General features: G+C 39.0%; 1 protein-coding gene and 1 non-coding gene across 2 annotated transcripts; one reads left to right on the top strand and one right to left on the bottom strand.

The window, feature by feature from the left end:
- Nucleotides 1-3,320: 3,320 nt before the first annotated feature.
- On the bottom strand, nucleotides 3,321-3,403 carry trnal-cag. The gene has a single exon. It is a non-coding gene; the product is annotated as a tRNA-Leu (tRNA).
- Nucleotides 3,404-3,662: 259 nt separating this feature from the next.
- Nucleotides 3,663-109,943, top strand: dusp23b (dual specificity phosphatase 23b). Its single transcript, XM_039748198.1, has 3 exons — nucleotides 3,663-3,748; nucleotides 54,686-54,967; nucleotides 109,173-109,943. Exons 2-3 carry the CDS (start codon nucleotides 54,695-54,697, stop codon nucleotides 109,356-109,358), a joined length of 459 nt encoding a protein of 152 aa, XP_039604132.1. The 5' UTR covers nucleotides 3,663-3,748; nucleotides 54,686-54,694; the 3' UTR covers nucleotides 109,359-109,943.
- The last annotated feature ends 34,236 nt before the right edge of the window (nucleotides 109,944-144,179 follow it).

Raw genomic sequence — 144,179 nt, forward strand, 5'->3', positions numbered from 1 at the left:
TGAAAGCTTATTAGGGTACAGAGAAAAAAAAGGCACACAGTGGGGAAAAAGCACGAAATATCTACTTCAATCTTGAAATTTCCACTTTAATCATGTAGTTTATTTTGTCATTAAAGTACAACATCATAAACTTCATCTTAAAATCGTTTAATTAACCAGTTTCTCAAATCACATCGTAATTAAAGTAAAGCACATTAAATGCTTTGTTTTGTATGTGATCTTCTATGTGCTTTATGTGTGTGAATCACTACTTCCTTCTTAAACCGGCTCTCTTCCTCCGACAGGACACAGAAGCCTCTTCGCCAATGTCAATATGTTATCTTATGCACGGTGAATGGCCACGTCCGTTGCGGATACTGCATAGCTGCCTCGTGCTCATGACACATTCGTTTAACTTTTGTCGAAATTTGTTGCTGCGTTTTTAGCTGTGTCGTTATTTTCTCTTTCTGTTTTATATTCAGTATATATTGGCGTGGCCGCCCCTGCAGTCCTTGCTTTTCTTTCTCCAAGTAACCGATCGCCACACAATCAGCTCTGTAATAGACGTTAAGCCATCTGTAAGCTTAGAGCGCCGATTCTTCAAAACGTTTAAAGAACATTGAAATATCTTCGTAGTACATGTTTAATTATTCTATCCTTCATGCCAGTCCCAGTGAAGAATATAGATTATTTAAATGAAGTTAAAGTTTTATGTTTATAATATAATAAACATATTTTGCTGCATTTCATCTTAAAAATGATATTGTCATCATATGTAAATACGCGCTTTATAAAGTAGCACAGGTTGTGTAATATAACTGTAGTGCAAGTTTACAGTGAGGTAATTGTACTTATAAGTACAAACAGTTCTACAAGGAGCACTTGATTGAGTGCATTTATAGTTCTTGGGATAAAACTGTTTCTGAACCGCAAGGTCCGTACAGGAAAGGCTTTGAAACATTTTGCTGTGGCTGAGGTAGCATGTGCTTGAAGCTGTATACCGATAATTCTCTTTCTGATCAACTGCTGCTGTGATTCACACTGAGATACAGTGATAAAAATACTCTGAGTGGTGCAGTGAGAGTAATACAGAAAAAGATGATCCGCTGTGGCAACTCCTAATGGGAGTAAGCTGGAAGAAGAAGAAGGTGCAGTGAGAGTAACAACGCTAAAGCAGTTATGGTATTTGGAATACTATGGCTGTTCCCTGGGCCATTATATTGTTACAAGTTAATTACAATCAGATGCATTACACTAATAAACAATATGCGGTTAGTTTCAGTGTATTTATAAAGCCGCATCAGGAAAATAAGGAGTAACCACACAGGAACAGTAGCATTGCTTTGACGCTGGGTGCCGCTAGTCTGCAAAACCGAGTGAAGAACTTGCGTACGACAAGGCATGAGGTATCGTGGAAACGTGCGTGGCTTTACGCCAAGTGTAGGTTTTATACATCGCGATTTGAACGTGGAAAAGTTCTTACGCAACATTTCTGTGCGTACACACCGTTTATACATGAGGTCCCAGTTGACTTTTAACCGCTGCACTGGAAGTTTATTTTAATGTCGCAAGTACGAGATCTGCAACTACAGTCGCCAAAAAGAGCGCACTATCAGCGTTAGTGTGAAATCTGCTTTTACATTCGTTGCTCATGTGAAGTGTATTGAATTATTTTATGCTAGGTGCTAGATCAACAAATACGGAAGATCTAAACCGCACAATGAAAAAAATATGGGATAACCCTCATCTCGTACGTATATCGTACGTAATACGTTCGTGATATTTTCACATACATACGGGATACGTACGAGATGAGGGTTATTACTTTTTTCATTGTGCGGTTCACAGCTTCCGTAAACAACACTGTTGCAGAGGTAAGGAATGTATTAAGCCCAAAGACTATTTCGGTATAGCCTACTGTACTGTGTATGTAGAGTCTGTAAAGTGCAGTGCTGACATTGTTTTCTCTCCGTGGTTACACTTCTGCAAAGGGCAAGTAGTTTTCATTTCTAAGCGTGTGCTGTTTTACTTTTCTTTCAACTGTCCCTCTTAATGCTGTCTTATTTTCTTCGTCACACTTTGGCGAGACCTTATTCTTGGTGTTAAGCAATATTAAAACGGACAAAAGAAACCGATTGACAGATTAAGTTAGTGCTGCTTCTTTTGGCTTGATGTGCGGAAAGTACATACTGTAGCGTCTTCCAGACGTAATGACGATCCGAGACGGTCACTTGGTTAGTTCCCTCTTTATTAGTCACAAACAAAAAAAATGGTTGCTGTTAGCCGCAACCACGCCGAACAGACAGCAATCCAATAATAAAACTCTCTTAGTTAGTTTGACAAGAACGTCCTCCTCTCCTCCCTCACCCCACACCCCTCCTCCTTTTTCACAGCGCTCCTAGCCTCGTCTCCACCCCCCATCCCTCCGGAACCTCCTTTACCTTCCACTCTATTACAGTCCATCAGAAATAACAGGAACAACAGAATAAATAACTGAGAGGGATGTAAATCACAGAACACAAACTGCAGAACAGAACTCTACAATAAAGAACAGAACGCTACAATACTTTCAATTTCAGACTTACTGTTAAAACATCACACTGTTCCACTCCATCTGAACTAGTGTGGTGCTGAGGTATCTACCACCCGTTGCATGGCTGCACTTGGGTCCTAACCTGGGATCCTGAGTTAGTTTGTCGTGTAGTGGGTTCGGCAATGCACTATATCAGTGCTTGCTCCTAACCATATCTCACACACCCCCCACCATTAAAACTCGGCAACATAAAAGCCATTTATTGATATCAAATCAAATGAAATGTGTTTCATATTTTTTTCAGTTCAATTCAAAATTACTATTAAAAATAGGGTAATTTTAGTGAAATATTTTGTCCAATTACCCGTGCTCATGTACGTCACTGATTTTTCCTTTACTGTGTTTAATATCTAGCACCACACTTGTTTGGGCTGTATATTTTTAAATAAACGTTTTTTTTTTTTAATTTCAGATTAATTAGTATGTAAAGAATTAACGTGGACGACACGCCAGCAGAGTCAGCTTAGGCATTTTCAGAATTTTTGACGTGCCAAGTCCAAAAGGTTAGCAATCACTGACATAGTAACTGCTCCCGGCTCTGTTCAAATTCATCAGCGATATCCAATTGGTTAACACTACTACATTTCAAGACAGTGCATCAATGGTTGATGAATGCACCAGTAGTATAACCACATGTATTATTCAGTTATCCAGTACAAACATATGTTCATTGGAATTAAAAATCAATTACGAAGGTGATCATTATGTTTAATATAAATTAAAGGCAAAGGTTAAAAAAAGCAGTACTTGTCAGAAGTGGGATTCGAACCCACGCCTCCAGGGGAGACTGCGACCTGAACGCAGCGCCTTAGACCGCTCGGCCATCCTGACATTAAGCAAACTTTTCACGTATATTATTTTTGTATGTTTTTAAAATTTTTAGTTCTCTTAATTTTTGTAAAGTTTTTATTACTATATTTTTTTATTTTGCATTTTTCTTTTCTATGAAATGATTTACTGACAAAAATCAAGGATGGATAAAATATTCGTATTTTGCTTTCCGAACGACTGATTGGCTTACCGAATGCGGAAGTGTAATGGAGGCGGTATGTGGATTGGTAGACGTCACGGACATGCGGAGCCTCTTCTTCTTGCTGCCTGCCCGTTAAGAGTCCTGTCGTCTATCTCGTCTCGTCTAAACCGAGTAGCTGGGAGTTTCATTACACGCAGTGAAAGGTTGGCAATCAGCTTTTGTATCTTCTTCATTTTGGTTTGTTTTTCTTCAAGAAATGCCCACAATAGTCATTTTGGCAAAGAGAAGTGGATTTATTGTTTAATATTAAAGGAAGGCCTGTAAAAGTGTGTTTTTGTTTTGGTATATTGGTAGTTGAATTTGTAAAGACATCTGTTTAATGTGAGTTGAAAAACTAAAAACGGGGGAAAACCCTATGCCAATTAATGATACTGTATTCATGCAGACTGGTGTTTTTAATTTACTTATCTGAAAAAGTAATATACTGTATAAGACAGGTTACAGTCGGCACACGCCGAGTTAAAAATAGTTTTTCTCGGACACAGATGGATAGTTCTATGCTGAGCGCTTACATACTTCACTTTTAGTATGCATATGTCCGGAATACTTCGGAATGTTAAACTAAAATGAATGTAGACGTTTAACGATTAGAAATAATGTGCAGTTTAACCACACTTGTTTGTAGACATTTTTGGTGAAATCGCTTTACACCGATTAATTGCTAACCAAGTACTCTTGCAGTATTGCGACGTGTGAAGTTTATTTAGAAATGTGTGCTTTTCAAGGTATCCTTGCGTAGTGTGAGAGGTATTTTCGGCAAAAAAAGAAAATTAGAATGCAATCTCTCTTTTGCCATTTATTTTTCAACGTCAATACGCAAGAATGCAGCAAGAATTAAAAATAAAATTAAATAAAATCATTTGCATTTTCAGTCTGAACAACATTGAAACTACAAAAATGATGAGTAAAACGCAAATAAACACTGTGCCCCCTGTTACTCATTGAATTTTCATTTTCCACTCTGCATTTTCAAGTTCTTATCATACAAACATAATTTTAATTATTGTCAATGCGCATTTGCGCCACAGCCACAATTTTTTGTAGCTGTATCCTCTTCAATCGATAGAATTGTCCAAGTTAATTCACATGATTTTGCTTTTTTTATTTTGCTTCAGAAATGTTAACAGAAAGATTTTTTTCTCCAACATACCTATCTTTGAAAGGTATAAACTTTAAAGTGTTTTTATACATCGTTGAGATGCTGTCTGGATCTTCAAGACTAATCAGTATTGCCTCTGGGCAGGTTCCTTTTAGCAGAGTTTCTGATTTGAAAGTAATGGAAACGTTATGTTGATAGTAACTTAAATTTAAAGTGTAATCGTTCATAAGATGCTAAGACATTATCTATGTTTTAATCTTGGATGTTTTCCATACATTAAATACTATGTAGGTTTGAGAATGTAGAAAACAGTGATTATCATGTATTGGTGCAACAGATAAAAGGTTCTTTGTCCTATAGTGCTTCCCGCATTGGTTCCATATTCCGAGTGATTGATGGACAATTGTATTTACTGCATATTGACAATAATTTGGATTTGCTTGGGCACAAATTAGTGCATATAAAACAGCACAGTGAGATTTTATTTCTATTGCAAACCTGGTTTGTGTATGTTCATCAATTGGTGTCGATTTTTCAGGTCCTGATAACTTGTATATTAGCCACCCAGTAATAAAATTGAAAGTCATGTAGTGTCCATGCCCCCTTCTGCTTTAGGGCAATGTAGAGTCACCCTTTGGATGCATGGATGTTTTGAATTCCAAATAATTGAGGTTATAATTTAATCTAATTTCTTAAAGAATAATTTGTCAATGTACAGTATACAAGGATGCTATTAAATAGAAATGGAAGCTTGGGAAGGATGTTAATCTTGACTGCATTGATTCTCCCTGCTAATGTGAGATGTAGGACAGACTGTCTGTTTACATCTAATTTTCTTCCATTCAGATAGCAAAATTTTGTGGAAAAAAATCTTTATATTTACTTTTGATGTTTACCCCCAGGTATTTGAACTGATCTGCTAAAATAAATGGCAAGGTGTCCAGTCTAATATCGTGTACTGGAGAATTCACTGGAAAAAGCACACTGTTATTCAAATTAATTTTGTGAGTCCAGGTATTTTTTGAAATTCTGCTAGTACATTTAGGGCTAGTGGAACGGACATTTTGTGGGTCTGATATATACAGTACCATCAGCATATAGTGATATTGTGTATTCAGATCCTTCTCTGGTAATCCCCTTTATCTGTAATGCATTTCAGAAGTCCAATGGTGATTGCAAAGAGCAATGGTGATAGTTGTCTTTGTCCTTGTCAAGTACCGCATTCTAATTTGAAATGTTGTTAATGTAAATGGGTTTTTTTTGACTTGTATAGAGTAGTTTGGCCTAATGCAAATTTGTGCAATGTGGTAAATAGGTAGTCCCATGCAACTACGTCAAATGCTTTTTCTTTGTGCAAAGATAATAAGATCTGTGATACATGGCTAAGTATGTTACATTAAACAAACATCAAAGATCAGAAACTAAGTGCTTGCATTTAATAAATCCAATTTGGTCTTTATTACAAAGGGAAGCACGTTCTAATTCCTTCTTGCTAGAACTTTGGATAGTATCTTAACATCATTATTCAGAAGATAAATTGATCTGTATGATGCACATTGTAATAAGTCGTTATTTGAAAGACAGTTATTAACGCTTGGTGAAAAGTTTGAGGTAGAATTTTGTTGTGTCTAGCTTCTGTAAATGTTGCTCATAGTAGTTGAGCTAACTTATTTGAATTTTTTAAATAAAATTCCACAGGGTATCCATCGGGGCCTGCTGCTTTCCCACTTTCGAGTGCGTTTTTAGTGTCTAGTAATTCTGAGGGTGTCAGAGGTGTTTATCCATTTCCTCTACACTAAGAGTTTCAAGCTGTGTTATTTGGAATATGTCAAAAACTCTTGAGATTGTGTCTTATCATCTTTAAACTGCATAGAATAAAAGGAATTTTGTACTCTAAATGTGTGAGTTACATTTCTGTGGTCAATGATTTTATCTAAATCTGTGTTGGTAATTTCTGCTATTATGTTATGAACTTCCTGCTTGTGGATTTGTTGAGCTAAGATCTTAGTCATAGTATTGATGTTGTGATTTAAAGAAGAGCTGTTCTGTTTCTTTTGTTGTCAAGAGGTTAAATTCTGTTTGCAAAACCTGTCTTTGCCTATAAAGTGCCTCATTTGGAAACCAGACATATTCTTGATCTATTCTTGTAATTTCATTGATTACCTCTGAAACCTACTTGGTTTCCAATTTATTAATTTATAAAGGTTTCAGAGTTTCACATAGTATTCCTGTAGAGAGACCTCTGAGGATGCATTTGTCTCTAAAAATAATCAATTTGCTTGGAGATGATATCTGTTCATTTCTCATCAGCTAATGACAGTAGGTTAAGATTCCAGCTACAAGATGAGTGTGTAGAACATAGTGATTTAAGCTCCATGATCAGAGGGACATGGTTGGAGATAACAGTAGCATTGTACTGTACTTGCAAGATTTGATAGTGGGCAATACACTGTTGTTAATAAAGAAATGACCATTTCTTGAATAATTGTAATGTACTGATGAGAAGGCATATGCTCTTTTGTTTGCATTTGAAAATCTCCATGGGTCTGATAAGTTTTGGTTTATTACAAACTGTGTGATGATTTTAGCAGTGTTAGGTGTTCTCACTATAGTTGAAAACCTATTTATGTTTAGATTTAAAACACAGTTAAAGCCTCTGGCCATTATAATTTTATGAGTATTCATGTAAGGAATAGATGCAAAAAATTTTGGATTAAATCTATCTCGTCCGCATTAGGTGCATAAATATTTATCAAAATTACGTAAGATTGAAATAAATTACACCATGACATATTGCCCTTCAGGGTCAGATACTATATCTAATACTACAAATGAGATTGTTTTGTGTATTCAGATTTCTTTGTATTACTGGATTGAAAGATTTGGCCAATCCAATCTCATTGAAACTGAAACTTGTCCTTATTTATTAAATGAGTCTTCTCTAAAAATATCTTGGCATTTAGACCTGTTAGGTGAGAAAATACTTTATTTTTCTCTTTAGATCGTGATTGAGAACTTTGATATTCCATCTCACAAAGCTGCTTCTGAACATTTGGGGACATTTTGTAAACATAAGTAAAAGTATTATGTTGTTTTATAAAATAACTTTAACCTTGATTTCAAATTTTTGAAAAGTATTAAGGCTATACAGAGCCTGTGGTCATATTGGCACTTATTGTTGTCAGGGTAGAAAGGATAAATAAAAAATAACTTGCTCTCCACCTTGAAGCCCCCATAGTCCTCCCTTATTTTGCATCCCACAGTGAGGCTAGACCACACTTGGCAAAGTCCCAGTCCTCTGACATGCCAAGAGACACAGCACATCCAAGACAAAACAAACCCCCAGCAGTGGTGTAGAAAAAATGAACATTAAGTTATCTTATGATAGTACAGACCAGATGCAATAAACCTGGCATAGAGTGATGTAAAGTAGTCCCCTTGGAAACTGAGATAATGTATGATAGTACTGACAGTTAGGTTTGAGGCATTTAATACACGTATGCAGTAAACTGCTGTGATCTTGGTTTCCAATTTAAAGTTCTCTCCAGTTATTTTAGATAGTAGTCCATCTATGAATTTCACTGGGTTTGGACTTTCGCAGTTTTCAGAGAAACCTTTGATTCTGATGTTGTTCCTTCTATGTCTATATCACAGAGCACTTTGCATTTGGTTTCCACAGCAGTTGCTTTTTTGTCAGCAGCAGATGTCAATTGGTCATCATTTTCTATACAAGTCATAAGCGTTTGCTTAACTTCTTCAAGCTGAGCACCCGGTTCTCTGATTTTATTCTCAAACTTACTCATACTTTCCTGTATATTTGTTCAATTTTTGCTAGAATGACTTTAAAACCTGCAGCAAAGTTATTACTTAAAGTACCTCCTGTTCTTTTACATCCTAAAGCAGCTGGTCTTGTCCAATGTGAGAGGTGGAAGTCTAGGACATATACATCCACTAGCAGCAGTGTTTTTTACTTTTTTTACTATCATTCTGTGGTATCCAGTATTTAGTCAACCCGAGAAGATTTAATTACAAGTGTATATATAAGTATACACTACTTAAACATATATATAAGTATATATATGTTTAAAGCATGAGCAGCAGACCAAGGGTACAGAAAGATAAGAAAAAGGCAGCTACAGCTTTTTTCAAAGCTGCCAGATATGGCCTGCTAGATAATGACTTGGAAGAAATAAGCAAATTAAAGTTTCTGCCAGGACCTCACACTGTAGTATCGGTTCCAGTCGAGACTGAAAGTGGGAGCAAAACTGCAAGTGATGCAGTCAATGATAATTTATTGATCCTGAGCTGATTATCGGAGCTGAGCATGGCCTCTATCCCTGCTATCATCTACTACCAATTCCCCCAATACCAATATCCCCTGTGAATCAGCAGTATCAACTCCAGCTTGACTCGCAACTCTGCTTCCATGCAGAGAAGATAGAAATGATCTGTCTGAGCTAAAGGTAATGATTACTGTGCTAAGAGGGAAAAACAAATAATATTAAGAATGTCATAAATGATATAAAGAGTAAGATAAAGAAGGATGTACACCAAAGAAATGGCAACAGAATAGACAAGCTGCTTCAAGATATGATCTTTTCACCTCTGTACTGCAATCTTCACATGTAAACCGTATTACAAAATCCAACGACCACACATTATTGTTGTTCTGAAGTAATCAATGTTTATTTGCAATATTTAACGTGACAAAAATTAGCCTTTATTATGTCATAATTTACATTTATTTACACTAAAGTAGAAACAGGGAGCTTTGTATTTTTGTAAACGTCTACATGTGGAAATATGTGTGTCTGACCGGCCCGGAAGTGAGAGGTGGAGTCAGGGTAAGGGCTCCACCCCTGAGGAAACAAAAAAATCGCGTAGCCACTAATAGCACAAACTGGGCCAGCACATCAGCAAAACAAAACCTCAGACAAACGACAAAGTCATTAGACGCTAACATCGGCAAAACTGTATCCCTTTTACTTTTCCTCCCACCGCTAATTCGCAAGCGATGCGAGAACGTTGGCAAAATTAATCCTCCTAGGAGAGAGATGCCCAGAATAGTTCCTTTCAATTACTTGACATCTCTACATTTCATTTTTTTTTTTTCCCCTAATAGTTTCAATAGTTTCTAGGAAAAAGCACGGGCTTACACAGCTAGTATAATGTAATAGATTTAACCCTCTACAGTTTTCACCACCTCCTCCGCTTTTAATAATAATGTCCCATTGCCCAGTACTTGAATGTCGACTCGATCAGACTCTTTATTGTTATAACTTTTTAAAATAAGGTGATACAGTAGTAATTTTTAAACTTATTTCTTTACTTTTCAAAATAAGGTGATAAGGTAGTGATTATTGTATTCACTATAAAGATCTTCCATAATCCATAATTGTTGTTTAAAACATACTTCTTTTTCCATGATTTATAAGTTTTTTTTTTTAATACACATCATTAAGAAATATATGAGTAACAAATATGAACTGTATTCTCTGTCATTTAATTTCATATTTATAAACAAACATTTTATTTCATATTTATAAACAAAAAGAATAAAATTTAGACAAACCAGAATAAATTTTCTGACCATTCCAGAAAGTATTAAACATATCATTCCAAAAATTTAAATCCAAAATATTTCAAAATATTTTTGAATTTCATTATTTCTATATTGGTGATTCATATTTTAATTTGTAAGTGTATGTGATCAGATAATTATTTCTGTGAAATTTCCTTCATCCTGACTGGAACTTTACTTTAAACACATTCCACACCCTTCATTCTTCTCTCACTCTCTTAAAACAATCAAGTTACCAAAACAGCAGATGATTCAATCAAGAAATGACTTTAATGATGTAAATAAAGGTACCATAAAATCAATTTGGAATTTTCTTTTTTTAGTACAAACATAAATTAACCGTTAATTACATCTATTACTACAAAATAAGGGGATGGGATGGTGCCAGTGTGTGTGTGGCATGTCGTCTACCGCTCTCTATTTTGCTTATGTTTTTGTTGTTGTGTGTGTCATGCAAAATGTCAACTCACTACTGGTGTATGATCGCCAAACACTTCTGGGACTTTTTTTGTCTGCTGTAAAACTTGTACAGTTCAACAATGGAGGACGAGATTTTCCTCATCCCCAGCTCCTACTGTATCTGGAATACCGGAATTCCTCTACCTTTTTCCAGGTTCACCTTGCGGGAGGAAGCGTCACAGACACCAAGGTAAATTTGGTGGGCGGATGATGAAGGTAAAGGCCTGTTTGGGTTGATCTCCCAAAGTTTTTCTGGCTCAACATAGATCAGTTCTTCACCTTTTTGCGTCATGGCCCTCCTGGGACGTTGTGGAGTCCTGGCTGGTACCTGTTTTTGGCTTGGATCAGGCGATTCTGCCTCCGCGTCCCTGCCCACTTCACCTGTGCTGGCGAGACACAAATCTCCAGAATTTGTGGCCTTTGCCGCATGCTCCACTCGCTATTGCGGCTTCAGACCCGGCTTTCATCAGGATGGGTCTAGTGAATGCTAGATTTGTAATGAACAAAACTTTTATCTTAAAGGATTTCTTCGCTTCTCATGGATTGGATTACCTCTGTGAAACTGAAACATGGTTGTCTCCCGTGAGTCCAAAGTCTTATCTTAATTGTTGCCGTGTGGCTGCTCGTATTTTAATTCCCTGCGGTTCTCAGGGTTTAACGACTGTCTTCAATTCTAACTTCGATTGTAAATAGCGGTTTCTAGCTGTTTCTTTCTCCACCTTTGAACTGAGTCTTTTTGAGTTGGGTCGTTCTCCTGTGCTGCTTTGTGCAGTGGTTTATCATCCACCAAAGTATAATAAGGATTTTAAAAGTGACTTTTCTGATTTCTTGGTTGAATTTATGCCAAAATATGTCCAAGTTTTAATTGTTGGGGAATTTAATGTTCATGTTTGTTTTACTGAGAAGCCTTTGTTGAAGGATGTTTTAGATTTAATGGACTCTTTTAGTCTAATTCAGTCTGTAAATGGTCCCACTCAGGAACGTGGGCATACATTGGATCTTGTGGATTTTCTCACGGCGTATCTGTTCTTAATCTGGAAATTAGTGATGCAGTGTTTTTGGACCATATGTCTGTGGTTTTTTTTATTGTGTTCTTGTCTGTCAATTTGCTAAACCGTACACACCTTTTTTGCGCTGTTGTGCTCTTAAATCTTCCACTGCTGCTCAGTTTTCTGCTTTTTTTAATTATGAAGTGACCGCACAAACCTCGGTGTCTTCCAATACTGAGGAGCAAACACTTCAGTTTAATTCTGCTTGCCAAACTGCTGTGGGCTGTAGCACCATTAAAACACAGGCAACTAAAACCCTGCTCAGAGCCATGGTTAAATGCTAATACCCGTGCCTATAGACTGGAGTGCTGGAGAGCTGAACGGAGGTGGAAAAAGGACAGGTTGCAGGTTTCTTTTGAGAGAGTGTTTGGTTGTGTTATCAGAAAGTTTTGAAAGCTGCTAGATCCAAATTGTTTTATGAAGTTACTGGCTCTAACTCTCACAACCCCTGTGTACTTTTTAACACTTTGAGTTCTGTTCTTACTGTTCATGAACCTGTCTATCTTTATTTTTTTTTAAGAAGTTTGTAAGCACTAGGGCCCTAATTTCACGACCTTCTCATGATCCATCCATTTTAATACCTTGTTTTGGCTATGTTTGACCACTTTGAGCCTGTCACTCTCCCCTTTTTAAAGCAGCTGGTTTCCAGGATGAAGCCATCTGGCTCCCTCCTTGATGTTGTCCCTCTTCGACTTCTTAAGGAGGTCTTTTCTACCTTTTGTACCTTCTGTTCTTACAATTATTAATAGTAGTTTCTATTATTTCATCTCTCTTGACTGTCTGTTTTTACTCCTAACCCTTTCCATAATGCTTTGCTAGGACGTGATAATTCAGTAACAAAATCTTCCTCCAGAGTACACTGCATTAACACTGTAATAACTAACCTCAATGCATGTAAAAAAACTAGGCAGTGTGGCATAAATACGAATAGCTTAATTACAATTACACCTCATGATGAACAATGTATTAAAACTATAAAAACAGATTATACATTAAATAAAAAATATGCACAGAGCAGCGCTAATAAAAATAACTTAATTTCTATCTTGAATACCCATAATTCACATACAATTCAGTTCAGTTTTGCTCTTCTGAAACATTAAATATGGCTTTATTAAATGTTAGAGCATTAACCAACAAGACGTTTTCCATCAACGATCTTATTAGTGATAGGAAAATTGATTTTATTGCACTAAGTGAAATGTGGCTTAGCTCTGATGGTGCGGCTGTTTTAATCAAATCAGCACCTCAAAGCCTTACAGCTTTACTCAAGTGGATCGCCAAGGTAAGAAAGACGGCGGTTTAGCAAACATTTACTCTAGCCCGGGGGTGGTGAACTCCAGCCCTGGAGTGTCGCAGTGGCTGCAGGTTTCCATTCTTACCATCTTCTTAATTGGTGACCAGTTTTTGCTGCTGATTACTTCTTTTAATTAACTTGACTCAGGCCCCATAGTTGTTTCTTTTTCTTTAATTAGCAGCCAAACAATAATGAGACACAAAACAAGCCACCACATGACCAGCTTCCCTGTGTCCATTACACAATATCTGAAATTAAAGAGAGGTGATGGTCTTGTTAAGGTTGATCTCTCAGGTCACCAAAACATTTTGATGGCGCTGTTAGAAAGAGAAGAAAAGCAACAGTTTTCGAAATGTGTGCTGTGGCAGAATGAGAGCAGCAACAAGCCATGTAATTAAATAATGGGTTTAATTAACAGCAAAAATTGGCTTTTCATTGAGAAAGTGATTGGAGTGAAATTGGTTGGAGTTTGAAGCCCCAGTTTAGCTGGTCATCTGTTGGCTCGTTTCACATCTCATTTCTGCTTGGCTGTCATTTAATGAAGAAAGGAATCAATTCAGAGGGTTGAACTCTTCTAACAGGACTATTAAAGTAATGGTTAAAAAGTTAATTAGCAGTAAAAACTGGTCACTGATTAGGAAAAGGGTTAGAAAGAAAACCTGTAGCCACTGCGGCACTCCAGGCCTGGAGTTCGGCACCCCGCTCTAGCCAGTTAAAGTGTAAAGATGGTGGCTTTGGCAAATTCAAGTCCTTTGAGTATCTTGCTGTTGTTATTCGTGGAGTTTCTCAGTTTCTAGTATTATCCGTGTATAGACCTCCTAATTACAATTAATGTTTGAGGAATTCTCAGACTTGGTGTCAATTGTAATTACGAACTATGACACGTTCCTAATAGTCGGTGACTAACTTTCATATTGATAATCAGTGTGACCCGAAAGTAAAAAAAATTCATAAACCTCCTGGACACTCTTGATTTGAGCCAGCACATTAGTCAGCCTATACACAAAGCAGGTCATACGTTAGACTTCGTAATTACTAAAGGACTAAAAGTTGATATGAAGCAGATCATTGATATTGGTCTATCAGACCATTTTCTCTTACTATTTAATATAGAAATAATGATAGAAAATATTCACGAGAAGTATATTGTTAAAAAACGCTTCTTTGATTCATCAGCAGCTTCAAAATTTACAAACATTCTAAGCAACCAGTCTATTTGTAGTGCTTACTACAATAGTGAGAATAATGTAAATAGACAGGTGGAAAATTTTAATACGAAGGTGAGAGCTGCTGCTGACATAGTCACACCTGAAAGATAGTTAAAAAATCTTCCAGCAATGTTATACCATGGAAGAGTGTCTGATCTAAACTGATTATCTATTATGAGATATTGAAGGTTAAAATAACAGAATACAACAACATAGTCCGTTTTGAGAGGCAGTGTTATTTCTTTAAAGTTATAAATAACAATGCTAGTAATCTCAGAGCCCTGTTCTCTACAATTGATCATCTGCTAAATCCAGGTCACTCAATGGAATGCCTCCAAAATAATTCCAGTGAAACTTGTGAGGCTTTTGCTATATTTTTTAATAAAAAAATTAATGATATCAGAAATAATATAGTACATCTCCCCAATATTGATCCTCTTAAACCCCGGTACTCCAGTATAAACACATTAAATTCTTTCACCAGGAAAGACTTACCAGATTTATATGAAATAATTTCTCAACTGAGACCCTCCATCTGTATTCTTGACCCAGTACCAACAAGTTTTTTCAAAGAAGTATTGTACGCACTAATTGATAGCATTCTTGACATAGTACAGTCATCATTAGATACAGGGGTCTTCCCAGAATGTCTTAATACTGCTGTAGTTAAGCCTCTGCTGAAGAAAAATAATCTTGACTCCTCTGCTTTGGAAAATTTTAAACCTATTTCTAACCTGCCTTTCTTAAGTAAAATTCTAGAGAAGACAGTCATTATGCAGCCTAATGATCACCTCAATAAACATGCTATTCTTGTTAAGTTTCAGTAGAGTTTCAGAACAAATCACAGTATAGAAACTGCACTCGTTAAAGTAGTAAATGACTTGTGTATAAATGCAGACAGAGGCCGTTTATCTGTTCTCATCCTCTTAGATCTGAGTGTCGCATTTGATACCATTGATCACAATATTCTTAGAAATCGCCTCTCTGGCAGTGTCTTAAATTGGTTTGAATCCTACCAGGCAGGCAGAAAATTCTTTGTTACTTGTGGTAATTATACTTCAAAGACACATGATATTCTATATGGTGTTCCACAAGGCTCTATCCTGGGTCCGCTGCTCTTTTCGATTTACATGCTACTGTCAGGTCAGATTATCTCAAGGCATAATGTGAGCTACCACAGCAATGCTGGTGACGCACAACTGTATTTCTCAATAGCACCTGACAACTCCAACACTCTTGATTCACTGATACAATGTCTCGCTTGTGTTACCGAATGGAAGTTGTGAGAGACGGCCAGCAGCTTATCCCGGCCAACACATCCAGGCCGCTAGATGGAGCCCTCCTTGCAGCATGGAGGTGCCCCGGATTCCCGCAGGGCATCATGAGAGATGGAGTTCGACTACTGTTGGGTGCCATCGGGTGATGACGCTGCAGGTAGACACAGGGATTTTTATTTTCCCTACAGCCCGGAAGTACTCCCAAGTCATGGGGACGGAAGAACAGAAGTACTTCCAAGCTGAAGAAAAATATAAGTCTTCATCTGACCCGGAAGTGCTATGAAATCACATGGACAGAAGGAAAGGAACACTTCCAGGTCAAGGACTATTTAAAGGACTGGTGCAAACCCAGCAAGCTGAGCCGGAGTTGGGTGGTAGTGGGATGAAGCTGCTGGGAGTGGAGGATTGATTTATTGTATTATTATTATTGATTTATTGTTTATGGAGGTGTTAGTGGTGTCTACTGTGGCACAATATCGAAAAGAAGAAATTAAAATCATTTTGGATACTTTTTACTTGGTGTCTGGACATTTGTCTGTGGGGTTTAGAGGCATGACAGCGCCCTCTAGTGTCACAAAGTAGAATCTTAACTCGGAAAAGAAAATCCGAGCACATCACCCTAGTTTTGATGTCACTACATTGGTTACCTGTGCCATTTAGAACTGACTTTAAAATATTGCTTATGGTTTACAAAGATTTAAATGTCGCTCTATCTTATATTTCGGAATGTCTTACACCTTACACTCCAAATCGTAACCTTAGATCTTCAAATGAGTGTACTTAGAATTCCAAGAGCTAAACTTGAAAGAAGTGGTGAGGTGGTCTTCTGCTGTTATGCACCTAAAATCTGGAACACCTTGCCAATAGGAATTCGCTAGCCTAATACAGTGGAGCACTTTAAAACACGGCTAAAAACTCATTACTTTAACATGGCTTTTTCATAGCTTCATCTTAGTTAAATCCTGATGCTCTATATATTCATTTAATTATCATTATACTTCATGGTGGCTCCAAAATCCGTACTAAGCCCTACTTTCTCTTCTGTTCTTTTTCTGGTTTTCTGGTCCACATGACCATCATCATCAAATGTGAACCCTGAATACAATGAGGACTGATTGAGGTCATTTATGTTAGGTAGAATGCCTGGAAGGGGCTGGGTGGTCTTGTGGCCTGGAACCCCTGCAGATTTTATTTTTTTTTTCTCCAGCTGTCTGGAGTTTTTTTTTGTTTTTTCTTTCCTCCCTGGCCAATGGACCTTACTTTTATTCTATGTTCATTAGTGTTCCCTAATTTTAATTATTTATTTTGTCTTATTTCTCTTTCTTCATCATGTAAATCACTTTGAGCTACATTGTTTGTATGAAAATGTGCTATAGAAATACATGTTGTTGTAGTTTAACCTTCAGCGTGGTGCCTAAAAATTTAAAACATGCTGTTGTGCAACCTCTGCTGAAAAAACAGGTCTAGACCACTCTGTTATGTCTAACTTTAGGCCTATTTCCAAGCTACCTTTTTTGTCCAAACTCTTGGATAAAGTCATCTACACTCAACTAAAGTCCTTCCTGGATAAACACACAATTCTGGAAGTGTTCCAGTCTGAGTTTAAAACTCAACACAGCATTGAGTCCTCTCAGTTAAGGGGTTTTAATGATAATCAAATTTTAACAGTGGACTCAGAGGTTCAGCTCTCCAATGGTTTAGGTCCTGTCTCTCAGATAGAAGTTTTTGTGTCAGCATTGATGATTTTACTTCCACCTGTGTTTCCCTTCCCTGGGGGTACCACAGGGCTCCATCCTGGGACCTCTTCTGTTCTCCTTGTACTTGCTGCCTCTTAGCGCTATTTTCCGGAAACACTGCATTTCATTTCATCTTTATGCAGACGACAGTCAGGTTTATTTCCCTCTGAAGCCCCCTGGTCCATGTTCTGTCCAGCCTCTACTTGATTGCCTTATTGACATAAGGAGTTCGATGGCATTAAATTTTCTAAATTTTAATGAGAACAAGACAGAAGTCGTGCTGTTTAGATGGGACAGTGGGGGACCCCCTGCATCGACCTCTCCACTGTGGCTCAATTTGAGAAATCCATAATCACAAATTTAGGTGTGAAAATGGATTCCACTTTAAAACTTGATAGCCATATGAATGCAGTGGTAAAATCTTGCTTTTTCCAGTTGAGGTAGCTGTCAAAAATAAAGCCTGTTTTGTCTAAATGCAACCTATGCATGCTTTTATAACCTCTGGTCTAGATTACTGCAATGCGCTTCTTTTTGGAATTAGCCAGGTCTCCATTGCTCGCCTACAGCTGGTGCAAAATGCCACTGCATGAGCATGTTACCCTGATTTTGGCTTCCCTTCACTGGCTTCCATTTCGTTTTCTAATTCATTTTAAGATCCTTGTATTTCTTTTTAAATCATTTAATGGTTGTGCCCCATTTTATTTGTTGAAACTGCTGCACCCTTATGTACCGTCTCACTCTCTCAGATCAGTGGACCAGATGCTTTTATGTGTTCCTAAGATACGATGCAAACTCCAAGGTGATTGGGCTGTTTCTGTTGCAACTCCAAAACTCTGGAATGATTTGCCGTTGCACATTAGGCAGGCTCCTTCACTTGCTGTCTTTAAATCTTATTTAAAAACGCACTTTTACTCAGTGGCCTTTAACCCAGTATGATATGTTGACTGTGTACTTTTTATTATGAATCTCTTCAGCTTTTATGTGTTTGTTTCTTTTACCCATTTTGGTTATTGTTTGTCTGATATGTTGGGTTTTTATTGTACAGCACTTAGTCAGCCTTGATGTTGATTTTAAAGTGCTTTATAGATAGATTAATAAATAAATAGAATATCTGTTAAAAATTTTTTTAGCTGCGATTCCTGGGGCATTGCATATAAATGGTGTGTACGCCTGTTTCCATGCTCATGTCGAGAAATATAAAAACTAAATTTGGCGTAATGCTTCGCACCTTTTCACAGAAGCGTCAGACAATGCACACATGTTTCTGCTCATTTTCATAAACAGTCGGCACCCAGCATCAAAGCAGTGTTACTGTTTGTGTGTTTTCCCTTTTACTGTTTGTGTGTTTTCCCTTTCATTTTTAAATTATCTTCCATGACAAGGGCTTTATCAAATACAGTAAATCCTCGTTTATCGCGGTTAATCCGTTTCAGACTCTACCACGATAAATGAATTTCCGCGAAGTACGATTCTTTATTTATAAATCGAATATTTTCACAGTTAGAGCATAGAAAACCTGTTTCCGACCTTCTAAATATTTATTCCTTTTGACATGAAATAACACCCTTTAGTCAAAAGTTTAAACTGTGCTCCATGACGAGCCAGAGATGACAGTTCCATCACACAATTAAAAGAATGCAGACATATATCTTCCTCTTCAATGGAATGCTCCTCAGGAGCAGATAATGTCAGAGAGAGAGAGACAGAGAGAGAAAAGCAAACAATCAAACATCAATAGGTGCTGTTCGGACTTTCAAGTGTGCGAAGCACTGTGCGGGAAACCCATAGTATATCATTGAGGAGTTTTATTTAATATGTGATACATGCTCTGATTGGGTAGCTTCTCAGCCATCTGCCAATAGCATCCTTTCAATGAAATCAGCTGAGCAAACCAACTGAGGAAACATGTACCATAAATTAAAAGACCCATTGTCTGCAGAAATCCGCAAACCAGCGAAAAATCCGTGATATATATTTAGATATGCTTACATTTAAAATCCGCGATGGAGTGAAGCCGCGAAAGTCGAAGTGCGATATAGCGAGGGATCACTATACACCGAAATTAATTTCATACCGTTTACAAATTTAAGGCCCTTGATTGTAATCAACCTGTAACAATATAATGGTGCATGGAATGGCCAAAATATTCCAACTACCATGACTGCTTTAGCTTTGTTAGAAGACATCGCAAATGGAAGAATTGCAAGAGAGTGCGTATTTAGAGATCATACTGATTTCTTTTCCCATGATGATGACTGACTTCTAATAGTAATAATAATACATTTATATAGTGCCTTTCCCATGCTCAATGCATTTCACAGAGCCTCATAAAGAAACAATAGATATATGGAACATTGGATACAAATGTTTCCTGAATAGAACACTAAAACAGATAGATACAAGATATACAAAAGCATTAAACAGAATAAAAGATACTAAATCACAGTAAAATACTAAATTCAATACTAAAAGAGAAGCAAAGCAAATAAATAATATTGAGCATCTCGTCAGAGAGGAATACCGAAAGATTAGGCAGAATGTCTGGTTAAGTTAAAAGCCTTCCTGAACAGTTGAGTTTTAAGTTGTTTTTTAAAAGAATGAATTGAGTCAGCTGATCTAATTAATTTAGTGAGGTCTAAGTCGATTTAGATTTCGAAAAGCTATCTTCTTGGAACTATTTGGTGAACTGTCTACCTCCGGGTTTTTAGCCACAGGAGCTTTTCAGTGTGAACTGGCTGACCGATCGGATATTTGTTACTCATCACTGAGTTGTAACCAGCTGTATGGGATGGTATTATCCTCTTGTCATCCAGATATATATTTCCTTACACAGTCATTGAACAGGCAAGTATCATCGCGCAATTCGCAGCAATATCCAGTTTTCCAGTTGTAATCAGAGTGGTTGACTGCAAGCACATTGCTATGAAGGTGGCTTCAAAGAATTAATTTGCTTAAGTAAATAGAAAATATTACCACTCTGTTAATTTGCAAACTGTCTTTAATGTGAAAATGTGTCTCATTAATGTTGTGCTGAGATGGCCTGACTCAACTCATCATTCATTTTGAGTAATAGTGTTGGCACCAAACTTGAAAATGGTGTTGTGTGTGACGGCTGGCTTCTCAGTAAGATAAGACATTTATTATTACCCATTTGGTCAAAATGTAAGTTAGCTGTGTGATGTAACCATATAATACTCTCACTAAGGTGAGAGTAGGCACCTGCTGAAGACAAGGGTTTCTCACCCTGCTTGCCAACCCACTGACTGAACAAGAGCAACATTATAATTACTGCCACTCTCAGGCTTGGGCAGTGGTAAAATGGTGGGTATAAGTGTCTCGCCAATAATTGCAGCAGCATATTGCTCAAATGGTGTGAGGCCCAGAATTCCGCTACCTCTTCTCGGTACACTGATGGTTGCTGCGAAACACCCTTTCATGTTGACTTTAATATCTGAACACCTCTTTTTTTATTTCAGGAACTGTGTGACCTTCTGAACTTGAACTTTTGAGTGCCTCCGACATCTTGTGCCGCTACATCAATTTCCTTTTGTTGCTTATAACGTTGCTTAAGCCTCCAAACAGTATGTTCTTCCTTTTCTCCACTTCTCTGTGAAGGACCTCCATTTCGCATTTGTTGAAATTTGTCGTACATGTACATTAAAATTCATGTTGATTGGGATTTATATACACAGGTTCATGAATCTGAGTTTTATTGTTTGCTTTTGTACAATTATAGTTTTGTTCGTATGCCATGTTTTAGTGTGAATTCTACACAAGGCACTATACATTAGGCCCCTTCTGTGTCCCACCATTATTCTTTTAAAACTTTTTGTAGGATTGTGTATCACTCTTTCCTCCTCCCTTTGTCCTCTTCTTAACTTTCAAATTATACCAGCTGAAAATGTCTAGCCTTGTTTAATTTTTTTTTCTGTGGAAATAACCTTTACTTATGTTTTTTTCCTGTTGCAGGTATATGCTGACACACGCCTTCATTATTTCCGTAATGATGATTGTAGAAGTAGTATCATCATGTGTATTAATTTTTTTCTTGTATGTCCAACCAACATGGCTGTTACCCCCTCTCCTGTGCCATGATTAACAAGAGTACATTTAAATGCGCAATTTATTGTCTTTTGCAATTTTCTAAGATAGAAAATACAAAATTACCATAAGATGAGCTTGATGTGTTATTTTTATTGCAGTCTACAGTGTTTAAAGTTGCTTGATTAGATTCTAACCAGTAAACCCCCGGTTATCTAAAGAATCGCAAATCCAAGAATGGCAATCACTTTCTGCTCCCTTCAATCTTTGGAGGGATGAAAAATAATGGAGGGTGGGAGCATCCTGGGAAAGTTTTCATTTAATTAAATAAATATATTTGTACTAAAATTTAACCAATTTATTAAAACTAAAATTGAAATTCAACTGTTATATCATTTAAATCCAAAATTTCTTTGAGTTGCTGCACTTGTAAGTAAAAAAATATATCGGAGTGGAAAGGTTTAAATGAAGTAAATTGGAAATAAAAATTAATAAAATGGTAAATTCAAAATAGTTTAATCAAAAATTTCCTTATAAACAACATTTTTGGTAAAGATGGTTTCCTGTCCTTGAATTAGTTGAGTTAGCTCTCCGTGGTATGGAGTAGTTAAAACCTTCACTTTAACATCAAACGAACGGCGGATTCTTAAAGGCAACATAAAGTTGCCCATGTCCAAATACAGGCTCAGATAGGTAAATCCCTACTTTGTCCATGGTTTGTCTTTGGGATTTGTTGATCGTCATGGCAAATGCAGCCTTAATAGGAAATTGGCGTCATTTAAGTTTAAAAGGTAATTCCAGGTCAGAACTTCTAAGGTCAATTCTGGGAATCAAAACAGCATTGCCAGTACGGGATCCTGTAAGCACTTGTGCCTCAATAACATTTTCTCTCATGCTATTCACGACCAACCGTGTACCGTTGCGGATCCCGGCTTGGAGATCTACATAACTAAACGAAGGTTGTATATGTGGTGGTGTTTGCGTATGCGTTCGGGCGGCGGTTGTATTGTGGCTTGAAGTTTAGTTTACAGGTTGTGTTGTGTTGTTTGGGTGCCACCTATTGACTCTGGGACGCTGATTTGGTGTGCGCATGCAGTTTTGGCACCACCCACTGGGCTTGACTCTGGGCCGCTGAGGCGCTATTGCGCATGCTGTTTTTGGCGCCACCTAGTTCGCCGATGGTGACGGCGGTGTATTCGCGTGCTGAAGTAACCATTCTGGCAGATCCCGGCTTGGAGATCTACATTACTAAATGAAGGTTGTATATGCGGTGGTGTGCGCGTTCGGGCGGCGGTTGTATTGTGCATGGCTTGCTTCTGGCCTCTGCCATCCGTGTATATATACAAACATTAGTAAACGAAGGTTGTATATGCGGTGGTGTTCGCGTTCTGCGGCGGTTGTATTGTGACCTGAAGTTTAGTTTACAGGTTGGGTTGTGCTGTTTTGGCGCCACCTACTGACTCTGGGAAGCTGCTGGGTTTGACTCTTGGGTGCTGAGGCGCTGTGCGCATGCCCTTTTGGTGCTTCTGGCCTATGGCATCCGCATATATACAACCTTCGTTTAGTAATATAGATTCCTCCTTATCACTGTTTGAAATTTTCACATTTGCTCAGTGTTTGTGCGGATTTTTCTATTACAACCCAAAGATCTGTCAGTTTGGTTAGCTGATAACTCTAAATTGACCAAGCATAAGGGAGTGTGCGTTATGGTGGATAGATGTCCAGGGTTTGTTCTTATATTGCACCATAATTCTGCTAAGGTAGACTTTTGCTTCCCACAATCCTACACTTGATAAGCAGGTTACAAAATGGATGAATGGACAATTCAAATTATTACATTTAGTTAATCTATGACAACTATAATTGTAAACTACAAATATAAGGATAAGACTGTATTTTTTAACAAATTGGTCATCAAAGTATATATTTCATGTAAAGATATGCAATTATTCCAACTAGTAGCAACAGTTTAAAGATAAGATCTTTTGCCATTGTGGGTTCTTAAAGGTTTAAGTTAATTTAAAATGTGCAAGTCTTCACTCCAAGTTATCCAGTTGTTGTGTTTTTTTTTTGTTGAATCTCAAAGCATGAAATTAACTCAACATACATAGTAATTTAAAATTAAAGTTAGTATGAAATGTTTACCAACAATGATTCAAGTAAAAATTATCTTCATTGTCATGTCATAAGCAATTTTTGAACATTAAATGACCGTGGAAGATTATACATAGTGAAAGGAGTATTGTATATGCAATCTGTGAAAATGGTGAGGTTTGCTAATGACACCACTCTTGTCAGTGTCATCATAATACAGGAATGAGGAAATTGAGTTGGTGGAATAATAGAAAGTAAACCAGAGTACGCGGAGGAGAACCCACACAGACATGGTGAAACGAGGGACTTATTAACATGGCATTTTATATAAATTTGCTTTGATATTTACATAAGTACAGGTTTGAGGACTTAACAACTGTAATCATGACCAAGTTTGATGCTATATATTGGATAACATCAATGATTAGCTTCTTGGTGTAGCTGGGAATTGTAGATGTTTTCTTAGTCCTCAAAATGTTTTTGCAGCTTGGATGCAAACATGAATTGGGAATTTGAATGTATGACTACTATGGAATAATGGAAATGCAGCATTAGTGTCAGTAAAGCATAGGTAATGAAATTATTAAGATTATTCTTTTATTGGCTTGTTCAGAAAGGATGGCCATCCAATTGAATTCTGAAAATGCTTGCTTGTGCTGGCTGATATAGTATTTGTGATGTAAGCATTCTGTTCTATGTTCACTGTTTTTTTTCCCTAAGACATTAGATAACATTTCAAGTCTAAACCTGAAGGAATTTAAACAATGAAGCAATGGCTTTCAGAAACTAACAGACATTATAAAGATTGGATTAGTAAACCACTCGGGCACATAACTTATGTATGAACATATATTTCAAAACTGTTGTTGTCTACATTTATGTCCAACTGCATTCCACTTAGCAAGTCAATTTAGGTCAGATACACAATTTCACAGTATGGTTTTAGGAAAACTTGTTGATCCTCTTATTATACCCAGTGTATACTGTAGATGCAAACAATTTTAAGTTTTGTACCAAGTATACAGAACTTTTTTTCATTGAAGTGATTTTTTTCTGCTTTGTGTGTGTGTTTGTGTGTGTGTGTGTGTGGTCCATGCTAAAATCTGAAGAAAATCAGAATTTGGGGTTATTTGCTATACAGAGTTTTGCTAAATAATGCTTTAGTTAGCAAGGTCCTGTTGAACACATTTAAAATTTTCTTACAACCAATACATGTCAGTGACTGAGGTTTAACATAAAAATTTACAGAACATAGCAAAATGGACATTTTGCACTGGTCAAGAAAACAAAATCATTTACTGAATGCCTTTTTTATATAAATACTCATAAATGGATCATCATAAATGGATAATTTTTGTTTGAAAACTAAGTACTTTTGTGATCTCATTCTGACTAAGTATATTTATCTATACTAGTAAAAGGCAAAGCCCTCACTGACTGACTGACTGACTGACTCATTCACTCACTCACTCACTCACTCATCACTAATTATCCAACTTCCCATGTAGGTAGAAGGCTGCAATTTGGCAGGCTCATTCCTAACAGCTTACTTACAAAAGTTGGGCAGGTTTCATTTCAAAATTCTACGCGTAATGGTCATAACTGGAAGCTATTTTTCTACATATACTGTTTCGTGTGACATCATCACACCTCCCACGAAATCACGTGAACTGACTGTCAACGCAGTATGTAGAAAACCAGGAAGAGCTCCAAAAAGCACTGAAGAAAACATGCATTATATAATTGAGAAGGCAGCGAAACAATAAGAAGCGAGCGAGTGACATATACAACCATATTCATGAGTGCTGCTACATCGGAAACAAAGTATGGTGTAAACCTAAACTTTAAATTAAGTTCATAGACAGGCTGCAGCTGGCGTTTGTCATGCCCACGGGTAATGCGGGATACAAGTTTAATGAGAGGACGCAGGATATAAACGAGAGTTTTGATCACTTTGTAACTAAGTTAAAATTGCAGGTGAGGGGCTGTGCTTATGCAAATTCCGAGAGACTGTGTTTATGGGGGATTGACAGTTAAGGTGGGTGGGGGAGTCACGTCATCATCTCCCCTCCCATTCACCTCATTTTGCTCTGAGCTGCGCTCCGCAGCTAACGCAGTGTTACGACTTTGTGATGCTGCCACCAAATACTCACAGAAAAATTCACAAGCTAATACACACGCTGTGTCTACAGTTTCTCCACACTGAATCCTCCAGGCACTACTTACAAAAGGTTACATTGACAGTCGTGTTATTTTTAAAATGTTTCCTTTTCTTAGCACAAGCACAACTGAGAAGCTTCGATGCATGTGCTCCATAACGCGTTAAAAAATCAGGCATTTAATCACAAGGAAACGGAAACTTCTGTCAATGCATGATTTCCTGGTACACCCTGATTACATTGATCAGCGCTTCCCGATTCATTTGGCAGAGGGTGCTGCTGGGAGACCGAGGACTCATTTGTGCCCTATGACCCAGACGCTCGTCATAGGAAGAGCGACGGGCTTCCGGGGTGAAGAAAAGAACTTTTACCTGACCCAGAAGTGATTGAGGATCACATGGACTGGGGATTGAGAACACTTCCGGGTCAGGGAATATAAAAGGACTGTGGGAGCTCTCAGACGGCGAGCTGAGCTGGGTGGAAGGGTGGCAACGCGTCTGGGAGCTGGAGGATTGTATTTGTGATTATAGTGATTAGTATATGAGTATTGTGGTGGAGAGTGTGCTTTGTACACTGTGGAGATTAAATAAAGTGAACAATTGGACTTTTACCTGGTGTCTGGAGTCGTGGATAGGGGTTCAAGGGAGCGAGAGCACCCCCTATCTACCACAATACCGACGCTGACTTTAAATATTAAAGTCAATACTTGTTTCTGAATATATAAAGTCAAAACTTGAATATATAAAGTCAGCGCTGGAATATATAAAGTCAAAACTTGAATATATAGCCTAAAGTCATTCCCAAATATATACAGTGAAAACCTGAGTATATAAAGACGGCGTTGGAATATTTCCGAATATATAAAGTAAGCGCTGCAATATATAAAGTCAGCGTCGGAATATACAAAGTCAGCGCTGGAATATCCATCCATTTCCCAACACGTTGAATCTGACCACAGGGTCACGGGGGTCTGCTGGAGACAATCCCAGCCAACACTGGGCGCAAGGCAGGAACCAATCCCGGGCAGGGCACATGCATCATTTTCAAAACATTAACCTAACAGTGTTTTTTTTAATTTATTTTTCTGAATACGTTTTTGTTAACTTAGTTCAGTTCAGAGTCGTTTCAATCAATAGATTTTGACTTTCACTTTATATATTCAGGAGTGAGTTTATATACTCCGATGTTGACTTTATATAATCAGGAATGACTTTATAAATTCCGACGCTGACTTTATATATTCAGGTTTTAACTTTGTATATACTGACTGTGACTTTATATATTCAAGTTTTGACTTTATATATTCTGACGCCAACTTTATATATTCACAAAATCAATTTATTTGCCTGTTTGGTACCCCATAGTATATATGTGTGTGTGTGTATATATATGTACACATGTATATATGTGTGTGTGTGTGTGTGTGTATATATACATATACATACATCCTCTTCCGCTTATCCGAGGTCGGATCGCGGGGGCAGCAGCTTAAGCAGAGAGGCCCAGACTTCCCTCTCCCCGGCCACTTCTTCCAGCTCTTCCGGGATAATCCCAAGGCGTTCCCAGGCCAGCCGGGAGACATAGTCCCTCCAGCGTGTCCTGTGTCTTCCCCGGGGCTTCCTCCCGGGTTGGACGTGCCCGGAACACCTCACCAGGGAGACGTGCAGGAGGCATCCTGATCAGATGCCCGAGCCACCTCATCTGACTCCTCTCGATGCGGAGGAGCAGCGGCTCTACTCTGAGCCTCTCCCGGATGACTGAGCTTCTCACCCTATCTTTAAGGGAAAGCCCAGACACCCTGCGGAGGAAACTCATTTCAGCCGCTTGTATTCGCGATCTCGTTCTTTCAGTCACTACCCATAGCTCATGACCATAGGTGAGGGTAGGAGCATAGATCGACTGGTAAATTGAGAGCTTTGCCTTACGGCTCAGCTCCTTTTTCACCACAACAGACCAATGCAGAGCCCGCATCACTGCGGATGCCGCACCGATCCGCCTGTCGATCTCACGCTCCATTCTTCCCTCACTCGTGAACAAGACCCCGAGATACTTGAACTCCTCCACTTGGGGCAGGATCTCTCCCCCAACCCTGAGAGGGCACTCCACCCTTTTCCGGCTGAGGACCATGCTCTCGGATTTGGAGGTGCTGATTCTCATCCCAGCCGCTTCACACTCAGCTGCGAACCGATCCAGAGAGCTGAAGATCACAGCCTGATGAAGCAAACAGGACAACATCATCTGCAAAAAGCAGTGACCCAATCCTGAGTCCACCAAATCGGACCCCTTCAACACCCTGGCTGCGTCTAGAAATTCTATCCATAAAAGTTTTGAACAGAATCGGTGACAAAGGGCAGCCCTGGCGGAGTCCAACTCTCACTGGAAACGAGCTTGACTTACTGCTGGCAATGCGGACCAGGCTCTGACACCGGTTGTACAGAGACCGAACAGCTCTTATCAGGGGGTCCGTGTGACGATGTGGGTTCTGGCTCCACACTCCCTTTGCTGTTGGAAGCACTTGAACCCAACACCGTCGATAATGTAACCGAGAGAGCTAGTCAATGGAGGCAAGTAATTCCAGCAAGGGGAAGGTAAAAAGTGCAACAGTGCTTTTATTAAAAACAGTCAAAAACAGTGTTCCATAAATAGTGCAGTTCTTCACAGTTCATTAAATAAATAACCCATAAAAAGAACACGTGGAGGTTAAAAATCAATAAATAGAAAAAAAACACATCCTTAAAAACGAGAGGTTAAAATCTTCTTTTAGGAAGCAGTCTTAAAAACCAACAACAAATCCGGTGCTCTTCTGTTAGCGTCTCACCTGCTTATCCCGTTTGGGCCAAGCAGCAGGCAAGACGCTCTCTGCAGCTGCCCTCCTACAACACACCCGAGACTGGAGACCTCCCGATCCCTGGCTTCGGTCTGGCACTCATCCCAGTCCCCGAGACTTGATTACCCCAATAGCCAGGACGCTCACATTGGGGACTCCACCACCAAGCCTCCCGACTTCCGCTGCCTATCCACGGCCTTCTGCGGCTCGTCGCTTTCCTCTAGGCACTCCCGCTACCTGCTCACTCAGCGGGAGCAACCTCAACTCAAACGTCTAGGTGTTGGCCTAACACCCAGCTTCCATACAGCTGCCCACGAGCGCTCGATCGCGCGCCACCACATGCACGCACGCAGCGTTCTGTCTCTCTCCGCCACCGCCTGCTTCCACACTCGCTCCCTGTAACCTCCGTCCTCTCTTTCCTTTCCTTTTTCTCTCCGATCGTTTTTTACACCCCTAAAACCGACTCGCGCTTCTTTTTAAAATGACGAGGGCCACAGCAGCTGCAGCATTAGCCACGGGACAATCATGAATGTGGGCAGTTCCTCACCTGTGCACTAGGTGAGAAACGCCCACACCCTACGGATCGCCCCGCGCCCACTATGGCCTAACGTCCCTCGCTAAGCCGCGAGCACATCGATTATTTATTAAAAATGGCCTGTGCTCAGTGAGCTGTGGACCCTTAACACCACAGTCCGGTACCCCATACTCCCGGAGCACCCCCCACAGGATTTCCCGAGGGACATAGTCGAACGCCTTTTCCAAGTCCACAAAATACATGTAGACTGGTCAGGCAAACTCCCATGCACCCTCCAGGACTCTGCTAAGGGTGAAGAGCTGGTCCACTGTTCCGCGACCAGGACGAAAACCACACTGTTCCTCCTGAATCTGAGGTTCGACTATCCAAAGGACCCTCCTCTCCAGAACCCCTGAATAGACTTTTCCAGGGAGGCTGAGGAGTGTGATCCCTCTATAGTTCGAACACACCCTCCGGTCCCCCTTTTTAAAGAGGGGACCACCACCCGTCTGCCAATCCAGAGGCACTGTCCCTGATGTCCATGCGATGTTGCAGAGGCGTGTCAACCAAGACAGTCCTACAACATCCAGAGCCTTAAGGAACTCGGGCGATCTCATCCACCCGGGGCCCTGCCACCAAGGAGTTTTTTGACCACCTCGGTGACTTCAGTTCCAGAGATGGGAGAGCCCACCTCAGAGTCCCCAGGCTCTGCTTCCTCGTGGAAGGCATGTTAGTGGGATTGAGGAGGTCTTGAAGTACTTCTCCCACCGACCCATAACGTCAGTCGAGGTCAGCAGCGCACCATCCCACCATATCACGGTGTTGACACTGCACTGCTTCCCCTCCTGAGGCGCGGACGGTGGACCAGAATCTCCTCGATGCCGTCCGAAAGTCGTTCTCCATGGCCTCTCCAAACTCCTCCCATGCCCGAGTTTTTGCCTCAGCAACAACGAAGCAGCGTTCGCTTGGCCTGCGGTACCTATCAGCTGCCTCCAGAGACCCACAGGACAAAAAGTCCTATAGGACTCCTTCTTCAGCTTGAGCGGCATCCCTCACGCCGGTGTCCACCAACGGGTTCGGGGATTGCCGCCACGACAGGCACCGACCACCTTGCGGCCACAGCTCCGTTCAGCCGCCTCAACAATAGAGGCACGGAACATGTCCCATTCGGACTCAATGTCCCCACCTCCCTCGGGGCGTGGTTGAAGTTCTGCGGAGGTGGGAGTTGAAGCTACTTCTGACAGGGGACTCTGCCAGCCGTTCCCAGCAGACCCTCACAACACGTTTGGGCCTACCAGGTCTGACCGGCATCTTCCCCACCATCGAGCCAACTCACCACCAGGTGGTGATCAGTTGACAGCTCCGCCCCTCTCTTCACCCGATTGTCCAAGACATATGGCCGCAAGTCCGGCGACCGACCACAAAGTCAATCATCGACCTGAGGCCTAGGGTGTCCTGGTGCCAAGTGCACATATGAACACCCTTATGCTTGAACATCGTGTTCGTTACGGACAATCCGTGACGAGCACAGAAGTCCAATAACAAAACACTGCTCGGGTTCAGATCGGGGGTTCATTCCTCCCAATCACGCCCTTCCAGGTCTCACTGTCATTGCCCACGTGAGCATTGAAGTCTCCCAGCAAAGCGAGGGAATCCCAGAAGGTATGCCCTCTAGCACCCCTCCAGAGACTCCAAAAGGGTGGATACTCCAAACTGCTGTTGGCATACGCACAAACAACAGTCAGGACCCTTCCCCACCCGAAGGCGGAGGGAGGCCACCCTCTCGTCCACGGGGTAAACCCCAATGCACAGGCTCAGTGGGGGCAATAAGTATGCCCACACCTGCTCGGCGCCTCTCACCAGGGCCAACTCCAGAGTGGTAGAGAGTTCAGCCTCTCTCAAGGAGATTGGTTCCAGAGTCCAAGCTGTGCGTCGAGGTGACTATATCTAGCCGGAACCTCTCGACCTCGCGCACTAGCTCAGGCTCCTTCCCCTTCAGAGAGGTGACATTCCACGTCCCAAGAGCCAGTTTCTGTAGCCGAGGATCAGACCGCCAAGGTCCCCGCCTTCAGCCACCACCCAACTCACACTGCACCCAACCCCTCCTTGAACCGTCACCTTATCGTGGTGGAGGGGTTTGCGTGTCCCAATGATCCTAGGGGCTATGTTGTCCTGGCCTTTATGCCCCTGGTAGGGCCACCCAAGGCAAACTGGTCCTAGGGGAGGGATGAGACAAAGAGCGGTTCAACAAACCTCTGATAAAGAATAAAAACCTTGGATGACGTTTTACCTTGCCCGGACGCGGGTCACCGGGGCCCCCCTCTGGAGCCAGGCCTGGAGGAGGGGCTCGATGGCGGCGCCTGGTGGCCGGGCCTGCACCCATGGGGCTCGGCCGGGCACAGCCCGAAGAGGTAACGTGGGTCCTCCTCCCCATGGGCTCACCACCTATGGGAGGGGCCAAGGAGGTTGGGTGCAGTGTGAGTTGGGTGGTGGCGAAGGCGGGACCTTGGCGGTCTGATCCTCGGCTACAGAAACTGGCTCTTGGGACGTGGAATATATATACAGTAATCCCTCCTCGATCGCGGGGGTTGCGTTCCAGAACCCCCCGCGATAGGTGAAAAATCGCAGTAGAAACCACATGTTTGTATGATTATTTTTATATATTTTAAGCCCTTAGAAACTCTCCCACACTGTTTATAAATATTCTCCGCACAGTTATACAGTAAACCCTTGTTTATCGCGGTTAATCCGCTCCAGACAGATAAATGAATTTCCACGAAGTAGGATTCTTTATTTATAAATCTAATATTTTCGCAGTTAGAGCATAGAAAACCTGTTTACGACCTTCTAAATATGTTTTTTAACATTATTAGAGCCCTCTAGACATGAAATAACACCCTTTAGTCAAAAGTTTTAACTGTGCTCCATGACAAGACAGAGATGACAGTTCTTTCTCACAATTAAAAGAATGCAAACATATCTTCCTCTTCAAAGTGCGCGTAAGGAGCGGAGAATGTCAGAGAGAGAGAGAGTAAAGTAAACAATGAAAAATCAATAGGGCTGTTGCGCTTTTAAGTATGTAAGCACCGTAATAAAGCAGCGGCAATGAAGGGATCAATGCGAAGGTAGCCTTTCAGCATTTTTTACAGGAGCGTCTGTATCTTCTAAGCAAACAGCCTCTGTGCAAAAAGCCCCTCTGCTCACATCTCCTCCGTCAAGCGCAGAGAACGTCAGAGAGAGAGAGAGAGATTAAAGCAAACAATCAAAAAATCAATAAGTGAGCTTTTGGACGCACCTCGATAAAGCGGCATTTCTTAGAGGAGCGTCCGTATTCACTAGGCAAACAGCATCTGTGCAAGCAGCACCTCTGCTCACACCCCCTCCGTCAGGCGCAGAGAACGTCAGAGAGGGTGAGATAGAGGCAGAGACAAGCAAACAATCGAGCACCGCGCAGGAGGAATATCTTATAGTATTTTAGTTTTAGTTAATATGTAATACGTGCTCTGATTGGGTAGCTTCTAAGCCATCCACCAATAGCGTCCCGTGTATGAAATCAACTGGGCAAACAAACTGAGGAAGCATGTACCATAAATTAAAAGACCCATTGTCCAGAAATCCGCGAATCAGCGAAAAATCCAAATATACATTTACATATGCTTACATATAAAATCCATGATAGAGCAAAACCTTGAAAGTCAAAGCGATACAGCAAGGGATCACTGTGTATATATATATATATATATATATATATATATATATAAAGAGAGAGAGAGAGAGATATGACAACAACACTCATATCAAAGACAAAACAATTACATTAACAATCATGTTACGTTATTTTTTAAATTTTCCTTTTCTTTTTCATAACTTCTTTAACACACTACTTCTCCGCTGCGAAGCGCGGGTATTCTGCTAGTTTCTACAGGGTCACGGGGGTCTACTGGAGCCAATCCCAGCCAACACAGGGCACAAGGCAGGAAACAACTCCCGGGCAGGATGCCAGCCCACCATAGTTTATAATAATATATTGACCTGTAAATAGTTTCACATAGAACTTGATTTTTAAAATTTTAGCAGTTTTATTCCCTCGGTCCAAAGAAGTCTGATTATGGCATATTGTTCAAAATGGTGTAATCCCTCAGCAGAGCATCCATGTTCAGTTGACCTTGGCTTCAACTAGGCTAATGGTGGAGTGCTGTGCTGTACATGTTTGAACTGCCATTGTGAACATGTTGTATTTCATCAGCTTCTATCTATTGCAGTTACACCATCATTTTCAAATTGCCTTTACTTCTTGATTTACCTTTGTATAGTAGGATGCCTCATGTATTGTGTGTATATGTGTGTTTGTATGTATTATATATGTGTTGCATGCTATGTGTACTTTTTTGTATGTGTGTGCATCTTTTGTAGAATTGACCTGACGGGACATGTTAGTAAGAATTTCATTGTTTTATTTTACTTTGTACACTATGGGTCTCATTCATGAAATGTGAGCAGAACAAATTTGTTCATAAAGCATTCGTAGTGGGAATATTCAGGTAAATTAGTGTTATGGGGCACATTGCTTCTACTCTGTTTGTTTTTAAGTGTGTTAATTTTTAGTACCATGTTTTATTAATGGTTTTGGTACAGTAAGTAAAATGAGTGGTAACTGATGGTAAGTTAACCTTCCATCTCTCTTTGAGCAATCATAATATTTGGTGATTTCATCTATAGCAACGTATGCTGTATGTGGAATTAACTGGATTGTATTTGCTCAAGTAGATCTAATTATGATGTAAATATGAAAATTGCTAGAGGCAGTTTGATAAAATGTAATCATCATATTAGGGTCATGCAGTAAAATGCATTTTTTTTTGTTTTGTAATATTAAAAGTAAAAGTATTGCAATGCAATTGTACAGTATATTTCAATGTATTCATTTCTTAATTTGACTAAATTATGGACAGATATGAATCAGTGTCATAATTGATCAGTCTAATAAGAAGAATACAGAGTCAATTAATCCCATTTAAGTCTGATTTTTTTTATTATGAAAATGGATTTCAAGTATCTTAACACTCACCATATTTTATGTCTGAGAATATCTGGGTGCATAACATACACATTGGTATATCATCTCACATTTGCACTTTGTGATTCAGTGTCTGTTAGTGTGACATGTCTAAATAAATCACTATTTGTGATTAATAAAAATTAGAGTCACATTCTGCAGAAGTTGTCTTAAGGAGATTTGTCACATGTTGAAAATGCTAGTTTTAATGAACTTGTGTAAATTTCTTCATGACAGCTTTCAATTCCAGAATGTCTTTCTGTCTTTCAAGTCACTCAGTAAGTGCAGATCCTCCTACATCCTCGTCCTATACATCAGTAAATCAAATTTCATAAATCCAGGAAACAACCATGTAGGGGTTGCCTTCTATCCCAGGAAGGTTCTGTTTTTCTTCACTACTTTTAGTCAGAGACAAAGAAAAAGAACAAACAATGCTTAATAAATATGGTATAAAAATCTAATAAAACATTTTTTATTTAATCTGCTTCTGATTAATTTTACATATCTTACAAATCAGTGAAATTGATTGCTTTGGTTTGATTCTCCAAAACCATTTAACTACTGGTTATTTTATTTATTGATTTATTAAAACATAACTTTATTTAATAGGATAATAGCCAGTAAATAAATAAACCCTGAAAGCACTTTGAACCTTAAAGGCTGTCAATAATGTAGAGGTTTCCAGTTCAAATGCATCTCACTAAAATACAGCAGAATGCATAATACTTGTGGTAGAGTGATGAGTGAGTTTGTAGCCACTAATATATTTTGCAGTAAATTGCACCTTGCTACAAAATTGAATTCAAAATTTAAATGTGAAGAGTTTGTCCCACAACATGTTGTCATGTTTCTGCAACACAATGTTGCATGTTCATGGTCTGAGATGCCTCTCAGCTAGCTGTGTGATTATTTTTGAAAATAAAATTTATATCAAGTAATTTTCCAGCATTCTCTGTAATATTAGTTTTGGCTACTGGACAAAAAGCATATCAGAACAATGTATGTATTTTTAAGCTATTATCTAGTATATATGTCCTATAAATATAACCTGTTTAAATGCTTTGATCATTCTGTTTTTGTATTGTACATTGAATTTTTATTTTAAAAAGTCACTTAAGAAGCCAAGATTTTTATCAGCTTTGTTCAAGAATAGGAATCATCTATGTAAGTTATGTAGATGGAAACCCACGCAGACATGTGGACAACATGCAAACTCCATGTAGGGAGGACCCGGGATGCAAACCCAGGTCTCCTCACTGCGAGACAGCAGCGCTACCCACTCTGCCACCGTGCTTCCCAGTATACAATTGTTAATTATAATTGTTCTATTATAAGAGTTGGCAAGGCACATTATTTAAATACCTTTGAGATTGCTAGAACCAGGATTGGTTGTTTTAACATCTCAGAAATGTCTGCCTCCCTTATTAAACAAAATTATCAGACATTTTTATTAAACTATGATAAATACCCTAACTGCTCATAACAGCTTCCTGCAACAGTGGTGCACAAAAGAACATCTCTTTATGCATAGCATGTTGAACCAAGAAATAGGCTACAGAAAAAGACTCCATGTTTGGTTTCACTCTTGTCACCTATAAAGAGAGAATTGAGGCTACAGTGGAAATGTTATCACCAAAAGTGGACAATTGGAATAAACTTGATTTCTGTCAAGATATTCAGATTGTAATATCCAAAGTTGGAATGAATAGCTTAGGTTCATGGATTTACAGTATCCTGCAGTATGCCAAAAGTACAATGTAATGTTGGTAGTGTAATGGTGCAGATAATATTTTCTTGGCGCATATTGGCCATCTTGTTATAAGTTTAGCATCATTTGAATTTCACAGTATACTTTCTCATTGTTTTCAACCTATTGCACCCTGTAATGGCTAAGGTTTATTCTTCTTCAAAAAGATATTTGTAGCAGGATAATATGTCATGTTAAAAATTACATATCATCTCAACTATTTCCAGCAATATGGCAGTGACATTAATCCAGTGGTCTGGTCAGTCCCAGAGGTGGAATAGAAGGTATTCAGCATGAATACGCAGTCGGCAGTTCTGCAAGAGCTGTGATGATGTCAACTCAGCATAGACCAAAATCTGCACGGATATTTCCAGCACCTTGTTGAATCCATTCCTCAAAATATTTAGGTTATTCTTTAGGCAAAGTGGAGTCTGTGCGACTGGGTGCTAGATAGTTTCAACTAATGAAGTGACACCTCAGTGTGTGCATATGTGAGTGCATGTATTGTTTTATCTTCTCAAAAGAGTAATTCTCATTCTCATTAAAGCAGCCAACACAGGGCGCAAGGCAGGAAAAAAACCCCGGGCAGGGTGCGCACACACAGGACAATTTAGAATTGCTAATGCAACTAACCTGCATGTCTTTGGACTGTGGGAGGAAACTGGAGTAACTGGGGAGAACATGCAAACTCCATGCAGGGAGAACCCGGGAAGCGAACCCGGGTCTCCTAACTGCAAGGCGGCAGCAGCGCTACCCACTGCGCCACAGTGCCACCCGTCAGGTATTCAATCTTCTTCAATTCAACAGTTATTATTTACTATGTTTAACTGTTTAAAAGTTCTTCTGTGTTTATATTATTTTAGGAATATTTTTTGGATTAACAATTTATAGTGTTGCATGGGTTTCAGATGTTCATTTTAGCAAGAATAACTCATTTATCCATTTTAAAACTCATCATTAACATATTTCTATGACTTTTTTTTTTCCCTTGGCTTTTATCATCACAGGGTTGTTAAGCAGAGTTCATACTCAATGCTCAAAGGTTTCTTGACTGTGTCTTTGTTAAACAAATCATTTATACAACTGAGTTTTGTTATTAAAAAAAAAAAAAAGCTTGGTAAGTTATATTCTTTATTGCCTAATCAAAAGAAATCCCAGATTGCACCTTTACAGTCAGCATTACCTCTTTCAGCTCTGGGAGTTATTTTCTATTTCTTAACTTTGCATTAACATCTGCTACTGTTTACAGTTTTTAGTAGCTGTAGAGTGGCATATGCTTTTCTTTTTTTAGTCAAATTTAAAGCCATTTCAGTTCATTCTTTTTACACAAACTACAATCAGCATATAAATCTGGAACCAGCAGGGCATTTAAGATACACTATAAATATTATTGGCCTTGTTCCCAAACTGCATTTGCAGAATTTAACTCTGTATACTTGGCATGGTTTTTAGAACCTATCTATTCATATATGTATATATATATATATATATATATATATATATATATATATATATATATATATATATTGTGAGATGCGAGTCCCTGTCTTGCACCCCAAAACACGAGGCAAAATCTCAGTACTTCAGCAAAAGCAGCTTTATAAACCTTGAAATAGGAACACCACGGCTATTTATTGTAGCAGGATCTACCATTCTCCTGTACACAGACACAGCAATCAGGCAGGATCATGGCCAGGTTAGTGGCCAAGTAATACTGTTCCCTGCATTTATAATGTTTCTTTCATCACCCATCGATGGCAGGCGCTTACAGCGTGACCATGATCTTTTCGGATTTGCTTTTGCAGTGTGTGGCTACAGTGCTGGGAGCCTGTGGTTGCCACTGGAACTGATAGGTTGTCTTCCAAAGATGTGGCGATCGCGCTTCAGGATGCTCCTTGACGTGTCGTCCCGCTGGGGTTAGTCCCAAAAGAGTTTGGAAACCTTACAATACTCAATGTACCCAACTTTTACATTGAAGTATTGTTTTATACTGTACTACATCTGACTTCTGGTTTCACTCCACGTTTTAAAGTTCAGAAATATTAAATACAACAAATTAGTGGTGCAAATATCATGAGAGATGTTTTGATTTTAGTTACAGCAATTTATTATTATTACTTGATTAAATTAAGTAAAGAACAATAGTCTGGTCATATTATCTTAATTGACTGTTTATTTCCCCTCCCCTTTCCTCATTTCGTACCGTTGGCAGCACATGCACCACGTTCTGCCGAGGATGGTCATTACAAATAGTAACCAAAGTCTCTTTTGTTTTGGCAATTTTTCACTAAAAATGACAAAATAATTGTTTGTTTGCTATATAAAACACAGATTGTGTGCCCCAACACAATTACTTCCATGCTTGGACACTACTTTGGAGATATTGTACAGGATAAAACAAGAGTAACTTAAGTAAACCATTCACACATGTTTAGCCATTTGACAACTATTCTTTTATGTAAAGCTGATATTGTGATAATGCAGGTTGGCTACATGCTCCTGATCTTGTTTAGGAGCCTATTGAACCCTCCACTGTTGATAGTCATAACTAAGTTCAGACAGGCAAATGAGGACACACACACGTGCATCAAGGGGTTGGTGAAACAGTGATCAGTGCTTCTATTTACAACCAGTAAAAATCAAATTGAAGTATCCAAATTAAAGTGCAGTGCTTCAGAAATCTTCAATAAATAAATAACAGCAACAACAATATTTACTTATATAGTACATTTTCAAACAAATGATGTGGCTCAAAGTGCTTTACAGGATGAAGAAAGAGGAAACAAAAGATAAAATATAAAAATTATTAAATTAGGCAATACTAATTTTTTTAATTCTTTAAAAACTTCTTTGCACGGCTTGAGGTGCAGAACAAAGAGCCTGCGAGGAAAGCAACACCTCCCTCCACTGACCAAGCACTCTGTCTCTCCATAACAGATGTGAGGAGGACTCTATCCAGAGTCAATCCATGCAAGGCTGCAGGACCTGACAACATACCTGGTCTTGTGCTCAAAGAATGTGCCAGTCAACTGGCTGGTATCCTCACAGACATCTTCAACACATCTCTGAGCCAGTCGTCAGTCCCAGCATGCTTCAAATCGACCACCATCATACCAATGCCGAAGAAGTCATCAGTGACATGCCTGAATGACTACCGACCAGTTGCACTCACGCCAATCATAATGAAGTGCTTCGAAAGGTTGGTCGTGTCACACATAAATAATCTCCCTGCCTCCCTTGACCGTCTTCAGTTTGCATACCGCTCAAACAGGTCAACTGAGGATGCCATATGCTCTGCCCTTCACCTCTCCCTGACACATCTGGATAAAAAAGACACATATGGCAGGATGCTATTCATAGACTTTAGCTCTGCCTTCAACACAATCATCCCTCAAAAGCTGGTTGTAAAACTGAGTAGGTTGGGCCTGAACACCACCCTCTGCAATTGGATCTTGGACTTCTTGACAGAGAGGCATGTAGAAAATAACTGAAAATCTCATACTGACCTTTTTTTTCCCCAGTGTCCTCTTGGATCTTTGAAAGGAAGGGATTGTAAAATGATTTTATATATTGTAGAGATGGAGTCTAATTCCTTGAGATTGAGCAATATTTTTTCCAGCATGGATGAGGGTGCAAGATGATGAAAATCCGGAAGGTTCTGTTTAACAAAGTTCCTGATTTGAAGATAGTGAAAGAAATGTGTAGCTTGAATGTTAAATTTGGAATGTAATTGTTCAAAGGATGCAAAGACGTTGTCTATATAAAGATCTTTAAGCAAGTTAATTCCAAATTTTTTCCAGATATTAAAAACTGCATATGTTTGTGAAGGTTGCAGGGGTGCCACAGATAGAAGCTTCTCCGTCTTAAAATACTTTCTACATTGGTTCCAGATTTTAAGTGAGTGGAGCACAATTGGGTTATTAGTGTACTGCCGATAACGTGTGTTTATTGGAGCACAGAGCAAGGAATACAAAGAAGTACTGCAGGATTTTACTTCTATTGCGGTCCAAGCCTGTGTATGTTCTTCTATTTGTGTCCAGGTTCTTATCGCCTGTATATTTGCTGCCCAGTAATAAAACTGGAAGTTAGGTAGAGCCATGCCGCCTTCTGCCTTTTGTCTTTGTAGGGTCGCTCTTTTGATGCGTGGATGTTTTGAATTCCAAATAAATGAGGCTATTGTTGAATCTAATTGCTTAAAGAATGATTTATTAATGTATATAGGGATGTTTTAAAATAAAAAAGGAGCTTAGGAAGAATATTCATCTTAACAGTGTTAATTCTTCCAGCTAGTGTGAGATGAAGGGTTGACCATCTATGCAAGTCTTGTTTAATTTTTTCCATGCAGATGAAAATTTTGTTGATATAGAGCTTTATGTTTACTTGTGATGTTTACCCTAGGTATTTAAACTGTTCTGCAATGATAAAAGGTAGGGTATCTAATCTAATATTATATGCTTGAGAATTCACTGGAAAGAGTACACTTTTATTCAGATTAATTCTGAGACCAGAGATCTTTTGAAATTCTGTGAGTGCTGCTAAGACTGCAGGCACAGAATTTTCTGGGTCCGATATATACAGTACCATATCATCTGCATATAATGAGATTTTCTGTTCCAGTCCTTCTCTGCTAATCCCCTTTATCTGATCAGTATTTCGACAATGTATTGCCAGTGGTTCAATGGCAATGCAAACAGCAGCGGTGACAAGGGCATCCTTGTCTAGTGCCACGTTCTAGTTTAAAGTAGTCTGAGCAAATGTTATTGATGCAAACTGAAGCTTCTGGGTTAGTATACAGTAATTTAATCCATGCACAAATGTTCGGGCCAAACCCAAACTTCTCCAATGTAGTAAAAAGTTATTTCCATTCAATCATGTTTTTTCTGCATCCAATGATAATAATATTTCTGGGGTGTTTGATTTAGTTGGTGAGTATATTACATTAAACAGGCGTCGAAGATTTGAAGATAAGTGTCGGCCCCTAATAAATCCAGTTTGGTCTTGTGATATTACAGAGGGAGCACTTTCTCCATCCTTCTAGCTATGATTTTAGAGAGTACTGTATTTTAACGTCGTTATTCAGAAGTGAAATTGGTCTGTATGATGCACATTGTAATAAGTCCTTATTTTGTTTTGGAAAGACAGTGATTAGTGCTTGGCGAAAGGTTTGTGGAAGAGATTGGTTATCTCTGGCTTCTGTAAATGTTGCTAATAGGAGGGAGCTAGCTGAGCGGAGAATTTCTTGTAAAACTCTGCAGGGTAGCCATCAGGGCCTGCTGCTTTTCCACCTTGGAGTGATTTTATAGCATCTAGTAATTCTGATAACGCCAGAGGTTTATCAAGTTCCTCCACACTAAAAGCGTCTATTTGTGGTATCTGTAATGTATCCAGAAATGCATTAGATTGTATATTGTCTTCTTTAAACTCAGTAGTATATAGGGATTTATAGTAGTCTCTGAAAGTGTGCATTATATTTTTGTGTTCGATGATTTTATCTCCGTTCGTGTTAGTGATTACCGAGATTGCGTTGCCCACTTCTAGCGTGTGAATTTGTTGAGCTAAAAGCTTATTAGCTTTCTCTCCATGTTCATAGTAATGATGTCTGGATTTGTAAATTAGTTGTTCAGTTTCTTTAGTTGTCAAGAGGTTTAATTCGGAATGTAGAGCCTGCCTCCTCCTATGTAGAGTCTCGCATGTTCTTCATCTATTTTAGTAATTTCGCTTTTTATCTCTGCTACTTTCTTCTTGATTTATTTCTGTGGGAAAGATATGAGATAATCTGTCCTCTTAAGAAGGCCTTAAGAGTTTCCCAGAGTATTCCTGCAGAGATCTCGGGGATGTATTTGTCTCTAGAAAGAATTTGATTTGTTTGGATATAAATTCCGTACAATTCTCATCAGCTAATAGAAGTGGGTTGAGGCGCCATCTGAGGGGTGAGTGTATGGGGCTTAGTAATTTCAGCTCCAAGATCATAGGTGCATGGTCCGAAATAACAATAGCATCGTATTTGCAAGATTTAATCTTAGGCAAGAAGTTATTGTCTATAAAGAAGTAATCAATCCTTGAGTAGCAATGATGTACTGGTGAGTAGAAAGAATATGTTCTTGAATTTGGGTTTAAAAACCTCCAGGGATCTGATAAGTTGTGATCAGTTATAAACTCTTTGCAGTGTTAGATGCCGTTCCCCCTGTGGAGGAAGTCCTATCTAAAAGTGAATTTAAAACGCAATTAAAGTCCCCAGCCATTATAACTTTATGAGTGTTCAGATTGGGAATGGATGCAAATAGGTGCATAAACATTTATCAAAATCATTTTACAGTTAGATAAGTCTCCCATGACCATTACATATCTCCCTTCAGGATCCAATACTACATCTGATGCTACAAATGGTACTGTTCTATGTATGAGAATTCCCACACCTCTAGTTTTCTTTGTAAAACTAGAATGGAACATTTGGCCAGTCCAGTCTTTTGCAGCGGAACTGATCCTTGCTTAGTAAGTGGGTTTCCTGTAAAAATACTATTTTAGCATTTAGACCTGTTAGGTGAGAAAGTACTTTCTTTCTCTTTAATTCGTGATTCAGGCCTTTAACATTCCAGCTTACGAAGTTAACTGTCCCATCATGGAGACACTGATTCTGAGTTTTTGATGTCATTTTATAGTCTTAACTGGAAGTGAGATAGTTTAGGTCTTAATTTCCTATTTCCCCAAGAGTTGTTGCCATGCAGCTTATTATTACGTTGATAGTTATAATTATAAAGATTGAGAGGATAGATTAGGTATAGATCAAGCCTGCTCTCTTTCTCTCTCCCCCCCTTAAATTTTGCCTCCCCAAGCGAGGCTAAAACCCACTTCACGCAGTCCCAGTCCTCTGACATACCCAAAGACAGAGAACGTCCAAAGCACAACAAGCCCCCATGCAGCGGCTGTAGTGTTAAAAGATAGAGATATCTGTTACCAATATAGTCTTTAAAAAGAATTTTGCACTTAAAATATATATATAGTCTTCAGCAATTTTAGTGCATAAGATGATACACCCAGATAGTAAACCCGGGTGATGGTGTTAAAGATGTGTCCAAAATAACAAGTCTTAATGCAGTAATAGCAATAACAATAAACCAAAGGTATGATATTGAACAGTCTTGTTTAGGGTAGAGATGAAGTAATTAGAAAAAAAAAAAGGAAAGAAAAAGTAATTAAGCACAATAAAACATAAACAGATAGCGCCCTAGTAATAATAAGAATATATGCTGATAAAAAAAATGTATTTTAAAACAAATAGATCAGACAGTAGATTTTTAATCCTAGCTTTATCATTTACCGCCATGACTCACTATTATGTATCAGAATAGTCCCGGGATCAGCTTTCTTAATTCCTTTTCTGCTTCTTCCTTGCTAGCGAAGACATAGAAATGACCTTGCCATTCCACTTTAAGTTTTGCCGGATACAAGAGGCTGTATTTGACACTGGCTTGCCGTAACCGCTGTTTGATGTTGTAGAAGGCTGCGTGTTTAGTAGGTGTTGCTGGAGAGAAGTCAGGAAGATCTGAATGTGGTTATTTTCATATGTAATATCTTCCTTGTTTCTGAGGAGTGCCATCACCTCTAGCTTAAATGATAATCGTTCAAAACGAACTATAAAAGACCTTGGTCTGGGTCTAACGGTGTTTGATCCGCATACGCGGTAAGCTGCTGCTATCTCAGATTCTGCTTTAAAGTCGTCCCAGATTATTTTAGAAAAAGTTCAGCAGCGAATTTCACCGGGTTTGAACTTTCTCGATTCTCAGGTAGACCTTCAATTCTGACGTTATACCTTCTACTTCCATCTTCCAAAGCAGCCAGTCTGTCTCAGAGTTTTTTGCATTCAGAGCTAACGTTTTCTGCTTTTTCTTCAGCACTGGTAGCTAAATTTTCGGCTAATTCAATCATAGTCGTGAATGTCTCATTGAGATCCCCCAATTGATCAGTAAGCATTTCAATTTTACTCAGCACCTGTCGCATTTCCACTTGCATTTCTTGTCGCAGCCTTTCATTTGCCATTCCTGTTTCAATTCCAGCAACTCTTGTTTCAGCCTCTCATGTGCCTTTGCCCTTGCTTTCTCATTTGCCTTCTCGGTTTTCGTTATATCTTGTATGATCTCAGCGAGCATCACCTCCAGTTTAGACATTTTAATTGTGCTTTCTTGTACCGTAGGTGAAGCATCAGGCTCTACTGTAGCCGGTGCCCCCGCTATTTCCGGCTCGCGTGGAGTAATTGAGATTGCGGACTGTAAGGCCCTTTCCAGTTTCAGGTATTCTCCGCTCAGCAAACTATCGAGATCTGCACTCCCGATTGTACATTCGCTCCCTTTTCACTCTCAGCCGGCGACGATGTAGCGGACCTTGGTTCCGAAGAGTCTGTACTTTCGCCCAGCTGTTCCAGGTCTCTCTCTGAAAGGCCGTATCTTGAGCTAGGGCTTGCTGATCTTGGCTTGGGTGCAGCTTTAGTTTTCTTTTCTTTCGGACCCCCTTTCTTGCTGGCCAAGTTTATATATGCTTACATATATACTGTAGCAGTCTGCTTGGGTGAATAAATGCAGGATATTTCAGGATAATAAGCAAATAATATGAAAAATAACACCGCTGCTAGCGGAGCTCCACTTTAGACGTCCATCTCTCACATCGGACGAGACCAAAAGTATACTGACCTTTTAAGTATTTTGACACTCTTGATATCCTTCTGCTGTGAAGCATGTCATTGTTTACACATGTCTTAAACAACCATTATCATACACTGATAATTTCTGTATTATCTATATCTATTATTTATTATTTATTTATTTATTATATTACATATCTTACACATCAATATTGCTGCTACTTCTTTCGCCTATCTTTGCACAATGTCTTGTCTTGTTTGTGTTTTAATTTTTAATTTTTTAAATTTTTAAATTTTAATTCTTTTTTTTAATTTGCACATCATGTTGTTACATTGTGGACCCTGAGCTTCGCAATTTCGTCTATCTGTATACTTGTATATGGTTGAGATGACAATAAAGTTCACTTTGACTAATTCACATAGAATAAAAGTAAGGTCAAATGGCCAGGGAGGACAGAAAAAAACAAAAAAAAAATTGTAGATGGCTGGAGAAAAAAAACAAAATCTGCAGGGGTTTCAGGCCACACGACTGCCCAGCCCCCTGTAGGCATTTTACCTAACACAAATGATCTAAATTAGTCCTCATGATTTTCAGGCTTTACATGGAAGAACTTGATGATGATGGTCATGTGGACCTCTGGCCTCTAATACATCAATGTAGGGACAGCACTGTGCTTTGATCGAGTGGTGGTGGCGCAGATCACCACCAGAGAAAACTGGAAAAAGAACAGCAGAGGAAAAAGTAGGGGTCAATACAGATTTCGGAGCCACCATGAATGATAATGATAATTAAATGCATATTCAGAATATCAGGATTAAACTAAAATGAAGCTATGAGAAATCCATGTTAAAATAATTAGTTTTTAGCATTTTTTTTAAGAAATGTTCCAATGTATTAGCCTGGCAAATTTCTATTGATAAGCTGTTCCAGATTTTAGGTGCATAACAGGAGAAGGCTGCCTCACCACATCTTTTAAGTTTAGCTCTTAGAATTATAAGCAGACACTCATTTGAAGATCTAAGGTTATGAGTGTAAGGTGAAAGGCATTCTGAAATATAGGATGGAGCAAGATTATTTACGGCTTTGTAAACCATAAGTGGTATTTTAAAGTCATTTCTAAGTGGCACAGGTAACCAATGTAGTAACATTTTATTTTCCTAGTTAAGATTCTAGCAGCTGCATTCTGCACTAGTTGCAATCGATTGATGTCTTTTTTGAGTAGTCGTGAGAGGAGTGAGTTACAGTAATCTAGCCAACTGAAAACAAAAGTGTGAAGTAATTTCTCAGCATCTTGCAAAGTTATAAGAGGTCTAACTTTTGCTATATTTCTTAAGTTGAAAAACACTGTCCTAATAATTTGATTAATATGTGATTTTAAATTTAGATCAGAGTCATTTATTACCCCTAAATTCTTTACCTCCATCTTGATTTTTAATCCTAATGGGTCAAGTTTATTTCTAATACCCTCATTGTATAAATATTTGCCAAACATTAAAATTTCTGTTTTCTCCTTATTTAGTTTGAGAAAATTACTACTCATCCATTCAGAAGCACAAATAAGACATTGTGTCAGTGAACCAAAAGAGTCAGGGTTATCAGGCGCTATTGATAAATATAGTTGTGTGTCATCATCATAACTGTGGTAGCTCATATTATGCCTTGAGATAATCTGACCTAATGGAAGCATGTAGATTGAAAATAATCCAATACAAACACAGTGAGGTTAAAACAAGCAGGAAACAGGGCAGTCTTCCTGGAGTAACTGTGGTTGCTCCTACCACCTGGCTGCTCAGCAGGAGCAACCCTCAGCCTCCCCATCCGTTCCCCTCTTTGTCCCATGCAGGCTTCTATTGTACTGACTTGATTGGATGCATTTGTGATGCACTGCTACCTCTGAGGCACCTGACTGACACTCTCATTCTCACTTGTGTGTGCAATTAGCCAGGCACCCCAACCCTTCCTGGAGCAGAGCACACTTGTTCACACTTGTACCCAATTCTGAGCCTGCATGCTACCGGGACGTGATTATTTATTTTAAAAATTGCCCTGTGCCACAGACCATTCATCACAGATTTACTAGAGAAATGGATTCTATTGACTAGGATCGAGAATGAAATTTGGAGTTGACAATATGTCTGACATTTTACCCAGAGGGGACTGGGCGGTCTCATGGTCTGGAATCCCTACAGATTTTATTTTTTTTCTCCAACCGTCTGGAGTTTTTTTTTTGTTTTTTCTGTCCACCCTGGCCATCAGACCTTACTTATTCTATGTTAATTAATGTTGACTTATTTTTATTTTTTACTGTGTCTTCTATTTTTCTATCCTCCATTTTGTAAAGCACTTTGAGCTACATTTTTTTTTGTATGAAAATGTGCTATAAAAATAAATGTTGTTGTTGTTCATTGGACAGGATAGATAAATAGTCTCCAAGCCTACCATTTCAGATTTATATTGAACAGGGATATACACAATGTCTGTAAATAAACATGTATATATTGATATATATATAGATTGCAAGTTAAGATGGATTTTATTAACATATATTTGAAGTGAGTCTTAGGAGTGGCAAGCTAATAAAGCAAAGTTTTCCACCCAAGATATTCTGGCAATATGGCAGTATTGTAAAAAAGCCTTAGCCTCAAGCATATGGACATGCTAACATTCCTCTATTGTAACACTGAGGTCTAAGTTAACACAGAAGCCTAATATTTTGGTTTTGTTTTAAGTGGGACTTCTGATTCTTTTATGTTTGTTGATAAAACAATTATTAAGCAAAAAATATTTTACATTTGGGTGTTTTTGATTTAAATATTCTTAACTAATTTGTATTGTTTGTTTTAATATTTGAAGTTGTCACTTTTTTTTTTGCCCTGACCGGTCAAATTCTATATAAATGTGTTTAAGTACAACAAACATTCATATGCATTTTTGGATTATTTGGTTGAGATTATTTGTTGGATTAAATTAATTATTAAAATAGTAAAAATAAATTTTTTACAAAATAATCATTAGTGGTCACCCTATCTGATGATACTCAGTTGTCATTCCTTTCAGTAGCTGTTTTATCCAGAACACTGTGGCTTTTAACATGAAGGATTATAAAAAAACTCGGCAGGATTTCATTACTGAGTTAAACTGGAATTGAGGTGATGAGGGTTTTTTTTTTCCATTCCAGAAAATGAATCCATAGTGTAAAATTCATCATTAATGTTTACCACAATACCACCTTTTTAGTTAGTGGAGCAGGTATGAATTGCTGTGTATCAGCCTCTGCAGGCAAACCCATTCATTGGAAGGTTATGCCAATTTTTGATCCCGTGCACTGCCCAAGCACTGAGGTAGCCATCATTCCAAGAATACCTTAGGCAGTCTGGTACAGGTTCAAAATTTAATTGTGCTTTTCAAAAATTGATTTAAGAGTATATTTCTTATTATTCAGCCTCAGGTACTTACTGAGAAGATGGTGGATCATACAGTGTTCTTGTAAATTGAAGTCTGAAGAGAGAGAACTATATTTTTCAGTTTTAAAAAGTGCATAATGCAAGATCATATTCATTGTCAACATTGTACATTTTATAAGGAAATTAGTGTCATCGCTGTTGAACTCTGATAACTAAGTATGTAAAAAACGAAAGATGATCACAGTGGTCTTACCTATTCAAGCAAGTTCAGAAATGGTGGATTGAGTCTGGGGTTGTTATGATGCTGAAATTCCCCAGTTTGATACAAAACTTTTTAAACAATCAATATTTGCTAACATTTTCAATACTACAGGTGGTCTGCTCTAGGTATGTGTAGAAATTAAGATCAGAATTTCCATTATCAATAACAATAATTTAAAAATTGTGTCTGACCTCTGTGAATAATTACACAATTTATGTTACTTTAATTTTAATTTAATGATTTAATGATTTAATTCACCTCCATTTGTGGTGCTGTAAGAAATTACAATATGGTTAAGTTAAAATACAAATTGAGGTGCAACTAAAACATGATGCTGAAACAATCCTTCATGTGATAAGTATCTAAATTTGGGGATACTCCTGGAAGTTTTGGTTACAACGCACAAGAGGAATGGTGACCTTATTCTAATCTCTGGGGTGATCACGCCTGTAATACCCAGCGTTACTTGTTTGTGGCTGTATTTTGGAACCTCCAAATCCTGCTACCTCCTCCTGCTATACTTTCTGCTGCTTTGCTATCGCCGCTCATCTGCTCCACCGCACCCGCCCGTCTCACCGGCTGCGCTGTGCTGCTTCTCCACTGCTATCAGATAAGTATTGCTCAGTATCATGCTAAAATACTCTTGTAACAAACTCCTTCTTATTAAACAGTTTGTCCAGAGCAAATGGTCTGACTGGAATATCCTAAAAGACACCGGTATTTTGCAGTGGCCAAAATATGTACATCGTGGGTCAGGTCGCCACCACCGCTGTGCTGTGAATGAAAAGATCACCGGCAGCATTTGCTCAGGAATACGCCGTTCTACTTATGGCCCTAGAAATAGAAGTGTCAGTGTGCCAAATTACAGTATGTGAAAATCAATTCCGATCACAGCTCTGCAAAAAGAAGTCTCATCAACTAATATTGCATTGTTTAATTTGACATCTCTTAATGGCAAATCATTGGTGCTGTCAGAATTCATCATTGATACCAAACCTGATATGCTGTGCTTAAAGGAGACCTGGCAAAAAACAAATGAATTTACGTCTCTAACGGAGGCGACACCACCTGGTTACACTTTCCTCACAGAGCCTCATAGCTCAAGACAAGGTGGAGGACTTGCAATTATTGTCAGAATGAAATTAAACATCAAAAGAATCCCAATTGATTGTCCATTGTCTTTCAAATGTCTGGCTCTTAAACTAATAACGAAATTAGGTCCCGTCTTACTCATTGTCCTTTATCGTCCTCCAAAATACAATGCATCCTTCTTATCTGATCTGACTGAACTTTTAACCCACTTAAGTTCCTTTTCCCAGAGAGTCATTCTTCTTGGTGATTTCAACATCCATATTGACAACCCCAAATCTTTGGACTGGGTTATCATTTTTATGCAGATGATACTCAGCTCTATTTCAGTGTTAAAAGTGGAACTTCATTAGAGCTTTCTAAGCTCACAACTTGCCTCAGTGAAATTAAATCCTGGATGGAGCAGAACTCTTTCAAATTAAATCGCAACAAAACTGAACTCCTGCAAATTGGGACTAAAGTGCATCTTAATAAAATGAGCTCCTTCCTAGTCTATCTTGGCGGTGATCTCATCAGACCTGCCTCTACTGCAAAGAATCTTGGTGTCATTTTTGATTCCTTCCTTTCTTCTTCCGCCCACATAAATCACATTAAGAAGCTTTCATACTTTCACCTCCGTAACATATCATGTGTTTGATCCTTCCTCTCCTTTTCTAACGCTGAGAAAATTGTCCATGCTTTTATCACATCCCGCATCGATTATTGTAATCCCCTACTGGAAGGTGCCTCTTCGAATCATATATCACAGATCCAGCTTATTCAGAACTCGGCTGCAAGAGTCCTTACACGGACCAGCAGCAGCAAGCACATAACACCCATCCTGCTTCGCCTTCACTGGCTTCCTGTGTCTTACAGAATATAAAATTCTACTGATAACTTACAAAGCCTTAAACAACCTTGCGCCAAACTACATCAGTGACCTTCTCCATCACTATGTGCCTGCCCACCCACTAAGATCCTCTGATTCTGGCAATCTTGTTGTACTCCACACTAATCTACACTCCATGGGTGACAGAGCTTTTAGCTGTATAGCGCCCAGACTCTGGAATAACCTACCTAAATTAATTAGATCAGCTGACTCGCATGAATTCATTTTAAAAAAACAACCCAAAAGGCTTTTAGCTCTACCTGACTTTATTACCCTTCTTTCAGTTTACCTCTATGTCAAGATGCTCTGTAACAGTAGATACAGTAGTAATAAAACCCTTGTGTGCGTCCAGATGTCCGTGTGTGTCTTCTGGTGAAGTGCGCATGCGCGGGGCCACACAGCACGTGTTCAGTCTCTTCCTGTGCATTCTCTGTGCAGATAGAGAGAGAGAGAGAGAGATACACACACACACACACACACACACAGGCGCACGCACAGGCGAGAGACAGACAGACACACATACACAGACACAGAGGTGCGCGCTTAAGAGACACACACGCGAGAGACACATACACACACACACACACACACACACACACACACACACACACAGACACAGGCCCGCGAGAGAGAGACACACACACACACACACTCACGTGCAATTGTTGCAATGTTACTTTTCTTGGTTGTTTATTAAATTACAGGTTTTTTAAAATGTTCATTTTTTCCCCCTGTGCTTAAAACTCATTAAAAAAAGAGTTTTTAGCGAGCGGGTCATAAGGCTATAAGCAAATTCTTGCAGTGTTAGTTTTCTCTGTTGTTCAAGGTTTTCTTAGTGTTATTCAGTGTTTTTACATTTAGTTTACTATTACGCTGTGCTTTCTATGGTATAGTTAACTATATTTGTGCTTAAAAACTTAAAATCATATATATTTACATACAGTTCATATGGTCTGGGATGGATTAATTGTATTTATATACAATCCTATGGGGGAAATTACTTCGGTTCACGACCAAATCGGGTTACAACCAGAGTTTTGGAACGAATTATGGTCGTGAGCCGAGGTTCCACTGTATTACTGTCATACAAAATTACAGGCATTTTACGGAAATACAAACCAGTATTACTGAGAGAGGAAATTAAAAGCACACAATACAGTGACACATATTACAACCACATACAAGGTCCCTTGCCATTTAATATAGACTGATTATACAAATGTTTATGCGCTACTGTTCTAGCGCCCGTTATTTTAACGGGCTTAATGTCTAGTATTTATATATCCATGGCAGTTTTTTTGTTATTCAGAAATTTGTGATCGGAAGTGCAATACTATACAGAATGCTTTATGCATTTTTACTGTATATCTATATCTACAGTATATATACATTATCTGTACGATACAGTATATCTATGTATTATATATATTTATATTTTATATATAGATATTAATATATCCCTGACAGTGTTTCATTTTTGAGAAATTTGTGATCGGAAGTGCACTTCTATAATATAATCCCAACCCCCACACCCCCTCCATTTTTGCTTTCTTTCAGTAGGGACACCATTACAAGTAATTAAGAATACAGTAATGTGATTATATAGGACACTACCCTTTAACATGTAGGAGAAATGTGGGTGCTCAGGCAGACAATACTATCATTTAATAAAAAGATAAGAGCTACACAAATGCTTAAAAAGACTTGCCACTTGACAGATGACATACAGTATAAACACTTCTTAAAGAATAAAATACCTGTTTGCTAAATATGCTGCATTTGAGAGAAATATATATTTTATTTTTATCATTGTTTAGTATGATATGTGTGGAAAGGGTCCTGTGAAAATCAGTGTAACTCAAAAACAATTCCTTAATTCAATGCCTCAAAATCCCAAGACGTAAAATTGCAATTTTTTAAAATTCTTCTCCAATAATTTGCCAGGAGATGGCAGCATTTACCCATAAATTGTGTTAGAGCCAATGTGATTGGTTAGGAGTGGAATTGATTTAAAATACTTTCCCATCCATCTGAAAGTTTTTAGCTGTTTTCCATACTGCACCTGGGTTAATTATATTCACTGTAATTTTCTGAAAATATATTGAAGAGATGGAGGGAGACCATTAGTTTAGTTCTTAGTGAAAGAAGGAATGAATACATTTAAAGTATTGGTTGTTATGCTCATGTTAACTAGTTTTATTTCTTTATTAAAGACTTTGGTACAGTCTGAATCCTCAAATTGACACTGTGCTAATTTAGGCTGTGGACATCTGTGTTTAGTTTATACTAATAATTTAGATATAACAACAGAAAATGCTTACAGTAAATTAGGACATTCTGCTGCTTAAAATTACTGATTGTTTTCTCCTATGCTATTGGACTAGCATAGTACAATGTAAAATCTACAAAGCCCTGATAGATAATGGCATTATTCTTCCATTTTAATATTAAAAGGCTGAATAGTAAAGATATAAAAAACCTAACAATTAATTTATAATTTTATATAGTGATTTATAACATTGCAAGCATGAAGTAGGGCTGATTTGTTTTCTCATTGGGTAAGTTGGATGATTGACTTCAAATCTGAATGACAGGTATTTTGCATTAATAAAAAAAGTAAAACAGTCATTCTGGTGTGTGCTCAGACCAAAATGTATGTATGTATGTATGTGTGTGTTTATTTATTCAAAGCACTTATGTAAAAAGCCAAATTTCCCCCTGGGGACAAGTGAAGTTCTTTTCATCTACCTACCCACTTAAATGCAGTGATTGATAGTAATAATGTATATAATGGGGGGAACTTGGGCTGAAATAAAAAAAAAAAACATTTCTATATGTAGGTTTCTCTGAACCCAAACATTCCAAAGAATCCAGCAATATACCATGTGTCACATTTTGTGAATTAGTAAACCTCCATTCTATGGTGCCCCAGCTAATACAGAATCTGGGCTAATAGTATAAGCTTATAATGTGTAGAATCTTAAAACCGCATTGACATTGGGGCACTTTGTTTGAAATCTTCTTGCTCTCTTTACTTACCATATTTTATGAAACTTTTTGAGATAAATATCTGCTGCACATGAAGGGGAAGCAGGCAGTAGGGTCTGGTGGTACTGTATTAGACTTCAGACTACAAGGTTGACAGTTCAGTCCTTATCTGTCATTCACTGTATAACACTGAACAAGTCTGTTGCCCAACCTCATGCTCAGTTGTATAAATATACATGCAAGCAAATGCAGTGAAGCTGTAAACTTATAAAAAAAAAAAAAAAACACATTGATATATTTTATGTAAGAAAGATTAATATAAATTAAAAGTGTTTTGTCTAGGACTTGTATGCTTGTCAGAGATGTAGAAGTTTTTTAATTCAGAAGCAGCTGTGCACCAACTGCCCTGATTTTGTTTTGGACATCAGCTTCATTAATCATTTACTGTATATGGCTGGTTTTTAAAATCATTTCATGCATGTACAAACAAAATGCTTTAGCAGACCTATCAATGTATATACAAAAGTGCCTAATCAATTTTGTAATTTGATACAGGTTTTTTACATTCTCTAATTCAAGTGCTAGAAATTGAATTCCAGAGAGAGAGAGAAATTTACCATTTGTGATATTAATTGGATCATATTTACAATATGATTACTCTGACATGAAGTGTAAATTGGTTTGTACATCTACTGTATCATCCATATTGCCTTATGACGTCTGATTGTAATTCTCTTTTTGGGTTTGTATTCTTTATTTACTTTTTCTTGGCGCACAATACACATGCACACATTCTGATTAGCGATGGTTGAAATTGTTGGGGGGTATTTATTAACATACAATTCTTTAAAAGTTTGTCTCTTTGTAGAGAAATGTTTGTTAATTTTAAATTTATTATATATATATAAGTGTGATATAATCTGAAAAGTGGGTACTATATTAAGTTTTATTAATTGTTTATGTAAAGTCTCTATGCAAGCCATGTATTCGCTACTTTTTCAAACCTTTATTTTTAGGATTTCCATTTTGCCTTTTGTAATGTTTTTTGTTTTCGTCATTACCACTCACTTGCCATTGGTTTGTCTATTGTTTGTTTTGTGTTGACTTTTTTTTTTAATCCCTGCTCCCTTACCCCAAACTTTATCAATTATTACTATCGGCTGTTGCAATTACCTGAGAGGCTCTATGTAAACCTCTTTGCATCTGCAAATGCATTCTTTGGCTTCCTTTTATTGGAAAGTTTGCTGTCTTTGAACCATATAGTATTTTGGACATTTTCGATTTTGATTTAGTGTTGGTATTTAGGATTTTGAAATTTGGACTTTTGAACTTTGACTCTTAATTTTAATTTTTGTTGCATGTTTTGTTAATTTTATCTCTCATTATTTTTTCCCTTCTTTTGGTTAAAATTTTGAATCTTTAATAAAAATAATAAAATAATTGAATTATTGTGTTAGGTAAGGTTTTTTGATGGTAATGCCTTTCCTATTTTTAGCTCATCATAACAGTCATACATCACATTTATTCCCTAAGGTAACTACTGTAGGAGATTAATTAACTCCCTATTATAATAGTCCTTTTTTAACTACCATAATTTGTCTTACAATTATATCTGCTTGCATTGTTTAGGTGCTCCTGGAGGTGTATTGATGTTCTGTTTTTTTTTTTCCCCCCCATTTCCCCATGCAGACTGTATAGATGATGAGTTCTGCAGCTCCACACAACTTTTCCTGGATTGAACCAAAAAAGTTAGCAGGAATGGCATTGCCTCGGCTGCCTGCCCACTATCAGTTTTTATTAGACAATGGAATTCGGCATTTGGTTACACTTTGTGAACGCAAGCCTCCGTACCATGACACATGTCCTGATTTGACATTACACCACATAAAAATTGATGATTTCTGCCCTCCAACATTAGACCAGATTAAAAGATTCCTGAATGTGGTTGAAGAATCCAATGCCAAAGGAGAGGTATGTATCAAAGATCAAAGTAAGTGAATTTAGAAATTCCAAAAATGTAAAAAAAGATGCTTCCCCTATTCAGATTTAAACTATTTAAATCATACACATTGATTTTCGTATGTATTTTTTTATTTTGTTGGCAGAGCTTGTGAGGAACACAGTTTTAAATTTTGTAGTAACTGTTAATGAATGTTAACAATTTAAATGTTTAGAAGCAGAGCTAAACCTAATCCCAGAATACAGCGAGTTGCAGTGATCAAGGCGAGAAAAGATAAAAGCATGAGTAGCTTTCTCAAGATCTCTAGAAGATAAAAAAAAGGCTTGATCTTACCTAAAAGACAAAGCTGGAAAAAGCAACTCTTGACTATGGAAATAATCTGTTTCTCAAAAGAACGGTTACTGTCAAAAATAACACCAAGATTGTGGACTTGAGTTTGCAAAAGACAGAGAAAGAGCCGAGAAGTCCAACAACAATTTGTGCTTTAGCTGATGGATCCACTATAAGCACCTCTGTTTTATTTTGATTCAGATCAAGAAAATTATTAGCCATCCAGGATCTTAGTTCAAAAAGACAGTTTTGCAGTTGATTCATTGCAGAGTTGCAGACAGGAATACAAATCTATGTATCATCAGTACAGCAGTGAAAAGAAATGTTAAATTTCTTAAAAATAGGGTGAAGGTATATAGAGAATAAAATAGGACCCAAAATAGATCCCCGAGGAACACAACATTTAAGAGGAGCAGTTGACGAAAAAGAGGAATTTAAAGTCGCTGAAAAGTGTCTACCCAGCCCCATTAAGCCCAACAAGATGTTGAAGTTGCAACAGCAATATCTCATGGTCAATAGTGTCAAAGGCAGCGGACAGGTCAAGGAGGACAAGGACTGTAGCGCCACCTGAGTCAGTAATAATAGAGATGTCATTGAATACTTTCAGGAGGCCCGTCTCAACACCATGATAATGCCTAAAGCCAGATTGGTAGATCTCAAATAAATTATTGGAGTTAAGGTGATCAACCAATTGATTATAAATAATTCTTTCTAATATTTTAGCCGGAAATGGCACTTGCAAAATCAGGCGAAAATTGGCTAAAACTCCAAGATCTAATTCTGCCTTTTTTAGACAGAGACACACCACAGCATGTTTAAAAAAATGAGGGCACAATCCCCTCACTAATAGAACCATTGATAATGGCTAGTAAAGGTCAAGGTCAAAAGGTCAAAACATCAAAGCCTTTCAGTAAGAGGCTTGGTGGTGCAATTTCAAGCAGTGTTCTCCCCAGAAATTTTTCCAGTCGGGTGAAATGAAAAAGTAGCCGGGCGGGGTGGGCAAAATTAAATGTGCACTATTTTTATTAGTTAATTATTATTAATTATTTTCCAATGCTCAATATGACTTTTTTTTAAGGTTTGACACTTGTGCCAGAATATTTTTTTTTAATTTAAGAAGTATCCAATTCAGGATCCTGCAACCCTAACAAAAATTTTAAATAACAATTGTTATGGCATAAACCAAGAGGTACAAGCATTATTAGCTGCCGGGAAGAAAAGTGAAAATAATAAAAAAAAGTATGGGAAACCTAAAGAAGAAAACTTTTAAAATATTCTTGAAAGCCAACTTGCATATGCAGAAGGTGTCTTCAGTTAAATATTTATTCTTCTTTTCTTCCTAGAGGCCCAGTTGTCTGCAGCTTTCCCATAATCAAAGTCCCCAGAATCTGGGCCCTTCAAGGATATCACTCAGCATACACTTTTGTAGTGACTGTACTGCAAAATCATGAGACAGCCATCTAGTGTCACTGGTCATTTTCAGCTTAATCTGGGGAATGTTCAGAATATTTTGAATTTCCTTTAAAGCAGCCATCCTAACTAAAGAATTTTGGAAGAAATAATACAGCTGCCTTAAGATTTCGTTCAGTTTTGTTAAATAAGGTACAGCAGCTGCTGCTTGGGCACTTGCAAGGGCCAATCTGCGGTTTACACAGTGGCAGTTGACCAAGAGTCCAGATGTTTTATCTTTAAGCAGTTTTGACATACCTTTCTGTTTCCCAATCATAACAGCAGCTCCATCTGAACCTAGTCCAACCAGATTAGCAGTTTTCAAGCCTAGAGTGTCCATAGTCTCACTCAGTGTGTTGCTTATAGTCTCCGCTTTGCCATTAATCATATTGCAGGTTGATACAAAACTAATTCTGATCTCTTTAGTGATCTGTCAAACATATTTCATTTAAGTAATTAATTGTTTTACAACTAAGATGTCTGTGGTTTCATCACACAGAATACTGAAAAAAATTTCTGTGTGTATATTTTTCAGTATGTTAGATTTTATTTGATGCTAAGACATCCAGCAGCTCTTGCATTATTCTTTTAGAGGTGTAATGTGCATTTTTACCAACATTGAGATGTTGTAAAAAGGAACAACCCATTTCTTTACGGTGTTCCAACAGCTTTTCAAACAATGTTGTATTGTAACTCATTTTTTGCCAGCCAATGCATGGATCTTAAAGCTCCCACAAAGGCTATTTCTCTAAGTTATTTAACACAGATAAAGATCTTTCAATTTGACTGATTCCAGTTTGCTCTAGTACACGCTTTCCTAAAAGGTCAGCAGAAGACTCGATGTGCATTTTACTTTTTTCCTGGTCCAGCAAGCTTTCTTTTTGAATTCTTGTGCAAGGTACATTTACCCAAGGTAACTCCCTCCTTGGGGGATGTGTGTTTGATTATTTCATGCACAATGAGCATCAAATACAATTTTCTTTGACCATTAGCCAATTAACATCTTTAAACCATTGTTTGTTTATTCCGGATAAGTGGTGCTTAGATTCATCAATTGGCAGAGTGTGTGCTGAAGAGGTTTCCCCTGATGGACCAGCGTCTGCAATGTCTTTGTCTGAAATTGCCACATCAGGAGTTAACGCCGCACCTTCATTAGTTTGTTGCATCTCTTTTCTGAAATAACTGAGCAGTGTTGTTTTCTGAACATTTTTTTAGCTCATGTTGGTAAAACGTTTGGAAAAAATTAAAAGTACCTATGAATAAGACTTTTGAGTGGGAAAGTGAGAGCCTGTTGGATATTCAATTTACACTTGCACCACGGCAGGTATTCATTCTTAACATTTCCATTTTAATCTCAATGCTTATGTTGAGAATAAAGTCGACATTTCCACTTTATTCTCGACATTTCTACTTTATTTTTGCCGTTTATCTCGAGATTAAAGTCGACATGTTGACCTCATTCTCATAGTTTGTCATTAAAGTAGAACATCATAAACTAAACTTCATCTTAAAATGAATATTTAATTTACTAGATTTTCTCAAACCCCGTCATAAGTTATGTAGCGCATTAAATGCTTTGTATTAAGTGTTCCCCGACCCATGTTAATTGCTATGTGCTTCTTAAACTGACTTTCTCTTGCACTAAGTGGAGGCGTAGGCAGGGATCATCACACAGAATACATTAATTTGATGATATTTCTGCTCCCTGAACATTTACAATGCTAAGATAAATACTTCATATAATTTTCATGATGAAATGCATTAAAACGTACTAATCATGTGGGGGCACGGTGGTGTGGAGGTTGCACTGCTGCCTTGCAGCAAAGGGGTCCCGGGTGTTCCCAGCCTTGAGTTTGCATGTTTTTCTGGTGGGTTTACTCAGCATGCTTCAGTTTCCTTTTAAAGTCATGTAGCATGTGGGGCTTTGTGATGCTAAATTGACCCTGCTAGTGTGTATGTATTGCTCATATTCACCCTGCAATAAGCTGGTGCCCCGTTCAGGATTTGCTCCTGCCTCGCACACGATGCTTGGTAGGATGGGTGCAACCCTGAATGGATAGCATAATTAAAAATGTATAACGAAGATTTTTTTTAAAGTTCTGAACACTCCGTGGTCTTAAGTTTATAACAAGTTTTAATTTCACAAAGATGTTTATTGTGTGGTGATTGGTTATGTGGAGAAAGAAAAAGGAAGGATAGGAACTGGGGTTTTGGTACGTCAGATAGAGACAGCACACATGCAATAAAGAAAGCTCGCTCAGAAGAACATCCATTGAATTCTGTGTTTGTGTCTCTGACCACCAGATCACGAACCCAACATATACAAAATATTTCAGTTAAACCTTTGCGATACCCATTCATACATCCAGTTTTTCGGAGCCTTGTCACACCTACCATAAAGGTCTCTACACTGAATGTACACCTGGGGACCCCATACTTTGAGGGAGCAGCACTACTGCCATACCATCATGCATGTTTAATACATGCTTTAATGCATTTCATCATGAAAATGATATAAATTATTTATCTTAGCATTGTAAATGTTCAGAGAGCAGGAATATGAAGTGAATGTATTCTGTGCGGGATCGTTGCCTGCGCTTTCTCAGTGTAAGAGGAAGTCAGTTTAGGAAGCGCATATTGATTAACAACTTGGTCGGGGAACACTTAACACACAGCATTTAATGTACTACATTAACTTATGACAAGGTTTGAGAAAATCTAGTAAATTAAAACATTGATTTTAAGATGAAGTTTAGTTTACGAAGTTCTACTTTAATGACAAAATAAACTATGAGAATAAAGTGGAAATGTCGACTTTATTCTCGTCATAAATGTCAAGATTAAAGTGGAAATGTTGAGAATAAAGTCAACATGTCGAATTTATTCTCGACATATAGTTTTTTTTTTTTTCTTCACTTTGTCCGTAATTTTTTTTTTCTTCACCGTGGCCCTAATACGCTTCCGTACAAAACCCTCAGCAATTCAGTGACAAAACTTTTGCTCAGGACAAAGTGTGTGCTGCAAGGGTTTCTGCACACTTTTTGCAATATGGACGCAGGTCCAAATATGAGCAAATATAAGAATGGCAGATAGGGTCACTTTAACAGGAACCACAGTGAGTGCTACAAGGATTTTTGCACACAGAACACACCTAATGCTTAAACAACTGTGTGTGTGTGTATGTATGTATATATATATATGTATATGTATATATATATGTATATATATATATATATGTATATATATATGTATATATGTGTATATATATATGTATATATATATATATATATATATATATATATATATATATATATATATATATATATATATATATATATATATATATATATGTATATATATATATATATATATATATATATATATATATATATATATATGTGTGTGTGTGTGTGTGTGTGTGTGTGTATATATGTGTATATATATATATATCTATATATATATATATATGTATGTGTATATACAATAATCCCTCCTCGATCGCGGGGGTTTCGTTCCAGACCCCCCCACGATAGGTGAAAATCCGCGAAGTAGAAACCATATGTTTGTGTAGTTATTTTTATATATTTTAAGCCCTTATAAACTCTCCCACACCTTTAACATTATTAGAGCCCTCTAGACATGAAATAACACCCTTTAGTCAAAAGTTTAAACTGTGCTCCATGACAAGACAGAGATGACAGTTCTTTCTCACAATTAAAAGAATGGAAATAGATCTTCTCTTCAGGAGCAGAGAATTTCGGAGAGAGAGAGAGCACTCGCAAAGAAAAGCAAACAATCAAAAAGTCAATACTTGTGCTTTTAAGTTTGCCGCGGCATTTTTTAGAAGAGCGTCAGTATCTTCTAAGCAAACAGCCTCTGTGCAAACAGCCCCTCCGCTCACATCTCCTCCGTCAGGCGCAGAGAAAGTCAGAGAGTGAGAGAGAGCGAGATTAAAGCAAACCATTAAAAAATCAATAAGTGTGCTTCTGTAAGCACCGCGATAAAGCTGCATTTCTTAGAGGTGCGTCCGTATCCACTAGGCAAACAGCTTCTGTGCAAACAGCACCTCTGCTCACAAGCCCTCCGTCAGGCACAGAGAATGTCAGAGAGGGTGAGATAGGGGCAGAGACAAGCAAACAATCAAGCTCCACGCGGGATGCATATCTTATAGCATTGAGGAGTTTTAGTTAATATGTAATACATGCTCTGTAGCTTCTAAGCCATCCACCAATAGCGTCCCTTGTATGAAATGTGTATGTGTGTGGGCAACAGGGCAAACAAACTGAGGAAGCGTGTAGCATAAATTAAAAGACCCATTGTCCGCAGAAATCAGCGAACTAGCGAAAAATCCGTGATATATATTTAGATGTGCTTACATTTAAAATCCGCGATAGAGTGAATCCGCGAAAGTTTAAGCGCGATATAGCGAGGGATTACTGTGTATATATATGTATATATATGTATATGTATATATATTTATGTGTGTATATGTATATTATGTATATATCTATACTAATAAAAGGCAAAGCCCTCACTCACTCACTCACTGACTCATCACTCACTGACTCATCACTAATTCTCCAACTTCCCGTGTTGGTGGAAGGCTGAAATTTGGCAGGTTCATTCCTTACAGCTTCCTTACAAAAGTTGGGCAGGTTTTATATCGAAATTCTACGCGTAATGGTCATAACTGGAAGCAGTTTTTCTCCATTTACTGTAATGGAGATGAGCTTCAACGCCGTGGGGGCGGAGTTTCGTGTGACATCATCACGCCTCCCACGTAATCACGCAGTACATAGAAAACCAGGAAGACCTCAAAAAAGCGCTGAAGAAAACATGCATTATATAATTGAGAAGGCAGCGAAACAATAAGAAGCGAGCGAGTGACATATACAACCATATTCATGAGTTCTGCAACTTCGGAAACAAAGCACGATGTAAACCTACACTTTAAATTAAGTTCATAGACAGGCTGCGCTGGTGTTTGTAATTTAGTGCCTGCCCATATAAGGCCGTCCGTCAGCGGCAATCCAATAGCAAACTCCCACTAAATATTCACGGGTGAAGGACTGTGCTTATGGAGAGGAAGATGAGATGGTCAGGGTGGTGTTTGGCACAAACTCAGCGAAACTGCGAGAGAAACTTTTAAGTGCCAGGTCTTAGTTAACATTACATACAGCCGTGGACATCACATGAGATGGCACCAGCACAGTTGGGAACCTTCGATGCATGAACACCAAGCGGCTCACGTGAACTGACACAGTGCACAGACAAAAAGCAACAGTTCCAAAGAGTGCTGAACAAAAACCGAATTACACAATTGAAAAGGCAGCAAAAAATATGAAGCGTCTGATACATACAAGCATATTCATAAGTGCAGCTACTGCGGAAACAAAGCACATGGTGGAAAAAGTCAATGTCCCGCTAAAGGAAGACAGTGTAAAAAAAACCTGTGCATGCAGTGTGTCACATCTCAGATAAAGAGGAAGATGAGCTGTTTATTGATGCAGTAAGAAACGAATCGATGAATGAAACCTCTTATCTTTACAACGATTGACAAACACGGAATGTAACTTGAACACAACAGATCGTACAAATACGACCCTGATTGAAAGAAAAAATGATAATCAAATCCTTGATGTCAGCAACACTCTAACACTCACAAAACAATTACTGTATATTGACAATCATGTTATGTTATTTTCAAAATGTTCCCTTTTCTTTTTCATAACTTCTTTAACACACTACTTCTCCGCTGCGAATATATATATATATATATATATATATATATATATATATATATATATATATATATACACCCCGATCTACCCCGATCTACATACTCTCAAATAGACAAGCCACACGCCGTGGCACAATTGTAGAGGCTTCGTCTCTAGCGCCGACATCTGAGGTTTGATTCCCGAGAATGGATGCACTGAGTATGTACGTGTGCTTCCCAATTCATTTTACCCTCGCATCTCCTTGGTTTGGGACGTATGAAAAAATATCGTTAGCGCAGAATCATGTTATGTTATTTTTAAAATGTTTCCTTTTCTTAGCACAAGCACAGCTGAGAAGCTTCGATGCATGTACTCCATAACGCGTTAAAAAATAACGCATTTAATCACACTTTCAATTCCAAGCAAAGGGGAACTGTTGTCAATGCATGATTTCCTGGTACATCGATTACACTGATGCGAACATTACAGCTACAAAAATGTTAGAGTCGGAATAAAGCGCGTTCCTACGACTGATTGGAGGAAAATTTAATTTCAAAAGACATGGTTTTGTGCACACTGAAAAGCAAGCAAAATTAGATGCATTACAGAAAGCGGACTTTGTGGCTCTTACTGGGGATCATTGGACTTCCGTGACCGTTAGTAATTCTAATTACATCTAATTATAAAATGTTCAATGATCACACTGTTTTAGCCTAATGTACAAAATAATTTTGGCTAAGGTTACTCAGAGTTTAAAGATTAAGTTGGTCAGATTACCTTTTATGTTTCTGACTTATTTTTTTAAGAAGAAAAACTGCACTTTATGTTGAAATTTTGGTTATTATTATTTAAAGACAATACCATTCTGAAAATGTACTTAAAGTACTTAAACTACCACTTTATTTTTAAGTCTGCCCAATTTTAGCCAGGGATGATATTTTTGTTTCTGTTTTGAATTCAAATGCAGTTTAAAAGCATTTTTTGTTTCAGAAATTAAAAGAGCTTGAGTTTACAATATTCATGTCCATGTCTATTATTTGATTCTGTCGCCCACTAAAACCCTTTTAAATTAAAAAAAAACATTTGTGATTTGGGGCAAATTTTCATGTGTGATTACATACGATTAATCAAGATTAATTATTACACAGCCTGTAATTAATTGGATTAATTTTTTTAATCGAGTCCCACCCCTAATATATATATGTACATATATATGCATATATATATATATATATATATATATATATATATGTATATATGTATATATATATATATATATATATATATATATATATATATATATATATATATATATATATATATATATATATATATATATGTATATATATATATATATATATATATATATATATATATATATATATATATATATATATATATATATATATATATATTTATATATGTATATATATATATATATATATATGTATATATAACTGTGTATATATGTGTATATACACATGTCTATATTTGTATGTGTATATATATATATATATATGTGTATATATATGTGTATATGTGTATATATATATATATATATATATATATATATATATATATATATATATATATATAAATATGCCAGCAACAACTCTGTTGTGGCTTCACAAATGCTTTGCTGCATACCTCGGTTGTAACGAGTGGTTATTTCAGTCAAAGTTGCTCTTCTATCAGCTTGAATCAGTCGGCCCATTCTCCTCTGACTTCTAGCATCAACAAGGCATTTTAAGCCCACAGGACTGCCGCATACTGGATGTTTTTCCCTTTTCACACCATTCTTTGTAAATCCTAGAAATGGTTGTGCGTGAAAATCTGAGCAGATTGTGAAATACTCAGACCGGCCCGTCTGGCACCAACAACCGTGCCACGCTCAAAATTGCTTAAATCACCTTTCTTTCCCATTCTGACATTCAGTTTGGAGTTCAGGAGATTGTCTTGACCAGGACCACACCCCTAAATGCATTGAAGCAACTGCCATGTGATTGGTTGATTAGATAATTGCATTAATGATAAATTGAACAGGTGTTCCTAATAATCCTTTAGGTGAGTGTGTGTGTATATATATATATATATATATATATATATATATATATATATATATATATATATATATATATAGATAGATATGACAACAACACTCATATCAATGACAAAACAATTACATTAACAATCATCTTACATTATTTTTAAAATGTTTCCTTTTCTTTTTCATAACTTCTTTAACACACTACTTCTCCGCTGCAAAGCGCGGGTATTCTGCTAGTATACTAATAAAAGGCAAAGCCCTCACTGACTGACTCACTCTTCACTAATTCTCCAACTTCCCATGAAGGAGAAGGCTGAAATTTGGCAGGCTCATTCCTTACAGGTTACTTACAAAAGTTAAGCAGGTTTCATTTAGAAATTCTACGTATAACGGTTATAACTGAATCCTACTTACGTTACATATATATCTGACCATAGCCTGCAGCTCGATCGCCCGTGTGAGGAGGAGTTGCATCCCCCATCACCACGCCTCCGACGTAGTTGGCTGCCTGCCTATATTGTGTCCTCCATCCCCACGCCTCCCACGTAATTGACTGCTTGCCCATATAAGGCCAACCGTCAGCGGCAATCCAAGCTGTGAGGAAACAGTAAAAAGGAGGCGTGTTAGACGTCGTGGTACATTTTCTGATGCAGCTAGACAGAAACAACTTCGTCACGCTGTCGCTAAATACTCGCTGAAAAATCCACAAGTTAATAGACACGCTGTCACAAAATACTCGCAGGCAAATCCACAACTTCATGGAGACGCTGCCGAAAAAGAAAGAATGCAAGAAACCAGGAAAGAAAGAAAGCAAGATAAAGAAACGGAAAGAATATCTTATTTATTAACTTAACAGCGCAAATATATTCACATGTACTTAACCTATATTACAAATATATACACATATAAATTAGACACCCAGACACAAACACAATCCCCACACGTTCCCCAGTCCTTTATCTGAACTTTCTTTTAAAAGTTTATAATCGCACGGCCTGGGAAGTCTGCATTGCATCCAGCGACCAATCCTGATGTGCGCCGTGGACACGTTTACTTATTTTAGATGTAAAGAAGCGATCTTACCGATTCGGCGACAGTTCCTTTATTATACTCGAAGGCAAATCCACAACTTCATAGAGACGCTGCCGAAAACGAAAGAATGCAAGAAAGCAGGAAATAAAGAAAGCAAGGTAAAGAAATGGAAAGAATATCTTATTTATAAACGGCGCAAATGTATTCACATGTACTTCACCTATATTACAGCTATATACACATATAAATTAGACACCCAGATACACACAATCCCCACACGTTCCCCAGTCCTTTATCTGAACTTTCTTTTAAAAGTTTATAATCACACGGCCTGGGAAGTCTGCAGTGAATCCAGTGACCAATCCTGATGTGTGCCACGGACATGTTTACTTAATTTACATGTAACGAAGCGGTCTCACCAGCTCTGCGACAATTCCTTTATTGAAGAATGAAGTCCGTCTCACCCAGGTGACTCGGCGTTAGCATCCAGCCATGGCTGACACCCACTGCACAACAGACAAGTAAAGCCGTCAGCTCTGAATATCTCTTTTAGGTTAGCAGGCACCCCTTCTACGTGCACCCAACCGTCCTTATTACGGAGTCTTCCTTGCTTTACCACTGGTTATGTTATTTTTAAAATGTTTCTTTTTCTTTTTCATAACTTCTTTAACACACTACTTTTCCGCTGCGAAGCGCAGTTATTTTGCTAGTGTGTATGTATGTATGTATGTACAGTGGTGTGAAAAACTATTTGCCCCCTTCCTGATTTCTTATTCTTTTGCATGTTTGTCACACAAAATGTTTCTGATCATCAAACACATTTAACCATTAGTCAAATATAACACAAGTAAACACAAAATGCAGTTTTAAATGATGGTTTTATTATTTAGGGAGAAAAAATCCAAACCTACATGGCCCTGTGTGAAAAAGTAATTGCCCCTTGTTAAAAATAACCTAACTGTGGTGTATCACACCTGAGTTCAATTTCCGTAGCCACCCCCAGGCCTGATTACTGCCACACCTGTTTCAATCAAGAAATCACTTAAATAGGAGCTGCCTGACACAGAGAAGTAGACCAAAAGCACCTCAAAAGCTAGACATCATGCCAAGATCCAAAGAAATTCAGGAACAAATGAGAACAGAAGTAATTGAGATCTATCAGTCTGGTAAAGGTTATAAAGCCATTTCTAAAGCTTTGGGACTCCAGCGAACCACAGTGAGAGCCATTATCCACAAATGGCAAAAACATGGAACAGTGGTGAACCTTCCCAGGAGTGGCGGCCGACCAAAATTACCCCAAGAGGCGCAGAGAGGCGACTCATCCGAGAGGTCACAAAAGACCCCAGGACAACGTCTAAAGAACTGCAGGCCTCACTTGCCTCAATTAAGGTCAGTGTTCACGACTCCACCATAAGAAAGAGACTGGACAAAAACGGCCTGCATGGCAGATTTCCAAGACGCAAACCACTGTTAAGCAAAAAGAACATTAGGGCTCGTCTCAATTTTGCTAAGAAACATCTCAATGATTGCCAAGACTTTTGGGAAAATACCTTGTGGACTGATGAGACAAAAGTTGAACTTTTTGGAAGGCAAATGTCCCGTTACATCTGGCGTAAAAGGAACACAGCATTTCAGAAAAAGAACATCATACCAACAGTAAAATATGGTGGTGGTAGTGAGATCCAATTGAGATGCTTTTAAATGATGGTTTTTATTATTTAGGGAGAAAAAAAATCCAAACCTACATGGCCCTGTGTGAAAAAGTAATTGCCCCTGAACCTAATAACTGGTTGGGCCACCCTTAGCAGCAATAACTGCAATCAAGCGTTTGCGATAACTTGCAATGAGTCTTTTACAGCGATCTGGAGGAATTTTGGCCCACTCATCTTTGCAGAATTGTTGTAATTCAGCTTTATTTGTGGGTTTTCTAGCATGAACCGCCCGTTTTAAGGTCATGCCATAGCATCTCAATTGGATTCAGGTCAGGACTTTGACTAGGCCACTCCAAAGTCTTCATTTTGTTTTTCTTCAGCCATTCAGAGGTGGATTTGCTGGTGTGTTTTGGGTCATTGTCCTGTTGCAGCACCCAAGATCGCTTCAGCTTGAGTTGACAAACAGATGGCCGGACATTCTCCTTCAGGATTTTTTGGTAGACAGTAGAATTCATGGTTCCATCTATCACAGCAAGCCTTCCTGGTCCTGAAGCAGCAAAACAACCCCAGACCATCACACTACCACCACCATATTTTACTGTTGGTATGATGTTCTTTTTCTGAAATGCTGTGTTCCTTTTACGCTAGATGTAGCGGACATTTGCCTTCCAAAAAGTTCAACTTTTGTCTCATCAGTCCACAAGGTATTTTCCCAAAAGTCTTGGCAATCATTGAGATGTTTCTTAGCAAAATTGAGACGAGCCTAATGTTCTTTTTGTTTAACAGTGGTTTGCGTCTTGGAAATCTGCCATGCAGGCCGTTTTTGTCCAGTCTCTTTCTTATGGTGGAGTCGTGAACACTGACCTTAATTGAGGCAAGTGAGGCCTGCAGTTCTTTAGACGTTGTCCTGGGGTCTTTTGTGACTTCTCGGATGAGTCATCTCTGCGTTCTTGGGGTAATTTTGGTCGGCCGGCCACTCCTGGAAGGTTCACCACTGTTCCATGTTTTTGCCATTTGTGGATAATGGCTCTCACTGTGGTTCGCTGGAGTCCCAAAGCTTTAGAAATGGCTTTATAACCTTTACCAGACTGATAGATCTCAATTACTTCTGTTCTCATTTGTTCCTGAATTTCTTTGGATCTTGGCATGATGTCTAGCTTTTGAGGTGCTTTTGGTCTACTTCTCTGTGTCAGGCAGCTCCTATTTAAGTGATTTCTTGATTGAAACAGGTGTGGCAGTAATCAGGCCTGGGGGTGGCTACGAAATTGAACTCAGGTGTGATACACCACAGTTAGGTTATTTTTAATAAGGGGCAATTACTTTTCACACAGGGCCATGTAGGTTTGGATTTTTGTCCCTAAATAATAAAACCATCATTTAAAAACTGCATTTTGTGTTTACTTGTGTTATATTTGACTAATGGTTAAATGTGTTTGATGATCAGAAACATTTTGTGTGACAAACATGCAAAAGAATAAGAAATCAGGAAGGGGGCAAATAGTTTTTCACCCCACTGTATGTGTGTGTGTGTAATATATATATATATATATATATATATATATATATATGTACATTTTTGTAAATTTATTAAAAATAAAAAAACTGAGAAATCACATGTACATAAGTATTCACAGCCTTTGCTCAATACTTTGTCGATGCACCTTTGGCAGCCTCAAGTCTTTTTAAATATTATGCCACAAGCTTGGCACACCTATTCTTGGTCAGTTTCGCCCATTCCTCTTTGCAGCACCTCTCAAGCTCCATCAGGTTGGATGGGAAACATTGGTGCACAGCCATTTTAAGATCTCTCCAGAGATGTTCAATCGGATTCAAGTCTGGGCTCTGGCTGGGCCACTCAAGGACATTCACATAGTTGTCCTGAAGCCACTCCTTTGATATCTTGGCTGTGTGCTTGTGCTGATCGCTCAGTTTAGATGGCCGGCCAGCTCTAGGATGGGTCCTGGTGGTTTCGAACTTCTTCCACTTAAGGGTGATGGAGACCACTGTGCTCATTGGGACCTTCAAAGCAGCAGAAATTTTTCTGTAACCTTCCCCAGATTTGTGCCTTGAGACAAGGATTATCAGGGGAAACAGGATGCACCTGAGCTCAATTTTGAGCTTCATGGCAAAGACTGTGAATACTTATCTACATGTGCTTTCTCATGTGTGTGTGTGTGTGTCTATATATGTGTGTGTGTGTCTATACATATATATAATATATATATATATATATATATATATATATATATATATATATATATATATACACACACAGTGGTACCTTGGTATATGTCCTTAATCCGTTCCAGATCCTTGGACTTATACCAAACAGGACTTATACCAAATGAATTTTTCCCATAAGAAATTATGGGAAAATTATTAATTCGTTTCCATGAAAAAAAAATCCTATTGTTATTGGCATATTATACATTGATGGGGTTGTATAAAATAATTTAAACACTGCTTAATACTAAAATACATAAATACAAAAGCAATTAGATGAAATAAATGAAAATGACTTGTCCGATAACAATGAGTTTAATTTTACTGCACAACAAAGGAGAGCGTTACAGCTCTTCCAAAGGAGCCTCTTCAGGCGATTGTGAAGCACTGCCGTTGTTCTTCTTCTGGCAGTCTTCAATCCAAATCCCTAAAGCAGATTCCATCCAGACTACTGCCTTATTATATCCACTTACAACTCGTTTTGCACCCTGGTTAAAAGGACACTGCGGCCGTAGATCTTATATTCCTTTCCTACTTTTTAAATACAAAGAATCGTAGCCTTCAACAAAACCAAAACGTTTACCTTTTCGGCAATCATTAACATCTTCCGTTTGCACTTGGGCACGGCCCCTGAAGCAGTAGCAAATCGTTTTGGAGCCATAATGAAGGGCTTGACTATGCACAAAGATAAACACAAAAGAGCACAAAAGTTAACTCTTTACACAGCGAAACATGTTGATGCTGAATGAGCGAGACGAGACTGGTTAACACTGCATTCAGTTCACAGGAACTTAACTGCGTGCTCTGATTGGTTAGCTTCTCAGTCATCCGCCAATAGCGTCCCTTGTATGAAATCAACTGGGCAAACCAACTGAGAAAGCATGTACAGGAAGTAAAAAGACACATTGTCCACAGAACCCGCGAAGCAGCGAAAAATCCGCGTTATATATTTAGGTATGCTTTCATATAAAATCCACGATAGAGTGAAGCTGTGATAGTCGAAGCGCGATATAGCGAGGGATTACTGTACAGGTTAAAACTTGGCCCTTTTTTTTTTGAAGGCGTGCGCTCGGTATACCACACGTGTTGTTCTATCACACGAGTTGTATTTCAAGCAAAATATTTCGCCTCTAAACAGGACGTATACTAAGTTGGACTTATTCCAAAGCAGACGTATACCAAGGTACCACTGTGTGTGTGTATATATATATATATATGTGTGGGTGGCGCAGTGGTAGCGCTGCTGCCCTCGCAATTAGGAGACCCGGTTCGCTTCCGGTCCTCCCCTGTGGAGTTTGCATGTTCTCCCGTTCGCGTGGTTTCCTCCGGCGCCCGTTTCCTCCCACAATCCAAAGACATGCAGGTTAGGTGGATTGGCGATTCTAAATTGGCCCTAGTGTGTGCTTGGTGTGTGGGTGTGTTTGTGTGTGTCCTGCGGTAGGTTGGCACCCTGCCCAGCATTGGTTCCTGCCTTGTGCCCTGTGTTGGCTGGGATTGGCTCCAGCAGACCCCCGTGACCCTATTTGGATTCAGCGGGTTAGACAATGGATGGATGTATGTATGTACGTACGTACCGGTTTCCAAAAAAGATGGGACACTAAACAAATTGTGAATAAAAACTGAATGCAATGATGTGGAGATGGCAAATGTCAATATTTTATTTGTAATACAACGTGGATGACAGATCAAACGTTTAATCCGAGTAAATGTATCATTTTAAAGGAAAAATATGTTGATTCAAAATTACACGGTGTCAACAAATCCCAAAAAAGTTGGGACAAGTAGCAATAAGAGGCTGGAAAAAGTAAATTTGAGCATAACGAAGAGCTGGAAGACCAATAAACACTAATTAGGTCAATTGGCAACATGATTGGGTATAAAAAGAGCTTCTCAGAGTGGCAGTGTCTCTCAGAAGCCAAGATGGGTAGAGGATCACCAATTCCCACAATGTTGCGCAGAAAGATAGTGGAGCAATATCAGAAAGGTGTTACCCAGTGAAAAATTGCAAAGACTTTGCATCTATCATCATCAACTGTGCATAACATCATCCAAGATTCAGAGAATCTGGAACAATCTCTGTGCGTAAGGGTCAAGGCCGTAAAACCATACTGGATGCCCGTGATCTCTGGGCCCTTAAACGACACTGCACCACAAACAGGAATGCTACTGTAAAGGAAATCACAGAATGGGCTCAGGAATACTTCCAGAAACCATTGTCAGTGAACACAATCCACCGTGCCATCCGCCGCTGCCAGCTGAAACTCTACAGTGCAAAGAAGAAGCCATTTCTAAGCAAGATCCACAAGCTCAGGCGTTGTCACTGGGCCAGGGATCATTTAAAATGGAGTGTGGCAAAATGGAAGACTGTTCTGTGGTCAGACGAGTCACGATTCAAGTTCTTTTTGGAAATCTGGGACGCCATGTCATCCGGACCAAAGAGGACAAGGACAACCCAAGTTGTTATCAACGCTCAGTTCAGAAGCCTGCATCTCTGATGGTATGGGGTTGCATGAGTGCGTGTGGCATGGGCAGCTTGCATGTCTGGAAAGGCACCATCAATGCAGAAAAATATATTCAGGTTCTAGAACAACATATGCTCCCATCCAGACGTCATCTCTTTCAGGGAAGACCCTGCATTTTTCAACAAGATAATGCCAGACCACATTCTGCATCAATCACAACATCATGGCTGCGTAGGGAGAAGGATCCGGTACTGAAATGGCCAGTCTGCAGTCCAGATCTTTCACCTATAGAGAACATTTGGCGATCATAAAGAGGAAGGTGCACAAAGAAGGCCCAAGACGCATTGAACAGTTAGAGGCCTGTATTAGACAAGAATGGGAGAGCATTCCTATTTCTAAACTTGAGAAACTGGTCTCCTCGGTCCCCAGACGCCTGTTGAGTGTTGTAAGAAGAAGGGGAGATGCCACACAGTGGTGAAAATGGCCTTGTCCCAACTTTTTGGGATTTGTTGACACCATGAAATTCTGAATCAACATATTTTTCTCTTAAAATGATACATTTTCTCAGTTTAAACTTTTGTTCCGTGATTTATGTTCTATTCTGAATAAAATATTAGAAGTTGGCACCTCCACATCATTGCATTCAGTTTTTATTCATGATTTGTATAGTGTCCCAACTTTTTTGGAATCCGGTTTGTATATATGTGTGTGTATGTATGTATGTATGTATGTATGTATATATATATATATATATATATATATATATATATATATATATATATATATATACACATACATGTGTACATATATACACACACACATATAATATGGGGTGCCAAACAGGCAAATACATTGATTTTATGAATATATAAAGTCAACGTCAGAATATATAAAGTCAGCGCTGGTCATCTTAGAGGGTCAAGGCTGCGGGGCTGTCTGGAGGCAGGGCCTGTTAAAGCCCATTGTGGCACTTCTTGTGTGATTTTGGGCTATACAAAAAATAAATTGTATTGTATTGTATATCCGTAAACCAAACACGGGTGGGGATATATATATATATATATATATATATATATATATATACTAGCAAAATACCAAGGCCGAGTGGTGAAATACTGTCTGAATATTTTTATTAATAAAAAAGTAAACATTTTTAGACTGAACGAAAATATGTCAAAAATTAATTGTTAAGGATCTCTCTGTATACCACGTTGTCAGTTCGGCCCTCTGGTTGTAATATGACTAAGCTGTGTGCTGAGCTCACTCTTGAGCATGCAACATACAGTTGGCCATGTGAAAAGCAATCCCGCCTCAAATAAATGCCAACCTTTTGTAGTGTTTGTCCCTGAGACTTATTAATTGTCATTGCAAAGCAGAGCCTTACTGGAAATTGAACGCGTTTGAATTAAAATGGGAGATTAGATGGTATAACGGGGATGCGAGAAATAAAAACTGTGTCACCTGAGGCACTGCCAGTAAATATAGTTGCTTCAATTAGGTTGTTTTATAGAGATGTGACCTGAAGTCTTGTGCCGCTACAAAGTTTCGTGGTTGTAAGTTTCTGCTTCCTTGGCTAAGGTCGAAACTAAAGAAGACACCGCAGTGACACACAGAAGAGAACCCGTGGATTAAATAAAACCTACACAATAACTGTAACAATCGTAAAAAATGAACAATAAAATAGAAGAGAACCCGTGAATTAAAAAAAAAGGTTGCTTCTTTGGTGAAGCAAGGAAAAGCACTTTCTTATATGTCGCTCGTTTTAAAACAGTGCAGAAGCTATGAGAAAGCTGCTTCCTTGGCAAGCTCAGAACTAAAGAAGACACCGCAGTGAACACAGAAGAGAACCCGTGGATTAAATAAAACCTACACAATAACTATAAAAATCGTAATAAATGAACAATGAAACAGCGGAGAACCCGTGGATTAAATAAAAGGCTGCTTCGTTGGCGAAGCAAGGAAAAAGGACTTTCTTATATATCGCTCGCTTATAAAACAGTGCAGAAGCTCTGAGAAAGCTGCTTCCTTCGCAAAGTAAGGAAACGACTGAAGAGACGGCAAGGCAGCTGAAGCGCTGCATTATGGGATCTGTAGTTTATTGTGTTACCAGTGCTTCATATCCCCGGCCATTAATAACAATAATACAGTATATAAAATGATCTCGCGGGCGGATATAATTACACGCGGGCCGGATGTGGCCTCTTGGGCCTTGACTTTGACACATATGGAGTAAATAGAACTTGAAAAGATATATTTTTTCAAATGTGATCGCGCACTACAGCCTGCATGCCTCAATTAGTCATCCTCCCTCGCTCTTACTTTTTACCGTTCATCTAATGAATACACTGAGTATGGCTTTACCAAAACAATCATTGATGGCGAATAAAGTATCCATTATTGGAGTATGTAGATCGGAATATATATATACATATATATATACCGGCAATCCGCTATCACAGCGGGAGAAGTAGTGTGTTTAAAAGCTAGAAAAAGAAAAGGGAACATTTTAAAAATAACGTAACATGACTGTCAATATACAGTATTTGTTTGTGAGTGTTACTGAGTGTTGCTGTCATCAAGGATTTGATTATCATTATTTCTTTCAATCAGGTTCGTATTTGTAGGATGTGTTGTGTTCAAGTTACATTCTGTGTTTGTCAATCGTTGTAAAGATGACAGGTTTCTTTCATCGATTCGTTTCTTACTGCATCAATAAACAGCTCGCCTTCTTCTTAATCTGAGACCTGACACACTGCATGCACGGGTTTTTTTTAACACTGTCTTCCTTTAGCGGGACATTGACTTTTCCACCGTGTGCTTTGTTTCCGCAGTAGCTGGATTTATGAATATGCTTATCAGACGCTTCATATTTTTTGCTGCCTTTTCAATTGTGTAATTCGGTTTTGTTCAGCCTTTTGGAACTGTTGCTTTTATCTGTGCACTGCGTCAGTTCACGTGAGCCACTCGGTGTACATGCATCGAAGGTTCCCAGCTGTGCTGGTGCCATCTCGTGCTATGTCCATGGCTGTATTTAATGTTACCTTAGTCCTGGCACTTAAAACTTTCTCTCACAGTTTCGCTTGAGTTTGTGTCAAACACCACCCTGACCATCTCATCTTCCTCTCCATAAGCACAGTCCTTCACCCGTGAATATTTACCCGTGGCAGTTTGCTATTGGATTGCCGCTGACGGACGGCCTTATATGGGCAGGCACTAAATTACAAACGCCAGCGGCAGCCTGTCTATGAACTTAATTTAAAGTGTAGGTTTACATCGTGCTTTGTTTCTGAAGTAGCAGAACTCATGAATATGGTTGTATATGTCACTCGCTCTCTTCTTATTGTTTCGCTGCCTTCTCAATTATATAATGCATGTTTTCTAAAGCGATTTTTTGAAGTCTTCCTGGTTTTCTATGTACTGCGTGATTACGTGGGAGGCGTGATGATGTCACACGAACTCCTTCCACGGCGTTTCAAGCTCATCTCCATTACAGTAAATGGAGAAAACAGCTTCCAGTTATGACCATTACGCGTAGAATTTTGAAATGAAACCTGCCCAACTTTTGTAAGGAAGCTGTAAGGAATATATATATATATATATAGATTTAGATTTGCTATGTACTGAACAAGAAGAGAGCTGCTGTATGCTTAGCAGCACTATACAGACTGCACTGACGCTGAGAATAGAGATGTCACTTCCTGATGCCCTTTTTCTGATATCTGACAGGCTGGTTCCACTAGACTTTTTTTATTTTATCAGTCCTCTCGCCTGCCCACCTCCACATCCTCTTTGCTTGTGAACTGCCGCTCCGCTCCCGCTATTAGGATGTACAGTTCCCAATCGCCCGTCCATCTCTCCATACTCCTTGCTACTGTATTAAGCTGCTCCGCCTCCGCTATTACCATGTACACCCCCATCTCGATAGCCCACCTCCCCATACTCTTTGCTTGTGAACTCCGCTCCACCTCGTCCCTGTTATTAGCTTTAGCATCGAGTGATTGGCAACATCCTGTCCCGCGCCTCTCCCCTCGCAACTTGCAATCCTGCTTCTAAAATATTTGCCCGCTCGGCCCTTGCCATCTCTGCAGATCATTAGATCTGCCTGTGCCTGTAGATCTACGGCTGTCATCTCACAATGTCATGCGAGATGACAGCCAGGTGCTCAACTAAATTACCCGGGCGGAGTGCCCAGCTAAACAGCGCTAGGGAGAACACTGTCAAGAGGTTTAAGGGTGTCAATAGTACTTTTTAACTGTGAAAGTGAGACAAGATCAAAAGATTCCAAGACAATGCCATGATTAACAATAGGAAGTTCATAGCCAGTTGGAACAATACCACAGCGGATTATATCAGTTTTACTGACAAAGAATGAAAGAAACTGCTCACATGAAAGAACAGTACTGTTTAATCCCATCACAAAATTAGAGTGAATGGCCGTATTAATTGAATTAAATAAGACCCTAGAATTCTTAGAATGACGGGATGTTAAATCAGCGAAGAAATCATGCTTAGCTTTCTTAACTGCAACCTGGAAGCTGAATAGAGAAATCCTAAAAATCTGCTTAGAAACAATCAGTCTATCTTTTTTCCAATGCCGTTCCGCAGTTCAACAGGCGCGGCATAGTGGTCGCTTAGTTTCATTTAGCCAGGGAGCAGGTTTTCCCTTATTGCAGCGTATCTTGAGCAATTGAGTGTAAAACAGTTTTACAAGATTAATTAAATTCTAAAACAGAATCATCGATACAATCATATTGGACATTCACATCAAGTCCAGAGAATATGATTTTAAAATCGGATATAATGGAAGAATTTAAAAAGCAAGAACAGCGTGGAGCACAACTGGTAGTAGGAACATCAACAATAATATTCAAATCCATCATTATAGAAAAGTGATCAGTAAACATAACATTACATCAATCAATATTATTAACTGAAATATCATGTGTAAGAACAAGATCAGGAGTGTGACCGAGAGAGTGAGTTGGTGTATTTATATGCTGGATAAAATCAAATGAGTCCAATAGTGATAAAAAGTCATTAACCAAAGGTTGCGATTGACAACAAACGTGTATGTTAAAATCGCCAACAATAAATACTTTATCATGGGAGAGGGTAATCCCATGATAAAGTAGGAGATCAGAGAATTCAGAAATGGAAGATCTCTTTAAATACAGGAGGTCTATAAACCACAGCAAACAACAAAAAAGGGGAGCTGCACGCTTTGAAAAGTTGCAGTTCGAAGCTACTAAATGGACTCCTTGTAAGGCCCCGAAACAAGAACATACTTTTAAAAACAGTAGCACTGCCCCCACCACAATGAGTCAGCCGAGGAGAGTTTAAAAATGAATAACCTGATGATACCAAGTCAGTAAAACTTGAAGAGTCACCATTTACAATCCAGGTCTCAGTGATGAAAAAGAAATCCAGTTTATTTGAGATAATAAAGTCTTGCAGAATAAAAGCTTTATTAGGCACTGATCTCACGCTCAAGATAGCAGCCTTGAGAGAAGTAGAAGAACTTGCTGGGACGAACACGGGTAAACGTGCGAAGATTATCATCGCTTACTCCCCAATCTATTCCCATATCAGGCAATGATGCATTCTACCAGTATGCTTTCAATGGCAGCATTGTAGAAGGACTTCAGGACTCTTTTTGACACTCTAGAAATCTTCAGTTGCCTGAGATGGTAAAGGTGCTGTCTTGTTTTCCTCAACAATGTCTTTGTGTCTAGAACATGCTAAATCACTCCTAATGTTGATTCCCGGGTTTCTGAAACACTTATGCCCCTGCACTGCAGTATCGTTAATGAACAGAGGTGTACACTCCGTTCTTCGCTTCTCGATCTCCCTGCTAAAATCCACTATTGGCTCTTTTGATTTGCTGAAGTTTATCAACAGACTGTCATCCTGGCACCATACGTTAAGACCAGGCAATGTCTGGGTAGGGCTTCTTGTTGTTTTTGCTGATAAGGCCTACTGCATCTGTGTAGTCAGCAGATTTTAAAATGATGTTTAAGCTGTACCTGGCTTCACAAGCATGTGTGTATATTGAATGCAGCAGGGGACTAAGAATACATACCTGGAAGGTTCTGATATTCAGGTTAATGAAGCTGTAGGTATGTTTTAACACCTGGACTACTTTGGGTTTTGCAGACAAAAAGTTCAGGATCCATGTGCATAGGGTGGAGCTGAGACGCAGATTCCAAAATTTTTTTGCTAGTCTGGTGGGGTCAATTATGCTGAAGGCTCAGCTAAAGTTAATAAAACAGCCTCGCACATCCTTTTTAAAGTGTTCAGCGTGGAAAGATAAGAGTGTAATACCTGGGAAATGTCATCATTTGTGGATCTGTTGTCCCGGTATGCAAACTGAAATGGATTTATGTCTCTAGGTAAACAGCTGCAGATGTGGTCCATAAGCAGACATTCAAAGCATTTCATAATTACCAACGTGAAATCTACAGGCTGTTAGTAATTAAGACTAGATGGGGAGGTCTTCTTTTGGACAGGGACAATGGTGGGACTTTTTTGAAGTATGCAAAGAAGAAACATTACTAGTTTGTAATAACGCACTAAGCAGTATGACTGTACAAAATTTCAGGCTTTTAATGTTACACATATTTCTTTTTTCCAGGTTTGCCGATCTTGACACAACCAAGTTTCACATAATTTGGACGACTTCACAGCAGTTTCTAAATAAATACAATCCTACATAGTGTAATTACGGTTCATAATGTACTTTTTAATGTAAAATATATATTACAGCTATCGTTTTAGATTTATTACATGTTTTAAAATTCCTTCGCTTTTCTTGCACATGTAAGTATGGCTTACCATATAGTTAGTAAATTGTAAAAAAAAAAAAAAAGTTGTTTGCAGAAGCCAGCTTTCTTATAACCTTAAACTTTTTATAGCATTTTTATTCATTTTATGTAAAATTATAGTTTAAAAATCTCAAAAAAAAAATACCAAACCATGAAGCCAAAAGTATCCTGATGGATGTAAAACACTATTTAGCATAAGAGTAGACTTTATTTTTGATCAAGTTCTTAAAATTGAATGGAAAAAAGTAAATATTTACATGTGTTTTCAGACTAATACATTCTTAAAAAAATTCAATGTTCATATACAAACATGATAGCCTGGTAAGTTGCTGTATCTAATATACATGATACAAGTATACCTTTTTAAAATATAAGAAGTAGATTGAATATCTGAATTTTGTGAGAAATAAATATTTACATGCCCTATATTGAATTGCACTGTCTAAAGATGGGTCTTGGCTTATGTTTGTTGCTACTAGGACAGGCTTTAGCATCCTTTGAGTTTGTGTTAATCGTGCAGGTTCAGAAAATTAATAGTTAGAAAAATAAACATTTTTGGCTGCCATTATCCTTCTAATCAATGCCATCTCTCTCTGTTTAGCTACACTGACTAGTCTACTCTTGCAAACTTGCTTTAATATTTTTAGACACGTCACTTTATAAATATTGAGATTACTGTGAATGTGAATATTTTAAAACTAAACCATTTAACAATTTATTTTTAACACTTAGGGTATAAATAGTATAGTATGTAAATAACAGTAATTTAATTCAAGCAGATTTTAATGATTATATGAACCACAAATGATTCTTTAAAAAACATAAATAAACTATTAAATGAAACATATACATTACTACTGTATTCAAAAACATTGTATAGAATGTTATTTTATAGTCATATATTTGGTTAAGGCTGAGAAACTAAAACATTGTTTCTTTAACGTTTTTCTGCTATTTTCCTTATTTTTATAGAATCACTCTGAAGCTTCCCTTCTCTAATATCTAATATAACAATAAAAATAATATTACCTGTTCTTATTCATAAGTCAAAACAACTGACAATAGTAAAGTTTCCTTTCTCGTTTAAATCCCTTAAAATAATCCTTACTTTCTTTGGAGACAGTTACATAATTGTTTTGCATTTGTTGACTTGACAAGTAATGAAGGAAAATGAAGTATAAAAATCAATGAATTTATTTATAAATGTTTATGCTCACATAGCAAAGGAATTGAAATTGTGCAGATTTTGCACTAATACAATTTATGTTTTTTTCTGTACTCTTTGGGATATATAAAATCTTGTAAGAATAATCACAAACAGAAATTTTAAAGTGTTGGGACACCAAAAGGCAAAAGATCTGTTGGGGATACAGGAGAAGCATTAGGCAACAGTACCAACCCTCCAATTAGGGTGGAATTACCATTCAATGAGCCCATAAGTTGTGTCACAAGTTCACATGTGACATACAAAAAAATAATTCTGGAGTTTGTGTTGAATTCCACATTCTTCATTTAGGGATATTTAAGCTTGTTCAGTTGTTATTTTTAATGTGGGTGTCTTAGAACAGCACAATATATGAAACATTTAAAATTAAAAAAGAGAACATTTTATAAGAATTTTCTTAACAAAGAAAGAAATTAAAACAAAGAAATAAACCTCCGTTCTTTGAGATGAGATGCACACATTCAAGGTCAAATCATATTTTCTCATAATTCATTATGTTTCATTCTACATTATATTGAAGGACAAATCTGATATGTTTCAAGTACAGCTGATTTAATTTTTTATTTTTACAATCCTGGTATACTGTTTAGGTTTAGTTTTCATCTCTGTCTGGTTTCAGATTTGTGAATTATTCTTTGATGTTTCAGTTTTTTTGCAGTTTAACTTTTTTATTCATTCTGTTTTATGAATTGCTTTGTGTTTGCTTTATTATTTGTTAATGATATTGTTCCTTGTGCCATTCTAATTTAACCTAGGGGAGCAGGACCCCCTGTTAAGCAGGTTAGCCATCAAGCAAGTCTGGTGCCTTTAAAAATTCTATTTAAAGACATACCTGGCCTTTGACGAGCTGCTGGAGTGTTTAATATTTTGTAGCCTTTGGTTCTCAGCTGCCCTTCTTCATGGTGGCTTTTGAATTAGATTAGTCATGGTATCTTCCTGAGAGAAGACTTGTGCCTTTTGGGGTCAATTACCTTTTGTGATTTCTTTTAAAATTATAGTATAATAGAGTCCTTGTAATAGCTGTTGTTTATTTTTGAAGATAGTTTCTTATTGTGGTTTATTTCCAGTTTTGATTCATTTTGTGTTTATTACTTTTATCCATCCATCCATCCACTTTCCTAACCTCTTATTGCGCAGCTGGAGTTTATCCCAGTAATCATCCTATACGCACATGGCAGGAACAACACCTTAACAGGGGGCCAATACATTTTTTGAGTAGAAAATGGTTTATTCTTTAGTTTTTGTTCTTCATTTGTGGCTTCCCTACTAATTAGACAGCACACCCACCCACCCACACACACACACACATACACATATATATATAGCTTCATTTAACAACACGTCATCCCCTGTTCCCCTGTGTCTTACAATGGTGGTCTAACGAGCATCTCATTAACATGAAAAAAGTCTTAAAACTTGTTGAATACCATTCTCATCCACTTTTAAGTGGCTATGATTCCAGTTTCAGAAAATAAGCCTTCTGCGTTTCAGATTTATGTTTATGACAACAAAATGAAGTTGTAAGTAATTTTCTGTCAAATTCATGGCATCATCTTTCCTGGAGGAAGGATATATATTTATCTGCTTCATTGCTAACAACCACTGGTGTGAGCAGATTTTTATTACATAAACAACAGCCTGTATGACAGAAGACATAATGCAAATATGAAGCAAAATAGTAAAACACAAGTCTGCAGCTTTTATATATGACCTTGCCCATACGGAAAATGGTTAGAAAATGTGCAAACCCAGAATGTGAATTTAAATCAGAAAAATTAAGTTTTGTAATTTGTAAAAAAACCCTCTTATTAAAATGCTGTCTCATTAAATGCTTTGGTTATATGAAACTTCCCAAATGAAGAGCTTTGGAAAACATATCTGAGTTTGTGACTCCCAGTTTCTAATTGCCATTTTCCTTGGCTTCAAACAAATGAATGAATAGGGTAGCCGCACAGCAGAGTTTATCAGGATATGTCCTATAAAATCATTTGGGCCACAAAATAACATGTATTTGTTTGGGGTTGGAAGTATAAGAGAACACAAACAGTGGAAAACTTGTAAGCTCCACACTGTCACTTGCAGCTTTACCTCAAAATCTTGCTCTGTTTTAAAAAAAAAAAATCTAAAATTCACAAGTCCCTTTAAAATGGATGCTTTTGAAATTTCAAAAATGTATACAGCTCACAACATATCTCAATTAAAACTGAACTTTCCTGTAAAATTTCATAAAAGAACAAGTGTTCTAAATGTCAAAGAAATCTGAGAGTTGTTTCATGCAGGCAGATGGACAATTGACAGACCGACAAGCAGACATACCGGACAGCTACAATATATTTTCACATTTTATGTGAACAAGCTTATTGAGGAGGCACTTTAAAGTTCACTGTTGATAGTTTTATTAAAAGGTATCATGTTTCAATTTTCTGTATTATTATTGCACAAGTTGAATATTCATTAGTCATTACAAACGGAATCATGTCATATATGTTTGTTTAATGCTTTTAATGAAAGAAGTCCAGCAATTTAAATCTTTACGCTTGAATCATTTTGTTTGCATCGTTTATACAATACAGCTGTTTCATATACCCTCAGTCTGTGATTCTCCATTATGAATCCCTTTACCATGGTAGCATTTTTTTTGTCTATGCTGAAGTCCATCCATACTGCGGGTTAACTTTGAGAGCCATTTTCTCATGATGAAATTCTGTAGCCCTTCTCTTGACTTTCATGTTGACTTCCTTCCGAAATAAGATTAGTAAACTATTACAAATGCTTGAAACTTGTAATTCACATACTTTAGTACACAACAGCTAATCTTCACCACTTACAGGAACAAGTAATCACCATAGAATAAATACCCCATTCTGGTTCAGGCTCAAAACGTTTTGATAATAGCTTTGTGTATGTAATGTGTTAAGTACTACAAAAGATATAAATAAATGTTAAAAATAAATATGCATGTTAAAGTTAAACTAGTGACTGGGAGCTCGATCGAATCGGGCTACAAATTCTACGTTTGTGAAATCCATACTTTCTCTGCAAAGAATTATGTTTTTAAGTACTTGAAATGATTTTGTTATCATGGCACTGATTTGTGCTTAAAATAGACCTTTTCGGCCGATGTAATGAAGAGCTGCCTGTTTAAACGGGACTGCAAGACGTGAACTCGGCTCTTCGGCGCACCTCATTTGATTTTTTTTTCGGCAAACAAATTTTCAAAACAAACTGTATTTTACGACTCTAATCAGAGTCGGAGTAATAATTGTTAGCATGGTCATTTTAGATCTGAGATCGGCTAAAATTTAAATAATGACCGTTGTTGATACCCAGCCGTCATTACTCAGTTTGCCAATAGATGTCAGGACGGATGCCCAAACCGAACTGCCCAAAGATAGATTTTGACGTACCAAGCAAATGGCAATACGTTCTAAATTACTTACGGTTCCGGAGCTGTCGAAGGGTTTAAGTCAGTCGACGATGTTAGTCCTGGAAAGTACGCCCCACCAAACCAACGTTCCAAAAACCAACTGAACTTACTGTTATCTGCTCGAACCATCACCGCCTTACTATACTCGGCCGTCCAGTGGCGTCACTGAAGCATTCGAAAATTCTTAGCCAATCATGCAATACTGCTTCCGCGTTTGCCACGTTATGTTCTAACTACAGAGGCAGAGTCCCATTGCAGGGTTCTAACTTGTATTGAGTCGAGGTATTAACGCAAACACCATACATATGGGGTATTGACGTGAACACCATACATACGGATAGTATCAAATTATATATAAGGATATGCATGCTTATATCTAAAAATGTCAAGGGCTTAAAATACAGCAAATATTATTCATAGTTTTTTTAATTTTCATTCATCATTTGTTCATTTTCATACCCTTACTCATCCAAGTTATGAACTGTAAGTAACTAGAACATACAGTACCAGGCACAAGACTGGGACAGTTTAAAGATTGGTGCTCGTCTGTCCAAGGGCACATTGTGCATGTGTCAACCTTGTTTGTTTTCTTATTGTAATCAATTTGTTTTTTAGAATTCCAAGTTATTGTATTTAAAAAAAATAATAACAATAAAGAACAAGACACATCTGTGTGGGACAAAGTTGGCATTACCCATTCTGTTAGGCTTTTGTGGCACACTAGGCCTGTTAAGAAAACAGAATTAACAGGCATGTAAGCATCTAGCTGCATTTTCCCTCACTTACATTCCCAAACTAAGTGACTGAACTCCAGCTTGTACCAGGATCTGCCTGGACTTCATCTAGTAACAAAGATGTAAGTCAGAGATGATCCAACATCTATCCAGAGGGCCCCTCTGTAGACCTCTTGAGGTGTGAAATGGACCCAAGCAAGGACAAAGACCTATAGTTCAAGGAATGACGAAGATGGACAGAATAACCCACCTATTAGAAGATTTTGTAACTGGAAGCGATGTTAATTCATTCAGGAGAAGATTCAGCCTTCCTTTAAAACCACATTCACCCCATCACTTGAGGTAGAAGAAGAATCTCTCTTGCTGGGATATTCTTTGGACACTCACTGAACACACTGGGAATTCTCTCAGGGAGGGGTGACTCTCCCAAATAACTTTAAAAAATCTTCTTTCAAATTAAAAGCTATGAGCTGAATTCAACAAACTTTTATCTTTGTGCACCAGAAGCTGAGACCAAGTCTGTTAAGCCAAAGCCATATGCCAGAAGTCAGACAAGACTGAGAAACAGCCATCACTTCAAGAAGGGAACTTCAGCATCTTACACTCTTGTGCCAGAAAGAAAATTGCTTTTCCCTGAGATGCCAATGGCATAGCAAAGGGCTTAACAGCAGAAACAAGCTGTGGAAGCAGCAGTACAGCACTGACCAGGATCATGCTACAAAGAGAGATGAGTGTTCTCCAACTCATGAAAAATCTTCCATTTGAAACTGGAGCAACAGCAAAGGAACAACTCCACACAACATCAGACACCATCCATAAAAACATGGTATTGTAAAAGTATTATCTGTGCCAAGATAAAGTAGAACTCTAAGTACCAGAAAACAGCCAGCCTATATGTTTGTCTGTCTAGTCTTTGTGTCCAGTTTCAAATGTCAATATATACAGTAGACCCCCACAAAGATGAGGTTCGTTAGCAGATTTTTCCTTATATCCTAACCAATAATTGTTAGTGGAAACCGCAAATATCCTCAATTTTTTATGGCTTTTTTCGTGGCAATACTGCACTGTAGAGAGAAAAGGAAGCAACCGTAGAGGAAAGCGTGGCTTGGAATTGTGAAAGTAGCCAATCATAGAGCATACTCTACTAGAATAAAAAACTGTAACTACCATCAGTCCCTGTGGTGGCTCTGATTGGTCATCTGCTGAGGGTGCAGGGGCTGTTGGGGTCAAAGGATGTCGCCGCGGCTTTTAAAATGGGGGCCGGTGACGAAAGGAAAAAAAAAAGGTTTTGTAATGTGTGTTTCAAGTTCCTGTCTCTCTACCTGCCTTCTGTTGGGTTACCTGTACTTATTTGTTTTGTCATGAATCTTTTCGTGGTTGGGGTCTGGATTGTCTGCCGTCTGCCTGTGTACATGTGGACTGTAAGTGGATTCATTGCTGTGCTGCGAAGAAAGGAGCTCTCCTGAACCCGTCCACCCGTCTTCGCCATTTCAGGAACTACCAGTAGGACTATCGTTACATTCCCATTCAACATGTGGATCTCTGGACTATCTGTCTTCATCATTACATTTCATCCGTTGCCGTTTTTCATGGACTTTACTGTGTATGTTTTGTTGGTACTTTGTTGTATTTAATGTATAATCGCCGTAAGGGGAACAGGGGTGGTATCTTTGTTTTCATTACATTCTTTATTTGCTGTTGTGATTACCGGTTTGCTTTGTTTTTGTCTCTGTGAGTGTGTTTTGGTTTTGTTAAGGCAGGGTGCGTCCCTGGAATCTCCACCTTAAAAATAAATAAATCGTTGTCTTCTTGATGGTGTGAATCTTAGCGGCACCAGACTGCTACAGTGTTATTCATTTCTCCTTGCTGCTGATTGACTGCTGCCCTGTGACACATCTCCAGCTGAGTGTTCTCGTGTTTTCCGTTTTGTTCTTCTTAATCCTTAAACCACCGCAACCAGCTATAGTCGTTTCCCCGTGCCATTTACCAGCACGTCAGAGCTGATCAGTCAGTGCTGTACATTCGTTGACCAGCCAGCTCATGACCACTGCTGACCCCTGCAGCACTGCAGCCTCACTGTCTCTAGGATTGAGTCGCTGCACTAGACTAGCCTGCCAGCGTCAGTGTTTACCTCTGTGTGCTTGCGTGCATCAGTTGCACTTTGTACATATTGTTCCAGTAGTTTTTTAAATAGTATTTACAGTTCATTGGCAGTGTGTAAAATGATCAGTGTTGCATTAATTATGATGCTGTTTGCATGAAAAAAAATGTGTTCCATTAAAATTTCAGTTTTTCTTTGTGAATTGTGACGTTTACTTTAAAAGTGCAGCAAAAAAGTATTTGGCGTCCAGGGATGCATTAACCCCCAAGTATGTGGCAGTTTAAGGGTTAAAGCCCCAAGATGCTGTCGAAACACCTTGCACCTTCTAAGGCTTCTGGCAATGAAAACGCGCTTGAATGAATTACAGTACATATTGTATAGCGGTAATATCGGTATTTTACATTTACATTCACTGCGGGTAACATATCAGTACAGTACTGTACAGTATACACGTTTACCTTTAGATTCTTTTCTTTTAGGTAATGTATTAAGCTGAGGTTGAAATTAAATTAAACAGTTTTGGGGGCATATTTAGGGTTTAAACTATAAAATAGGCATTTTGTTTAACCACATCCATAATTTGCATTTTTTCAGAATTCGTGGGTGCTCTAGGAACGAAACCCCCATGAATTTCGAGGGTTTACTGTATATGCAGTTATCATATTTCTGTCGTTATCAATAAATTGTATTATTCTGTTTCTCAAATCAAGTGTGTCTCAGTTACCTTGATATGAGTTTAAAGGCCAGAGACCTGCCTCCTACAACAAAGAAGGGTAAGGTATATAAAGTAATAGCCTTGCCGAATTATTCGATTAGTTGTGCATTATTCTGGCATCCTCCTGGGTGGCAATTATTGATTATTAATTAATCAAAAATTCCGACATCTGGTTCATATTACAGTGAAAAGGTGTTTTTTTTATGAAGGCATGCCATGTAAAACATTGACAAAATGGATATTACAGACTTAAGTAACTTTGAGCAGATTCCCTGTAAACTACTGGAGTGAGAGTTTATTTCATTTTATTTTACTTTTTTAATGGTATTTTGCAATGAAAAGGAAATGAGATGCAAACGTGGGTGGTGCTCATTAATTATTATCTACCTTGCTGTTTCTCATTGCTAGCAAGTTCTTACTTGCCTCCATCTGCTCATTTTTTTTATCTGATTTTATCATTCGAATGTAATGAGAAGCTGAATCATGATGGTTTCAAACCGAATCATCTCAGGGTACATACTATTACCTTTCATTGCACACTCTAAGTTGCTCATGGTGAGCTAAATTAAATTTAACACTTACCTTGTCTTGTCTGTTGTTTGGATAGTAGAAGAATTCAGCATATGACAGGATAATGTGGAATTCTCACAGACCGTGATCCAAGAAAGGAATCCTGGTCCCTAAATTTAAGGCATTACTATTTGAAGGTTTATTTCTTTATTAATCAATTTTACATTTCTGCACCAAAGTATTTTGAAGGAAACTGGACTATGCAGTTATTTAATTTTTTTCAATACAACCAAAAAAAAAGAATCAAGGGACTACTCTTATCTTTTCCAGACAGTGAAATATTGAAATGTGTCATTATAGTCTTATAGTGGGTTAAATACAGAAAGTCACCTGTCCTTCAGGGGTCAGTGTGTTTGTGCAAAATGAGGTAGAGCTAGTTTTTCAGGCCACTGGCCATGTAGTAATGCCATCTGTAGCTGTCAAAAAAGGAGCATATAAATGGTCAGAAGCATCAAGAAGAAGAAAAGGTGCAGAAGGTTGATAATGACAAAGGTCATCACTTTTCCTATGGTCATTTTTTCTGTCATTCAGCTTAGATGGGTCACTTTTAACAATACTGTGTGAAGTAAACACTGAAGGGTGCTATATAGTTTTAAAGGATAATTGTGTGAGTATAGCATTACAGCCAGGTGCTGCACACCCTGAAAGAAAAAGAAAATGTTGTACATGCGACAACTCTGAATTGGATTAAATATGTTTCACAATACTATTTAATGGTATGTTGCAAAAAATGAAAAAAATTGCCAAGGTTAGATTCTGAGCTAAGGACAAGTGTCTGTGTATCTGTGTGCCCATCTGGTTGCTATGTCTCTATTATATGCCATTTGGTATGGAATTCATAAAAGCAGTACTAATGTTTTTCATGTGTCTGTTGGAAATGAAAACTGAAATGCATTATATTATATGCATTACAAAATGCATTCCAATAGGTGGTGCACTGCAAATGTTAATGCTGAATATACTGAGATCTACATTGACTACTTGAATTTCAAGCCGTGTTAGACGGGTAGCATAGACAGTACATTAATAATATAATTAGCAATGGTTAGTTTTATTGGGGAGCCAATATTTGGGTAACATTAGATATTTGTCAATTATGGTATATATAAATTTTAAGACATGAAGAGAAAAATATTTATCAGAATGGTGACAAGTAAATTTGGTGGCGTGCATAATTCACCTATGCAAAATAAATGTACATTTTAAAGATGAGAAAAACAGCATATAAATAGACATTTTATATTTACAAGTTTATAAATGGATTCTGCATATCTCACCATCAAATTTAATTCCATTTAAATTGATGAAGATTTCAATATGAACATGCTGAGCCAGATTAACCAGTACATTCTGTCCTCAGTAGCATCTTTCAGTACTTTCTGGGGGATGTCCAGGTGCTCCCACTTCAAATAAAAGATACAATCCCTCTAACAGGTCCTATGCCATCTCCGGTGATCCATAAGAACCAGTAGCGCCAACTAATTAATCAATTAAAATAGAGCATGGATTTAGCAGGTGGTGTACTGAAAAAATAAAAGTAACTTTAAAAGAATCCTTATGAGACACTTATTGTTAATACATATTTCTAACAAGAACCATCTTTTTAGATTTCAGAAAATGCATTAATTTACCAGTGTGGTTGAGTCCTCTCCTTTAGCGGACTTGTTGGTGGACCCCATACTTCATGTAAAACTTATCTTTTTGTATTTCTCTGCATTAGGTAAAGTATAAATATTGTTGTCAGAAATTATAAGATTAGTTATAAGTGGATGAAGAAATAATTTGCTTTGTATATTCTTTTTATTTGATCAGGGTAATATTAAAGGTACAATCTATACTAATGAAAGGCAAAGCCCTCACTCACTCACTCACTCACTGACTCATCACTAATTCTCCAACTTCCCGTGTGGGTGGAAGGCTGAAATTTGGCAGGTTCATTCCTTACAGCTTCCTTACAAAAGTTGGGCAGGTTTCATTTCAAAATTCTACGCGTAATGGTCATAACTGGAAGCTGTTTTTCTCCATTTACTGTAATGGAGATGAGCTTGAACGCCGTGGGGGCGGAGTTTCGTGTGACATCATCACGCCTCCCACGTAATCACGCAGTACATAGAAAACCAGGAAGACCTCCAAAAAGCGCTGAAGAAAACATGCATTATATAATTGAGAAGGCAGCGAAACAATAAGAAGCAAGCGAGTGACATATACAACCATATTCATGAGTTCTGGTACTTCGGAAACAAAGCACGATGTAAACCTACACTTTAAATTAAGTTCATAGACAGGCTGCCGCTGGCGTTTGTAATTTAGTGCCTGCCCATATAAGGCCGTCCGTCAGCGGCAATCCAATAGCAAACTCCCACTAAATATTCACGGGTGAAGGACTGTGCTTATGCAGAGGAAGATGAGATGGTCAGGGTGGTGTTTGGCACAAACTCAGCGAAACTGCGAGAGAAAGTTTTAAGTGCCAGGACTAAGGTAACATTAAATACAGCCATGCACATAGCACGAGATGGCACCAGCACAGCTGGGAACCTTCGATGCATGTACACCGAAGCGGGTCACGTGAACTGACGCAGTGCACAGCCATAAAAGCAACAGTTCCAAAGAGCGCTGAACAAAAACCGAATTACACAATTGAAAAGGCAGCAAAAAATATAAAGCGTCTGATACATACAAGCATATTCATAAATCCAGCTATTGCGGAAACAAAGCACACGGTGGAAAAAGTCAATGTCCCGCTAAAGGAAGACAGTGTAAAAAAACCCGTGCATGCAGTGTGTCAGGTCTCAGATAAAGAAGACAACGAGCTGTTTATTGATGCAGTAAGAAACGAATCGATGAATAAAACCTGTCATCTTTACAACGATTGACAAACATGGAATGTAACTTGAGCACAACACATCCTACAAATACGAACCTGATTGAAAGAAATAATGATAATCAAATCCTTGATGACAGCAACACTCAGTAACACTCACAAAACAAATACTGTATATTGACAGTCATGTTACGTTATTTTTAAAATGTTCCCTTTTCTTTTTCATAGCTTTTTTAACACACTACTTCTCCGCTGCGATACATGGGTGTATATATATATATGTATATATATATATCCCGATCTACATACTCGAATAATGGATACTTTATTCGCCATCAATGATTGTTTTGGTAAAGCCATACTCAGTGTATTCATTAGATGAACGGTAAAAAGTAAGAGCGAGGGAGGATGATTTATTGAGGCATGCAGGCTGTAGTCTTGCGCCAACTCTATCTGAATTGCGCGATCACATTTGAAAAAATATATCTTTTCAAGTTCTATTTAGTCCATATGTGTCAAACTCAAGGGCGCGGGCCACATCCGCCCGCGTGTAATTATATCCGCCCGAGATCATTTTATATACTGTATTATTGTTATTAATGGCCCGGGTATATGAAGCGCTGGTAACACAATAAACTACAGATCCCATAATGCAGCGCTTCAGCTGCCTTGCCGAACACTTACCGCGTTAATCAAGTCTAGCTTATGATGCTGCAAGTTATTGTGAAGCTAGCTCACACGATGCTGAAGAGAAAAGTTGATTCTGAAAATAGAGCCTTTAAAAACCGATGGGAGGCTGAGTATATGTTTACTAAACCCGTGTGTCTCATTTGTGGAGCTAATGTGGCTGTAATTACAGAATTTAATCTAAGACGGCACTATGAAACAAAACATCAGGGTAACCTGAAAGACCTGAATGCAATGCAGAAGATACAGAAAGCAGAAGAATTAAATAAGAATCTGACACTTCAGCGGACGTTTTTACCCGTGCACAATCACAAAGTGATTTCAAGTGAAGCTGCTTTTATGGGAGACACAAATGCACCAGTGCAACTTGCCCCACTTTCCCTATTGCCAAGTAATGTTAAACCAAGTCGTCACTACGGTGTTCCCAAATACGCACTTTGCTGATAAACTGAGCGCACTGAGTTTGCACGGCGCTTTGGTGACTTTGAAGAACAAAAAGTCCGTCTACATGCGGCTCGAACCTTGTGCATGTTTGGTAGCACATATCTGTGTGAGAAGCTCTTCTCAGTGATAAAGACTAACAAAACAGCACACAGGAGTCGCCTCACTGATGAGCACCTGCAATCCATCCTGAGAATCTCCACAACACAGAACCTCACACCAAACATAAGCGAACCTGTTGCCAAAAAAGATGCCAGGCGTCCAGCTCTAAAATGACATATGAGCAAAGACAACTGAATGATTTGATTTGTTATTGCTGAAAGGAACACATTTTATTTATATTTCCAGGTTTTGTTATGCAGCATGTTCATATTTGAATTTGTATAATTTTGACAGGATATATTTTTATGGAGAGCAAAATCTTTTGGGATATTTAAAATCTAAGTTTATTTTTATATAAAATTACATAAGAGTAAAGAAATTTGAATGTTTGTTCTTTTAACGTTTACTTTATTTCTAACTTGTATAATTTAGACAGGATATATTTTTATGGAGAGCAAAATATTATAAGTTGTTTAAGGTTTGAGTTGATTTATTCACTAATAATATTCCTGTCTGTTTTTACCATTCCTACCAAAGATATTTCTGTCGACTAAATAAAAATTCCTTCTATTTAAAATTTAAATAGAACTTGAACAAATACGCTAGTTCATAATATCCACGCAGACTTGCACGTAAGAGCGGGAGTTATCCGTTTTAACAAGCAGCGTATTGCACTGATACGAAATAGCTGTGTGTGTATATATGTAGATATGTATGTATATGTATATATATGTTTATATATATGTGTGTGTGTGTGTATATATATATATATATATATATATATATATATATATATATATATATATATATATATATATATATATATATATATATATATATATATATATATATATATATATATATATATATATATATATATATATATATATATATATATATATATATATATATATATATATATATATATATATATATATATATATATGTGTATATATATGTGTGTGTATGTATATGTATGTGTATATATGTAGATATATATATGTATGTATATATATGTGTGTGTGTGTATATATGTTGTCACGCACGAGCGATTAGGAGGCCGCGGACTGATTCGAGAACACCTGGGAAAACATTTGCCGCCAGGGAATGGCGGGGTATTAACTTTCTCCCTCTGCTTCCTTGTAGAAAAAGAGACCTTCCAGCACCATAGGCCTGGTTTGACCGCAGTGCGGTACTTCCGCCCTTCCTCCGCCATCTTGCCCTGACATCATCCTTCCCATCCTCCCTTGTGGTCCTTCCCAGCTGTCCTTCACTTCCGGCTCCACCCCTATAAAATGGCCGCGACGCCAGGAGAGCGCGCGCTATGAACTGTTTAGTTTATGCTTTTGACCTTTTTCTTTGTTGGAAAATTTCTGTACAATATACGGGCCGGAAAACCCCAACCCTTATTGCTGTCTCCTCGGTCCTTTACAACTGGCGAGTCGGCAGGATACAGAGATCCCGAGATGACGGAGGGACAGGACCTCAACACTGTGCTGCAATCAATGAACGTCCAGCTCCAGGCGGTGCTGCAGGCGCAAGCCACCACCACCCGGGAGCTGGAGGCCATGAAGGCCAGGTTGGTAGAAGCCCAACGGGCGAGACCAGACCCGCCCAGGCAGGCGCCTCCTTTAGTCCCGATGGGCCCTTCGGAGGACGTCGACGCTACCTGGGCATGTTTGAGAGGACGGCCACCCGAACGAGTGGCAGCGGTCCGAGTGGGCGCCCATCCTGGCGCCATATCTGAAGGGACCAGCTGGGCCTATTATGACCTCCCTGAGGAGGAGGCCGCTAATACGACCTCCTCAAGCCCGAAATACTGGCCCGCTACGGCATTAGCCCGGCCAGCAGGCGTCAATGGCGGAACTGGGTCTTTGACCCGAAAAGCCTGCTCGCGCCCAGGCGCTCGAAGTTCTGGGGCAAGATGGGCGCTGGCTACGCCAGAGGGACCCCAGGCGGAAAGTGGTCGAGCAGGTGGCCTGTGAGGGCCTGGTCAATGCCATGCCCAGTTCCCTCGCCCAGCAGGTCCGGGACACGCCTACAAACATGTCGGGCCTCCTAGACGCCCTGGAGCGCCAGTTGGCGGTCCTCCGACTTGGGGTCAGAAAAGCCTGCTCGCTGGAACCGCAGGGACGGGCGGCCACCCCGAGCCCTCGACGCGCTGCAGAAGCGCCACCAGAGCCAGAGAGAAGCCGGACCGCCGCTGTTTCAAGTGTGGCGAGACCGCCACCTACTACCAACCTGCCCCCACAACATCGCCCGAGCCTATGGACTGTACCTGGACGCCGCCGGAGAGGTATTGTATCCCGCCGCATCCCTTGGCGAGTCCAACACGGGAGTGGTGTTGCTAAATGGGCACGCCGTGGTAGCTTTGTTTGATTCCGCAGCAACATTACCATTGTCGCCGCCGCTTTGTCTTACCGCAACAGTGGTTAAACCAGCGCTTTGTTGGTCACTTGTGTGCATGGGGGACTAGGTCATATCGCTCCGCCACTGTTATGTCACCTGGAAGGGGGAACCAACCCAAATGACGGTCGCTGTGTTGCCAGAACCCCCCTTCCCAGTGATTTTGGGACAAGACTGGTCTAAAAGAATCAGCGGTAAGCCATTCGCCGCCCCCGGGCCTGTTGGATCTGGTTATGAGGGGAAAAGGCACCTCCCGCGGCCTCCACGCCGCACAAGGGCAGGCCCTATCGGCGCTGGTGTTTCGGGGACTTTTCCTGGCCACGGACCTTGACCCGAAGACTCCGCCGGGAAGGGACTAGCCAGGGAACTCTTCCCAGGCCCAGGCCACAAGACCCTCTCGGCGCCTGGACCATCAATTTGGTCCACGCCGCCTCCTTTAAGAGGGAACAGTGGAATGATGATTCCCTGCGCTTTGCCCGAATGCGTTGTTCTGCCTAACAGCTCACAGCGGACGGTTCCACACCGCGAACCCTTCTTTGTCCTTGAAATGATCTGTTGTACCGAAAGTGGCTACCCATGAGGGCGAGGTGCGGAAGTTGTTGCTAATTCCGCTGCACCTTCCGGGCGGAGATATGCGAAGTTGGCACACGCTCACCTCCTAGGCGCCACCTCGGGCCAAAAACGCTGGAGAGAATTAAGCCCGCTTTTACTGGCCTGGGATCAATGAGGAGGTCGGCGCTTCTGTCAATCCTGTCCGGAGTGCCAGACCCGCCAGATTCCTAGACGGGACCGTGCTCCTCTAGTCCCTATACCCTTAGTTGATGTACCCTTTGAAAGAATAGGGTCGATCTGGTGGGACCCTGGAGCCCTCAACCCGCGGCCACAGATATATTCTAGTCATGGTGGACTATGCCACCCGGTACCCAGAGGCGGTTCCCCTGCGCCCGCTAATACTAAAAGCATCGCACGGAACTGGTTAATTTGTTTCACGCGTGGCATACCAAGGAGGTCCTCACGGACAGGGTATGCCCTTTACATCGGATACGCTCAGGAGGTAGCCAAATTACTGCAGATAAAGCACCTGAAAGCGCCTGTCTATCACCCGCAAACTGACGGGCTGGTGGAACGCTTTAACCAGACGCTTAAGCAGATGCTTCAAGGTAGTCAGCGGACGGCAGGAACTGGGACCAGCTCCTCCCGCCGTGCTTTTGCTTACCGGGAGGTACCCCAGGCCTCTACTGGCTTCTCCCCATTTGAATTGTTATATGGGCGACAACCCCGGGGAATCCTCGACATCCTAAAAGAAGGCTGGGAGGCCGAGGCCCTTCCTTCCTCTAACATTTTGGAGTACATAGCGCAACTGCGCGACCGACTCACAAAGATCAGGCCCCTCCTAAAAGAGCACGCGTGACTCGGCGCAAGCAGCGCAGGCCCGGTGTTACAACCGCAACTCCGTCCTCAGGGAGTTCCGCCTGGGGACCGAAGTTATGGTGCTCGCCCCGACCTCCCACTTTCGAAGCTGCTCGCCACTGGCAAGGGCCTTACGAGGTTAAGGAGAGGAAGGACTCGCCGACTATTTGGTGAAACAGCCCAATCGTCGACCGAGCGAGAGGATCTATCATGTCAACCTGTTAAAGCCCTGGAGAGATAGAGAGGAGCTTCCCAGCTCCCATAGGTCACTCTCCCTCTTCACGCGCACAACTGCCCTTAACCTCGAGAAGAGCTGACCCCAAGCAGCGCAGGAGTTAACCCAAACCCTCCGAGCCATCCCCGAGGTGGTGAGCGAGTCACCCGGCCGGACCTCGCTGATTGCCCACGATATAATCACGGACCCCGGTGTAATCGTCCGGGAGAGGCCCTACAGACTCCCGGAGGCAAAACGCAGAGGTCGAACTGGAGGTGAAACGATGTTGGACATGGACATAATTGAAGAGAGCCATAGTCCCTGGTCCAGCCCTATTGTCCTCGCCTCCAAGCCAGACGGCTCCTGGAGGTTCTGTAACGACTTTAGACGCCTGAATCAGATCTCCAAGTTCGATGCCTACCCCATGCCCCGCATTGACGACCTCCTTGAGCGGCTGGGTACGGCTCGATATTTGACTACCCTGACATGACAAAAGGGTATTGGCAAATTCCTTTAACGGCATCCGCAAAGGAAAAACGGCCTTTAGCGCCCCTAGCGGGCACTGGCAGTACAAGGTCCTCCCATTTGGGCTGCACGGGGCCCCGGCGACCTTCCAACGTCTGGTAGACAGAGTGCTGAAGCCCCATCAGTCCTATAGTGCCGCTTACCTGGATGACGTTGTCATCTATTCCGCACCTGGGAGGAGCATCTATTGCAGGTCGCAGCTGTCCTCCTAACACTGGCTAAAGCCGGCCTCCGCATAAACCCCGGAAGTGTTTTTGGATTAAAGGAGGCCAAATATTTAGGCTACCTCGTGGGACAAGGACAGGTGCGCCACAGGCTCCAAAGTTAAAGACATCTTAGAATGGCCCGTCCGAATACCAAGAAACAGGTGCAGGCTTTCTTGGGGCTTGGGTTACTACCGCCGGTTTGTTCCCGCTTCTCGAAAGAGCAGCACCCTTGACTAACCTGACAAAAAGGGCGCCCTCGCGTGGTGTGGACCGACAAGGCAGAACACGCGCTCAGTGACCTAAAGAAGGCCCTAACGCCGGCACCTGTGTTACGGACGCCCGATTTTGGGCTCCCGCTTATTCTCCAGACCGACGCTCGACACAGGCCTGGGCGCCGTGCTGAGCCAAAGCGTCGATGGTGTCGAGCACCCTGTGATGTACCTTAGCCGGAAACTGATGGACCGGGAGACCCGGTATGCGGCAGTGGAGAGGGAGGCCTTGGCCATTAAGTGGGCAGTGACCCACCTCCGTTACTACCTGCTGGGTCGCGAATTCGCTCTGGTGACTGATCACGCTGCACTTCAGTGGATGTCCCTGCACAAAGAGTCGAATCCGGGGTCACTAGGTGGTTTCTGGACTTGCAGCCGTATAAGTTCACTGTCACTTATCGGCGGGCACCCTTCAAGCCAATGCCGATGCTCTCTCGTATTCACGACCTCTCGGTTAGGTCCGCCCACCTGACGGTCCTGGGCTAAGGGGGGGATCGTGTCACGCACGAGCGATTAGGAGGCCGCGGACTGATTTGAGAACACCTGGGAAAACATTTGCCGTCAGGGAATGGCGGGTATTAACTTTCTCCCTCTGCTTCCTTGTAGAAAAGAGACCTTCCAGCACCATAGGCCTGGTTTGACCGCAGTGCGGTACTTCCGCCCTTCCTCCGCCATCTTGCCCTGACGCCATCCTTCCCATCCTCCCTTGCGGTCCTTCCCAGCTGTCCTTCACTTCCGCTCCACCCCTATAAAATGGCGCAGGAGACGCCTCTATGAACTGTTTAGTTTATGCTTTTGACCTTTTTTCTTTGTTGGAAAATTTCTGTGTACAATATACGGGGCCGGAAAACCCCAACCCTTATTGCTGTCTCCTCGGTCCTTTTACAATGTATAAATATGTATATATATATGTTTATGTGTGTGTGTGTATATATGTATAAATATGTATATATATATGTTTATGTGTGTGTGTGTGTGTGTGTATATATATATATATATATATATATATATATATATATATATATATATATATATGACAGCAACACTCATCACTCACAACAGTGCCAAAACAATTACATTGACAATCATGTTACGTTATTTTCAAAATGTTTCCTTTTCTTTTTCATTGCTTCTTTAACACACTACTTCTCCGCTGCGAAGCGTGGGTATTTTGCTAGTTGTCTTATATTTGTTCCATAATGTCTCTGTCTTCAGCATGTATTTTCTTGGAATTAAATGTTTTGATGTTCTAGATGATTCAGCTATTTAGCCGTTGTATTTGTACCTATTTACTCTTCTAATGCAATTTCTGATGTATTTTATCCTTCTCTTTTGATCATTCATAAGACCTAATATAAATGTGTTTTGAAATAGGCTAATGATATACAGTTCAGATCTCAAAAAAATCATAAGTTTTTCGTATTGTGATTACTCTAAGGGTTATTGTGATGAGAGAATTTTGTGGCGTTCTTTTTAAAGAGATAAATCGAGAGTACCCAGAATGTGTATCACACCGAGGTTTATTGGGGTGCTTGGCTGATCACGTATTCACATTCAAATGTGAGCCATCATTCAAATGCTTCTTTCATATCTCAGAGTATGTGGAAGATAGCACCTGCACCCAATTGATGCTATATATGGAGCCAGCATGACAGAGATAGGGAGTTGAGATCAAAAAGAAAAGATTGAGTCAAAAACAAGGAAGAGAGAACAGAGGTTAAGGAAGAAGGAGGAGGCAGGACTGTGTCATGAAGAATGGAGGCTGGTGGTCAGGACAAGGTTACATATAAATTTCTCAGTGAAGACAACTGCCACAGATGAGTAATTCTATAACCAAATAATGAGCACTTGCTGTGTTGGTGGGTTTTGTCCTGCTGGAACTGGAAGGAGCCGAGCTGGATGTAGTGATGGAATCACTGCCGGACTTCTGCTTTGCAAAATCATCTTTTGTTCTAAGAAGAGACACAAGAGACTGCTTTAATGACTGCATCAAACCCTTCCCTTTCCATGAAGTGCTTTCAAAACTGATCTCAAAAAAAAGACTTACTGTATTGTCATGTATGACTGAACCTAATAACAACTTAGGCATCCATGAGATACTTAGAAGGTAATAAATTCATATTCAGCTCTTCATTGTTTCCATTTTGTCAGAGCAAAAGAGGTAAAAAAAAAATTTTTCTTTATACAGGGTGACCCACGAAAAAGTAGCCCGCCTCCCTGCCGAAAAAAGGCACCCTTCCATAAAGAAAGAACTTGAAATCCAAAAATCTTTACTCACTCTTTACAGAAAGTGCTGAAAATGATTCTTTGTGTAATGGAATACGTCGCTCAGCTCATACTCGCACGTTTGCACTATGTCTACACAGCTTTCGTGATGAGGGTAGTCAATCGGCGCGCCACTGTGGCAGGAAGGCGGGCTAATTTTTCGTGGGCCACCCTGTATTGTGGGTGGGCGAAGAGGTGTGAAGAACTCCTCCCAATGACCACAAACTACCACAAAACAATACCTCATTGTTCAATTCTATATTTTAGTGACTGTTTTGAATTTATTTGCTTTGTAACATAAGTATCTTTTATTAATTAATTCATTGTGTAAAATCTGTTTTTTATTTAATGTTTAATTCTTATACAGTACATTGTGTTTACTTTTAAGAAATAAGGTAAAATACAACTACTTGGTTCATCATTAAGGCTTTATGTAAATTTCAGTTAGTGTCTAATATTTTATTTAGCTATTTACATACTGTATATTTAAAACAGAACTATATCTTATTTTTATATTTTGTACCCCCTGTTCCGCATTCCCAGGGAGCTTTTTCTTTACTCCTCCAGTTTATTTGTCATGCAGGTTGCTTGGTTTTTATCACTAATAGAAACTGAAATGTATTCATATTCATTGTATAAAAATAAATTGGTTATTTTGAAAATGATTTCCCTTGCTGCATTTTTGAACCTAATAAAATATTCATATACTTGCATATTCCAAGAAAAGTAGGTGGTGATGCCAAAAATATTTGTCATTTTTCTTAATAAACATACTGGGCTTTTTTTTTTTCTTTTTTTAAGTATCTAGTACTTTGAAATATTAATTATTATTGTATAAATCAAGGAGACACATGTTTATGGCAGTACTATATTAAATCGGGGATTTGTTCCTGCCTTGTGCCCTGTGTTGGCTGGTATTGGCTCCAGCAGACCCCTGTGACCCTGTGTTAGGATATAGCGGGTTGGAAGATGACTGACTGACTATATTCAAGAAGACTGTGGGGCAAACATTGTAATGCCGTACAAAGTGGCCCTATGCTAAGACAGCCAAAGACACTTGAAAGTTGTAGAAAGTGAATTGTTGAAAGTTGTTTGTTTGGACATGACAGGTTAAGATGGGCATATCAATGACACAAATATATATGACTAATAGAAATCGCAAGCGTTTTTTATGTTTCTAACTAATGTAGTGTATTTCCACTATACTTAATAGTGATAACCAAAATCATAAATACGTATTTCAGTTTTTTAATATTTTTTGTTCCAAGCACAGCATGTTTTTATTTAACTTGGGAAACTGTTTTCTTTAGTTTCCTACCTGGTCACAATGAACAAAGCACACAACACTCAAGCTGCAACTGGGAGCATTCCATGTGGCTCATTAGCAAGGTCCGCAAGTACTCCCAAATGTGGCTAAAGCCTGACATAGTAGGTCTCCGCAGCAACCCTTGGCGGTATCCAAGGAACCCAAAAGTGCTATAGGAAACTCCAACTCTCAGCATGCTTGGCTGGAATCCAGGGTGCCGCAGCAAGCAATGGGGGGCTGTCCTCTGGCCGTCTACAACATTATCTAGGCTGCAGAAATAAAATTATATTTCTTATAAGAGATATAACATAGTAACATTGAAATAATTATTTTCATCTCATATTGTTTTGGTTTCATATTGATTGCTTAATTTCAAGACTGAACTTGTGACCACAATATGAATAGGCATTATTTGTCCATGCTTTGTTTTTGGACAATCAGTTGTGTGTTACTGCCATCCCCATGATTCTATGTACAAGACAAATGAGTGGGTTTAGGAAAAATAATACTAAGCAAAAAACTTTGCCAAAGTATTCAGATTTAATCAATTACATGTATGTGCAAATGTATTTTGCCTCTCCTCAATAAAATCATCTGTTCATGTAAGATTTCCCTGAAGGATTCTAAGTTACATTGTTGAGAGACAGCCATTGTCCACAAAGAGATGAGAAAATAATCTAATTTATTTTATGGTTAAAAGTTACAGATGAAGAGAAGAATATAAAAGAAAAGCATAACATACAACATTGTGAATACCATTATTAAGAAAGGAGGAAATATGCCACATCCAATACTTTACAAAAATATTGTAAACATTTTTTAGTTCTTTCTAAAGCCTATGTGATTTTTAGTCATAGCCTTCATTTAAATAATGTTAGCAAATTGGAACAGGTTAGCAGCATGCTCTGGTGAAGCAATTCACCTGATGCCACATACCCAATGACTCACTCCAAATCTTTGATTTTGTCATTATTCATTGGGATGGGCTTTTTCTGCATGAGAGCTGACAACCAATGAATGCTTATCCAGAAATACAATGCGCTTAATTTTCAACAAGGAATAAAAAACACAGGTGTTTTAGACCTCACAAACAGAAGATTGTCTGTCATGTCATGATGTCATGTGTTTTACATACAACAGGAACAACTGTTTGTTTCTTGTATAGCCCAAAGTCACACCACAACAGAATGGAAAAAAGAAAAAAAAAGTGCAGAGATTACACTGATGACTTTTCGTACAGTATCGGCTTTTCCTTTGTCAGGCAGCATGAATTGACAATTAGGAAAAGGGGTGAGTAAGAATTTTCTAGCAGATCAGGACTAAGCATGTAAACATGACATGGGCAGCAATTTTCAGACATTTTACACTGACATGATCCGGCGATGAGATCAGCAACTGCAGTCAGTAAATCTGACTTAAAGTCAAGAAGTTACGTAATGTGACTTTGTCTTGAGAGGGAGCTGTGGTATAGGGTAGCAGAACAGAATCTCGTTTATGTCACCCAAGCCTCTATAAAGTTTGAAAGGCAGCACAATAAATCCTCCAATATCATGTGAGAAAATGCACTATGGTCTGACGAGACAACAGAACTTTTTGGCCTCATTTCCAACAAATGTGATTCATGCTAAACATGAGTTAGCATAACGCTATGGTATTATCTCTCTTTGGTGGTAACATTGGGTTCTGGTCAAGATTGCTCTAACTGAAAAAAAAATTGACAAAGTAATTTGATGTTTCAAGAAGAATGGCCAAGTCAGATCCCTGATCTTAATCCTGTATAAAATCTGTTTTCTAACCGAAAGAATCGGTCAGTCATTTTCCAACCCACTATATCCTAATACTGCATAGGGCATAAGGCAGGAACAAATCCCGGGCAGGGTGCCAGCCCACCGCAGGGCACACATACCAAGCACACACTAAGGACAATTTAGGATCGCCAATGCGCCTAACCTGCATGTCTTTGGACTGTGGGAGCACCCGGAGGAAACCCACGCAAACACGGGGAGAACATGCAAACTCCATGCAGGAAGGACCCGGGAAGTGAACACAGGTCTTCTTACTGCAAGGCAGCTGCGCTACCACTGCGCCACCGTGCCGCCCCAACTGAAAGAGTTTTAAGATGAAATCTTGCAGTTTGTCTGAGCTTTAATTCTTCTGCAAGAATTTTTATTTAAATGGTATGCAGACATATTTAACCAAGGCTTTGAATGTTTCAAATTATGGTTATTTTTCTAATTATAATTAAAATTATAAATTTATTTTTCACATTAACATTTGTCAAAAGTGTCCCTCAGCAGCCATAAACTAGTTGACTATTAGAATGTATTTACTGTGTATGACATGCATTCCTCTACATGATGATGCATTTGATGACATGGACATACTTGCATAACAAAGTTGTGGACACTGAAACAAATTTAGACAACTGGGTCACACTGTTTAATGCACAGTACAAAAATAGACTTAAACAACATAGCTCAGAAACACCTCTCTAAAAGTTTTAAGGCTTTGGGGAGCTCCTCACTGGTCCTTGCTTTGGTCCAAATTGTAACACCACCTTTCAGGAACATTCACTTTGTATACTTCAGGCTGGAAGGGACAGGTCTTTTCTGTGTCAGTTACCACATTGGGCATCCTCACAGCACTGTGAAGGAAACAAAAAGAGACAAGACCATTAGTGATTGCGTCCCCTCTCGTCCTGGCATGGTATGGTATACTTCAAATGAGCCTGGAAGATGATCCTTTGATGTGCAAGTGTGACAGGAATCTGTAATCAGCCTTCCTATCGACTCTGCCAATCTACAGCCAACACACCCTGTAGATTTAACACAACATTTCCCATTCAAAATTTTGCCACTTTCAGGAAAGAGTAAAAAAAGCATTGACTCAAAAGTGCATTATTTTGGTTTAAGTTATTATTTATCTGTGTGAATTCTTTTTTACAATGGAACCTGACTAGCTTGGAGGATAAATAACATGGAAAAACAAAACCTTCAGAGTAAATCTATGGTTTAATTGTTTTAATGTTGATTACATTACTATTTATATCTATCTATACCAGTGTTTCCCAAACTCCGTCCTGGGGACCCCTGTGGCTGCAGGTTTTTGATCCAACCAGCTTCTTTTTTTAATTGAACTCCTGGGCTAATTAAGTGAACTGATATTTCCCAAGTTCTGTGTTTAGGGAACTAATATAGAAATTAGAAAACTAAGTTTGGGAAAAAAAAATATTAAAATGTACCAAGTAGTTATATAGGAATGTTTTTTGTTTTCTTTTTAACAGTATTTTCATCTTGATTTTCATTCTACTTTTCTAGGTGTTCTAATTGTTTAATTAATCCATTATTTACTAATTAGTGGGTCTGACTCTAAAGTAGTTGTAGCCTTTGATTATTCAGTGTTGTTTGCCTGGGTGTCTGATCTGCTTGTTTTAAATTGTCATTATTAAGATACAACGAATGGGGAAAAACTGCACAGAGAAAGGGCAAAAGTATAATGAAATCAACAAAAGAGAGTTAAGCATTTAAATCTATAGCAAAAGCACAAATATTTATAAATGTCTTATAAATGTAAAAATCATGCTGCTGTGCTTTTCTCAATGTCAATAAAAGAAAAAAAATACCAGCTAATTAAATGAAATCAGTGTTATCAGGTGTTGTCACTGATTAAGAATCCGGTTGGAACAAAAACCTGCAGCCACAGGGGGTCCCCAGGACCGAGTTTGGGAAACACTGATCTATACTAATAAAAGGCAAAGCCCTCACTGACTGACTGACTCACTCACTCACTCACTCACTGACTCATCACTAATTCTCCAACTTCCCATGTAGGTAGAAAGCTGAAATTTGGCAGGCTTATTCCTTACAGCTTACTTTCAAAAGTTAAGCAGGTTTCATTTCGAAATTCTACACGTAACGGTCATAGCGGTCGACAACGTCCGCCATGTTGAACTTTCTTATTTATGGCCCCATCTTCACAAAATTTGGTTGGAGGCTTTTTCTGTGCTAACCGAAACCGATGTACTTACTTATTTCGATGGTATGACGCCACTGTTGGCCGCTATATTGAACTTTCCAACGTCACCAATTTTCCAACTTCCCGTGTAGGTAGAAGGTTGACCCCATCTTCACGAAATTTGGTAGGTGGCTTCCCTGCGCTAACCAAAACCGATGTACGTACTTATTTCGGTTAGTATGACGCCACTGTCGGCCGCCATATTGAATTTTCCAAACGTCACTAATTCTCCATCTTGCCGTGTAGGTAGAAAGCTGAAATTTGGTACTTATTTCGGTGTTATGATGCCACTGTCGGCCGGCATATTAAACTTTTAACGGAAACCGATGTACGTACTTATTTTGTTGGTATGACACCACTGTCGGCCGCCATATTGAACTTTCCACGTCACTAATTCTCCAACTTCCCGTGTAGGTAGAAGGCTGAAATTTGGCAGGCTCATTCCTTACAGCTTAGTTTAGCAGGTTTCATTTCGAAATTCTACGCGTAACGGTCAACAATGTCCGCCATGTTGAACTTTCTTATTTACGGCCGCATCTTCACGAAATTTGGTAGGTGGCTTCCCTGAGCTAAGTGAAACCAATGTACGTACTTATTTCAGTGGAATGACGCCACTGTCAGCCGCCATATTGAACTTTCCAACGTCACTAATTCTCCAACTTCCCGTGTAGGTAGAAGGCTGAAATTTGGCAGGCTCATTCCTTACAGCTTACATACAAAAGGTAAGCAGGTTTCATTTCAAAATTCCACGCGTAATGGTCATAACGGTCAACAACGTCCGCCATGTTGAACTTTCTTATTTATGGCCCGATCTTCTCGAAATTTGATAGGCAGCTTCCCTGAAGTAACCGAAACCAATGTACATACTTATTTCGGTGGTATGATGCCACTGTCGGCCGCCATATTGAACTTTTCAACAGTCTTTGTTACTTATGGGCCCATCTTCAAGAAATTTGGTACACGGGTTCCCAACACTAACTGAATCCTACTTACGTACATATATACGTCCATTGCCTGCAGCTCGGTCACCGTGTGAGGTGGTGTTGGGTCACCCATCCCAACGCCTCCCACGTTGTTGGCTGCCTGCCTATATAAGACCGTCCGTCCGATCCGGTCTCTACATTCCCTTCCTTGCTTTGCCACGGGATTCACGTCTCCCTACTGATAACTACAGCCTTTTTGTTTAATCCATGGTTTCTCTGCTGTTTTATTGTTTGTTTATTACAATTAGTTATTGTATAGGTATTTTAGACTTACTTTACATTGCTCAGGTACCCATTTTCTTTATCATTCCAACCCCCATTACCATGTCTATCGAGGTGATCACTATCGATCAAAGAACTGTCACTTACTGAGTGGTTTCCATCCCCGGAGATGGCACCTACCATTCTTTTTGTTACATATTGCACGGCCATATCAGGCTCACTCTTGATATCCGGAGGAACATTGTGTCTTATATATTGAATGACTGGGACAGGTTCAAGGTGTGGACTGATGACGGTACAGGAGATAATTATACTACACAGGAGCACTATAAGAGTGAAATGCTTAAGCCCTTCACCTATGGTTCTGCATGTGAGTTGATGGCTGCCGCTGAATTGTTCAGTAGTCGCTTTCAAGAGTACCGAAATGGCCAAATATTTTACACCTTTCGACAACCGCCAATGCCTCTTAAACATCTTAGATTCACAGGTGACGATTTCAGTAGTGGACACTTTGATGTTTATGAATGTTTAAACTCTCAAAAGCTGGATGTGATTTTATCGATGAAACCGTTGTGTGCTTACAACGCTTGACAGATGCCGAATGTCACTTCAACACAACAAATCCTGCAAATACTGTCATAATTGAAACAAACCATGAAACTCAAACCGATTATGACAGCAGCAATCCAAGCTGTGAGATTTGAGACAAGATTACTGTTCACATGGCCAATTGTAAGTTGCATGCTCAAGAGTAAGCTTAGCGCACAGCTTGGTCATGTTATAACCGGAGGGCCGAACTGACAACATGGTATACAAAGAGATCCTTAACAAATAATTATTGGCATATGCGCTGCGAAGTGCAGGTATTTTGCTAGTCTATATATATAATTCACTAAGGCAAGACACCCATGAAAAGCACGCCACAAGGGACGTGGATTCACTAGGCCGCCGACAAGTAAGACACGTATGGCGCACGAAGGGAGGAGCCACGGCCACCAACTCCAAGACCATTGGATACGACAACTCGCAGAGCCACGCCCACCAACTCGGACACGACGACACAGAAAGAACGGCATCATTTATATTCGTCTGTCGTAAAAGCCTCATGTACCTCCGAGCCACCTTGACTGTTCCTAGGGGCATGTTTCTTGCCATATGCAGCATGTAAAATGGTTTTGCGAGGTAAGTCCCATGGGATCCTTAAAACAATCCTTTACAACTGAGGTTAAAACACAATGAAGTAAACAGTCTTTAAAAACCGAGTTTTCGGTTACGACGCACAACCTCGTGCACCATAGCAAACTGTTTTACACGCTACATACAGCAATTCGCATCCGCGATAAACATGCGTCTTCTTCACTAATGGACAATTATATGCTGCTCTCTCCAGAGTTCCATCTTTTCATTCACTTTCTGTTGTATCCTCAAACCCTCCTTTTTTAGACAACTGTGTCTTTCCAGAAGTGTTCAACCATCAATAAATAATTATGCGGCGTTTGCTATGCCACAGGTTCACTATTGTGTTGTATTTTGCGCTCTCCAGAGTTCCATCTTTTCATTCACTTACTGTTGTATTCTCACACCAACCCGTTTTAGACAACCGTGTCTTTCCAGAAGTGTTTAGCATTCAATAAATAATTATGCATGAGATTGAGCGTGTGTCTACCCAGCACACAGAGGCGGGTAAGCCGTTGAACCCCATTCGGGCTGCAAACCGTGGAATTCCCACTAAGTGCAACTCATACGCTCCCACTGGTTACGTCCCTACCCTTTGTACACACCACCCTCCAACCTCGCTACTACCCTGGTCGGGTGTCTTGGTAGATTATATATAGAAAAGCAGCCAAAACCGCACAGAGCAATGAAAAGGCTATGTGAGTCACAGGTGCATCTAGACTGTGTAAAGACGTCAACGACTCAAGTGACGAGTTGGAGGTGGGAACATGAGCGGACAGTGCATACTGAATGAGAAATCAGCAGACTGGCATGACGGAGGGAGCTGAATGGACTTCCTTCTCCTCTCCTCCCGTTCCACACTCCGCGGCTGCATGGCGTGCACCCCCATTCCTCCGTCTGGCAAGAAACCAGCCTGATTATGCGGTGTATGGTACGCCGCGGGTTGGCTAGTTTTATATAATTAGTTAAATATTTTCATCCATTCTAAAAAAATCTGACAAAACTAGAAATGAAACTGCATCCTCTTTTTGCGTTTAGATATACAGTATTTATGCAAATTGGAATGCAAAAGTATTGTTTCTGAGTGCTGCTTTTGTAACCCATTTATAGTATAAAGAACAGCAGTGTCAAAATTTAAGTGAGTGCTTAGGACTTAAAGTTAACATATTATTTTGGTAGGAAAAAGTTAATGATTAAACAAGTTATTTAAAAGTTCAAGTGTATTATATGTATTGCTATGATAAGATTACTTCCTACTGACTATTAAAATGTCTAAAAAATGTAATTATGCATGCCCCATTAATCACTCAGTTATTATTTTGTAGAGGATCATTTTGAGAATGACACAGTGGTGCTGTGTTTAGTGCTGCTGCCTCACAGGCCCAACATTCTACAGTAGGGTTGATTGCTAAGCTGCATCACTCTATGTATAGTTTGCATGTTCTCTTTGTGTCTGTGTAGGTGCTCTTCTGTGTTTTTCATCTCTCCTACCTTATCCCCAAAATGTGTGTGTTAGGTTAATTGTGTAAGAAGAGGAGACCAGAGACGTAGAAAGGTTTGGGGCAGCCACCCGTTTAATTCGGTTTCCCGGCTGCAAAAGTCTTTGAGGCATATTTAAACAGTTGTTACACAACAGAGTCCAAAACAGAACTGCCTGCCTAAGCAAAGGCAGTGAGCTTTATAGCTCAGAGGGCGGAAATGATGTCGTCCTCTGGGCCGGAACTGGAAGTGACATCACCCTTGGGGCCGGAACCGGAAGTGACCTCATTCTTGGGGCCGGAACCGGAGGTGGTGTGTCCTTCCTGGAAATGGCGGCTCCTGGTGGGATTTCCGGTAAGACCTGCAGAGAACTCAGAAAGAGCGCCAGCGCACTCCCCCTGGGCAGATGTATAAACAGTATTGTCTAAGCCCTTCAGCTGCTTCCCATGCACACGTGTGTGACAATTGATAACTGTAAATTAGTAAATGTAGACAGGTGCGTGAGTTGTGTCCCATCCAGTGTCCATCAGGATTTTTGTTAGGCTTCAGAGAGCATGCCAATAAAGAGTTTAACAAAGCAAACTCAACAATCCTGTGGTTATGAAAATGTAATGAAAAATGCATGTTTGGGCTGTGCAGTATAGATATCCAAAATTAAAATCATAAGTACTTATCAGACAGGTGTACTTAAACCTATATTAAGTCACTATTGTAAAATTTGCTATTATACAATCGCTTGGTATTGCTGCACCAGGTGGCTACAGTCATGTAGGTTCTGCATACAAAACAGATGCTATGCATATTACAAGTACCTACATTGATTTAGCCACTTTAAAAAAGGAACACTGTGTGTGTAATTAATATACTGTATATATATATACAAAGAGGGGCAGCACAATATCATGTTCTAGCATGTAAAACAGGACTTCTTAAGAGAAGAAAAGAAGGCGCAAGAAGAAGGAGAGATCACCTTTTCCATATTGCTTGCAGCTGTTGCAAAATTGATTATTTTTTCGGCTATTCATGAGTAGACAGAAAATAGATAGAAAAGAAGCTTCTACATTGCTTTGCATCTTGTGGCTTATAATTAATCCATCTAATTGTACTATGTAGAGACAAGGGCAGTGAGGCAGACTGAAAAGTTAAATCTTCTGCATCAGTAACGATGTCTTGTAATTCCAGGGGGTTGCTGTCCACTGTCTTCATGGCCATGGGAGAACGGGAACAATGCTGGCATGTTATCTGGTGAAGAAAAATAAAATTACAGGCATTGATGCAATTAATGAAATAAGAAGACTTCGACCTAGCTCCATTGAAACTCATGAACAAGAAAAGGCTATTGTGCAGTTTTATCAGCATATAAAATAGACTTCTCATGAAGCATGTTTTTACAGCATGTAAGACTTCTGGTTATAAAATATTACATCTTTTGATCTAAAAATTTACATTCAGCCTTTGAAAAGCAGTTTTTTAAAAATACATATTTTTCCATTTTAAATATTAAAGGCAGCAGTTGTAATTACTCTTTATACAAATGTGACAGTTGATTATTGGTTGTGTATTAATCAGATGGCAATGAGAGCTAAGTATTATATGTAGAAGGATGTGATTGAGTTTATTTAGACTCTGACGTTGGTGGCATTTATAAATCTAGAGATCAGTTCTGTCTGTTTCTTATTTTTAAACATTAACTATTTGTTTGTGTCATAGCATAAAGGACTAATGCATTCAATTGTTTTATGAGTTTTACTTTTATGCCAAGAAGCTTGATCTCACAAAATGGCATTTTGTTTAGAACTAATGTAGACTTGTCCCAAAGCAGCTAAACCTAAGCACAATTTTCGTTTTTTGTGAATTAACATTGTTGTTTTATGATGCCTTTCTCAGAGAAAAACATTTCTATTGTATTCATTTACAGCTATCAGTCAAGCAATTAAATGCTGTCCTTCATAACTTGTTATTTTAGTGTGTATTCAGTTGGGAAAAGAGCATAATGGGATTGTTTATATTCTACATTTATTTTAATTGTTTTTGGTTTATTACTTGAAAACATAAAGCTTCACTCTGTGCTGGAAAACAAATCATAATGGGCAGCAAGAATGTGAAAGGGAAATCATCTTGAAAATGTTCCATTGGTTGCCTGCGTTCTTAGGGTAAACATTGTGTCTTCAAATTATTCAAGTGCTGTCCCAAATGGGTTCATTCATTTCTGCCAGATGTACAGCCATACTTAATTACGGCAGCTGGTGCCATCATGAACATCTGAAAAACACACATTTACTTATTGCTACAGTTTGTGAAAAGTGCCAGTTGTCTAAGATTGTGTCTGGGGAAATAGAATCTTTGGTCTGCAGTGGAAGTATGATTACAAATTATCCAAGATTAGGATACTCAAAGATTAAGCTCTACATAAGTTCACAGCTTCAGTAAACTATATTTTTCTGCTGAATTGCACTTGGATTTAGCAGAGTGTGGGCCATTAAAAGTTGAAATTGAATTTGATTTTACCCTTTTAAAATTATATATAAAAGATTCTATTATTCTAATTGTCCGGTGCATTTGTTGCTAAAAGTTTATACTTTGGATGCTAATGTATTGGTCTATAAAATGTTTATAGTGCAGCATTTTTAAAATAGTGGCGGGACAAAGTGATTTTTTTTTCAACAATTTGTTGAAACCTCGTATATCTTGGCAACTGAAAGTTTAAGCAAAAAAGGGTGACTACATGAATCTTCTTGTGATGTTCTGCTAGGTAACACTCCCATGTTTGGTTCCTGCCTTGTGCGCAGTGCAAATGGAATAGTCTCCTGCTCTACATGACTCACTTTTATGAAGTAGGCTGGAAAATGGATTGAAATGTATCTGCTTGGCATGTGTATTATGGGGTGGGCTACATTGCAGTTTCTCTATTCAGTGATAACAACATACATAGGGATAAATAAGTAAAAGTAGAAATGAAATACCAAAGAAAAGAGAGACAGAAACATACATTATCTGTCAAGTTCAGGTATTCCCCACACTTTCAAATCTTGCATACCATTTTTCCAACTCCATCTTTAAATGTTGGCCTTTCTTTATTTTTGCTAACTAGCTCACTTTGCCTCAAGCAACACTTGTGCATGGTTTAGACTAAACAGGTTCTTTCTATGCTATATAACATACTTACAAATGCAGCCAGTTTTAAAGTTAAACCACATAATACTTTAATACACAAAAAGTCTTGGTTTATAAGACTACTTAATTATCAGATTTCCCATTTTATTGTTTTACCTTGTACAGGTTTAAGTAATAGGTTAATACTACACCATAGTAGGTCCACTGGACATATTTAGGGCCTCTGATTGGGTACTTATTTAGATCAAGGTATTGAAGCCAAAGCAATAGGACACCAACAAACTTACAGTATATGCTGCATGTTACATGTCAGTGTGTACTACTGGGGTAATAGAGTTTAGAGTAGAACTATTCAAGTACAAATTCAGTTAAGCCAGATTTTCAAACCAAGAAATTTAGCTGGGCCAGACAGCAGGCAATGCCAAATTTTGAATCCGCACCAATGAATGTATTTAGAAATAAGTAATGCCTATTAGTTTTTTTCCCTTTTAAATTTGGTCACATCCACACCAGCAATTGGAAGGTTGCCAGTTCAAATCCTGTAAACAGCAGAAGTGATTCTACTCCTTGGACCCTTAACCTGCAATTGCTTTGTTCTGGGTATGACATTAATCTGCATGCAACCCTGCAAGCAGATCCTCCATCTTACAGAGAAAACGTGGTTGGTGGCAGGACTGGCACCGTGGTTCTGAGGTGTCACATGTTTCACTTGGATCCCAAGTATTATAGAAAAAAACTTCACCTATGGCATGAAAGTGGATTAGTACATTTATTTTAATGCTTTTTCTTTAAAACTAACGAAGTGGCATTTATTGATACCATTTTAACAAAGCTTACTGTTCACTGTCAATCACATAGCAGCCCAGTAAAGTGACAGTAATACACCTGCAACCTTAAAATGCAGACTTCATATCGCTGTGTGTAATGAAACAGTGGGCAGGTAACTGCTCATACATGTTTACTGACAGACAAGCCGGCATTTTGCCTGAGGTATTCGTTAAATCAAAAGAGAAACAGCATTCAAAGATGCACAAACACAAGGAGAGTACTGATATTCACTCGTTAGTGTGCCTGCGTGAAATCAAAAGTGACAGCTGAATTCCATGGGGTATTGATTTCTTCATAAAAGGGGACCTATATGATGGGCAGAGGAATTTAAAATGTTTTGCATGCTTACCTTTTGTTTTGATGACCGGCTGCGTCATATTCAGCCCTTTATTCATTATTCTGGCACAAGCATAATCGACCTCTCATTGAAATTCACAGCCGTCCCATCAGCAATTCCATATACAGGTAGTCCCCAGGTTATGGACATCCGACCTACGACTTACGAATGGGGCCGCAGCTGCGACACATGCACCTCAGTAACTGCCGCTCCGTCATCTTCGGCCTGTGGACGCAGTAAGTGGTGGCTGGATGGAGGCTGGAGGGTGGCGATTTCTCTGCTAGTGCAGTGTAGTGTCCCTCAGGCGGCAAGTGGTTTCACTGCCCGTCCACCACACACGTCTGCCCCATTCATTCTTGGTGGGCGGCTGGTAATGCTGCAAGTGGTGGCTGGTTGGAGGCTGGAGGGGGGTGATTTTACTGCTTGCGCAGTGTAGTGTTCCTCAGGTGGCTCCCACCGGCAAGCAGTTTCACTGCCTGCCCACCATACACGGCTGCCCCGTTCGTTCTCAGTAGGCGGCTGATAATGCTGCAAGCAGTGACCCTGTTGTGGCTGAATGGAGGCCATTGAGGGTGAACGGGGTGGCGGGGGTAGCATTGTAGTGTGCATCGGATGACTGTCTATTGAATTGGGGCGATTCACTACCTGCCTTTGGCCGCACCTGTGTTCGTTCTCGGTGGGTGGACGCTGCAGGCAGCATACTGTAGTGGAGGTGACTGTGAGGTGGGCTGGTGATGAACTGCCCGTCGATGCCCCCATTCATTCTCAATAGCAAGCCTGCTTGTACTGTTACGTACATAACAGGAAGTTGTCTGTTGTCAGTACATCAGACGTGTTGAAGACTGGTGCCTTCCTGCTGTGATAGCGTGTACAGTGCTGTGCAGAAGAGCTCATCTTAAATCTTGTGTCTTCACCCTTCAACAATGTCTCTGAAACACAAATCTGATACAAGTGCTGGTGATAACAGTAAAGAAGAGAAAACCCATCACCATTGAAAATAAAGTAAAAATAATAAAAAGGTCAGAGAGAGGTGAAACTCCATCATTCATTGGCAGAGCACTTTGTTACAGTCGGTCAACAATAGCATTTATTAAATTTATGTACCTGTTCCGACTTACATACAAATTCAACTTAAGTACAAACCTACATTCTCTATCTTGTACGTAACCCGGGGACTGCCTGTACTTAGAAATATTTTTCTGTGTGCATCTCGAAGTCTGACATAATTTTGGCCGTGACTCTGTCACTCCCAGCACATGATTTAAACCAGTCTTTATGCGACACAGTGATTTACAAGAGGCAGTACCGACACACATGTTAATGATACATCCACTCAACGATAAAAAGATGGCCTTTTGTATCTGTTACAATATAATATCAATGATTTCATTCACCACTGGCAACTAAGTAGAAAAGGTAATCGTCAAAGCCTATTTATGGTCACATTTGCCACCATTTAAGTTGTAGTGTGGAGCCCTGGCTGGGCCACTCGGAGATTGCTTCTGGGCAGCCATTTGAATAGGCATGGTTTAGAGTATCTAGGACCAGGCATTCATTCTTGTAGACAAGAATGCTTATTATAAGATTATTATTGATTGACCAATCGAATTGTAGGGCATTTAGCCCATGAGTATGCTGGGCTGTATGATTCTTTAGATAGGGCAGATAATTGGTAGTGTAGAGCACATGCCAATATATATAATCAACTCCAAAGTTGAGGTTTCTTCCTAATAGGAAAATTTAGATAATGTGTATTTTAAGGCCTTTATAAATGACATCTACTACAAGAGCTTTTCAAAATATTTGAAAAGATCAAAAATGAAGAATAATCCATTATTAGGCAAATTAAAAATAAAATTCTTGCTTAAACACTTTCACTTTTAATTTCAATAAATTCACATTGATTTGGAGAGATTTGTTTTTACTGTGACAAGTGATCACTGTCAACAAAGTCTAATTAAATCCACTGTAATTCAGTGTTGTAAAATAATAAAATTTGGAAAAGCCCAATGGGGTGAACACCTTTTTTATAGGTGCTGTATAGTTTTATATAAGGTGACAGCCTATAAACACATTAGTCAGTTATGACTGCTGATTAACTGTCCAATTTAAAATTACTCTTTCAAGTTCACAAGTTATACCCACTACATTTTCAATTAAACTGAAAAAATATTTTAGGACCCATAATAAACTAAAATACAAACAAATTACATTGTTGTCATTTTTAAGAGAAGAAAAGGTGTTTTATAGCAATTATATAGTACACAACACAGCCCTTCCTAAAGCAAAAATCATTCATAGTGAATGCCTCAACTCCCCTCCTAAACTCACATTCAGTATATTTACAGTAGAATTTTAGTTTAAAGTCTATTTTGTAATTGTAAACAGTTAAGTTTGCATTAGTGAATAGATATAACATCAGCAGCTTCTTCATTTTGTAATAACACTTACATAGTGTAAGTCAAGTGGTTATCGGTGTAAAATGGTGTACTAAAATATTTTCACTTTGGAATGGCCAAATGTTGCAAGAGCACAGAGCAAGACCTGTGAATCCTTAGAATAAGTAATAAGTAATTTTACCAATATAAAAAAATGCCTCATTCCACAGATACGAAGAACCCATCTGCTGATGTTTTATAAGTGTTATGACAACCAAAAAAAACCTTTACAAAGGTCTTGTTACATAAAGAGTATATGACTAATAGAAACATTTTTGCACTACCTAAATTAACATGTTACCGAAACATTGACGGTGTATAAAAATAACACTAAATTCCTTCCAAAGTGTACTTGAAACCAGAAATATTTTGTGGTCATTGCAGGTTTCAGGCCACATTATGCATCAGACTAAAAATCTTTCAAAGGAACAGGGAGCTTCTTACTTTCAAAGTCATACCAAAGAAGGAAAATTAAGGCCAGATTATCCTTGGAATATGGGTCCAAATTAACTCCTTATGCAACAAAATGTTCTTGATGCACATAACACAAAATATACTCACTAAACTTATAGGTTAAATCCTGTAAAATACGTTTGAGTGTTTACCAGGAAAGCAGTAAGTTACCAAGTTTTAAAAACTGTCAAGCATTACATTCATTTGCAACACAAATGTTGTTTTCAGTTTACTACTATAACAACACATTCCTTGAGGATTCATTCAAAATAAGCATATACTGTACCTGCATGGCTTATTTGAGCTGACTTCTAATTAGATTAGTTTGATCATTTGGTTATTATGTTAGATTTAACATTCTTGTAAACCAGTTCATTTGCACTACATATGGAGCATCGAAAATCGACTAAGGTTAATGAACTGATCTTTCACTGAGAGACCAACTGTTGTTTTGCCTTCCTTTTCTGGAACCTGGCATTTGTCTTTGAGATTTCAGTTTAAGCAAAACAAAACAGTGTAACATTAGCTAGCAAGTGTGTGGTTTTAACTGCTCTGTGATTCAAGTGCATGGCAACTGGGCTGAACCATTCTGGATAAAAGGCAAAATGTAAAGACTGCCTGGATTGCTACTTTTAACGAAAAAAAGTTTCTAAGTTGTAAATAAATTATTCTTTTAACTGTAATGTCAATCAATGGCTAATAAAAACTGTTCAAAATATTTTCCAATATTTGTGAGGGCCATGGAATTATTCTGACTCCAAACCATTATGCTACACTGTAACAACAATCCCAGGAATGATTATGGCTTGGATCAGCTTGTGGAGTCAGTAGAAGTGAGCATAGATGGTGTTGCCTCTGACCCCAAGTGAGCAACTGTGAGGTGGAGCCGGCAGCAGGTACGTGCAGGCAGTGGAACCAAAAGAGAATAGATCATTGGAGCCACATAGAAGTGTAATTGCAAAATTGTGGTGGTGGCAGCAATACTGAAGGTCCGCCGAGGAGACAGTCTACAGCAAAACATCATATGATACACTGTATTAGTGTGTTAGGGAGTTCCACAGTCAGTTAGCACCAGTGATGGTAGAATGTCACCTGAATGATTGCATAAAAAAAAACACAAAAAGACCTATAAACATACAGAATTATTTTTTTATACAGTTGAACTATCAAATGAAAATATTAAATTATATCTCAATATCATATATACAACACCAAACACAAATATGTATGACGAATATTCATAAATATCCCAATTTTGTTTAATGAGAAAGTCCTAAATAAAATTGCACATACACCAATTAATTGATTTGATGACAACTGCTCCAAAATGGCCAAATGTTCAAATTCATTCATCTTTTATGTTATGTCACAAAAAATATCAATTAATGGGTTGCTTTAAAGGGTCTCTAACCCCAAAGCTCCAAGAGGTAACTGAAATTAAAAAAGCATGTGTGCACACTTGACCTAAAGTATGCCAAGAGCACTTCAGGATCGAAGGGCCTGACAAAGCAATTTAGAAATAGGCTAGCAGTGATAGATGCAAAGTAAATTTCTGAAGTTCTAAAAAGAAATATTTTTCTAGATAAAGAAATTGCATTTAGCACATCATGGAAAATGGAAAAAATGTGATCATGGAGACTGAATTGATTTTACTATAAATATTTTAACAATATGTTTACTAGTTTCAGTTTTGGCATAACAGTGCCATGTGCTGTAAGACGGGGGGGGGGGTAGATCCAAACAAATGTTCTAGGAACGCACTTTATAAAACATTTGGAGTAAATCATGTGTGTTTTGATCATAAAATGCAATGTGATGCTACAACTGGGGTTAAATTAAGCTGGATATTTTTGACAAATATCATATTGGTTCAGCTTCATATTAATCCTTTATGTACAGATGAAAGTACCTTATTAGTTAATCTGACACAAAGAACTGTAGGAAGCTATAAAACTGAGGATAAATACTGAAGATGTGTCTCATCAGACAAGGGTGTGTGTACGATTCCTGGTTTAAAACATCAGTAAAACTGCTTAAGGAAGACATCTGGCCACACCAGGCATCCAACGCTAAGGAAAACTGACTTGAGGGCTGTGTTATCAGCATGTTTTTTCAAACAGGCCTCCTTTATCCATGGTTGCTGAAGAGGTAAGCGTGCCAATATTAAATAAAAGCAAGCTAAAAGCACTTCTTTCTTTAGCTGCATAAACTTGTATGTTCTCTTTGCATGCTAGATTGCCATTTCTTGGTTTCTCTCAAACAAACCTGTTTTCCAAGAAAGTTCATGCCTACTCTGGCACCAACAGGGGTGTGCCAGCCACCCTACCTAACACAAACAGACGCAGAATGCACAAGTTCAAAGCACACACCCTTTTTATTTTCTTTTTCTCCCTTCTGGTTATCTTCCCCAGTTCCCACAAGTCTAGCACAGTCCCAAAAGCTTATTCTTCACATTCTTTTTACTCCGCCACTCCTCCTGGCAAGCTTTGTTTCCCTCTTCTTAACTAGCTCCCGGAGTAGTGGTTGCTGGCCCCTTTTATAATGCACCAGGAAGTGCTCCAGGTGCTTGATGGCCTACTTCCGGCAGCACTTCTGGGTGTGGTGGAAAAAACTGCCCATGAGGGCTCAGTAGCTGCTGCAGCACTCCCTGGTGGTGCCCACGGATCCCAACAGGGCTTCGCCAAACTCCAACTCCCATGGAGCCCTGCGGGAGTCCTAGGCACCACTGTAACCCTGGGTAGCTGCCATCTAGCACTATGTGGGAAATAACACTCTGGTCACACTTGCTCCCCTGGTTCTCCCAGCATGGAGGCGTCTCAGCTGGGCAAGGGCCCTGGCCTTCTGCCACACTATTGATATGAATGGATACATATTTGAAAGCATGCATCTTCAAAAGTCTGTTAGGCTAATTAGTGTTAGCGATAGATGGTGTGAGAGAATTTGTTGGTGTATGTATGGGCCATCTGAAAGACCAGTGTCATGTCCAGGGGTGTTTGCTGTGAAGACAGGCACCAGTCCTTTGACAGGCTGATTTGGAATAGGCAGGTTTGAGAATGTTATGTTACTCTACTAGAACACACATGCCAGAAGATGGCAAATATATTCTTTTGGTACATTTATTAACCATCCAGTCCAGAATTTTCTTTTCAACAGAAATTTTGTGAAAAGCGATAACAGAAGACAATATATCTATCATTAGCAGTTGGCTGGATGTTGAGCTGCAACATTGATGAGCTCCAAAATTTATTCTAGTTTATGACTGCCAACTGCCACCACTCTGCTGATCCTCATGTCAACTTTTGGGCACATTATACAAGTTTGTTAGCTTTGGATTTGCAAGCTTACAGCAGCTGCGATGAATGTGCACTGCAAGGATTCCTTTCAAAACCCTTCATCTATTTTAACACTTTCCAGTCAGCCAACAATCCTGAAAAGAAATTAGATTCCAAGTTATTTCTTATTAGTTTAATTCCAGTTAAAACTATTCCTCTCCATAGCTGCCTGCATGCCTACCTGGCATCTGCTATGACAACCATGTTGTTTTCTGCAGCAGTTTTGACATTGTGATGACAATATTTACAAAGACTAATTCAATTGACACCATTAAGCATGCTTCAGTGGACCTGTGCCTGATTTCACAATTAGAGCATCTTATTCGTGATGGATGTGCAGCACTGAACCTATCTGTCAGTGTTAAAAATGAAATTTAAGTCTTCCTAATACAGACAGTAATGACATCTTCATTGGACAAAAAGTGAATAGTAAAGTTTATTGATGTTCTTTTCAAGTAATTTGTGACTGAGGTTATGCAATTTAAAATGTTTTTAAAATTTCCTCACAGGAGAACATCTGTTTTGTGATGTTGCCTGAAGAGGCAAATAAATAATAAAAATAATGTGTCATATGTGCCAGGGCCACAGAGATTAATGTAAAACCATTTATTCATCTTGTGGGCCAGACCATGTCTGCACTACAGAAGAACCTCACAGTTTAATGGAGTTCACTTGCAGTTTTGTGTATTTCCCCTGCACATTTTTGTTCCATCTCTGCAGCTGCATCATTAGCTGCTATTTATTTGTAATTGAATACATTTTTAATATACACAGCCTGAAGGCAATAATGAAGTCTTACACAGTTTTTTAAATTTTATTATAATGAACTGTTCCAGTACTTTTGGTGCAGTGGTTAACATTGCTGCCTTAAAGCTGCAGGTGTTTGCTTAAATTTGTATTTTTTTTTTAATTTTCTTCTTTGTGGATTTATCACTGGGTAATCTATGTTTTCCCTTGCACCCCAAAGGTCAACTGACAATTCTAAATTTGCCTTTTGCTGACAGGAGGGTCCAGTGCTAGACTGGCAGCCAATCCAGAATGTATAAACACAAGAATAACTTTTAAATCAGTTGTATAAGAACATACATAAGAAACTTCAAAAAAGAGAGAAGACCATTCAGTCCATGAAGCCTGTTTGTTTAGCTAATAGCTAAGCTGTCCCAATATCTCATGCAGATTCTTCTTAAAGGTTCTGCTTCATCCACATGTCTCATACTTTATTCCAGAGTCCCAAAACTCCTTGCATAAAGAAGTGCTTCCTGGCTTCAGTTTCAGTAAGAAACAATTCCTGATTAGTTAACAATAATTCACAGAACAAATAGGGGAACAAATAAAGCTTTAATTAACTAAATGATCAGTTTGACATCCAATAAACAATCCAAAAGAAGCAAAAGTTCAAGAAAGAAAGAAAAATACTCTTAAATATCAAAAGAATAGAAAAATCTAAACTTTAAGTAGAACCTCCAAATATTATAGGTTTACCATGTCACTGTTGCATATTGTAGTGAAATTCTTCCATCCATCCATTTCCCAACCCGCTGAGTCCGAACACAGGGTCACGGGGGTCTGCTGGAGCCAATCCCAGCCAACACAGGGCACAAGGCAGGAACCAATCCTGGGCAGGGTGCCAACCCACCGCAGGTAGTGAAATTCTTACATATTTTAACTAAATTATAAATAATGCTAGAACTCAAAAAAATCAAAAGTAAATCCAAATTCTCAAACAAAATACTAAAACTAAATCAGCTTCTGAAAGCAAAATTTAACCCAGAAGCCAAAGTACACAAAACTGGAACCAAATTTCAAAGGCACAATCTTCTAGTACTTAATCTGTTTCCTAAGACATCACTCTGAGTTTTGAATCAACATTACTATGTTTTCATTCAAAAACTGTTTTTAAACAAAAACACTCTTTGTTCCCACTTACTTTTTCACATACAGTGCTATGAAAAAGTATTTGCCTCCTTCCTGATTTCTTATTTTTTTGCATGTTTGTCACACTTAAATGTTTCGGATCATCAAATAAATTTTAATTTTAGACAAAGATAACCCAGGTAAACACAAAATGCAGTTTCTGAGTGATGATTTTATTTATTAAGGAAAAAACTATCCAAACCTACATGGCCCTATGTGAAAAAGCAGTTGCTCCCTTGTTAAATCATGATGTAAAGCCTTGTTCACATGGGCGATAAAATCGAGCATTTTTTTTTTTGCGTTCGTAGCGTCCGGTGAGCACGGATCAAGCGCCGAGTGTTTTCTACACGTAGGAGTCAATGATAGTGTTCACACGGGCTTTGGTGACGTGCGTTTGTCCGCAGCGCTTATACGGCATCAAAAAAACGTTGCATGCAGCTTTTTCTTGGAGTTCAAAACCCAGCGAACGCAAGGAAACCGCTTCTAGTTCGTTTTCTGCGCGTTTATTTTACGCTTCGGAGGACCGGATATATCCTATGATCCTACTTGCTATACATAGGGAAAGCACAAAAAAACTTCCTTTAACCCGACGTTGTGCAGTCAGAGGATGAACCCAGTAGCGGCGGCGATTTTTTCTCTCCCTACGCCAGATTACGAGTATTTTTAAAACAAGAAGATTAATATCTAACATAGCAAAATGGTCCATATTGAAAGGAGGCACCTCAAATAAAACGACAAGGGCTTTCATATCCAGTTCCTGACACTGCCTCCACAGGTTCACACAAACTACAATTTGGGCTGCAGGCTGGCGTTAGACAGAGACAAACGAACGCCGGTGTAGAAGTCAATCGATCGCCACCACAAAATGCAACATAAACGTCTAGGACGTTCAGAGCAAGTTCGTTTATCCAAAAACTTAACGCCTGTGTGAACAAGGCCTTACTGTGGTAAGTCAAATTTTTGGAAAACTGAGTTCAATTTCACTAGCCACACCCAGGCCTGATTACTGCCAGACCTGTCGAATCAAGAGATCACTTAAATAGAACCTGTCAGACGAAGTGAAGTAGGCCAAAAGACCCCAAAAAGGAAGACATCATGTCGCGCTCTAAAACAACTCTGGAAAAGATGAGAAACAAAGTAATTGACATCTATCAGTCTGGAAAAGGTTACAAAGCCATTTCTAATGGTGAGAGCCACCTACACAATTTACCCCAAGAGTGCAGCGACGCCTCATCCAAGAGGTTACAAAAGAACCCAGAACACAATGTAAAGAATTGCAGGCCTCACTTACCTCAGTTAAGGTCAGTGTTCATTACTCAACCATAAGAAAGAGAGTTCCAAGGCAAAAAAACATCTTGATGATCCCCAAGACCTTTGGGAAAATATTCTGTGGACTGACAAAAAAAAATTTGAACTTTTTGGAAGGTGTGCATCCCGTTACATCTGGTGTAAAAATAACACAGCATTTCAGAAAAAGAATATCCTACCAACAGTCAAACATGGTGGTGGTAGTGTAATATGGGGCTGCTTTGCTGCTTCTGGACCTGAACAACTTGCTGTGATTGATGGAACCATGAATTCTGCTCTCTACCAAACAATCCTGAAGGAGAATGTCTGGCCTTCAGTTTGTGACCTCAAGCTGAAGCACACTTGGGTTCTGCAGCAGGACAGTAATCCAAAACACACCAGCAAGTCAACCTCTGAATGTCTTACATAAAACAAAATGAAGATTTTGGAGTGGCCTAGTCAAAGTTCGGACTTGAATCCAATTTGGATGCTGTGGTATGACCTTAAAACAAGCGGTTCATGCTCTGAAATCCTCCAATGTGGCTGAATTACAACAATTCTGCAAAGAAGAGTGGGCCAAAATTCCTCCACAACGATGTAATGTGGTTTTCTTCCATGAAGGGTGACCAGTGAGGCAATGAGATATTATAATGAGGAGGATCCTATCAGGGAAGGGCCATGTATATATGCATGAACAAATTAGAACACAGTAAGAGTCCACATTTTCAAATGTCTACATTTCAGTCATTTACATTACAATACTGCTCCGACATTTTCAGAAGTAGGACCTGGAGAGCATTTTCAAAAGTCACTTTTTGGGGGGGTTAAAAATGTCAGAGTAATGTGGATAAAAACAAAAGCTGAGGCTGATGTCAATGTTTATAAAAAAAAAAGAATTTGTCATGAGTGACAATTTTTATCACAATTGAGAATATTTAGACTTTAAAGATTTGTATTAAAGCACTCATCTTAATATTTCAAATGTATGACACAGCTATTCTTGTTTATTTTATATTTCTACTTCTTGAAGTAAATGATTACATTTCTTACAAACAGCACAAATTATGCTAGTTTGTAGTTGAATTTCCTGAGAGTCTTTTGATGGCTTTTTAGCATATGTTTTGTTTGGGTTATACTAGTTTCTTGGGGCCAGACATGATTCTCAAACAAGAATACGTGAACCTTTGTAGACAATAGCAGCAACATCTGTGGTGGAAAAGGCTATGCCCACAGGGTTTCTTCCTAAAAACCAGCCCCCAATTTTCTCGACTCCATGCACTTTAAATGGCCGGGATGCAATCAAAAATGAAAGCAAGGCAAATTTTAAAAAGAAATGGAACAAAAGACATGACATTGAGAGGAAATAAAAAGTTTAGGGAGGGGATATATATACAGGTTCAAGCTATGTATAGTATTTCTAAAAAAAACACATTCCCAGGGAGCATACACCCTCTGCTGGACACACTGATTAATGCCTAAAGGAAAATGTTTGGTCAGTTTTGCAATTGCTAAAAATCTTTCATCTTTTCAAACTTATTCACCCTGTCTAATTCAAAATTAACACTTATAATCTGATTTATAACGTTTTTAATGCTGCAATTAATCTAAGAAACATATTTCTATTTCCTTAATGTAAAAAGCAAAGTTTAATGCATATTTGAAGTAAAGTTTACAGTTTCATATTTTGTTTAATAACTGAAATAAAAGGTCAAAATTTCTCCTTGCTGATGGCTGAGCTAACACATAAACTCATATATGCTTCCTCTTAGTGAATCTGCTCATACAGATGTTTTGATGGATCAGTGCCAATTTAAAAAGTTCCTATAACCAAAAATAATGTAACTATTTATTCAACGCACTTTTCACACTAATGACGTGTCACCTTGGATCCTCTTTTGAATATTCTGTCGTCCCTTGAAATTTTCTTTTCTTTTTGCCTCTCTACATACACAGCTTTAAGGTGCGAGTTTGCAATACTGTGATGGTATGATGGAAACCCTTAGAGATTTGCAAAGCTCTCCCTCATTTATCGGGTCACCTAAAACAACTGTCACAGTCACAAAGGGGATTTTGATTTTTGATGGCCAGGTTGCTAAGCAGTAGGGGTTTGCCATCTTCTGTCTTTTAGCATATCAATTAGATGAAAAGCTAGGCCTCTCGGTGATCCCTAAAAAAGGCAACATGTAAATTGCAGGTTTTCCTGCTGGTTGATCCAGAAAATGGTAAAGGTAGAGTGTCATTAAGGTAAGGTTCACTAAACATCAGGAATACCTTGAGATACCATTTTTGGAAGGAAGCATGAATGGATACTAAAGAAAATAAAGTATGTATGTGCTCACTAAATATTCTCTGTTTGCAAAAATATGTAACTGTTAGTTTTATACAGAATCATTTATGTTGAAAATTTTAAGTAACTGTAAAATTTAAAACATAAATTTGAAACCCTAAACATTCTAAGTCTATCATTGCCTTACCAAGAATAACTTTTCTGCCCAACCCATTTTTAAATTTGTCACTGTTAGAAATCTTTTTAGAATTATTTGCAATTCAATCTAATTTACTTCTGCAGGAAAGAGTATTTTAAGATCAGAATCAGAAAAATTTACCAAATACATGCATATTGATAGTGTCTGCTTTTATTACTCCTGTCACTCTCTGCTTAAGCAGATCACTTTACTGGGCCTTTCTGCTTAAACATCTGATTGAGTTCTGGTATACTGAAATTATGCCAACAGCAATATGCTGTCTTTCATTTTAAAAATAATAATTAATTACATTTATATTGTGCTTTTGCTCACTACTCTGATTGCTTCTAATAGTTAGTGTGGAGCTACTTCAATCATCAACATTGTGTAGCACCCACATGGATGAAGTGACAGCAGCCATTACTGAAACAGTATACTCACTGCACATTAGCTATTATCTGATAAAGGGGTGAGAGAAGTAGCCAATTAGAGATGGGGGATGATTAGGGGGTGTTGTGATGTGAGATTTTGCATTTAACTTGATAAATATTTTGTATGTCTTTATTTGTAATTTAGGCAAAGCAATGTAATTTAGTGTTTACCCCCTTACGACTGAGTCTCTTTGCATTTTACGACAGAGTTGGGAGAGGATGTGTCTTAAACCAGTTTGGCAAGTATTACCCTGCTAAAGTCTTTCAACCGTAAACCCGCAAGGAAGCCAGGATGTTTAACATATGGTTTGGGGGCAGGTGTTAAGATGTTCTATTTCCCCCATTGGTCTGAGGTATGGCTGTTTGGAATTGGCTTGTCTCAGAGGCCTTTAAGTACCATGATGTCCTATTGGCTGTAGGGGTTGGACAGAACATCTATAAATGTATGTGCTTAACCTCACATTCACTGTCTTACAAACATCTGAAAGAAGCACCTCTTGCTAACCTGTGATGATGAAGACAACACAATGAAGAGCACAGTTCAGCAGCCATTTTGAACAGACATGTGGCTGAAAGGTGAGCACCAAGGATGCCTTAACTAGAGACATTTTAAGTAACTACAAGTCTGTGTGCCACCTGAACTACACATCACCATTTAATCAGGTTGTATGGTTGCCAGTATCCAAATGTTCATTCATTTTCCAACCTGCTTAATCTAGACTAGGGTCACCTGGAGTTCTGGAACATATCTTGGCTTACTATAGGGTGCAAGGTAGGAAAAAACCCTGGACAAAGTGCCAGTCCATCTCAGAGTGAACATACACCCACCCATATACCAAACACACACACTTTTACCCAACTTGCATGTCTTTGGACAGTGGGAGGAAACCTGTGGACCCAGAGTAAACCCACTCAGATGACTGGGTGAACATGCAAACTCCATGCAGGGAGGAACCGGGATGCAGAACCCCACTCTCCTTACGGTGAGGCAGAAGCTCTACCACTGCTGTTAAGTTAACTGGTAAGTCAAAATAACTTTGTAGTAAATTAATGTATTTGTTTTCTTCCATGCTCACATTTTTGCTGGGATAGGTTCCTTCTCCCAGGAAACTGTCCATCAAGTAGAAGTAGTAAAGCAATAGTTAAATAATGTGGGGAACATAGGTGTTTAGAGTTGCTTCTTCACCCTTCAATTGCTTAGCCTCTGGGGGACTTTTACTCACCAACCGATGTTTAAATTGATTTTGTCCATGTATTGTCTTTTTACTGTAATCTGAATGTTGCTTCAACATCAGTAATAGGTTTATTTGTACATCTCATCTTTATTATTGTGTTTTTTTTTTAAAAAAACATGTAATTCAGTGCTTACGGAACCCTCAATGGACCTTGTTTTTGTCGTTCAGGTATAGAGTTGTGTGCATTTAAGGTACTGTAGCTCAACCTGGCAGCCACATGATTATGTGTGTTAGATGCAACCATGGATTCCCCAGAGATTTGTTTCTTAGGCTTTTTCCCCTCTTCTCCATTGCTAACTGGCCATGTCTCCGTTTTTATATTAAAAAGACTTCATATTGTCATTATTTTTTAAAACCGTTGACATGTGTGTTTATGTATCCAATATTTTAAGCTTTATTGTCATTGTATTCTAGTTTATGTAGGCTGAGGCTGTGTCGGCTGAGGTTGTATTCAAAAATTGAATTGAACTCAGTCTCAAGCGTGGGAAAACTTTTATAAGCACTCTCTTCCTGGATCAGCTTATAACAACTGCACTCACTCTCAGAGGATGGCAAGTGTGTTTGAAGTCTGCACTTAGCCCTGCCTAACTATGTTCACTTTTAAATGTCTCACCCCCACCTTCACCCAACTTCTGCAGTCGATGAAGTCAAAACAAATTTTTTATAAATGTAAAGTGTATATATATTAAAAGTATGAAGTGTTAATCACAAGCTCGTCTCAAAGTTCTCAACATACAGTGGATTCAGAATGTATTCATACCCTTTCACTGTTCCAAAACCACTCCAGCGTTTTGTTGGCTGTATGCTTCTGGCCATTGACAGTACCAGTGCTAGGTTATTTTGTGCCCTAGGCCAAGCTTATTAGTGTACCAACTGAATGTGTAGTAGGTAACTCATGTGGCTGGATTTCCCTCCACTTATGATCTGCGCCCTAGATGAATACCTAATTTGCTTTAATAGTAGTACCAGCCCTGGTCATTGTCTTGCTGAAAGGTGAACTGTCATCTGAGGTCACACAAGTCTACAAGTCTCCTGCCCCTGACAAACACCTCTATTGAACCATGCTTCGACATAAGGATGGTATTAGGAAGCCATATTGCTTGGAATTGAGCCCAAAAGGTTCCATTTTTGTATCAACAGACTATATGCTTTTAAATAATGAGTGGCTTTCGTTTGGTTTCTCTACCATAAACAACTGATTAATGGAATACTGCTGAAAAGTTTATCATTCCGATAGGTTCTCCCATCTCTGCAGAAGACTTCTGAAGCTCTGTTAGAGTGACCACTGGATCCTCCGCTGTCTCCCTGGTCAAGGCCATTCTTCCCAGGTTACTCAGTTTTGGCTGTAAGGCCAACTCTAAAAAGATTCCTGGTGGTCCCAGGCTCCTTACAGTGCAGAAATATTGAGGCTCCTTGGAAAACTCAGACCTTTAGAAATTGCTTTATACTGTTGCCCAGATCTATACCTTACCATAATTTGATTGCCAAGGTCTACAGTGATTCCTTGGATTTTATGGCTTGGTTTTTGTCCTGACATGGAGTGTAAATTGTGGGACCTTACATACACGGGTGTGTGCTTTTCTAACTGATGTCTGACCTATTCAGTTTGCCACAGACGGACTCTGATCAAGTTCTAGACATGTCTCAAGGATAATTAAAGCAAACGGAATGCACCTGACCACAATTTGCTGTGCCACAGCAAAGGGTCTGAACACTTATTTAAATCAGAGATTTCAGTATTTGATTTTTAATAAATTTGCAAACCTCTCTGAAAGTGTGACTGAGTGTAGTGATGGGCAAAAATGGCAATTCAAATAAGTTAATATTAAAAATAAAGAAAGCACAAATCAATCCCTGACCTCCAGTGTATTAATTATAAAATATACAGTAAATATTAACCAAATGAAAATCAAAGAGCCACATACACTCACAAAATCCAATATAAAGTACAGTTGTTGCAGACAATTTGAAATGGAAAGAACCAGGCTTGGCCAGGTAAACAAACTAAAAGTAGATACACCAGTTCAGATGTAAAGTAAAACAACCTCACTATTGAATCGGGAATACAAATCCGCAGGAAAGGTAAAATGATATTGAAAAGTTCAAAACATCTTATTGCAGAGTGTAACCAGATGAGAAGCAATGATGGATTATTCTTTTCAGTGGATGATGGCAACATTTGTGATGTTGGTCGTGATCCAGATGCTTAACAGATGAGTTCTTTTCTTTCTCCCCAGTTGACATGGCAACACAGAACTAGATGCCACCATCACAGGAAATCCCCCCCTTCAGGAAAATGTTTTTGTTGACATCCTTGCTGTATGCAAACAAAAATGCTTCCTCAGATACACTTAAATATACTAGAAAAGGCCGTACAGACGCAATATCTATAAATGCAGAACACACACATCTGACATTATAGCCCCACTACAACCCTCCCTTTGTTGTTTAAGTCCCTGTCCTTTAAAATCGTCTGCAGATAGATGGAAGGATCTCAATAACAATTGACAAACAGCTGTATATCAGTCAGTTTCGCAAAAAAGAGCAAAAGTATTCCAATAAGTTGTAAGTGCTGTGTAAACTACTAAGAAAGTTTCCTGTTTAATGCTTTGCGTCAGTGGGTATGATTTTCCATTTGCTCTTTTAAAGGCAGGACAATGGCACAATGTTTCATGTTACTGCCTCACGGCTCGGATTGAGTTCTTTTCATTGACCAAAGTTTGTGTGCAGTTAGTACACTTTCTGACAGACTTCCATGGCTTTCATTTACATCCTGATGATACTCAGGTTGGGTTAATTGGTGGCTCTAAATTTGCCCTTTGTACATTGGGAAGAACTGCCATTCCATTCAAAAGGGATGTCTGCCTTTAACTTTTCCAATTATTGCTCTGACTTTCATTACCCTGTAATGCAAAAAGTGGGTTAAGAAATGCTCTCATTTATGAACACCCCTGAGTGTATAGCCAAGGGAGCTGGGTATTCTTTGGCTTTGGTAAAGAAGATGACTTCAATTTATGTTATCAAAGTGAACTAAAATGCTTTAAACTTTGTGTTTTACTAATTTAAAAAATAATAATTAACTATAGTGCTTCATGTCATTTCAAATTGGGATTCATAAAACACAGTACACAAAATGTAAGTACATCAAAATTATAATTGAATTACAGTGTTATTAACTCAACTGTAGTTAAGAGTCTATTTAGGAACAATTAACACAGCTTGATATCTTTTTTCATAAACATGAGGAGTCACATTAGTACTTGAGAAATTCAAGTCCTAATCATTTTACACAGCATATACCACATATAATAGATTTACGTATATTTTAAAGAAATAAAAGGAGCCTCAATTTTCTTTTTTTTGCCTTACAAATCTAAAACAAAGGGAAAGGGATGAGACTTTCTGTTGCAGTTTCTGTGATTAAGGCTCATTTAGATTCAATTGAATATTTTTAACACTAGAAACGTTCAACTCTCTTTTATAATTATATGGCTCTGGGAAGCTGCAGCCTATTCTAGCAACTGAGCATGAGAGAGACCACTCCTAGATGTGTCATTCTGTGATAAGGGTCACCCACACTCACTTCCAATGGATGGCCAAGCTAACCTGCAGAGACAGTGCCTGAGGTAGAAGTCAAACTCTGGCCTCTGAAACTGTGAGGCAGCAGCACAAACCAGCTGAGCCCCAAATCCTTCCCTCCACATCATAGGGTATTAGTCAACCATTCTTTTCATTTTATCTGACATTACTTCCAAAATTGGCTTCTCAAGCCTCCCTTTTGGTCTCATCCCCTCTACCTCCATCTTGGTGCCTTTCTTCTTCCCCCTCCACACTTATCTCTTCATTTGCATTCCCCTCACTGTTTGACACTCCACACCTCCATGTGATCACTCTCTTCTCTGTTTTTTCCAGCTTTGTTTCATGTTCCATCATCATTAACCACATTGAGCATACTGTCATACATGAAGACTTTGTCTTCAATGAGTGGTAGACTCCTTTAGAAGTCAAATGGGGGGACAATATCTGTTCATTACACCTCACACTATTACTGTGCTATCATCTCTATTTGCACTCAACATGTCACCTAACCTATTGCCAGTATCTAAATTTACTCTATATCCTTCTTGTATACTCCTACAAATTTTCCACCAACAGCCTAAATTCCACTCCATTGCATTTTTCATGCATTCACTTCCACCAACCAGTGGATTGGATTGGATTTCACCTCACAACTCTAATGCACACGCTGCATAGCCATGCTCCCACATCTTGCATGCTTCCTCCCCCTTTGCTTCTAACCATCACCTTGGTCCTTCCTGCATTTACCTTGAGATGTATAGGTACAATGGTTAGAATCTTGGTGCCTGAGGTTAGAAAGAGGCCACCCTCTTGTCATAAAATGTGACAATAGGAAACAGGTGTCAGGGAAGGCATTCAGTCATAAACATTTCAGCTCCAGTACCTAATTGATGATGGAATAACTTGAACTGCATGTATTTTGTATTTTATTTATGTCTTTGTACTTTCACACACATTATATATATATATATATATATATATATATATATATATATATATATATATATATATATATATACTCCCTGGCCACTTTACTAGGTGCATCTTGCTTGTACAATGTTGGACCAGTTTTGCCTTCAGAATTTGTGTAACTCTTCGTGACATAGATTCAACAAGGTGTTGGAAACATTCCTCGGGGATTTTGGTCCATATTCATATGATAGCATCACATAGTTGCTGCAGATTTGGCTGTTGCACATCCATGATGCGAATCTTCCATTCCACCACATCCCAAAGATGCTCTATTGGGTTGAGATCTGGTGACTGTGGGGGCCATTTTAGTACAGTGAACTCATTGTCATGTTCAAGAAACCAGTTTGAGATGATTTGAGCTTTGTGACATGGCACATTATCCTTCTGGAAGTAGCCATCAGAAGATGAGCACACTGCGGTCATAAAGGGATAGACATGGTCAGCAATAATACTCAGGTAGGCTGTGGCATTTAAACAAATGTTCAAGGAGTCCTAAGGGGACCAAAGTGTGGAAAGAAAATATCCCCCACAGCATTACACCACCACCACAATCATTCTGAACCATTGATAAAGGCAGGATAGATTCATGCTTTTTCATGTTGTTGACACCAAATTCTGACTCCAAATGTCACAGCAGAAATCGAGACTCATCAGAGCAGATAACATTTTTCCAATCTTGCATTGTCTAATTGTGCTGATTTTGTGCAAATTGTATACTCAGTTACGTGTTCTTAGCTGACAAGGGTGACACCCAGTGTAGTCTCTTGCTTCTGTAGCCCATCTGCTTCAATGTATGACATGTTATGCATTCAGAGATGCTCTTCTGCATACCTTGGTTGTAACAAGTGGTTATTTTAGTTACTGTTGCCTTTCTATCAGCTTGAATAAGTTTGGCCATTCTCCTGCAAATTCTGACATCAACAAGGCATTTTCACCCAAAGAACTGCAACTTTACTTGATATTTTCCCTTTTTCGTACCATTCTCTGTAAACCCTAGAGATGGTTGTGTGTGAAAATCCCAGACTATCAGCAGTTTCTAAAATACTCAGACTGGCCTGTCTGGCACCAACAACCATAGCATGTTCAAAGTCACTTAAATCATCTTTCTTCTCCATTCTGATGCTTGGTCTGAACAATCATCTTGACAATGTCTACATGCCTAAATGCATTGAGTTGCTGCCGTGTGATTGGCTATTTAGATATTTGTGCTAACAATCAGTTGAACAGGTATACCTAATAAAGTGACTGGTGACTGCACATGTAATGTGTGTGTGTATGTATATATATGTGTATATACAGTACAGGCCAAAAGTTTGGACACACCTCCTCATTCAATGTGTTTTCTTTATTTTCATGACCATTTACATTGGTAGATTCTCACTGAAGGCATCAAAACTATGAATGAACACATGTGGAGTTACGTACTTAACAAAAAAAGGTGAAGTAACTGAAAACATGTTTTTTATTCTAGTTTCTTCAAAATAGCCACCCTTTGCTCTGATTACTGCTTTGCACACTCTTGGCATTCTCTCGATGAGCTTCAACAGGTAGTCACCTGAAATGGTTTTCACTTCACAGGTGTGCCTTATCAGGGTTATTTAGTGGAATTTCTTGCTTTATCAATGGGGTTGAGACCAGCAGTTGTGTTGTGCAGAAGTCAGGTTAGTTGGACGATCATTTATTTTTCAACAGGACAATGACCCCAAACACACCTCTTGGCTGTGTAAGGGCTATTTGACCAAGAAGGAGAGTGATGGAGTGCTGTAAATGGTCATGAAAATAAAGAAAACACATTGAATGAGGAGGTGTTATAAATATATATATATATATATTAAGGGGTAATTTCAATGTTGAGTTGCCAACTTTCACTGAAACAAAGATACTACAATATTTAATATCTTTATTTTCTGAAACTGTGTACCTAAGTAGTAGAATTTGAATTGCATTAATATTATTAAATTAAACACAAAAATAGGGGAATCCTTTGACACTATAGTTCCATCCATTGGTGTCTATGAAAATTACAATATTTATAACATCATGTATGAAACTTGACCACAAAGTGAGGTCGGTGGCAGGAGAAATTTATCAGAGCAGTACCAGGCTTTGTTGGGGGTTGTGTGATGAGTTAAGCCCACATTTCCTGACAGTGCCCAATCGATTACAACAAACAGAACATGATCCTAAACAACACACCACACAAGATCACAGTGCAACAAGCCAAGCACAGATTACATCACATTTTACAAATGTGTAAAATGGCAGTGGTAGTTTTTGCATTTCATTTGCTTTTTAAACATTTGTTGCAATTTTATTTGTATTTTTATGCCTCCTATTGAATGAGTTCTGAGCTCCCACAATCAGCACCAAATACTTTTCTGCATTGCATTTAAAGTTACATTCTTTGGCAGTATTTTTTTCTTTGTTTTGTGAACTTCAACCACATGTATAGTAATAATGAAGAGACTGCTGCAGTGAAAAACTCTTGTGTGTATCACACATGTGTATTTTATATATATTATGTATAATATGCTTTTATAGGAATACTGAATGGTTTTATGTTAAATGCTATATTTATATTTTAAGTATATTATGTGATGCTAACCCTATATGCCCTAGAAATATATTAAGAAGATTAGATGAATATACAGTATTTGTATAGTGCCCACAAAAAGTAATCACCCCTTGGACTTTTTTTACATTTTATTAATTTACAACACTAAGTCATTGTGGATTTATCTTTGTGGTTTCAGATTAACAGAAAAAGAATCTTTAAAGTTGGTATTTTTCAAGTTGAAGTTATTTATTCACAACCATGGAATATATTAATTTGCTACATTAAATTGCTTTCTCAAGTGAAGCATGTTTTGTTTTATTAAAAAAATAACTAGCCAGTTCTTGTATTTTATAATGAAGTGAATGAGTCCAATGTTGAAAAAAGCATTAAAACTTACCGAATCTGTTAAAAATATAATCAAGTAATGATCCTCATCTTGAAATTGCACACTTAATTGCAAAACAGTGTATCCAATACATTATAGGAATTAAAAAAACAAAAATATATTTGTGAGGTTCATTCATTTGATTTAAAAGGAGACCTACAACCTCTCAGAGCCAGGATTATGGATTCACTTCGGAAAGCATTACAGCATTGAATGTTGATGCCCAGATGTGAATTACCATCTCTGTTTTGCAGCCAGCTAGACAATAATAACTGGAAAATTCACACAATTGCCTGTTTACATTCAATATATGGGAGCTAATTTTTTCTTATTTCACAAAGATACTGCTGGCTGCCGCTGGCATAATGATACATGCGTGTGCTTCAATGGTCTAGTGAGAGAAAGATTGAGCACACACATAGTTTGCAATCAAGTGATTTTAAAAGGAACAGACATTATAGGTATATATTGAGTTTATATTTGAGTTTTCAGGTTGAAGTTTAGTAAATTTAGTGTATATGTTTTAACATAGGCATTGGAGTAGCACAGAGCTAAGAGTCATTTCTGTCACATAACGTCAAGTTCTGCATGGACTTTGCACGTTTCTTCATGTATTTATGGACTGACTGCTATCTGCCATTGTCAAAATAGTTATTCAAAAACATTGTTGTCAGTTCTTTTATTACCATATCTTCAACGAGAGCAACTCATCATGCACTAAAAAAATGTGATAATTGGCTTGTGGCACTTTAATCTGTTACACCACCACGCTGCCACTCGGTGCAAATTTCACCACCTAAGTTATATAAAATAACAGAATGAATTTGCCGAAAATTAGATGAGTTGTTACAAGCCATGGCAGAATATAACCACTGAAGAAATTAAATTGCAGAAGTAAAAATAGAATACGATGAATATATCTTGGCGATGGAAGGGTGGTCATAACTTGGCCCACGACACCCGCTAGAAGCAGACAAACAGGCCTCAGAAATGTAAAAGGTATATTTTCTTTAATCGAAAAACCTTTGCTACTTCAAAGTGGACATATTCAGTAAGTTTTAAGGCTTTTTTTGCACAATAGGAAAAAATACCATGATTATCAAGAAATAACTTTCAATTAAAAAAATACTAAACGTAACCTTTAACCTCCTCAGCATCAGACCTGATGTTTACTCGGGGTGTACAAGTGCCAATAGAGTTAGTTCTGAGCATTACTCACACAAACGGTATAGGCATGTCGGACCCGAATTTTACATAGACAAACAGTGGTGTGAAAAACTATTTGCCCCCTTCCTGATTTCTTATTCTTTTGCATGTTTGTCACACAAAATGTTTCCGATCATGAAACACATTTAACCATTAGTCAAATATAACACAAGTAAACACAAAATGCAGTTTTAAATGATGGTTTTATTATTTAGGGAGAAAAATCCAAACCTACATGGCCCTGTGTGAAAAAGTAATTGCCCCCTGAACCTAATAACTGGTTGGGCCACCCTTAGCAGCAATAACTGCAATCAAGCGTTTGCGATAACTTGCAATGAGTCTTTTACAGCGCTCTGGAGGAATTTTGGCCCACTCATCTTTGCAGAATTGTTGTAATTCAGCTTTATTTGAGGGTTTTCTAGCATGAACCGCCTTTTTAAGGTCATGCCATAGCATCTCAAATGGATTCAGGTCAGGACTTTGACTAGGCCACTCCAAAGTCTTCATTTTGTTTTTCTTCAGCCATTCAGAGGTGGATTTGCTGGTGTGTTTTGGGTCATTGTCCTGTTGCAGCACCCAAGATCGCTTCAGCTTGAGTTGACGAACAGATGGCCGGACATTCTCCTTCAGGATTTTTTGGTAGACAGTAGAATTCATGGTTCCATCTATCACAGCAAGCCTTCCAGGTCCTGAAGCAGCAAAACAACCCCAGACCATCACACTACCACCACCATATTTTACTGTTGGTATGATGTTCTTTTTCTGAAATGCTGTGTTCCTTTTACGCCAGATGTAACGGGACATTTGCCTTCCAAAAAGTTCAACTTTTGTCTCATCAGTCCACAAGGTATTTTCCCAAAAGTCTTGGCAATCATTGAGATGTTTCTTAGCAAAATTGGGACGAGCCCTAATGTTCTTTTTGCTTAACAGTGGTTTGCATCTTGGAAATCTGCCATGCAGGCCGTTTTTGCCCAGTCTCTTTCTTATGGTGGAGTCGTGAACACTGACCTTAATTGAGGCAAGTGAGGCCTGCAGTTCTTTAGACGTTGTCCTGGGGTCTTTTGTGACCTCTCGGATGAGTCGTCTCTGCGCTCTTGGGGTAATTTTGGTCGGCCGGCCACTCCTGGGAAGGTTCACCACTGTTCCATGTTTTTGCCATTTGTGGATAATGGCTCTCACTGTGGTTCGCTGGAGTCCCAAAGCTTTAGAAATGGCTTTATAACCTTTACCAGACTGATAGATCTCAATTACTTCTGTTCTCATTTGTTCCTGAATTTCTTTGAATCTTGGCATGATGTCTAGCTTTTGAGGTGCTGATGTAGACACCCAGGTATTTAATGCTGCTCACCCTTTCCACTTCAAGCCCTCAGATGAACAGTGGTCGGTGAGGTCTCCTCTCCTTACTCATGTCCACTATCATCTCCTTCCTCTTGTCTGTGTTGAGGGTGCTGCGGTGTCATCTGCGAACTTTAGGATGATGTTATCTTTGTGAGAGGTGACACAGTCGTGGGTGAACAGGGTGTAGAGGATGAGGCTGAGGAAGCATCCCTGTGGGGTGCCTGTGTTTGTGATAATGGTGGCTGAAATCCTATTACCAATCCTGACAGACTTGGGCCTGCCAGTCAGAAAGTCTAGGAGACAGTCACATAGGGTGGGGTGCAGGCCAAGTGCAGACAGTTTATGGGGGATAACCGTGTTAAAGGCGGAGCTGTAGTCAAAAAAGAGCATCCTGATGTAGGAGTCTTTGTTCTCCAGATGGGAGAGGGAATAATGTAGTGTGGCTGCGATGGTATCTGAGGTGGACCTGTTGGGCTGGTAGGCATACTGCAGGGGGTCCAGAGTGTCCAGTATGCTGCTCTGAATTTGGGCCAGCATCACTCTCTCAAAACACTTCATGATGATTGGAGTGAGTGCTACCGGCCTGTAATCATTCAGAGAGGTGGGTGAGCTTTTTTTAGCAAGCAGGACCATGATCGTAGTCTTTAAGCAGGATGGAACAATGCACTGACTGAGGGAAAGGTTGAAGATGGAGCAGAGAACATCAGCCAGCTCATTGGCACATGCTTTGAGAGCCCGCGCAGGGATGTTGTCTGGTCCTGCTGCCTTACGGGTGTTGAGGCAATGAAATTGAAACAGTCAGTGGAGCTGAAAGTGATTCTGGGAATCCGAAAGTGAAACTCATGTCACTCACATGTGTTGTGTGCTGTTCATATTGTTAGTTTTATTATTATTATTATTTCTACACTTCAGACTTTGTACTTTTAGTGTTTTGCATGTTTTACAGTAGAAAGATGAGATTTATTAAAAATATAATTTTTATCAAGCCAAAAAATGCAATGCTTTTTGCATGTTTTTGAGGAAAAAAATGTAACATAAAGGACGCTACAGTCAAACTGAAAACAGATCTCTGAAAAGTAGTCTAAGTGAATTACAGATATAAAGCACTGTGGAACGGGACCCAGACACAGACAGACGGTTTCGTACCCAACACACTCATTTTATTTACAATTATTTACAAAGTCACTAGTGCTCAACCTAGTGCCTCCAGCACCGATCCCCCAAAGTCCAGGCCTCACAGTCTTCCGTGCCTTCCTTTCTGGCTGCTTCCACTCCTTTCTCCGAGCTCTGTCCTCTTCCACCCGACTCTTGCTACTGAATGAAGGGAGGCGGCCCCTTAAATACCTGTCCGGATGGGCTCCAGCTGCTTCCCGGCAATCCCCCGCGGACACACCCCCGTATGGCGGAAGTGCCGGCTGCGCACCCGGAAGCCCTCTGGGTGTCCCCAGTCGTCTTCCCCCCAGCACTTTCTGGTGTGGCGGAAGTGCTGAGGTCCAGGGTTCTTCAGGCACCAGGGCGCCGCTTGGCCCCCCAACACAACCAGGGTGGTCACCCCCTCGTGGTCTGGAGTAGGCACAAGCCCTCCTTCGGTCCTCCTGGGCATCCCAGCTGGGCTCCACCCCCAGCCGCATACCACAGCACCAAATATTTGATTGCATAAGTATTGACTTAAATCCTCAATGGTGTAGTCAGTTGGTTTTAGAAGTTACGTAAATAGTTAAATGGAATTGTCCTCTCTGTATGTCAAGGAGTTTCAGGTGATTGTGGTAGAAATGAACCTGAGCTGGAAAGTCTAATATGAGGTAAGTCAGTATCCTGGCCTAATGTACATCATGCAGACAACAAAATATTCCAAGCAACTTGTGAACAGGTGACTGAAAAGCACAAGTCAAGGAATTGAGAGGAGAAATATTACTTACTGTCCATTGGAGTCCGATTATATCAATCACTAAGAAATGGAAACAGTATGGTATAGCCGGTAATCTGCGTAGAGCAGGCCAATAACAGTGAGGGAGGCCACCAAGAGACTTGTGATAACTCTGAAGGAGTTACAAGTACATCAGAATCAGCTTTATTGGCCAAGTATATTTACTCATACAAGAAACTGGACTCCGGTTTTACCTTGCTCCCTGTGTATGTGTATGTGTGTATACAACTGTCACACAGTAACATTTCTACAAATACAAGAAAGAAATATATATTTGTATATACATATCTACATGTATGTAGGAAATGTGCAAAAGACTATAGTGCAATTGTGCAAAGTGCAAAATCGGAATAAATACAAACTAAGGAATATAGAATAATGAAATAAGATAATCAGTTACATTATATATACACATGGGGACCAGTTCAGTACAATGGATGATTGTTTATTGCACAAGTATTATCTCTGATGCTGTGAGATTAAGTATTCATGAAAGTGATAGCCTGTTGGAAGAAACTGTTCATGTGTCTGGTAGTTTTGGCGTACACTGCTCTGTAACACCTACCAGAGGGAAGTAGTTGAAAAAGATTATGACCAGGGTGTGATGGATCTGCAATGATGTTTTCTGTCTGTTTCCTGACTCGATCTGTATAGGTCCTGAATGGTGGGCAGATCAGAACCAATAATTTTTTCTGCAGTCCTGACTGTCCGTTGTAGTCTGTTTCTGTCCTGTTTTGTGGCTGAACAAACCAGACTATGATGGATGAGCAGAGAACAGACTGGATTACTGCAGAGTAAAATTGGATGAGAAGAGTCTGAGGCAGGTTGAACTTCCTGAGCTGACACAGGAAGTACAACCTCTGCTGGGCCTTTTTGACAATTGTGACTATATTTGGTGCCCACTTCAGGTCCTGGGAGATTGTGGATCCCAGAAACCTAAAGTTTTCCACGACAGACACAGTACTGTTGAGTAGTAAGAGAGGGGGCAACACTGGGGGGCTCTTCCCGAAGTCCACTGTCATCTCCACAGTTTTAAGCTTGTTCAGCTCCAGGTTGTTTTGACCGCACCAGAGGGCCAGCTGATCGACCTCTCTTCTGTATACAGACTCGTCACTATCCTTGATGAGGCCAATGACTGTCATATCATCTGCGAACTTCAGGAGTTTAGACGGGTCTCTTCAGGTGCAGTCATTTGTGTAGAGGGAGAAGAGCAAAGGGGAGAGGACACATCCCTGGGAGGCACCAGTGCTGACTATTCATGTACTGAATATGATTTTTCCCAATCTCACTTGCTGCTTCCTATCTGTCAGGAAGTTTGTGATCCACTGGCAGATGGGGGCTGGTACAGTGAGACAAGTGAGTTTGGTGTAAAGAACTTCTGGAATGATAGTATTGAACGCTGAACTGAAGTCCACAAACAGGATCCTAGCATATGTCCCTGGAGAGTCGAGATGTTGCAAGATGTAGTGCAGTCCCATGTTCATTACATCATCCACTGACCTGTTTGCTCGGTAAGCAAACTGTAGAGGGTCAAGCAGGGGACTTGTGATTTTCTTTAGGTAGGTTAACACCAGTCTTTCAAAGGATTTCATGACCACAGACGTCAGGGCAACAGGCCTGTAGCCATTTAACCCTGCGATGGAGGTTTTCTTGGGAACTGGGATGATTGTGGAGCGCTTGAGACAGGAGGGAACTTCACATAGCTCCAGGGATCTATTGAAGATCTGTGTAAATATGGGGGCCAGCTGATCAGCGCAGACTTTGAGACAGGAGGGTGACACACCATCTGGACCTGGTGCCTTCCTGATCTTCTATCTCCTTGGATGAGATTGGAGAGATTGTGTCTACAACAACTGCTGCCTGGGTGTTTCACCAATCACAGCTTTATGGAAGATTCAAAGAGAAAGCCTCTGTTAAAAAAAAATGACATCTTGGCTAGAGTTTTCCTGAAGGCACATAGGAGACTGTGAAGTCAGCTGGAAGAAGGTTCTATGGTCTGATGAGACCCAAAGTGAGCCTCTTGCCCATCAGAAAAAAATAAAACATCATGTTTAGCATAAGCCACACCCTGCACATTATTAAAAACACATCATCCCCAACACAAAACATGATGGTGGCAGCATCACACTGGCTTCTCATCTTCAGACTCTGGAAAGCTTATGAGGGTAGAGGGTAAAATGAATGCAGCAAAATACAGGAAATCCTGGAGGAAAACCTGATGCAATCTACAAGAAACCTGCACCTTGGGGGAAGATTTGATTTCCATCACGAAAATGACCTCAAGCATAAAGCCAATGCTACACAAGAATAACTTCAAAACAACAGTCCTGTAATGGCTGAGTTAGGGGCCTCCTTCATGAACTTCTGAGTGTATTTGAGCGTGAAAATATGTGAACACCAAAACAACAGAAAAATCATATAATAAAAAAAATCTGATTTTTGTGTACAGACATTACTATGCAATTTACAGTTTATAAATCACAATCACCTTGTAAACACTCCTCAAACGCCACCCTGACACATTCATATGTGGAGTATGCTGATCAACCTGATACATATGCAGTTTACGATGCTGCAGAACTTCATTGGGTGGTAGAGCAGCGTTTCACTCCTGATGCTTTGAGAACCCGCCACCTGCATTTAACAATATCTGACTGTGTTCCGCAGCTGATAGTGCAAGATCATACACGGCATTATAGCACCTGTTGCCTGCATTCTGGGGTTCAGAGTGCCATTGTCTGAGCAGGTAGCCATTATTACCTGGCACATGTAATGCTGTGATTGCTGTAACAGTGAATAGAAGATTAATATGAAACACTGAGGGTTCAGCTAGTTACCTTAACAATAAGCCAGCCACCACATATAGCACTATCATGTCTGCCAAAGGTCGTTTACCTCAATCATGGGTTGACCCAGGCCATAGGCCAGAGACACAATGTTTGTCAGTCTCATCTTGGCATCACAGATGACCTGTGCATTAATGGAATACTGCTAGGGGTTAACAAAATCAGCTTCATTCTGTTCTTATTGTGATATGAGTGCAGTATGGTGATCTGATTACGTTAGGAGAAGCAGACACTGTTGCAAATTTCCTTTTTGTGTTGTCAAAAGCATGTTATGCTTTATGTATGTACTGTACTCCCAAACCATACAAAATCTGGATGTAGTGCCTCACCAGTCAGTTAATGGCCTCCACCACAGTGGGCATTTATAGAATGAAGATTGGCCTGTTGGCAATTCCCTGAGAAGTAACAACAGGTAGCTGATACAAACTGACAAATAACCAAAAAGGTTCTTCAGTGCAAATGAGCAGCTTTGGCCCTCTTAAAATGGAGCTAAAATAAAGTCTGCACATCATAGTCATCACTTTTGAGGACTGTTTGTCACATCCTCAGACATAATAATAATGACTTGGTGATGCATATTATTATGCGTGCGAGTCTTGATTTAGCAGGTTTGGCTAAATTTTACTATTTGTAAAAGAGACGTCACCATTTCCAAGTTTCTGTAAAATGCTGTGTGCTCATGGGTCAGAGCTACTGTAATTGTACACATTTCCCTTTTCTTTTATAAATCCTGATGTTTGTGTGCAAAATTGCGTACACGCATTTCAAGCCACTTTTTTGAATGCATGCAGCATTTATAAATGAGGCCTCAGATCTCAATCGAATTAAGAATGTGTAGCTGGACTTAAAAAATGGCTGTTTACTCACAGCCCCTATGCATAGTGACAGAGCTTAAGAAGTTCTGCAAAGAAGAATGGGGAAAAATTGCAGTGTCCAGATGTGCAAAGCAGACAGAGACCTGTGCGCACAGACTGAAAACTGAAAGATGCATCAACTAAATACTGACATGAAGAATGCTTATGGGATCAATTATTTTGTGTTGATATCTATCATTAATTTAGACCACGTTTCAGTGATCAGTTTTCAGTTCGACATTAAAGAGTCTTTTCCTGTGAATCAGTATCAAAAATTAAATCCATTGTAATTCAAAGTACTGTATAATGTGAACATTCCAAAAAAGTTGAATACTTTTTTATGGGTACTGTATATGTGTGCAGTGTTCTCATCTCAGCCTGTCTACTGAGAAATACAGTATTTAATAATAAATTCAAGTGAATTGATTGGAGAAATGGTAACCACAGCTAAAGTGTTTGAAGAGCATTATGGAATATATCAGTGATAATGTCAATGCGCTCCCAGTACTGAAAATTATCCACCCACAGTTTCAGCTTCAGTCCATCTACTTGGACAGATTATTGATGCTACAAAAGGTTGGGATGCAGACTGTCCAATTATTGTCAGACTCAGATTGATTTGCCTATGGGCATTGTGCATTCGAATAGAACAGCCCCGTAAAATTTTTTAGAAATGGCACTTTTATAACTTAAGAATAGGCTGTCTTGGGTAGAAAGGTTTACAGCAAGGAAACTTTGAATTAGCAGGACATGTATTAGACAAGCTGCCCTCCTATTTTAAATCAAATTCCTGATGTGGCAAAAAAAAAGTTTCCTTGTTATCTTAACTTTTCAAACTTTTAAAAGCTGACATATTTTCCACATTTGACCACCTGGAACTGGTTCACACCATATGTAAATTATATTTTTTAGATGATATGCTTTGGATTGAATACAATTAAATTGCAAGTAAATCTGGAGATGTGCAGTTTCTTATCATATGTGACATTATTTAATCAAATCATTATGCCAGCTTGCTTTGCATTTTTAAATTCCCTCATTGTGAACCTAACTATGCAGTGCCTTCTCTCTTTGGGAAACATGAAGAGACTATTCTGTATCTATTTTTGATTCTGTGATACCAACACATCATAATTTTTTTTTCCTGTGCATTGTATTGTGTAATGTAAAAAGTGTTTTCACAAAATGAAAAGGAGAGGATGGAAATATAAAGTTCACTTTGACTGTCTTCACTATAATCTAAGACAAGTACTAAACTATCAGTGAATCCAACTGCAGATCACTATAATCATGACTGTCAATTTTTCCCTCTGTCCAACACCCATATCCAGATAACTATTATAAACTGGGGACATCAGTTTTTTTTAAAGTAACTTCTTTGGAGGTATCATTACTATACAGCTTCTCTGAGGTGAGCTGATTGGAATAAAATCTCAAGACTTTTTGTGGGGTCTGTTCTGAAATAAACCAATAAGAATTTGTCATTTCTTTCATTTGAGGAACTGAAATGGTATCTTTCTGCATTCGAAAGAGGAATGTGCATGGCAGCAAGCCTAATACACTGTAAGGCATCTGCTGTTCACTTTGCATAGCTTGCAAATTAATATGAAAAGAAGATGCTGGCCTTGAAGGAGTATGAAAAAGCACAACTTTCTTTTGTTCTGGATCCTACATTAGTACCGAATATCCTTTCATTTTCTAAGTGGTCTGTCTTTCTATTTAGCATGTACAGTATTAAACCTGTAGAAGTCGCTGTGACGCTAAGATTCATACCATCAGAAAGATGATAATTTATTTATATTATGGTGGAGATGCCTGGAACACATTCAACTTTGACTTGGTGTATGCACACTCACTCACAGAGACACAATCACAATGAATTGATAAATAATAATGGAATATATTAAACGAAGGAAAAAGAAAATACAATATAACAGAAACATGAATGCAACAGTCTTCCCCAGTTCCCCCGATGGCAATAACTAATCCAAAGACAACACAGCAAACAATAAACAATGTCCAAACCAGTCCAATGTAGCAGAAGCAATTGACTCTAGATAGCCAAATGAAATATCCTGTAAATTGTTCACTATAAGCAATGTAAAGACTGTCCTACTGGTTTAGTGATGCGTTGTGGGATGTGGTGATTGGGAGCATTCTTTTTGATGATGACGTATCCAGTCCGTACAAACTCACATGAACAGGCAGCCAGAAGACAGGAACAGTAATCCAGTATAATCAGTGGGTAATCCAAATGGGTAAGAGCATCTTATGAAAAGACTCCTCAGGGTCTTTCTGGTTCCCTTTTTAAAGACCCTACTGGCTCTTCCCAACAGCCCCTATGCCTCTGAAACTGTTCAATAGTGTTATACTGCCAGTGCTGCTGGGATATGTAGTACTTGTTTACATAGCTCTGCTACAAACCATTGATTTTCCAGGTTCAATAACAGTGGCTGGGAAGATGAAAATATATTTTTGTCATTGAGACAGAGACTGCGAATATTCTCCCCCATTCATAAAGGATGTACCCAAACAGCTCAGCAGACGCCCCTCTCTATGATTTTTCATTTTGTATTTCAAGCCCACTTATTCAATTCAGGGTCATGGAGACTTGTTGTCTATGAACTCTTTTTTGTACAGCTGTTGTTGTGTTACACCCAGGGTTTTTTTTTTCTCCTGGACTTGTATTCA

Source organism: Polypterus senegalus, chromosome 3 (assembly GCF_016835505.1).
Source record: "Polypterus senegalus isolate Bchr_013 chromosome 3, ASM1683550v1, whole genome shotgun sequence".
Taxonomy (NCBI): domain Eukaryota; kingdom Metazoa; phylum Chordata; class Cladistia; order Polypteriformes; family Polypteridae; genus Polypterus; species Polypterus senegalus.

Coding starts and splice junctions, on each gene's coding strand:
- dusp23b (XM_039748198.1), top strand. CDS start 54,695: ATGATGAGTTCTGCAGCTCCACACAACTTTTCCTGGATTGAACCAAAA. Junction 54,968..109,172: donor AATCCAATGCCAAAGGAGAG/GTATGTATCAAA, acceptor TTGTAATTCCAG/GGGGTTGCTGTCCACTGTCT.